We start from the raw sequence: 144,179 nt of genomic DNA, 5'->3' as shown, positions 1-144,179 counted from the left end.
GTGAGATGTAACTATGATTGTAGGGGATTTAAACCATTCGACAAGTTATTTCTCGCATTGTATTCCCTCACCTTATATATATATTCAAATAAAACTTGTACACACAGCTGTGTCTGTGTGCTGGTTTATTTTTTGGTTATTTTTTCTTACGCGCTGCCGCTTTTGACACAAAACAAGGAAGTTGTATTTATGGCTTACGGGGTTATGATTACAATACCACATGCGTGTCCGAAGGAACGTAGCATCGTACTTATGAACAACACAGTCATGCAATGTCGTATTTATGCGCCGGCACGGGGAAAACGACTAACAATTCATATGTCCCTCTTGTAATCGAATACATATAATGAATGTATGAGTGCAGGTTGTAGGCACGTGGTTGACGACATATCGAAGTTTGGGCCTGGCCGTGAGGCGTGATTGGATACCCTAATGGAGTATACTGTCCCTGACAGAGTGGTAGTCCTTTTCGACATCTCTCAAATGGTGCTGTGGCGCCGATGTTCTACTTGCCTTACTAGACTGTTGAACAACGCTCTCTGTCATCCCCTAGCCAGCATTCGGACGTCCCGCTGTCCTTTTATTTTAGCCATTTTTTCCTCGAACGGAGCTATGTCGGTACTTCGATACTGGCAACGCACTTGACATCCACGAAGGCGATCTATGGCTTTCTTCAATCGCACAGGTCATCGAATTTTGTTTTAGGATTTCGACTGACGTGTCCTCTGGCGATCGAAGTGTGCTCTTTATCTTGCCACTGACGTCTAGACTACATGGTACCTTTAGGGTCGTTGGAGCAAGTATGCCGATCACGCCTTTACGGGATTCACCTTGCAGACCCGCCGTTGTGCGAATGGGCGATAGGCATCTCGTCCTTGGTCCGACAGATGCTGGCCATTATTACCCGAACCATTCCTAGTCAGATACCTCGTCACGCGATCCTCTTTCCGGACTGGGAGTAGTTCCCACAAACGAAGACATTCTCCGTGAAGTGGTTTTTTGTGGACAAGCAGCTCTCTACATGTCTGATGACGGCGAGAAAAATGTCCTCCATTTTGGGCGCTTCCTTAATGAACACCAATATGCAGCTGCTTGCAATCCCAAATACGGGCAATTTTTCTCCATTTTCCTATGTGGTACCGTTCTGGTGACACTCCCAGAACTGTGGTGTTACTGCAATTACGAATTGGTCCATGCCTTTGCGACTTTTGCAACCGGTTGTTCTCTGACATCTGAATGTTTTTCTCTGTAGAACTATGTGGCGATAATCTGGGGATTTGCCACTCCCTCCTCTTCGCGACGTCGGTTCCTTGCCATTCTCGGTGATATAAATATTTCTGGGGGGTGGGGGTATCCACTTGTCCCAGCCCCACTTCTCCCAGCCCCTCCCATTGGTCACCAGGAGGGTCCCTAAGAAAAAAAATTATAAATACCAAATGAAAATAAGCAAATAACAAGAGGCGACCGGTCACAATAAGCGATAACTCCAGTTCAGGTCACGGTCCGCGACTAATTTTTATTGTCGAGAATTGTCCACATTAGCAACTGCAAATATATTTCGTGGATGCGAAATATTGTCGCCGAAGCCATTACCCATGCAGACCCAGTAAGAGAAGAGCACGTTCTCATAGCCCTTAGACAAATGATCCCGCCGGCCTGTGTGGCCGAGCGGTTCTAGGCGCATCAGTCTGGAACAGCGCGACCGCTACGGTCGCAGGTTCGAATCCTGCCTCGGGCATGGACGTGTGTGATGTCCTTAGATTAGTTAGATTTAAGTAGTTCTAAGTTCTAGGGGACTGATGACCTCAGAGGTTAAGACCATAATGCTCAGGGCCATTTGAACCTAATGATCCCAAACTATTTACCTATTTACTTTAAGCGATCTCAATTTCTAATCAAGTTTTCGTGTGCAATAACAATAAACAAGGCTCAGGGACACCGAGAGGGAGGAAGAGGAGAGGATGGAGGAGGTGAAACACAGAAGGGGAGGAGGAGCATGAGAGGGCAAATAGAGGGAAGAGGACGAGATAGAGCGCGCAGAAGGAGTTTAGGACGTGTATCGACTTTCCATATAAGCGTCAAGGATACTGGTACAGGAGTGCGTAATCAAATACAGGGATACATAAACAAGCAGGATACGGCGCTGCTGTCTGAACGCCTGTATAAGACAACAATTGCCTGGCGCAGTTATTCGGTTACTGCTGCTACAATGGTAGGTTATTAAGATTTAAATAAGTTTAATAGTGGTGTTATAGTCGGCGCACGAGCGATGGGACACATTATCTCCGAGGTGGAAATGAAGAATTTCCCCTACGAGCAGTCCACGAGTGTACCATGAATATTAAGAATACTGCAAAACATCAAATCTACGACATCACTGCGACCGTAAAAAGATCCTGCAGGAACGGGACAAACGACGACTGAAAAGAATCGTTCAACATGATAGAAGTGCAATCCCTCCGCAAATTGCTGCAGATTTCAACGCTGGAAATCAACAAATGTCAGCGTGCAAACCACTCAAGCCGTGCGATTCTAGGCGCTGCAGTCTGGAGCCGAGCGACCGCTACGGTCGCAGGTTCGAATCCTGCCTCGGGCATGGATGTGTGTGATGTCCTTAGGTAAGTTATGTTTAATTAGTTCTAAGTTCTAGGCGACTGATGACCTCAGAAGTTAAGTCGCATAGTGCTCAGAGCCATTTGAACCATTTTTTAACCACTCAACGGAACATCATCGATATGGGCTTTCGGAGACGAAGATCCACTCGTGTACCCTTTATGGCTGCACAACACAAAGCCTCATGCCTCGACTGGGCCCGTCAATACCGACAATGGACTGGTGTTGACTGGAAACATGTTGCCTGGTCGGACGAGTCTTGTTTAAAATTGTACCGAGCGGATGGACGTGTACGGATATGCACACAACCTCATGAATCCATGGACGCTGCATGCTAGCAGGCAACTCTCAAACTTGTGGAAGCTCCGTAATGGTGTGGGGCGTGTGCAGTTGGAGTGATATGGTACCCTGACACCCCTTGATAGGACTCTGGCAGGTGACTCGTACATAAGCATCCTGCCTGATCACCTGCATCCATTCATGTCCACTGCGCATTCCGATGGACTTGTGCAGTTCCAGCAGGACAATGCGAAACCCTATACGTCCTGAATTCCTACAGAGTGGCTCCAGGAAGACAATTCGGCGTTTGAGCACTTCCACTGGCCACCAAACTCCTCAGAGTTGAAGATTATTGAGCACTACTGAAATGCCTTGCAACATTCTGTTCAGAAGACATCTCCCCCCTCGTATTATTACGGATTTATGGACAGCCCTTCGGGATTCATGGTGTCAGTTCCATCCAGCACTACTTCGTACATTAGTCGAGTCCTTAACACATTGTGTTCCGCACTTCTGCGTGCTCGCGGGGCCCCTGAACGATATTAGGCAGGTGTACCAATTTCTTTAGCTCTTCAGCGTAAATTTAGCAGTTGCGAAGCATTACCGTGTTCGCTAGTAGTGATATAAGAGTTAAAATATCGAACTTTCCTTAGACTAGTACACTCCTGGAAATGGAAAAAAGAACACATTGACACCGGTGTGTCAGACCCACCATACTTGCTCTGGACACTGCGAGAGGGCTGTACAAGCAATGATCATACGCACGGCACAGCGGACACACCAGGAACCGCGGTGTTGGCCGTCGAATGGCGCTAGCTGCGCAGCATTTGTGCACCACCGCCGTCAGTGTCAGCCAGTTTGCCGTGGCATACGGAGCTCCATCGCAGTCTTTAACACTGGTAGCATGCCGCGACAGCGTGGACGTGAACCGTATGTGCAGTTGACGGACTTTGAGCGAGGGCGTATAGTGGGCATGCGGGAGGCCGGGTGGACGTACCGCCGAATTGCTCAACACGTGGGGCGTGAGGTCTCTACAGTACATCGATGTTGTCGCCAGTGGTCGGCGGAAGGTGCACGTGCCCGTCGACCTGGGACCGGACCACAGCGACGCACGGATGCACGCCAAGACCGTAGGATCCTACGCAGTGCCGTAGGGGACCGCACCGCCACTTCCCAGCAAATTAGGGACACTGTTGCTCCTGGGGTATCGGCGAGGACCATTCGCAACCGTCTCCATGAAGCTGGGCTACGGTCCCGCACACCGTTAGGCCGTCTTCCGCTCACACCCCAACATCGTGCAGCCCGCCTCCAGTGGTGTCGCGACAGGCGTGAATGGAGGGACAAATGGAGACGTGTCGTCTTCAGTGATGAGAGTCGCTTCTGCCTTGGTGCCAATGATGGTCGTATGCGTGTCTGGCGCCGTGCAGGTGAGCGCCACAATCAGGACTGCATACGACCGAGGCACACAGGGCCAACATCCGGCATCATGGTGTGGGGAGCGATCTCCTACACTGGCCGTACACCACTGGTGATCGTCGAGGGGACACTGAATAGTGCACGGTACATCCAAACCGTCATCGAACCCATCGTTCTACCATTCCTAGACCGGCAAGGGAACTTCCTGTTCCAACAGGACAATGCACGTCCGCATGTACCCCGTGCCACCCAACGTGCTCTAGAAGGTGTAAGTCAACTACCCTGGCCAGCAAGATCTCCGGATCTGTCCCCCATTGAGCATGTTTGGGACTGGATGAAGCGTCGTCTCACGCGGTCTGCACGTCCAGCACGAACGCTGGTCCAACTGAGGCGCCAGGTGGAAATGGCATGGCAAGCCGTTCCACAGGACTACATCCAGCATCTCTACGATCGTCTCCATGGGAGAATAGCAGCCTGCATTGCTGCGGAAGGTGGATATACACTGTACTAGTGCCGACATTGTGCATGCTCTGTTGCCTGTGTCTATGTGCCTGTGGTTCTGTCAGTGTGATCATGTGATGTATCTGACCCCAGGAATGTGTCAATAAAGTTTCCCCTTCCTGGGACAATGAATTCACGGTGTTCTTATTTCAATTTCCAGGAGTGTATATTCGGTTAAGCTCAGGGTAGTTCTTTATTAGACTGGAATAATTGAAGCACACGCTGGTACAAATTGGGAAACCACATTTCTAATTTGCGCCACTCGCAGATGTCTACAAAATTAAACGTACTGTGCAAATTCTTCTCACAGTTCCCAGTATGTACACATACTACAGTTGCTTAAATTATGTTGGAACTTACTGTTTAGGCTATAATAGATAATATCACGAAGTAATATAATTTGAAGAGCTCTTCATTACTAGGGCACGGTGTGGCTAGCGGGAGCCGTGTCGCGTCCCAGGCGGCAACACTAGGAAGGACGACTCGCCCGTTTCAGGGCGGCCGCCGCCGCAGCTGATTCACCTGCTCCGTGAGCCAGGGGTCCAGACTTTCCCGCGACCCGCGCACTCATCTGAGCGTGAGCCGCCATTCTCGTTAACTTGACTTCCCGCAAGCTGAGCAATGGGGTCACTCCGCACGAGCAACGCCCCACGATCCTGTACGTAATCACCGATCCCAGAGATGATCGCTTCACTAGCGGGCACTGTGCCACAGCTATCCTTTAGAGCAAGAGTTCTGCAATAACTTTCCAATGGTCATTTTCGACGCAGTTCTCCGGTCTGTTTCTTCTTGAAACTCTTCGTACAGTCATTGGTTGTTCTGAAGTCAATATAAAATACTTTCATTCAGTCGTAGTTACGTCATTCAGTCAGATTAATGTCAACACCTGTCAAATGCCTGAATAACCATCTTTTGCAGCGCAGATATGCAGAAACAGTCAGTAACGTTCTGAAAGGTACAGGCAGAGACGTGGACCGTTGCCGACTCAAGTGTCAGGGTAAGCTGTTCTGTATGATACGCTTAAGATCTACAGCATGGACAGCCCGGTGGTCCAGCAAACTCTCGGATGGGTTTAAATGCGAGGGAGCTCTTTGAACCACACACGTACGCTGTGAACTGCGTGACACGTTGCATCGTTCTACTCGTAGCTCCCATAGCTCCAAGGAAAACCGAACAGCATGTAAATGTCGACATGGTCCCGAAGGATAGATACATACTTGTGTAGATCCAGTGTGCCTTCGAGAATGACGAGATCATCCAGGGAATGCCAGGAAAACATTCCCCACATCACAGGGCTCACTTCCAAGGCCTGGACCCTTGCGACAGTTGTTGTAGGGCGGTACACGCCAAAGGCCATTTGTCCAATGTAGCATAAAACGTCATTTATCTGAAAACGCCACCTGTCGCCACTTAGTGGACTCCAGTTGCAGTTTTAGCGTGCAAATCCAGACCTTCGCCGCCGCTAAACAACAGCCAGCTCGGGAGGATGAAACAGGCCCCTATTGCGGAGGCCCATAGGCAGCAAGAGACACTGTTGCTAGCCTCTTAAGTTCTTCTGGGCGGTCATTTGATCAACAGTTGCATGTCTTCAGTCCGGAACCGCGCGACTGCTACGGTCGCAGTTTCGAATCCTACCTCGGGCATGGATCTGTGTGATGTCCTTAGGTTAGTTAGGTTTAAGTAGTTCTAAGTGTAGGGGACTGATGACCTCAGATGTAAAGTCCCATAGTGCTTAGAGCCAATTGAACCATTTGAAGTTGCACGTCTATTCAACCATAATCATCTCTGCAGCAGTCGTTCACCACTGTCTGTGGCGGACCTCAGTTGCCTTGGCACCAGTTTCCGATAGCGCCATTTGACCACGACGGCACGCGAAGAGTTTACAAACTTAGCTGTTTCGGAAATGCTTACAACTAAGGCTGGAAAGCCAGTGATCACGCTCATTTGGACGTCAGACAAATAGCCCCGGTTTTGCCTTACGACAACCACAGATTTCCCCCCAACATGCTATATGTGCCCTCCACTGCCAGTGCTGCCACCTGCTATCTGTCAGTGACTATGTCGAATGTAGGCAGTGGTCACATTAACCTGTTGAGTACCAGTGGTTTCTTCGTGAAACCACCATTTTAGTAGTTACTTAGGAAGTGTCAGTTCCTTTCGCGTTAAACCACCTAAGCTATTGCTAGACAGAGACCTCTAGTGATACACTGAATTACTTCTAAGAATGTAGCGCACTGTAGCAGTCCCTTTCAGTGTTCAAAGCAAAAGTTGACTCAGAGATAGTGCTACACGATTCTTGGAGATTGTGACCTTTTTTATGGTGATCGTATTGACAGGACTGTGGTGCACCTCAGTAGCCACAGAGCCAGTTTTCATAGCGACGTCTTGCAATGCGCGGTATACTTACATCCCGACAGCATTCGAAGAGTATACAAACTTTGCCATTCCGAAAATTCGTCCAATAATATTAAAAAAATAACTATTTTAGAATTTTTCACAAAACTGACTTTATTATAATGGAAAGGAACGGATACCGGAAGGAAAGAGGTGAAAGTAAGTACATCTAAAGGTATTGTAGCATAATGTTGAGTTTGTATTACAACTGTTATGAGTGGTTTCGAAATAAAACCACTGGAGCAGATAGTACGCTTGACATTGTTTTATTAAAATTTAGACCTTTTTTCCTTGTTATTTAGGAATATAATTTATTTCCGTCATTAAGGGATCATGAATGTTTGTGGGTTTGTGTGTAGAAAAAATGCGAAATTGTTAAAAAAAAAAAGGGTTCAAATGGCTCGAAGCAATGTCTGACTTAACATCTGAGGTCATCAGCCCCCTAGACTGAGAACTACTTAAACCTAACTAACCTAAGGATATCACACACAGTCTTGACCGACGCAGGATTCGAACCTGCGACCGTAGCAGCAGCGCGGTTCCGGACTGAAGCGCCTAAAACCGCTCTGTCACAGTGGCCTGCCAATTGTTTTCAATCATATCTCATGAAGTGATGATTGTTTGAAAACTTTTATGTCCTAGTGCTTCCAAAGTGAAACCGTAAATTTAAAATAACTGGCTGTTTATTTTCTGTCAATTCCTTCTTGTATTCGTTTCTTATTACGCTCATAAAGGCTAATTTTGGGAAAATTTATAAAATTATACTCCAAAGTGAAACCAGTTCCTTAAAATAACTGACTTTCCTATATCTAGCTCATTTCTTCTGCAATTCGATCCTTAATATGATAATAAAAGTCCATTTTGCGAAAAATTTTAAAATTATTATTATTTTGATGTTGCTGAGTCTCAAAGGGATAACTTGACTTGATGGTGTATAACTGTCTCACTACTGCTATGTCGATAACGACATGATTAGATTTTGAGCACAAACTAGGGATGAACGGAACTAAGATTTAAATTGGAGGTGATTTTGTAGAAAAAAGCCTTCAGGTTTCACAACAACCGGGAAAATATAAGTTGATGTGGAATCGTTTTGACCTGAACAGAACGTCACCTACTCAACATTTTCTTCTGGGTAGGAAACCCAGCCTGAATGAATTTGAGAAAATTCGCCATTCTACGTGTTGCAGTTCGTTCAGTACTGCTATTTTCGTACATACCACAATTTTAAGTGCATCCAAAACATAAGAACACCCCGTAATTAAAAGAAAGTTACAGCATAAAACCCGTACAATTACGCTGGATCTGGTGTTGACGCAAATACAGTATGCCTACTTACCTCTATAGAAACGTTCTCACTTGCAACACAAAATTTGTTTGCAATGCGTAACTGTGGGTAGCTCCGCCGCCAAAGTACAGCATGTAAAGTGTAAAAGGCACGAAATGATAGTGTTTGGGGGAACTACACTCCTGGAAATGGAAAAAAGAACACATTGACACCGGTGTGTCAGACCCACCATACTTGCTCCGGACACTGCGAGAGGGCTGTACAAGCAATGATCACACGCACGGCACAGCGGACACACCAGGAACCGCGGTGTTGGCCGTCGAATGGCGCTAGCTGCGCAGCATTTGTGCACCGCCGCCGTCAGTGTCAGCCAGTTTGCCGTGGCATACGGAGCTCCATCGCAGTCTTTAACACTGGTAGCATGCCGCGACAGCGTGGACGTGAACCGTATGTGCAGTTGACGGACTTTGAGCGAGGGCGTATAGTGGGCTTGCGGGAGGCCGGGTGGACGTACCGCCGAATTGCTCAACACGTGGGGCGTGAGGTCTCCACAGTACATCGATGTTGTCGCCAGTGGTCGGCGGAAGGTGCACGTGCCCGTCGACCTGGGACCGGATCGCAGCGACGCACGGATGCACGCCAAGACCGTAGGATCCTACGCAGTGCCGTAGGGGACCGCACCGCCACTTCCCAGCAAATTAGGGACACTGTTGCTCCTAGGGTATCGGCGAGGACCATTCGCAACCGTCTCCATGAAGCTGGGCTACGGTCCCGCACACCGTTAGGCCGTCTTCCGCTCACGCCCCAACATCGTGCAGCCCGCCTCCAGTGGTGTCGCGACAGGCGTGAATGGAGGGACGAATGGAGACGTGTCGTCTTCAGCGATGAGAGTCGCTTCTGCTTGGTGCCAATGATGGTCGTATGCGTGTTTGGCGCCGTGCAGGTGAGCGCCACAATCTGGACTGCATACGACCGAGGCACACAGGGCCAACACCCGGCATCATGGTGTGGGGAGCGATCTCCTACACTGGCCGTACACCACTGGTGATCGTCGAGGGGACACTGAATAGTGCACGGTACATCCAAACCGTCATCGAACCCATCGTTCTACCATTCCTAGACCGGCAAGGGAACTTGCTGTTCCAACAGGACAATGCACGTCCGCATGTATCCCGTGCCACCCAACGTGCTCTAGAAGGTGTAAGTCAACTACCCTGGCCAGCAAGATCTCCGGATCTGTCCCCCATTGAGCATGTTTGGGACTGGATGAAGCGTCGTCTCACGCGGTCTGCACGTCCAGCACGAACGCTGGTCCAACTGAGGCGCCAGGTGGAAATGGCATGGCAAGCCGTTCCACAGGACTACATCCAGCATCTCTACGATCGTCTCCATGGAAGAATAGCAGCCTGCATTGCTGCGAAAGGTGGATATACACTGTACTAGTGCCGACATTGTGCATGCTCTGTTGCCTGTGTCTATGTGCCTGTGGTTCTGTCAGTGTGATCATGTGATGTATCTGACCCCAGGAATGTGTCAATAAAGTTTCCCCTTCCTGGGACAATGAATTCACGGTGTTCTTATTTCAATTTCGAGGAGTGTATATCCCTGTCGAGTGATGTAGTCTCTTAACCATAAATGTTAAGTCACATAGTGCTCAGAGCCATTTGAATCTTAACCATAATACGTAGTTTCCTCAGACGGGGAAGTCTGTTGTTGTAGACTCAAAGAAAAAATTATCCGAATGGGACGAAAAACATAAAAATGGCTAGAAGTTCAGAGATAATGATTGATTTATTAAGGAGAAAGAGCTTCTTAAATTGAGCAAGACAGCAACGTGTTTGTCCACGTCTTGGTCCTATAAGCAAGCAGTTATTCGTCTTGCCAATTTTTAAGAGATTGGTGGATGTCCTTCTGATGGTTATCGTGCCAAATTCTGTCTGCGTTAGTTCGTCAAAATCCTGAGATGGTTGGAATGTCCTTCCCATTATGCTCCAAATGGTTCTCCATTAGATAGAGATTTTGCGCCCTTGCTGGCAAGTTAGAGTTTGACAAGTAATAAGACAAAGAATTGAAATACTCGGCGTCTGCATGTGGGCATTTTCTTGCTGAAATACAAACCCAAGATTGCTTGCCATGAAGGGCAACAAAACAGGGCGTACAGTATGGTCGAAGTACTGCTGCGTTTTAAGGGTGCTCCGTATGACGACCCGACGACTCCTGCTATGAAAAGAAATGGCACACTGACTATCTCTCGCCGGCCGAAGTGGCCGTGCGGTTAAAGGCGCTGCAGTCTGGAACCGCAAGACCGTTACGGTCGCAGGTTCGAATCCTGCCTCGGGCATGGATGTTTGTGATGTCCTTAGGTTAGTTAGATTTAACTAGTTCTAAGTTCTAGGGGACTAATGACCTCAGCAGTTGAGTCCCATAGTGCTCAGAGCCATTTAAACCATTTTTGACTATCTCTCCTGGATTCCGCACCGTATGGCGTGTATTCGACAGGAGTCCCAGGCATCTTCAGACATGTCTTCGGTGCTCACCGGGCCTCAGCTCAAAGGGGTGCGCATCCCTGAAGACAGTTATACTCTTCAATGAGATTCCAGACCTACTGCGTACTTAATGTTCCGCTTACTGTCAATATCCGTGAGTAGTCCACGATAAAACAAAGAATAAATTAGTGTCTTAATTCCACGCAGCAGTTACTAGTAAAACCTGCACAGTGCACTCAGTAATAAATACAAAAAGTTTCTCATGTCCATCAAGTTTGTAAAGAAAGAGATGAACCGCTGAGGACTACCAACACATATTTTGGGAAGAATAATGCCATCACAACGCCACGTAGTAATTGGTTACTAACTGTCTTTCAAAGGCAATCACTCAGTCAGGATGGATCTTGTTTGGCACAAAATATGAAGAAGTCAGTCAGGAATGAATACAAAGCAACAACTGACGGATAGATATCGTATTATTCTTTATGTTTTGGGAGCGGCAACTGAAAGATGTGAACTCCATGTTGTCAGGTCATTGTTCGGAACGTCCACTGCTGCCGCATGTCATCCAGGCCGGCAGGAGTGGCAGAGCGGTTCTAGGCGCTATAGTCTGGAACCGCGCGACCGCTACGGTCGCAGGTTCGAATCCTGCCTCGGGCATGGATGTGTGTGATGTCCTTAAGTTGGTTAGGTTTAAGTAGTTCTAAGTTCTAGGGGACTGCTGACCTCAGAAGTTAAGTCCCATAGTGCTCAGAGCCAATTGAACCATTTTTTTTGTCATCCAGATACTTTTTTACCCAGAGGTTAAAACTGGGAGGCAGCTCGGAAGCTTCATGTTTATGTCAATATGAAACAGATTTTCACTAAATTATTAATAAAATAAATTTCTGTCAGTTGTTGCACTTCTCGGACTACCCAGTAAACGTTTAAAATACATTGCCCTAGAGTCGCGCTTGCAATTAATACTATAAGTGGAAAAGGAATGTAATTGAATCGTTGCTGTGTGTGTGTGTGTGTGTGTGTGTGTGTGTGTGTGTGGTTGTGTGTGTGTGTGTGTGTGTGTGTGTGTGTGTGTGTGTGTATTTCTCAACAGCCACGCCGTAACGACAACTGACTTTAGTCTTGAGGGAATACTTGCCTCTGGATGACTGACAGCCTTTAGAAGTGTATGGTGACTTGGAGGCACTACACCTATGAGTCCTTTTCCAGTAGAACTTTTTAGCTTCTGCAGAAACATCGTAAAGAAGTTGATTGATTCCGCCTTGGACTGCATTCTGTAGTCGTTCTGCGCTCATTGACTTAGCCAATACAAGTGATTACAGATAATGTGATTTAGCATATGTGAAACAAACTTCTCGTCGGTGTTCTATCTCAGTGACTTCTCTTGGGCACCGGCCTACAGTGTAGCAGTATAAGACAGTAACAGTTGATAAACATCACATGGACTTCAGTGAAAATTGATTTTAAAGGTATTGCTCATCCTTGGCGACCTAATTTTTTATTAAAGTTGTTGTTCTCGTCCCGTGTAAAATACTCTAAATCGGATGTCAGAAGATTTTTTGCCGTTGATGTCTATCTATTTAAGCAAAATATATAATAAAAATCGGTTAACCAGTTAAAACACATCGGTGATATTTATATTTACGTGTACACAGGTAAACCTATCAATTTCTCCTTTCGTGTAAAATTTCCATCTCAAAGTAGAACCTACATCCCATTACGTCCTAACTACATTCCAATGATTGTCTTCCCGCACAGTTCTTGTCGTCTACAGCTTTCGTTGTGTTACGTGACTACTTCATTATGCCTTAACACATCTACAGTTTTCGTGTGACATTTTCGTAATGTGTCCCACATATTTGTGCCCTTTCCAAACAGTGAAGATCCTCCACATTTCATGTCACTACAACTAATTTGCACCGACATTCGTTAAAAGTTTCAATTCTCTTCTTTCCCACTTATTCCACCCCCTGAAATTCACTTCCGCTCCTAGATGTTGAGAATTTTGTTTGCAGACTAGGGCCTACGTTTGACATCAATACAGTTGAGAGGTCATGCGTTTCAACCACATATCAAGTTTCATGTTGATCTACTTTGTCAGTATTGAAACGTCAAACCCCCCAAATAGCTGGGTGGGTCGTGTAATTAAAATCAGCATCCAACACTGCATACTGCAAAATTTCCGCATTTAGGAGTGAGCATGGCTTTAATCTATAGCAGAAACAACTGTAGAAGGACAATTAGTGAGAACTCCTTTATCCCAGTCTCAAATTGTAATGCAGTTGCATCTTATGGTATGCGTGGAGCATAATCACTTCTCTTGGCCTGGACAACAGAATAAATTCATAACTGGTAACGCATTTTTTGTTCCTGGCCTCAGCCCTGAGGTGAGCAATTGGTGGCGGGCTCCCGGTGTAGGTTGGTTGGTTGGTTTGGGGAAGGAGACCAGACAGCGAGGTCATCGGTCTCATAGGATTAGGGAAGGACGGGGAGGGAAGTCGGCCGTGCCCTTTGAAAGGAACCATCCCGGCATTTGCCTGGAGCGATTTAGGGAAACCACGGAAAACCTAAATCAGGATGGCCGGACGCGGGATTGAACCGTCGTCCTCCCGAATGCGAGTCAAGTGTCTAACCACTGCGCCACCTCGCTCGGTCCCGGTGCAGGGAGGAGACGTCCATACTGGACGACACATTACTGCGCACTCGAACACTGTGCAAGTGTTTCCGGATACCGCACCTTGCAGGAAGCCGCTTTGACGACAGGAGCGGAGTTGCGACCTCTGTCGGTGGCCGGCGGCGAGTTGTAAAGTGATATTCTTGGAGAGCTCTTTCGCTGGCGACGCAAAGGTGAGATATGAAGCCGCAGTTAACACCTTCCTGTCGTCTAAAAATGAGTGCTGCTCGTACAGTACAGCCCGGAGGAGTCTAGAGTGGTGGAGCCATAGGAATAACTCTCGCCACGAGTAAAATAGTTGAAAGAGACCTCTTTGTAGGGTTCGACGTAATTCTAACAACTAGATGTATTGGAACGCCTCTGTGAAATCATTTCATAAGACGCTTGTCGAATTCGGTACAATTAATTCACTTTGCTACCTGATTTTAGCTCAATTCATGAACTCTTCCAGAAAGATTGAGCACTCAAATAAGGCCTATTGAATATTATGTGTGTTTTAATATGGGGTTTCGGTTTTGTTTGGTAGTAATCGCTGAGTTGGCCATCGTCTGCTGGGAGCAGACGATGTTGCTTCTCGTTCGAAGGAGAGCGCAGGATTACCAAAATGGCTTTGAGAACGTAGAACTACTTAAACCTAACAAACCTAAAGACATCACACACATCCATGCCCGAGGCAGGATTCGAACCTGCGACCGCAGCGGTCTCGCGGTTCCAGACTGTAGCACCTATAACCGTACGGCCACTCCGACCGCCGCAGGATGACCAACTTAGGTTTCCATTACCTGAACAGAGAGGTTTACCCATCTTAGTCGAATGCTGTGTCGAAGGCTGTTTATGTGTGTGAGATTGGTGACGGAGGGGTACCCCTGTGGTAGCTTCCGCTGCACGGGGAGCTAGGTAATCTCGAAAGAGAAAGGGGACTCTTCGGTGAACGCTTGGTAAGTACGGATTGTAGCTCTTAAGGGGGGTTTCAAGTGATAGGAAGCAGGTTGAGTTAGGACTTCGTTATGTTTAACTGTTGAAATACTTATATTTTTCCGAATGTGCAATAATTATATTTGCTTTAAATTGGCGATTTGGGTGTTTGAGTTAAAAGTGTGGAAGTTACTTTGTTCATTTCGAACAACGATGAAGTAGAATTTCAAACGGCAAATCTGATTAGGAAAAGTTGGTTAGGATCACTTCAACCGCACGTGAGTGTAAAACTGAGTCGAAGCGAGTACGATTTTTAATGATTTTTAATCTTACATTTTGTGGAAGTTGCTTTTGTCTTTGTGTGTCGATTTTGTGCCACGTGTTCGGTAATCAGTGACCCTTCTGGTCAACCATGGCACCGCAATAGGCTTTATTTTAACAGTTTGCTTGTTTAATGAGCTATAATTTCTGAAAGAATATCTGTTCTTTCGTGTGCTTTCTACAAAGCAGCACAACAGTTTGATTCGGAATGCTCCACGTGCTCTAGTTCGGCCGTCTGCAAGCAGCAGACGCAGTTAGTATGTTGAATAATTATCGCACAACCTCGTGCATTGGTTAAACCTCTATCCACAATAGTGCATGAGTAGAATCGTAATGCGAATCTCACTGAGATATTTTTATGATATGAATGCAAAGGAGATGATAGTATCATTGTCTCCCACCCCCGTTTTCTGTGTATCTTCTTGCTGTAGTTAAATTGTGCGTTGTTTCATTCTCACATAATCCTTACTTAAATATTTCTAGTCAGGCACCAGTTATGTGTAGTTAGGAGGTGCAAACAAATACTTATATACAATAAATAATCTACGTGAAGGATAAATTCAGTGGTGTTGATCTTACCCACTTACTCCGATTTCAAATCCTGAATTAATCAAGTTGCTTCATGCACGACATGTTATTCATCTGGCTACTTAAAGAAATTTGCATACTTGTAATTAAATTATTAAAGCAATTAAACTAATATTTTTCCAGATCCGTTCTTTTCTAAATGATTAGGAAGGACTTGAGCTGGTGGTGACCCTGAAGTTATGAATTGTTATCATTATTTGTGTGAGAGAAGCAGCTATAAATGCGAGATAACGTATATGGCTCGATGACAAACGTCGTAAAGACAGTAATATTTTACAATATTCTAAAAGAGAGAAAAACTCTCTCCCGATTAGTTGGCACTAAGGAGTTGGTTGCGCCCACACGTACTATTTCACTCCATTTTTGAGTTCTTCCCTCTCTAGTCTCACATGGAAATTTTACACTCGGTTTTGCTAGATGGGGATGACATAAAGTTGATTTCTCTCCGTCCCATTTGCAAGTCTCCGAAATTTGTTAAAAATGAAAACAGTATGTAATTTTACTGGCGGAACAGTTGTCATATGTATGTGACTGGCTAGCAAACCGTTTCCTTAGGCGGATTTCATTCTCTGACTCTGAAGTAGAAACTTAATCTTGTATTGGTTGCGGAAGGAAGCAGACCTAGTACTCTTCTTTTCTGTTATTCTCCGATGGAAGCCGTCCTCATTATGCTGATGTTAGAAGTCACCTAACTTATGAAACTGATCTTGGACGAAATTAGTTTCTACTATGAGACGATGCTCATTTAAGATGTGGCTCTTCAGAGGGTAAGCGCAGCTTTCAGAAATCAGACGATAGTTACAGCTGTGTATTCTTCACTCTGAGACAACTGTTTTGAGATGCTTGTTTTTATCCCGTTTAACTCCGGCAAATTCTGTAATACTAATTATTTAACTTCGGTTCGCGAATGGACCACAGATTAGTTGTTCATGAACACAGGCTTACTTCGAAAGAACTGCTCACTCAAATGCTGAGTGGTGTTTGCTCCTTCTGCGTGCATGATTAACCTACATTTTCAGTGTTGTAAGGCTTCTAGCTTATTTTTTGGTATTAAATGAATATGATGTAATCACTCTTTTTATTCGATGTTTCGTACTTCATATTGTTCAATGGATATTTTTCAAGCAGAGGTCATAAGTAATTGGTATCTTACGCCACAGAGGTTCTGAGTACAAGCAGTGCGAGATTTCGTGAACAGTACCGCCTCGTTGCCAGGGTAGCACTCAGTTAGAAGTATGTGAGAGAACAGAGTGTTAGTGACGCTCTGCAAGTAACCAGAAGACACAGACAGAGATGCAAGCGCAGACAATGTTGCTTTTTGGGAATATGAATTTGTAAAGACAGATCTGTAAAGTGTGAAGATATCCAGGTAACGTTGTCACTGCAGGACTTGCTTCTGCGAAATATATCATGAGTTTGAGAAAGGCAAATTTTTTGCATGATTTTTTTTATGTTATTCGGACCAGTTTGTTTGATTGTGGAGACGCGATTAAATGAAGTTATCAGCTCACACAGCTTGGACTCAGAGTTATAGGTCCACCAACTCCTTTATCGTTTCATTAACTAATTTAATGACAGGCAAATTTTTTGCAAGCAGTAATTGTTGTAAAGATAGTTGCAATTGTTAAGGAACGAGGTTCATGGTACAGTTTTGAATGATAGCCACTTTTCAGTCCGTCAATAAGCTTAGTTTCTTTCACCGCCTCCTCACGAAAATTTTGTTTTCTAATTGTGTGTCCCCGCATTGCAGTTAGCGGAACAGAGTTGCTCAAAATATAAGACATTACATGCCTCTCATAGCTGATTTCGTTGCACTGAACCTGTGCAAGGCTTTCTATCCTTTAGCTGGTTATCTTCTGCACTTCGTTTTAATCTTCACCACATTCGAGCAATACCGCGTCGGCGTTACTACGTTGTAACTCATAAAAATTTGTTGGAACCAGTTTAACATCACAGTTAGGACACAATAAAATCATTCACAATGATGTACTACCTTTCCAAGTTATCATCAGTATTAGTTTATGTAAAGTTCTGTTCTGATTTCATTTCTTATGCAGATCTTCTTATTTTTACAGTACAGTACTACAATCGGGTGTGTATTATCTTATGTTTGGAACTGTATTTAATCTGAATGAGATTTTCACTCTGCAGCGGAGTGTGCGCTGATATCACTTTGAGTACGTAAATTTACTGGTCATTTTAACAGAAACATTTTGGGCAGTTACTCTTTCAGAGTTCAGCTTGATATTTCATGCAGAATTCTTACTCTATCAGTTTCGTCTTTCTCGCTAATCCCATAAATATACTGTGTTAATGATAGTAGGGCTACAAAGTTTCTCTTGGATTTGGCGACGCTTGTAGCGCTGTTTACTGCACTACTGACTCCAGAATTTCACGGGATAGCTTATTTAGTGCACAGTTTTAGGAATTTTAATTAATTTTGGTAAAAGTCACTTCTAGTAGGGCTACCAAGTTTCTCTTGGATTTGGCGACTCTTTTTATATCATAACGTTTACGTAAGCACATCACTTGAATTGCTCAGTTTCACATGGAAACACAGATGCAGTCACGAAAGTGAAGACTAAGGAAGCAGTTCTCATACACAAAAAATAAATACAGCCTGCTCAATACTAATATATCGGTCGATGGTTCGGTATTGGAACTGCAGGAATGTACAGAGCTTGTGACTCCTCTCATTAGATATGATGTCTTTAAATTACTTTCCCTCACTTGTTCCTCCTTACGGCCTCTACACCTGAGATGTGCTGTGTCGCTAATCCCATAAAGATATTGCGCTAATGATCGTGTTTTTTCTGAGGCATGAACCAGCTCTCTTTAGTCTTGCGCAGCTCAGTGGTTCAAGAATAAGCAAAAAATAGTATGATTCAACATAAACAAATAGGTTACCTTCTGTTGCTACTGTAGTTTGCTACATTATCACTTAATATCTACGATACCAGCACTTGCAAGTGAATTACTCTCAATCCATTCAGCTATTCCAGACATACAAAGAGATATTATAAATGATGATCCTCCCGGATTATTCTATTTAGTAGATCCCCAGTATATACCACAACAGACATTATAAATGCGCACAGGTTGCCCGAACTCTTACGGGAATCGTCACCTTAGTGTGCGCGAGTAATGAGTGGATGGGCAAATATCTATTAGGTACATTACGTATGTAGATTGTGGACAGGTGGGAATGTGAGTCTCAAGGGAAGCGTGCAAGGGATGTAAGCAGGAGATCCCGGGTTCGAGTCCCTGTCGGGGCACACACTTACAGCTGTCCCCATGGAGGTATGTCAACAACATCTGTCGGCAGCTGAGGGTTTCAACTAATTATCATTTATTCTAGAGAAGCTGCACGGTCATCAATGGTATTTGTTCTTTCGAGAACAGTTACTGTCCTCATTCTAGACAAACCCGCCCCCTTCCCCCCTTCCCCCCGGCCCCCCCCCCCCCTTGGGGCAGGATTCTTAATTTGTTGTCCATTACAGTCCCTTCCAGCACTGTGTAAAACTTTGCAAATACACTGTTCTTTTTCTCTGATTTTTCTTCTTTGACTGGACTTTTAGCCATTGGTCGGAGAGAGGCTTCTCATCGCTCTTATAGCTAGCCACGAGACACCTCTCGATAGATAGCTGCAGCATTTGCACTAAAGGCTCAGCATGATTAACCAATATTTTCGATACTAACATATCGCTGGATACTTTTGTCCTTGGAACTGTCGGAATGTGCGAGCCTTTGGACCCTACTTATTGGACGTGATACATTCAAAATCTTATCCCTTAGCTGTTCCTTCTCGTGACTTGCACACGCAAGATCATGATGTATCGTGCCGGTAATTTCATAAGAATACAGCGGTAATGATTGTGTTATCCCTCATTCGTGTATCAGCCCTGTGTAATCTTGTGAAACTCTGCTTCTCAACCACAAGAAGTAATAAATAATAAGATTAAATATAAACCAATAGTTTACCATATGTTGGTTTAATATTCGTCTACCTTATCAGCTGATAATTCCGACAATACCTGCAGCTGAATGGATCTCACCCTGCTCGTTTAATTCAGATCGCCCAAAGGACGATACATTATTTAATACTCATGTTCTCATTGTCCTGTGCGAATTCATCTCACCGACCATTACTGATTCTTCTAATTCAAAACCGTTATTCGCTCGGATGCCCTCCTTTCCAAAGTCCGTTGGCAGAAACAGGGTACAACTTTTGACCGCTATAGCTGATGATTATTTCCCTTAACGCAAAATCATTAATGCAAAAGTAGTGACTTGGAGAGAACGACGAATCAGTGACGTTCGTTTTAATAATAAAAGACGGTAATGTCTAGATCACATACTACTTATATATAAAAATTATGTGTCACATCATAATAAAATAATCAAATACGAAAGAACATAACAATGGTGGCCAAACTCATTGACAAATTCGGATGTTCTTTGCGACGCGGCACGTTACTTTTTACCGCCCTGCCAGTGTCCAGCAACGTTCATTTGTCTAGCTAAAAGCTGTAGTAGAAAATACTAGACCACTACTGTCTATTGCAGGTTGCAACATACATAGAATTGTCTGGTAAATGGGATGTGGCTAGCCACTGAAATAAAAGTTTTAACTTGGCAATGTAAATTTTCAGGTGTATTTTTACGATAAAGATCACAGTTAATACTGCCAAGTCCGTACTAAGTGGCAACACAATGTTAAGTTCACACGCACACCACAATCACACATGTAGCCAGTTTATGGTATTTACACCTGTTACCGAAGTTAATAGAGTTCACCGGATCGTTTAGTTATGAAAATGCTCGCTCAAATGTTGTGCACTCTGCTCTACACGTAATACCTGTTCCAGTCTTAGATCACACAACACGCCACGCAATTTTAACTAACAGTCAAAAGCAATAATTTTGATATTACGTCCGAAATTCCAGACGACTTCCACTATACCGTTCAATTAAATACACTTTGTACTACTTCGCAAACTCGTAATTAGCATTTTTCCGCGATTTTACAGTACTTTCGTCGGAGCTGCTTTCAATGAGACGTTACTAGTTCGAACTCTCAGCCCCGACCCCCTAGATCACCCCAAAGGCTTTGTTCCCAGCATAGACTGGCGCGAGCCTGCATTTTTCTTTTTGACTGATATCACAAACAGCAAATCAGGTTGAAGTATTATCCCACGCTAAGCCGCGCTTTACTTCAATGACCAATCATAGTAAAACATTTCTTTCTAAGGCAATTGCTAAATAAATAAATTTAGAGAAGTATCAAACATAAAATTACTCCTTCTGAAATTACCGATTAATTTGTGTTCTACTCGCGATTTATTAGTACCATAAACTGACTGAACATTTAATTATAGTAACTCCCCTGTATAGTTTAACTGGTACTTTGTGAATAAACAAATCAATTCTCATTTACTTCCTTTCTTCTTCACTCATACAACACTCACACTGCTAATTACTACACATATAAAACAATTATAATCATGCAAATACATTAAATATTAATCAAACATAATATTACAAAATTGTTTTGTCTACGACTGCTAGCACTGTCCGTCAACTGCTGACCTCTGTCGCGTACTAATACAACCACATGCAGCTCTGTAACTCAGGTCCATGTCAGCAGGTGACATCTGTCGATGACTCAAGTGACAGGAGCGATGCGAAGGCGCTACGCCTCATCTTGTAACAGCCTCTTATTTTTGATTTCAGATTACAACATCTCTACTATCTTTTGATGCTGCGCCTAATGTGCACTTGAAATTGACACAGCAAGCAAAATTCGTCAACATCGTAGAAAGAAAGTTTTATTCGTAATAAAACTGGAGTATCGTGCGGGGTACTTTTTTCGTTCTCGTGCACTATCGGTAGGTGCGTCTAGCCGGCAGCATCTACGGTAGTGGCCGTGCAGCGAACAGTGTTCCCGCCTCCAGAGGGGGGGCCAATATCTCGTGACGGACGATTTAAATTCCACCGTCGTGGTTAGCGGGGGTCTCAATTACAAGCATAGTCTGCCGGTTTCTACGAAGAGACTGCGAGTACCGAGAAAAGTGTCTCCATGGCTGGTGGTACGCTTGGGCAGTGGCTACGTTCAAAACGATAGTCGGTGTCGTTCCAGTGTACCTATTGTTGTAGTTCGGTCAGTGAAAAGCGATCTGTGGAAAACTTATTCCGACGGGACGGTTAGTCGTTATCTTGTGATCGGTAGTTGAGTATCCGCAAAAAACCTGTGGCACCTGTGGTGACTGGTGTTTTCCCCATCAGTCAGCTTCCAAGTGCTGTCTGTGGATTACGTCCTGTTGGTTGCAGAATGACAGTTATATTGTAGAAACGCCCGTTTTTTTTATTCTGTGTTATTTGGGCTCCTATTGATTTATATACCAATACTCTAAGACATCAGTGAGCATTCACTCTTCATTTTAACGGCTGTTAAGTTGTTACGTGTCGTCTGTGTTGCTCACAGTCCTGGTAGCTGGCCGCGGTGGACGAGCAGTTCTAGACGCTACAGTCCGAAACCGCGCCACTGCTACGGTCGCAGCTTCGAATCCTTCCTCGGGCGTGGATGTGTGTGATGTCCTTAGGTTAGTTAGGTTTAAATATTTCTAAGTTCTAGGGGACTGATGACCTCAGATGTTAAGTCCCATAGTGCTCAGAGCCATTTGAACCACAGTCCTAGTTAATTTTGTCACAACCACAGTACAATCTGTTATAATCACGAACTAGTTACATCAGGTTCTTTACCAAGTTGTTTGCCAGCGATTGTCTGTGATTGATCTTGAGTTATTAATGAAGCCGCTAGACAAAATCGTGTTGTTTGAGAAGCCCGTTCAAAACTGTAAACCTCATGTGAATTATGACATAGTATGATGTGATAGTTAAATTTGAGGTTGTGAATCGTACCTTGTGAGTATGAGTTGTTTTTGCAGTTTTGGATTTTTGTGTTCTGTGTGTGCAAATTTTAATAATTCTTAAGACACTTCAGCTGTGTTTTGTGAGTTATAGAACCAGGGCCAGCACGCTATTACTAACGCTTCTATGAAAACAGGCTGTTCACTTGTAAGGAAAAAAGCCTTATGCCGCCCGTTAGCTCTACTGTTGGGATTAAATTAAGGAGCTAGTGTGGCTGGCTAGGTGTTTAGTATATTGCTTTTTTTTCAGTTACCATTCAACTGTCCGATGTTACAGACAGAATATAATATACCTTTGTTCTCTTTCAGGATACGATTAGCCGTACTGAGTTTTGGTCCAGCTAAATTTTGAGTGTCTGTTCTGTAAGTTTTGTAATAGATTTCCTGATCGAAAGTGTGTACCCCCTGCACTGAATTTTGTTATTTAATAGGACCCTGCTGGTCCGATAGTAGTAAATATGTTGGATCCAGTATATTGGTGGATTATCCACCCCGAATTGAATTTAAGGTTCACTTAAAATGTCGGTGTTATATTAAATTATAATGACGACAGTAGTTTCTTTATGGTCCTTTGTTGGCAGTTGCTCCTAGAACTTTTGCTCTTTTGATTGTCGTCTTACATTCCGCCAGAAGGTGCTTTTCTTAAGCTTTTGTAGTAGATTCTGCTGGCAGTGGTTGCTAAAATTTGTTGTGCCAACCGCTGCTTTCCTTAAGTTGCAGTACTGAAAACTTGTTGGCAGTAATGATTGACACTGATGTCGTTATCGTTTGCGTTAAAACTGCCGATCATTGCTTTCATAAAATTGCAAGAGTAAATTTTGCTTTGTTTTCATTTTTAGTAAGTTCTATCAGCAGTTTTGGTAAAGTCTCGTTAATGGTAGTAACTGCTGACATGTTTTAAGCTTTCTCCCTAGTTTGTTTTGTGTGAAAATATTATTTTGCATCTTTAAATATAGTGATTTGTTTATCTTTTAATGAAACTATACTGCTCCAGTATCGTTCCATTCCACACCAGCTCTCCACCCCTTGCAGCTCACACCCTCAGCGTAGAAAGTAAGTGAGTAAGTGGTTAATTTTAGAAACCCCCCATGACTGTAATAGCAAGTATGGAGGAGACAGCAGTTAGAACTACGTAAGACATTTTCATGAAAGTGCCTTGATCAGATGAACAACGAAATTGCTATAACATAAAAAGTAAGGAAGCAAATGATATCACAGTAATAGAAAACGTTTTTATGGTAATGTTTCGGCTCATCCACACCATTAATTTTAACCACCCTAAGATTAAATCACATTAGTAATAACGTATGTCGAGAGAACAAAAATCTTGAGACACACACCATCTCGAGATCAAAATAATCCTTTGAAGTAAAGCTACAAAGATGATCATAAACGAAAAAGAAAACATTTTGCAGACAAGAGAAATTTCAGTTTTGCGAATTCCGTCTACTTTCCATTTAAAATGTTTCGTATTATTCGCACCAGTACACGAGAGCAATCATCGGAAAATATTTTACGTAAAATTGTCGCAGTATTTCGCAGGGCACCCTTCATCACTTAACGAAATGTTCCTCGATACGGTGTTTCAAGGTCTGCATAAACCTGTATTCCGCCGCTGCTGGCCCTCTGCATCCTAGCAAGACGTGTGCTTACGGTACCCGCAGATGTGCGGCTATACGCCGCCTCGCCAGACCCGCCCGGATGCCATGCGGATGCCGCAGGAGGTTCAAGGACTACCTTCTACACTCCTGGAAATGGAAAAAAGAACACATTGACACCGGTGTGTCAGACCCACCATACTTGCTCCGGACACTGCGAGAGGGCTGTACAAGCAATGATCACACGCACGGCACAGCGGACACACCAGGAACCGCGGTGTTGGCCGTCGAATGGCGCTAGCTGCGCAGCATTTGTGCACCGCCGCCGTCAGTGTCAGCCAGTTTGCCGTGGCATACGGAGCTCCATCGCAGTCTTTAACACTGGTAGCATGCCGCGACAGCGTGGACGTGAACCGTATGTGCAGTTGACGGACTTTGAGCGAGGGCGTATAGTGGGCATGCGGGAGGCCGGGTGGACGTACCGCCGAATTGCTCAACACGTGGTGCGTGAGGTCTCCACAGTACATCGATGTTGTCGCCAGTGGTCGGCGGAAGGTGCACGTGCCCGTCGACCTGGGACCGGACCGCAGCGACGCACGGATGCACCCCAAGACCGTAGGATCCTGCGCAGTGCCGTAGGGGACCGCACCGCCACTTCCCAGCAAATTAGGGACACTGTTGCTTCTGGGATATCGGCGAGGACCATTCGCAACCGTCTCCATGAAGCTGGGCTACGGTCCCGCACACCGTTAGGCCGTCTTCCGCTCACGCCCCAACATCGTGCAGCCCGCCTCCAGTGGTGTCGCGACAGGCGTGAATGGAGGGACGAATGGAGACGTGTCGTCTTCAGCGATGAGAGTCGTTTCTGCCTTGGTGCCAATGATGGTCGTATGCGTGTTTGGCGCCGTGCAGGTGAGCGCCACAATCAGGACTACATACGACCGAGGCACACAGGGCCAACACCCGGCATCATGGTGTGGGGAGCGATCTCCTACACTGGCCGTACACCACTGGTGATCGTCGAGGGGACACTGAATAGTGCACGGTACATCCAAACCGTCATCGAACCCATCGTTCTACCATTCCTAGACCGGCAAGGGAACTTGCTGTTCCAACAGGACAATGCACGTCCGCATGTATCCCGTGCCACCCAACGTGCTCTAGAAGGTGTAAGTCAACTACCCTGGCCAGCAAGATCTCCGAATCTGTCCCCCATTGAGCATGTTTGAGACTGGATGAAGCGTCGTCTCACGCGGTCTGCACGTCCAGCACGAACGCTGGTCCAACTGAGGCGCCAGGTGGAAATGGCATGGCAAGCCGTTCCACAGGACTACATCCAGCATCTCTACGATCGTCTCCATGGGAGAATAGCAGCCTGCATTGCTGCGAAAGGTGGATATACACTGTACTAGTGCCGACATTGTGCATGCTCTGTTGCCTGTGTCTATGTGCCTGTGGTTCTGTCAGTGTGATCATGTGATGTATCTGACCCCAGGAATGTGTCAATAAAGTTTCCCCTTCCTGGGACAATGAATTCACGGTGTTCTTATTTCAATTTCCAGGAGTGTAGTATCCGCCGCCACAACCGACGCCCTACGCATTCTTTCCCTTAGGAACCGGAGACACCCATCAGGTCCCAGTCACCCTATGGTCGCGGGAGAGCATATCTGTTCATCTTCTGCGGCAAAGTTCCCAGTCGTCGTCCGGACGAGTACACCCTCCTGCTGTTCCTAACGAATTTATTAGATAAAATTTTTATTGTAATCAAAACTTTTTCTGCCTAGGCAAATTTGAATCTACAACTTGTACAGATTTTACAAAGATTACTATTTCATAAGCCATGCTGCATAACTCCTTTGTAAGCCAGGCTATGGAACAGCTGACAATTCTCGTATCGCTGCATATACTGGTCTCACTATAATATTTACGGTACAATTGCAAATCATGGACACGTGATCGAAACTTAACAAACGCAGCTGGCAATTTTCCTTCTTGATTGGTGTGATCTTGCGAGATTTTGTAACTACGTCCTGACATAGTCTTGTTGGCCCATGATATAAATGCCTTTCATTGCATGAATGCAGCTGATGATGGTGGATGTTCAATGCTCATTCACCGCGTTTCTATATGATTTTAACGATCTGACGATGTTTGTGGAAACCAACCGAAACTAGTCATCCTGCTGTAATTGTATACTGAAATTGCGATCTAGGCGAAAAACGTTTTTTACGAGAAACCTTTTTTATTTAATTAAGTACGTTATAAGCGTCGATTCCTCCATGACAGTGTCAGGACTCACACTTAACGAATATGTAGACAGATATGCAGCCAGTCGGTTTGTTTGAGCTCGTAGTATATGGATTACTACATTCGCTTTGTCAATAGATAAATGACGAACAGGAAGGTCAAACTGTTCAGTTTTGTCACTACATCTTAAGGGGTGGTGCTGCGATAGACCTTGAAAATTAATTAAAGAACATGAAGTAGTTGAGGTTAAAAATTAATTGAAAATTATCTACAGTTTGTAAGATGGCAGATAAAGTGATGATGATGATAAACGAGATCCAGAAAGTTGTAGGTACCGGCGCACAGTTTGATGTCGTGTTCCTGGACTTCAGAAAGGCATTCGATACAGTACCGCACCACCTGCTAACCTGTATCTTCAAAGTACGACCACAACCGTACCTCTGAGTCAGACACGCTGTCACTCACGTCGCTGCCATCGTAGCATCATTTCAGAGAATCTGTCTTCAGTCGTCTACTGTCCCGTTCACCTACTGACCACGTCGTGATTACTGGTCCAGTAAGCTGTGCAAGCTGGACAGTTATAGCCTAGTTTGCCACCCATTTCAGTCCGATGGCAACTATTGATGGAGTGAGCTCCTATTATCTGTGCCTGAGGGTTTCGTTCAATATACCCGTTTATTTGATGAGTCTGCCTACGATTTATTGACGTAGCTTTGTAATCTCTCCCCATGTTCGTAATTTCTACAATTACCTTAACGATAACCACAGTGATAAAGCAAGAGGTCACGGTTAAGCTGATGCCTGGGTCACAATCAGGCCAGGAATGTGTAATTATCAGTTTAGCAGCATTAGATGCTGCTAGGGGACGCTATTATTGATATTACTATCTCCTGATTCCCGATTTCGCCCATATATGGCTATAAGGAAATCTGCGGTTTTGTATGACTAAAGACAAATCAAACCTGATATTTATATAAGTCAAATTTTATTAAACCTGCACGGCAAGTTTCGGCGGTTTGCACCCTTATCCTCGTGTGGATACACTAGTTTACATTTGGAAGTTTGCCTACTGATGCTAGATGTTTGTTTTGCTTTTTATGTTCTATAAAGTTGTCTAGAACGTAGTACTATATATTACATGGCGAAAAGAAATAGAATTACTTGCTGGCTGTTCCTGAAAGCTGCATTTTCTTATATAAACATGGTATGTGTGCCAATGTTCGTAAAAAAATTGAACATCCACACAAAGATACAGATAATATCGGAAGGAGCATTAGCTTTGTTATATAGCTCCAGACAAGCTATACAAGGTATGTTCTCATCTTTAGACTGGAGTCGTTTTCTATTTTAAAGTCAAAAACTAGTTTCCTCGCATATTTTACTTATGATGGGCCAGTTTAACTCTTGTATTTAGCCTATAATTAGTATATACTATTAGAATGTAAATGGCAGTAACAAGAAACTACATATTATCTTGCTTGATAAAAAAGATTTTTCCAAACCGCCTCTCGCTATTAAAGAGAGAAAGTAAAGATGGTAGTTGGTAACCTATCTATATTCTACCAAAGGAACCACGCTAATTAAGCTGTACGTAACGTAGTTAATAAACACTAATTTCCAGCCCAGCAATAAATCAGTGGATGGGAGCTAAACCCAAAGTTTCATTCATTATGCATAGGGATGACTAACTGTGAAGTGAGATTCACAGAGTTTATCGACTCAAATTGATTTCTGTTGAAAATTGTCAAGTAATTCAGTAGTAGCTGCTCCAGATGTAATAATAACAATAATAAACACAAAAAATATAAAATTAAAATGACTTATCGACGACATAGTTCAGAATCGGAAGCAGGTGGTGACGAGTTCAGCTCTCTAACATATTAAATTTTGTCTTAACGAATGCGAGACAGCCAGCCGGAGTGGCCGAGCGGTTCTAGGCGCTTCAGTCTGGAACCGCGCGACCCCTACGGTCGCGGGTTCGACTCCTGCCTCGGGCATGGATGTGTGTCATGTCCTTAGGTTAGTTAGGTTTAAGTAGTTCTAACTTGTAGGGGACTGATGACCTCAGATGTTAAGTCCCATAGTGCTCAGAGCCATTTGAACCATTTAATAAATTTGCGTATCAGACTGACTCTAATTAACATAATAATTTACTGCATATTGAAAAGAGATCAGTCATACGGCTTAGATGCTTTTCAATTTTAAAATGCATCATAGATATTGTGTCTTCTTTGTTATGGAGAAGGGGGTCCGCACGTTTCTAGTAAGGTACAAATATCTCCAACTCTCTCACAGGTAGATTAATTTTGTTTTCCTCTGAGCTACTGAGTCATTGAATTGTATCAGTTAAGGGGCTCGGAAGAAAACAGAACATTAGCGTTCAATGTGGCATAGATGGTGATAACATTACATGTAGAGAACACAGTTGAATTTGACATTGATGAGAAAGCAAAATGGCCATGTCATTTACAATATCCAGTCTAGCATTCGCTATGATCGAATCAGACAAACAACTGAGAACGTGGAAAGAATGAACACACAGGAGACTAAATTCCCTTGACTCCTCCCGCCCACCTCCCTGCCCCCAATGCGAGTCCAGAGTGAAAACCACCCCCAGCATCGCTCCGTTCAATGGACTGGAATTTCATACTGAGAGCTGTCTGTCTTAGGACAGACTTCCAACGTTTCCCAAAAATATTTTATTAATTATTGGAGGCAATGTTTAAATTTTCATTCAGTTGAGAATGAGGTTGGAGCGATAAGAAGCTGGTGCCCAAATGAAACAATCTAATACACAACAGGAATTTATCAAATAAACTCTACATCTGGACAAATTAGAGAGGTTATCGGTTAAACATTACTCGCAGGAAATCAAAGCTTAAAAAAATTTTGCTGTACTTAGTACTCTAAAGTTATCGAGCAAAGATTACTCCAACTTCGGAGATGAACAGATTTGGCTCCTTTAAACATTACACGACGACTGGCATTCTCTTACATTCTAATACGATGAAATAATTTGTCAGATAAATGAAAGAACCAGTAAGTAAAATTAAACCAAACTCAGAATATTAAAAAGGGTTCAGAAACACACACTTGACAGCTGCCCCTAATCTTACATCAGGCTTGTAGTCAAAGAAATTCCAAATATAGCAAACAATAGCAAAAGATTTACCAGTTGAGTAAACAACAAAATGAAATTATCTTAATGAACAATATATACGTGCTCTATATAAGTCTAGATGGCAACAGCTGCTTCAAGCCTAACAGCTCACATCAGGGGCTTATAATCATTAGGTTTTTCAGATAACTCAGCCAAGACAGTTATTCACAGACCATGTACTCACCTAAATTTTACAGTGCTCGATGTATGAGACAATTTCAAGTTGTAACCCAGTACCCAAAATCATGACAAGCCAGGCAGCTCTAACTGGCAAGATAACGGCTCAATTTATTATTTAACACAGACACGTGCTTAAACGGTGGAACACTTTGGTCGTAACTGAAACATACAACACAGGAATTACCAAACCATTCATTATACAATGGTGTATGTAACATAAAAAAAGAATAATTTAACACCAAATTGTCTTGTACTTATGGCTTTGTCTGAAGTACGGGAATTTGACAACTCTTTAATCTGCTGCCTAATTTGATAATGAGCCGTACCAGAACCATTGACTAACAGACATAAAACAGGTAGTCAGAATCAATGACTCGAACCACGAGCCTTTACACAGCATAACTGTAGAAACCAAGACGAGGAAAAAATCTGCCTACAAAAAAATAGATAGAATTAAATTTCTATAGCACAATATGCAAACTGGATGAAAGAGGGTGAAAAGAACTGTATATGAACTGCAACTGACATAAATCAGCCCACGCGGATTCAAAGTAACATCGCCACAAGACAACAAGACAATTTAAGCGTTGATTACTCTCTCCACTTGTCGGGAAGTTTATGCATCACAGTAATTACAAATTCGAACGCTCTTAGGATGGTATTACAGGCCGCGCGACCTGCCAAGACATTAAGTCAGATCACACTCTATTAAAAGTTCAACACGCTTGTGATAACTAACAGGTACGGCCAATGGCCTAAATGCATCCCACCTAATCACAGAAAAACGAACACAACTCAACACAGCTACTGTCCAACATGACTGCCACGGCATGACAACCCACTGTTTCAGTATCTGCAGCCTATTTACTATCTTGCAGCACGGCCCATATCAGTAGCGCCGCACCTTACCCAACGCACAGCAACGGGCCTCCACATTGTCTCCCGACGTAAACACAACTCACCTCTGCTCACGCCGAGCGAGATTATACCTGCGTTTCCGGCAGCTCACAGCGTTCTCAACTCGGCATATCTACAGACCGAAATCTGGAAACAGCACTCGATCGACCGATCGCTGGCACCTTGCCAGAAAACTTGGATGCACGGCAAAAATTAACCCACTATTGGCCGAAACTCTACCGGATCATTTTTTGCAAACTTTTATACATAAATACGTTACACTGAGTGATTAATTGCATAAAAAGTCGTTTTGAAAATTTTCGGTTTATTAGAACAAAAACTACAGAGCGTCCTATTTTTGGGACATTGGCCAAATGCGCTATCCAAATTCTCAACCTTATTCTCCAGGCATAATATTGTAAGAAACAACACAAACAATAGATAAAGAATGTTTTAATATTATTGAATGTCTATTCAGTATGAAATGAAGCAAAACAATTGTCGTGTACACCAACATTGCACCTATCACAAATTTTTGTTGTTTTTTCCTTGCAGTAAGCACATCTCTTCTGTGTTTTCTTGGCACAATGAAATGATTTCCTGGATCTAGTGGTACATCTGTGCTCACGTCCTCCCATTAATTTGCTTCCTTGTGGTCTTCTGCGTTTTTGTACTGATCCTGTTTTCTTTGGTAGGTAAAACATCACTATTCTCGGTCAGACATGGAGTTGAAGACTAAAGAAACACCGACATCAGCAACCTGTTCCCAGTACATATTCTCTTGGGGAAATTTATGATAACCACTCAGAAATAGTATGCCAATAAGTGATTTTGGTTCTTCTTTGTTTAGTAGAAAATTTATTTGGGTATGTTGGTAAGCACAGATTTCGGTTTGTTCAATAATAGTACCCATTAGTTTCTCAGAAAAATATCCTCAAACACCTGGGGCACTGTCCTATTTGCTAGACATTCCGCAACATAATGTTCGTTTCTCTTCCCTGGTTCACTAGTGTTTGTGTACATTGGTTGACATTTATACCACTTGCATTTATATTTTTTTGTAGATAACGTACCACTTTCTGCTCCATCTCCCAACACTTTCCTTCTTTTGGCTTCTGGAGGTACAACTGTAGCATTAGCTTCATCTCGGCTGGTTATGAGCTCTAAACTACCGGCTACATCTTGTAAAACAGGCTCATTGTTCAGTACATTTTCGTCAATGTCTTCTCATCTGTTACTACATCTGCATCAGGTGGAATAACCGCCAATTCTACGTCATCATCTTCCTCGTCCTTCTCTTGATGGTTCTCTAGTTCTACTAGAATTTCTTCAACTCTAAGTCCACGCAGCGTGTTTTTATACTGTTGGAATCGTAAAATTCGAATAGAATATGAAAAAAAGCAGATATAGAGAACGTAAAATGCAATTCTTGTCTCTATAATACGTGTATACAAGAATAGGGCACATCAACAATAAATGATACTGTAACATGTCATTGTCCCATTTTTGGGACGAATAAAATATATCGATATTGCACTTACTTGAACAAATCTGAAGTATACTTAATCTTACATGGACATCCATATGTTCATAACAAACACGCCCAGACAACTAAATCTCAGCTCATTGTCGTCCAGGAACTACCAGCAGACATACAGTGCTGCCAAATGCGAGAACAAAAAATCGGCAAGTTTATAATTTTCCTGACGTGAAGTACTTAGAAAAAAGTTATTTATTTTACATTAGCAGGCGTTATAGCAGTTAGTTGAACCTACAGGTGCAAAAGTCAAGGCTAAAAGCTCCATTGCTTACGTAGAAATAAGTAAAATATACTCGTCCCAAAAAAAGGACAATGACCAGTAATGGGTTAAATGACATAAGAATTAGACAGCCTGTACCACAGCAGCCACAAAAGCAGTAATTTCGAGAGCAGCTTGAACAGTCCCCTGCAGACAAGCAGCATTCATGGATTCATGTAGTTGTGTCCGTACCCGTGCACCTCCATTCGCTCGACACAATTTGAAACGACACTCGTCCGACAGGAGACATGTTTCCAGTAAAAAACAGTACAATGTCGGTGTTGCTGGACCCAGACGAGGCGTAATGCTTTGTCTTGTGTAGTCATCGAGAGTACACGAGTGGGCCCTCGGCCCCGAAACCCCATATCGATGTTGTTTCGTTGAGAGATTCGCACGCTTACTCTTGTTGACGGCCCAGCTTTGAAATCGGTAGTCATTTGCGGAAGGGTTGCACTTCTGTCGCGTTGATCGATTCTCTTCAGTCGTCGTTGGTCCCGTCCTTGCAGAATCTTTTCCCGACCGCAGCAATGTCGGAGCTTTGATGTTCTACCGGATTCCTGACATTCACGGTACACCCGTGAAATGGTGTGCCGGAAAATCCCCACTTCATTGCTACCTCGGAGATGCTGTGTGCCATAGGTCGTGCGCCGACTATAACACAACGTTCAGCTCACTTATATCTTGTTAATCTGCCACTGTAGCAGCAGTAAACGATCTAACAACTGCGCCAGACACTTATTGTCTTATATACCCGATGACAACCGCAGCGCCGTATTCTCTCTGTTTACATACTCTGTACTTGAATACGCATGCCTATACCAGCTTCTTTGGCGCTTCAGTGTATATGAAACTGTGGTATAAAATTTACTATATTTACAAAAAAGACAGCCACAGCGTAAACTATGAAAAGAAATCGTCAGCAGTAGTGGCCAAAGATGTCCACAGCAAAAAGTCTCCTCATTAGACAGATCACCTTTCCAAAGAAGGCAGAGGAGCAGACAGAGTTTCAGGGCACCCACGTGCCCCTTGGGGTACGTGAAACAGCCGCCAAAAGACGGAAGAATTACTAATGATGCATCCATGAGGATACAGAAGGCAATGGAAATCTCTGCATCAAAGATTCACAATGTGCAACCACAGTGTAACCGACAAAGTTTCGTGATGCTGTCTTAAATGAAAAGTGGTTGGCATAAGAGAAGGATATGTGGCGGGCCATCAGATCGGGCTAATCACAACGCTGATCTTTTTCCTCTGGCTTTGCCCGTCATGAGCACTGTTGGCATACTATGAACGGATTTTGTATGGTTAATTTAAACTAAAATCGGATGCCCTCCTGCGGCCATCCCGTTACAACCTGGGACGGAATCTGCGACGGACTGATTGTAGTGTTGTTCCTGTGAAAGTGAGTGAATCTTTTCCAAATGTCTGCGGATCGAGTAACTGAGATGGGACTTGGGTATGAACCCGCTTTTCATCTAGTGGTATGTGGGTAACCCTAGAAAAAATACCCAAGCTGGCTCCCAGGCAGAATCGATTCGATTCAGGACCAGAACATCTTCCCGTCCCGGAAACGGCACTTTAACGGGTTAAAGCTGGTTACAAGAGTGATGATTTAAAAGAAAAACAATTGCGTCTACTCAAAGTAAACTGCTGTGTATCTAAAAGGAGAGTGCTAAACATTGAATTATTTCGAATAAATAAAGAAACTAATGTATTTAAAGAACTTGTAGTTAATGGATTGCGCTCGTCGTCAGCAATCGATAGACGCACATCCCGTAAAGTAATACAGGAAACAGGTATTTGTGGATGAAGGTACATGAATGAAATAGTAATGCTAATGTTGACAAACAAGCGCCTCAAAGATCAGGATATCACTGACTTAGTTTACACCTTTAGTACATTTTCATTATACGTAATGATAATTTTTTGGAATTATTCGCTTGTTTCCTCATAGCGAGGTTCTCTACTGCCAATATTACTCTAAGAAATCAATATTTTTCATACCAACAGTCGCATAAATAAGTCTGAAACATGCTTACTGTGAAAACCTGTTAATTTATCAGTGTGATCAGTCGGAAAAAGCCCCGCCAACGCGAGTGCAAATATTCACTATCACAGTAACCTCACGTTGAGAATGTGACAAAACTTATGTAAACCTCTAATACTAAAAATCCTTGAATTTCGGAAAACATCTAATCAAGAAAATAAATTACTTTAAAATACAGTATTCCGTATGTACTTCGCATATGATCGCTTTCTTTCTTCGAATGTGACAACACGGCATTGGGCCAGGGATTATATCTTTCCCGGATGGGACCTACCACCAACTGAAACGAATACAGTGACGTTGCTTTGAGGTCAGACGGTGCTTTATTAGTTCAGAGATGGCCCAAAGAATGTGATGGACTGTGGGACCTTTTTACAGGAACGACATCGGAAGAGCGTGAGCAATGCGAAAACCCGACAGTATTTCTCTGACTTCTTGTGGAGTGCGTTTCAAGACCCCCTTACAGGGTAGGAGAAGTTAAATTATGAATGAAAGGAAGATAAGAGTCGGTGGATACCATAGACTTACGAGAAGACATACCCGGTTGGGATTGGAAATTCGGTCCTCCATTGTGCTGTGTGTTTCTTTCGTTATGTTACGCGAGAATAAGGTTCAGTTTAATAGCTTTCAATCAATAAAAAAATATTATTTGTGGTATAACAATGAAGTGGATGTAACTGAAATTTAACTTCACTTAAATGTTATACGTGTACCAGTATTTGCTTTAATTGTGTGAGAGACATTTAATAAAACACTAAAGCATAGTTAGAGAAGTTTTTCTTTTTAATAATTTTATTGTGTTTTTCAATTTCTGATGTATGTTTAACTTTCGAAAGATTACTACATCTTACAATGTTAATCTTACGACAGTTCGTTTCATAGTTATATTATTCAGCTTATATTAAAAAATCATTTTTCTCATTTATGAAAAAAAGTTTTAACGTGTTTGCCTGCCACGCAGCAGGCTAGGGTTCGATTCCCGGCCAGGTAAAAAAAAGTGGTTACGGAGACTAAAAAAGAAAAAGAAGTGGGCAGTTTAAAAAAAATAAAAAGCATGTAGGTGATAATGGGTTCGAATTCCGGTCCGGTAGACATTTTCCGACCAACGTCCCGATGCAGCTGGAATCAGTAATTCCATTCATTACGTGATTCCCGCAACAAAGAGGTGGGACTACAAGAAATCGGTGTTAATACTAAAATCGTCGGTTCACCCTTCGAGGTATACAGTAATTACTTTCATGTCTGAAGGAACAGACATTGTACAGTAAAAATAAGTATTACAAGCATCGATAGCTGATGTCAAGGAATTAGCTTTTAGCGGATAATTCCGTGAAAAATAATCTTGTTTTTCTCCTAAGTTTGATACTAAAATGTCGTAACAACTGGCGAATACCTTCCACAATAAGAAACAAGTAGAGTAACATGCATGAAATTTGGATTCGGCTGGTGATCCGAGTGCAAGAGAGGGCCTGGAATATAGTCCCGCATAAACAAGCAGAGTAAAAATGGAAATGCCGTTTGGCTAGGGTCTCCCGTCTGGTAGGCCGGTCGCCTGGTGCAACAATTTGACGCCAATTCGGCTACTTGCGTGTCGATGGCGATGATACGATGATGATAAGGATAACACAACACCCAGTCCATGAGGAGAGAAAATCTGCGACCCAGCCGGGAATCGAACCCGTGTAGTTAGGTATGACATTCCGTTTCGCTGGCCACTCAGCTACCAGAGACGGACAACAAAGAGGGCGAAATTTGGAGGCTGCTGGTGCTTGAAGTACAGGAGAGCGCCTGGGACCCAGGACACAGTCCCGCATTTGAAAGTGAGTGGGCGCGCATGCCGTAGGAGGCGACAAGTGAAACGCAGCCACTTGGTCAGGACGAGAGCGAATTGGGAGCGGCCGGGCAGTCGCCCGCCGGCGACTTTCTTCCCGCGGCCAGCACGGATTGCGCAACCGGCGCCTAACCGCTCAGGCGTCTGAGACGGGACAGGAAGCGGCTGCTAGCTGCCACCGCGACTGCGGCCTTGACCCAGTTCCCAACTCCCTGGCCATTGTCTCTCCTCGCCTGCTCTGTTTACTTTCCTCGCGTTAGAAAGCACGATCGGCCCGGCGCTAACAGGTGCAGCACGAGACCTCTCTCCTGCGCAACACGTGGACGTTTCCTCATTACTCGGTCTTCGGTAACTGACCACCCAGATGAACCAAGGGGCTACCATCTCTTCAACGACTGTTCAGCGAACGTTGTATTTGGATGGGACTCCGCAGCAGGCGCCTGGCTACTGTTCATTGGTTGGAATCTGCACATCAGTACTGCAAAAGGACGTCCACTAAGTAGCGAGGACAGGTGTCCTTTACAGATGATCACGTTTTATACTCCATCATAAAGGTGGTTTTTGGCCTGTATGAGATGAACCTGTCAAAGTAAACATCCTGCAACAATAGTCGGTAGGGTCCAGACCGCAGGAGGGAGCGTTATAGTTTGGAGGGTATTGTCGTGGCATTCCCTGAGTGATCTCGTCATTCCGTAAAGTACAGTGGTTCATTACAAGTGTACATCTATCTCCGGAAATCATGTCCAACTGTACATGCAGTTGGTTTTTGCTTTGCACGATGGCATCTACCAACAGGACAATGCAACGTGTCACACATCTCGCAGTGTACGTGCATGGCTCGAAAAGCACCTGGATGGATTTACTGTACTCTCTTGCCACAAAACTCTCTGGATTTAAAGCCAACCGAGAATCAGTGGCACAACCACAATCGGGCTATTTACCCCATGAAACCTCAACCGAGAAACCTAGCGTATCTGACAATGCCATCGCAGTCCAGAATCTCATTGACACTCTTTACGTATGTCGCCCAGTGAACTGCGCTGCAAAGGGTGGTTATTCAGGCTTTTGGCATGTCGTCTCATAAATACGACTGGACAGTGTAAAACTACCAATCGGCCGAGTGTGAAGACTAGTTCAGGTACCTAGAAGACAATCACGAGTTCCACGCCCATCGTTTCGTAAATGATGCAGTGATCTCGGCCGCTCCTACGTCTTACCACTTACTTCATGTCCTTGGATGTTATGCACTCCCCCTCTGTTTAGAGACCCCCTATACTTTCCCCACATCTCCAAGGATGCTGAACACCTTCATCAGTCCCATGTCTTCTGTCCAGCAAAACCGAATCCCAGAACCCCACTGGTTTCCCATCATCGAGAGCGACAGCCCATACCGCGCCTCTGTCACCTCCTCCCGCTTCCCTCACATCTGTACACACTCCCTGTATTTCCCAAGAATAATTTCATTGCCGTCCTCTCCTACAAAATGATATCATTCCAGAAAGCTACCAAATGTGTCGACTATAACCTACCTCTCTTCGTCCACTCCAGACGAAGTTTTCCCACATAACTACACTCCTACCATTCTCACATTTCTTATGGGTCATCTGTTCAATATTAACTACCATTTTGTGTATAATTTTTGTCTATTTTGGTTGAAGCTTCCATAGTTTTTATAAAATTCATTGTTACATGTGTGAATAAAAATGTATGTCATGCTTATCATTGCACAATTCTTTATGTCGTCACTTTTTCTCCAGTCCTAGCTACACTGAAATGTTCTACATCTACATCTGTAATCTGTAAAACTCTGTGAAATGCATGGCAGACCATAAGGTCCATTGTGCCCGTTACAAAAATCTTTGCTCGTTCCATTCACGAATGGAACGCAAGTATAATGATCGTTTAAATTCCTCTGTAATGAACCTAATCTTCTCGTCAAGATAGTCACTGGAGCGATATATCTGGAATGGCAGTGCATTCCTAGAGTCATAATTTAAAACCGATTATCGAAACTTTTGTAAGTAGACTGCGACAAGACAGCTTAGGCATGTCTTCAAGAGTCAGCCATTTCTGGTCGCACGGGTTAGTAGCCGTGCGGCCGGACGCATCTTGTCGCGGTTCGACCGTTCGCGTAAACTAGTTCAGGTTAGATTAAGTAATGCGTATACCTAGGAACTGATGACCTCAACAGTTTGGTCCCATAATCCTTAGCATAAATTTCCAATTTCTGTCATTTCTGTTTCTTCAGCATTTCTGTGACGCTCCCTCACAAATCAAACAAACCTGTGACCCTTCGTGCGGCCCTTCTCTGTATATGTTCATTATACCATGTTACTTCTTTATGCTGGCGGTCCTACTGACTTTGGCAATATTCTATCGTGGGTCGCACGAGTCATTTGTAAGCTTTGTAACCTTTCTAGGCTGATTGCGTTTCCCCAGTTTTCCAGCCAGCGGCCAGACGCTGCTAAAGGAGCCCGAAAATGAAAATATGTTCCTGTTGATTTGAATGACTGTGGAAATTGGGGTACCAGCTGCTTCATTCCACCTTCCGCAGCACCTTTTTTAAATTTTTCGAAAAAATTTTGGAATGCGAACAAATTTGTGCTCTATTCAACATACAACTCACCTCAGTCTCCCTCGAGCTCCCCTGATTGTAACTCACTTGCATCCACTATTCCATTGCTGTAAGTCGCTCCCTGTTGCGCTTTTCACTCACTCTGTCAACCTAACTCATTGTCTTGTCTCCTCTGTCTCTCCGCTATTGTCTCCTACGACACAGCCACAGATGCCTACGTTCTGTCCTACTTCTACAGCCTCCCTTCTTGCTCTCTCTTACCGATAATATGTCATTCCTTCCTTCCTACTGCTGCTCTCTCTTCTCATTGTCGCTGCTTCTCTCTTCCTCATAGTCATGCACTCTGTCTCTCATTGTAACTGGCTCTCACCCATTTTCACCTTCTTTTTCTCTTAATCCCCGTCTCACTGCACCCTGGCACTGTATCCTTCCCTCTATTCCTAGCACTGTTGTGTCACAGTCAAGTGTTCCACTGCCATTGTGCCCCTCTTTCTCTCTTTTACTGCCATTGTCACCTACGCTGTTTTTCGCTTTTTCTACTGGATAACAACAACTGTCGGCTATCTACTTACCATTCTTTAGTCTTTTTGACAATGCCACGGTCTTTCTCTCTCTCTCTCTTAGAATAGGAAAGTGCGAATATATTTGCATAGCAAAATAAGGTAGAATGAAGCAACTAGTACGTCAGTTTTCAGACAGAGTGGTTTAAATAAACCGAAATATATTTGCATTGTTTGTGCTCCGATAGGAGCATTTATCCGCTCGTTCCCCTCTTTTTCTTACTGTAGCAAGGCATCTAACTCATATGAAAAGAAAGGTACTGGCCAATAAAATTTAGTTAGTTTATTTGTGTTAAACTGATATAAATTACAACTAATTTTACACCTCAGGCCGGATTGTACATGAAAAAAAAAAAAAAAGCATATATGCTTCGGTATTACGACGTGAGGTTCCCATATGATAATGGATACACTTTATAGCATGTTTCTCCGTGCTACGCAACATTATAAACCACGTTTTCGGCACACACCGGATTTTACGTATACAAGTAGGGTAACTATGAAATTCTGTACCTCTGAAGTGGATAACGGTATGAAGAAAATTTTCGAGATCGTGATGTTAGGAATATACGGTAAAAATTTCAGCTATTGGCCGCACATAGCTGTTTTGGAATCCTTTTCTGGTTTGGTCCGCTGGTAAACGTAAAAATATAGTAAAAACCCATTTTTGGAGGTTTTGCGAGGAACCGCCCATTAACCAGTGGTGCCTCCATAAAAGGTCCCATGAATCCCATAAAATGCATAAAGAACCAACCGATTTACTCCATTCGTCTAAGCAGGGAGATGTGTGTAATATTCGTTTTTTGACCCCGTGCTGTTGGATAATGACACTGAAACGATCCTTGTGTTTGGTACATAAATGATCCCTATCCAAAACACACGATCCTACTTTTTTATAAGGCATAGAACCCGATGTATGGGCAAGGAAAAATCCCCCATCTAAGCACGGCGATCTGTAACATGTTAGGTCCGCATTCTGTCACATACATGTCGATAAACCGTAGTCTGCCACCTTCTTTACCCACGATTGAACCTATGAGGTCAATCCATATCACATTCCTACAATATGTAATAACCAGTAACTCATATGAGTTGGCAGATTGCAACTTTGACTCATTGATATTATAGTCATAGGTTAATACGTTCTTCGGTACCATGAGTCTAGAGAAACATCGCCATTGCAGGTCCGAAGAACACACAGACCGGTTAGCATCATGTGGGTGGACACCACAGCTTCGATAAAGTTCAGAATTAGCATTTTTAGAACCTATCAAAAGTTGTAAATACGTGATGTTTTTTGACGTGCAAGCCATACTAAATTGTGCAAGCATATGATTTGTTTTCTGCGCTGCGTACGAGGATCCAGATCAGCTGTGAACTAGAGACTGAGAAACACAAGAAACTAAATAGCAGCGCTGAATAAAGCTTAAGTTAAAAATAACAGAATGGTGTAAACAATGTCATTCGTTAAAACTCAAACAATTCACTGTATCGTCTAGACGACCATCACTGATTTTAGTGTTATGAACATACTCTATTTCAATCTGTTTGAAGAACAATAACATGTTCTCCGCTTCCACCCTCCCCTCCCTCCCTCCACCTTTCTACGTACGTTGAGTATAGCAGAAAAAAATTAGAATATGACGATATGAGTTCGCTATTTCGTATGTTAATATGGGGAATGTCACATTTAAAACGTATGGAACTAGTACATAAATCTAGCATACATTACAGAAATATACCACTGATGTTCAATAAGTAAAACACACCAATTTCTTTGAAATCAGGTTAGTTTCTATTCAAGATTCTAATACACAACAGTTTTCCCCACAATACTGGCCACAAAACCCTATTTTTCCAGATGATTTCCGTTGAATGAGCCGGACTTACGCCACCTCACTGCCCGCGTGGTACCACCTTACTGGTCGATGTCGGAACCAACGCCTTACTGATCCAGTAATCTCCGCATCATGCGCGTACTGCTTCCAAGGAGTGGATTCTTCATTGGGCTAAACAGGTGGGAGATCCAGGCTGTAGGGTTGATGAAGAAGATCAGACTTGTGTGAGGTCTTGCTTGGTCGCGGAGAAGTTCATTTGCATTTTTGTGGCGACGAACACGCTGAAGTTACTTCAATTTCCTGAGGTTAGTACAATACACTTAAGAGTCGATCGTTGCCCCTTGAGGGAGGACATCGAATAGAATAACCGCTTCAAGGTCGTCCGTCACCATGACTTTACTCGCTGAGGAGCGTGTTTGGGGGTGGTTTGAGTGAGATGTAAACGTAAGTTCAAAATACTTATAAAGTTCTTAAAATAAAATTGACAGAGGACTTCGTAATGTCTGGGTGGTGATCATTAAAATATAGGTGTTCTTCGTTACACCGACATTTTTTCGCCAAATTACGATCCCCGATATTCCCCTCCAAACGCGAAAATTCTTTGTTGGCACCCATCTACATCGGGAGAAATTATCATTGCAATAAAATAAGTGAGAACTCGCACAGAAAGATTTAAATGTTACTTTTCCTCGGGCACTGTTCGTTAGTAGAACGGCAGAGAAATGTAGTGAAAGTTGTTCAGTGAACATTCTGCTGTCAAGTGTAAATTGCGGAGCGATCATGTCGATGTAAATGTAAGAACCATTGGAACAATTTGCTTGTAAGACCACCAAGCGTCGACAGGGGACGATGTAAGATCAACCAAGAGATATTTGTGATGAGAGGATGCAAGTGTTTTTGCAAAGATGGCTCTGTAATTTCCACCCGTTCCGAACACTTGAAATTTCATCCATAAGGATAAATACGAACAGTGGACCTTAAATATGGACATCTCTGAGCTTGTGATTATAAGAGACTTGAAAGTTTCACAGACTTACATGCTACTGTATCCTCAACACAGAGGGCGAGAGGTAAGAAAGGGGTAGATAGTTCTGTAAAGACGCCAGCCGCTTTTCTACTCCCCTCTCACTGTTATTCGAAATAGTTTCTGTAAAAGTAGTATATGTACATTTTTGTGTCACTGAGGGCTCCCTCAGCTGCTCTGTCATGAAAAAGTCGTCAAAGATCTTTCCCTATAATTGAGAAACTGTCCCAGCATAATTCTTTTCTTTGGGACTAAGTTGCACATAATGTGTGACGAGACTTCGCAACCCCTTTCCTTCGTATGCAAGTGGTCGGCACGCTCTTTTCAGAGCATAGATTTCTCCAAAAAAGGGGTAACAGATGCACGTTAACACTAGCAGGATGGTTCACCATCGCCAGAGACAGCAGTGTTTCGTGCTTCTTATACTTTTCAATTTTGAGTGTAAAGTAATATAAGACTTTTTCGTTCCTTGAGAATTTCATTGTCCTTACGTTTTTGTGTGAATATAGAGGTAAATGTCTTTGGAAAAACAGTCTTTATACGGATATGAAGTCTCGCTTGTATTGTGTGGACAATCTGTTTGGACCTAAGTTACATAAAGATGGCCTAAAGAGCGAGAAGCTAGTCCATAATGAACTAGAAAATAAATATTGCTATGGAACATAAATACTGTGTATTTAAGTTATTGATATGTCTGTGTTCCTGCATGTCCAGGGCTAGTAGTCCATAAACATTAATTTCAGCGCGTTTCTAAGTACATTCCTCTTTTAGAAAGAATGCTAAAGATTTTATAAGCACCGTCGTCACGAATTAATATCTCAAACAGTAGTTAGTAGGCCGTAGAAGTTGCAGTATATGGTAACTGTCTACTCAAAATTGCAGTACATGAAATGGAACACTGACTGCTATTCATCACTAGTTGTTCTTTGATGTGCGTGTATATTACTTTTTTTTCTCTGTCTGTCGGAACCTATACTTAAAAATCTTGTAAGCATCTCAATGTCGCCGGCCGCGGTGGTCTCGCGGTTCTAGGCGCTCAGTCCGGAACCGCGCGAGTGCTACGGTCGCAGGTTCGAATCCTGCCTCGGGCATGGATGTGTGTGATGTCCTTAGGTTAGTTAGGTTTAAGTAGTTCTAAGTTCTAGGGGACTGATGACCGCAGCTGTTAAGTCCCATAGTGCTCAGAGCCATTTCAACCATCTCAATGTCAACAAACTACTAAATTTGTTGTACGTATTGTTAATCCCACTTTGCCTTATACGCATTATGTTATATTACGTTTTGTACATGTCTGAAAATGGCATAAGCCAAAACTGTAGTCGTCAAACAAAACACTGACAGCTGAAAACAAGATAACATCATTTAAAAAATTTATGGAAGCTGTCGACCCATATTGAAAGAAACTAGGAAGAGAGAATTTATCAGATTTTAGTATGCATTATTTAGTTTCTTTTATGTTTCTCTCCTAACACAGGACTCAATTTACTTTCATGGTATGTCTATGCTTCAGCAATTCTTGAATACATTCTCCTCGATAAGAGTTTTCTTTTCTTTACACCCGTCGTTACTCATCTTTATTGCTACTCACTTGGTGCACAAGAAACGTCGTTATATCATTCGACGATGTTTCCTTAACGTCATGCTGGATCTCAACGGCCCCACGCGACTAGCGCCCGAGTGGACCGATATTTCGTTAATTCAGTCGTTCTGGATCGTATATAGACGTCAGGAAACAGGCGTGTTTACAGCTAGACTGGTACTCGCAATTTCTTTATGACGGCGTTGCGATCACCATGGACTGTCCTCGCAGCGAGAACTGTTGCCGCTTCTTTCGAAGCAACAGGAAAGAGAAGTTCGGCAAAGCTAGGCACCCATAGGCAACATTGGACACTGGAGTAGCAACATGTCGCCTTTTCACGAGCTCTGAACAACATCACGATGGTGGTATCCTTGAGTGGGAGCTCGTGGGACAACGAACTTCGCAAACTTGCCTTCGTCACCATCTCACGGTCCCAGTACTCGGACCGCATAGAAGGTAGGTTTGGACAGCAGTCGTTACGTTTCTAACGTGTTAAGGCCAGTGTCGCTAACTTCAACATCTCCGTGATGTTTTCAAGAACATAGCATGTGACCACATGTAACACTTGCAACTCTGACCACCTTGACACAGAGATTGCTCGACTGTTGTGACCTCGTGTCCCCTGAAAACATCAGCTACTCGTATCTGTCAGATACGCACAGTTCCACTCGACGCCCCGTCGTGTTAGTGCCATCGTTGCTGCCACAGGTGGCAAACCCATGTACTGAATTTCGCACGCTGTATACCCACAGATCAGCGAAAAGACTATTCATTGTATTCCTATAACACTATCTATGTACATTAAAATGGTCTTATCGGTTATATTTATTGGTTTTGAGGTTTTAATGTGCACCAGTGAATAAACAGCATGTATAAAAAAAACTGTGAGATGGCAAACTGCTCAGTTTGTCAAGAGGGAACCACTGTCGGGAAGGATATAGTTTGGGCGATGTAGAGGATAAAAGTTGTAACGTATTTGCAACTAATACATGTAACGGAGCTACAATAAGTATTGCCTATGTTCGCCTGTGAAAATAGACTCGATAAGCAACCTGAGCTATCAGTAATCGAAATATAACCTGCATAACTCTGTGTGTTTGTTGTATGAGTGTCAGTTTCAATATCATTTAAGCCCTCAACAAATTGTGACACGAGACACTTAAAACTAACATTTGGATGTTATCTGACTTCGTATTTGAACAGGAGTTTACAAGTGATATAGAATCTGACTTGTGCAATGGAATTTACTGGTTTAGAGTACTTAACATGAAATAAATGTAACTCCATCCTATGTCTGGAGTGCTGGAAGTCGGCTGGACGATTTCCAATAATACAATACCAACAGCCGTTATTTTGGTTTTATTTGTTAAGCAACGAGTTTCGTCAATACATTATGTCATCTTCAGCCCTATACAGTGAAGGTTATAAAAGAGCAATAAGTAACTAGTAAAAAGGGAGAGCGTATTGTCTAAGTAAGGCAAGTGTTACATATTAATAAATGTAAGTAAAAGAAATCACTCTTAATTAAAATCCACATGATACAACATAATATGCACTATCAGAAATTAACCACTTATTCATGCATACTGTGGAAGTATCTGTAACCTAATGGAAGTACTCATAAAACAGAAGGGTCAAAGTAATGCAACCATCAGTCCTGTATGTCCATTGTCTGCATATATGCATGGTTATGTGTGACAATATTCTACTGGTTTTGGTCAAAAAGTGAAAGAGGCGGGCTAAGAGACCGACTCTTCATATGTAAAGTAAGATAACAGGATCATATATCATGTAAAGTAAAGGGGTTTACTATAGGTCATGGTAATCTTTATGGTAAGTATAGAAAAAGGAACCACAAATTAAAAAGAGGAACTACAGCTATTGTCACACAATAGCTGTACTCAGTGGTTATTAGACAATACTCTGCAAGGAGGAACCAAAACAACACTCTAGGAAGCTGAATGTAAAATTTAAAAAAACATGTCCACCCATGTAATAAGACGAAGGAAACCACAACCGAAAAGTGAAAACGAAGGAAACCACAACCGAAAAGAGGATATTGAATACGTTAACTTATAGAAAGCACCTCTTTTTTTAACAATACCAGCAAAGTTTTTATGTCTCCAATTGTAAAAACACTATTTGGAAGACGGGAAACCAACATCAGTTCCCAGAATGAGATTTTCACTCCGCAGCTGAGTGTGTCATGATACGAAACTTCCTGTCAGATCAAAACTGTATGCCGGACTGAGACTCGAGCTCAGGCCCTCTGTCTTTGGAAGAAGGAGACGAGGTACTGGCGGAAGTAAAGCTGTGAGGACGGGGCGTGAGTCGTGCTTGGGTAGAGCACTTGCCCGGGAAAGGCAAAGGTCCCGATTTCGAGTCTCGGTCCGCCACACGGGTTTGATGTGCCAGGAGGTTTTATATCAGCGCACACTACGGTGCAGAGTGAAAATGTCATTCTGGAAACATCCCCCAGGCTGTGGCTAAGCCATGTCTCCGCAATATCCTTTCTCCCAGGAGTGCTAGTTCTACAAGGTTCGCAGGAGAGTTTTTGTGAAGTTTGGAAGGTAGGAGTCGAGGTGCTGGCGGAAGTAAAGCTATGAGGACGGGGTGTGAGTCGTGCTTGGATAGCTCAGATGGTAGAGCACTTTCCCGCGAAAGGCAAGGGTCCCGAGTTCGAGTCTCGGTAGGGCACAGAGTTTTGACTGCCAGGAAGTTTCAATATCAGTCGTTTGGGCAGAAAATTCCTAATATCATACTTCCGGAGAGTATCTATGGAAAGAAGATGATTAACAGTAGTCTCGTTATAGGCAGTCGCGAAAGTAACAAATGTACTGCTTAACTACGTCACTACGGATTTAATATACGGAATTGTGCTTAACCAAACCGGAAGTTAACTGTTCCATATAAATCAAAGGGGAAACGTAAAAACCAAGAGGTAAATACCACGAAATGTTAAAGCAAATGAGAGTCTACATTGGGTACGAAATTGGCATAGTTAAAGGATGATGTACACTTCACCATATAATATCCGAATTTATCACTTCCTAATAATGAAATCGCGGAAAAGTCACTAGAGAACAATCTCCACTTCCCAGACCAACATTACAACACTTAAATGCATATGAAGATTACTTAGATCTAATAATTACAATCCTCCATTAGGGTAACGTAAAAACCGAATGGACTAAAACATAACAAAAAATTATCCCAAACTCAAATGACCTAACTACACGAAACACGTCAGGTAAAAATACACTACTAATGTGAAGTAGGACCTACATTAAGCTATAGTTGACCACAAAGACGTAAATCAACCAGAGAGGGTCCACTCACTTGCATATGTCGAGTAACACTCGTGTTACAAACCAACTCAGGACTGTCAACTGGTCTCGTGAAGATTTTTTCTGAAGGGCGATGGCAACATGAGTAATAAAGTAACGAAGAACATATCTCAGATAAGGTCTGGTACCCTCATGTACTCCTACGAGCATGTGCGCTCCTTGGACAGCTGTCACCAAGTTTCTAACCAATCACTCAAACTAGAGGGCCAAAGATGACACTACAACCTGATCCATATAGCATGGAAGAGCCTACTTGAGACAGGTCGATATATCGCAGTTCAGTCAATGGCACAAAGGCGGACTTATAACAAGAAGACGGACGCAGACTTGACAAGGAAACCGATAAAGGAACCACAGAGACTGAACTAGTGCCTACCTGAACCTACACATCAGGTACACCATCGTCAGCTTCTAAATATAAGCAATAAAAATAACAGGGAATTCGCAAGTTATAAAAACACACGAAAAGTTAACAGGATGATTTTCCATTACTATTAACGCTCCTGTGTAGCAAATGTTGTCTAAAATAAATGTAAACTACATAACAACATATGCGTAATTGATAAAATTAAAAGGGGTCACCGGATGTTTCAAAGAATTGTTTACTTTTAAAAATTACCTGCTCATTTAACAGGTCACCAGGCTCATAACCCAAATGGATAAATATCTCTATCTCTTCTAGTAATCCCATCGTTTCTCCTTTATCTACAAAGTGCAAAATCTCTAAATTGTCATCAATGCCTTCTACAGGATGCTTATTGGCTTTGAAGTGTTCTTTAAACGTTGAATGTTCAATTGTATGTAGGGATGTGTGCTCTCGGAATCGTTCCTTAAATGATCTACCAGTTTGGCCAATACAGAATTCATTACAATCGCTACATCTAATTTTATACGTGCCAGATTTCATCAGCAGGTCAATGTGCTCAATTGAATGCGTTAGTACTTTACCCAAAGTGGTTTTATTACTGTAACCTACGTTAAAATTAATGCCCTTAATCGCACTTGCTATCTTATTAGATATCTGGCCTTTCTATTCCATATTTGAAAAAATTTTATATACTGAGTTGTCCTCGTCAAGAGTTATTGTATTTTACAGGTTCGAATCCTTCCTTAATATTCTAGTATGAATGTTATCGACAATGTCCAGTGAGAAAGCATTGCTCACTGCTACGACCTTACTATATTCTTTTCTTTTCTAATCTCCTCATTATCAAATGGAATTCTAGTAAGCCTACTAACGAAGCTGTAAATGAAAGACATTTTGTACCGGTAGAAATGTGCTGAGTGAAATGGAATAAAAGCATCTGATGCGGATGGTTTTCTGTGAATTGCAAACTTGTGAGAACCATAGTTGTTAATCAAAGAAATATCTAAAAAATTAATTTTATTATCCACCTGTTGTTCATAAGTGAATGTAATTTTCTGATGTAATCTGTTGAAGATAGCCAATATCATATCAAAGCTCACATTTTCGCCATTGTACAGTAATATTGTGTTTTTCTCGTTCTGGTAGTAATAGAGAATAACCTCTGTCAATTCTGGGTTCTATTCAAACATAGTATTCTCAAGGTGTCTCAGGAAGATATTGGCCAGGGTCCCTGATAAACTACACCCCATGCCTGAACTGTCCTGTTGTCTACATATAATGTCATTGAAAGTAAAATAGTTATAAGAAAGGACTAGTTCAAGTAATTGTATGAATTCATCTACTTCAACTACAGAAAGCCTGTTGTGTTTGATAAGATTATTCTTCGCAATATTAGATTTCTTTAACTGGTACATTGGTGTAAAGGTTCGTTACATCCAGAGACATCACTTATACCCTTCTGGTATTTCGATGTCTTCAGTGTTATCTACTAGTTCATAGGTGTTCTTTACTGAAAACTGTTGAACAAATATAAAATTTTCCTTAAGAATTGCGTTAAATTTGTCGGAAAACTTACAAGCAGGGCTCCCAATGTAATTTACTACTGTACAAATAGGAATGTTTAATTCGTGAAATTTTGGTTGTGCTCTAAGGTATGGAGCATGGTGGTTCATTGCGTCTAAAGCTTTGGAAGTCCTCTCATCCAATAGCAAACAAGTCTTCTTCAAGGAACATTTTATATTTTAACAAAGTGCCTAGTTGGATCTTTTTCTAATCGAGAAATACAATTATGTTCAAACAACTCTTGAACTTTACTTATACAATCGTCAACATACAAACTCTCCAAGGTATTTCCCTTATCTGCCTTGAGAACTAGAGCTCTGTGTGCTTTTAATTTATCATTAACATCATTTACTATGTATTCATCAATTGTCGTTTTATTCTTTCCTCTCCCTGACATTGTTCAGTGATCGCATCTTCTACCTTACTATTAAGGATAACCAGTAATGAGCTATCACTTTTACTGTAATTAATAGTTCATTTTATATCAACAATCATGGACTTAATGTCCTTACAATATAATTTCTTACTAATGGCATACTTATTTCCATTCTGCAACAAGCTCAGTTCTTAGTCATTCATGTCAATGTTTGTGTTATTTGCCACTTTGTCAAAGAATTTGTCGTCACTAAATTTACATACTTTATTACATTGCCTACACTGCTGCCATTTCAATCTGTATAGCTTCTTACTGTGAGTTTTATCGATAATACCTCTTTTACTCTCAACTACAATCTCTGCATAGCACATTAGGCTATCTAGCTGCTGAGAATTTAACAATTTACTCAGTTGAAGCCGTTCCAAGTGCAAATATTTAGAGAGATGGTCATATTTTCTAGACAAATTCATTATCTCAAATCTTATCCACATTTTCTCGCAATTTTGCATGTCGTATTTTAACTTGAGCATATTTAGATATTACACTTGCAAACTGACTCATGTTGTGGTGTGTCAGTGTCTCTGTTTTGTTCCTATGTTTTACACTCACCTCTTTAGATGACCATCTTTTGCCATGTGGTTTACAGCAATGTGCAGCAGCATGCAGCAGCGCCTAAAGCTTATTGTTACTAAGAATGGACGTAATAAAAAGGAGTTTGTTTGGGTCTTCATAACTACTAAATAACTTTTGAGAAGGGATCTCATAAATTAAGTCTATTGAAAACTTCAGAAGTAATAAACAATGACAGTGACAATGATATAGGTATCAATCACAGCTGAGTGGCAGATTAACAAATTATTTCAACTTCAAGTTTCATTAACATTTAATAACCACAGCATATTATTTAGATGTGGTGAATAGTTATTGTTATTTGGATGATAAGGTTGGTTCTATAACTGACAAGCAAAATATGGGACTATTGCAAATTCGGACTACCAATCACTAGCCCAACTGTGCAATTTCTTTTGTACTATGCTTGCGAATATTACCTTGAATTTCATATTCAAAGGTAGTTAAGTCATCTAAATCTCTCCTGGCTATATAAATAAAATCAGGCCTTCATTTCTCTAAGATCTGCCATCACTGAGCGACACTTCTCCTTCAATTCTCGCAAACAGACCTCATCTCCTAACAATGCTTAGAATCATGCTGAGATTGTTACTATCTACATCTGAATGCTCACGTAATTCAAAGAATAGGGTTAAGTTGTATATATTGTTTTCAATGTATGGGAGAGTTCTGACACACTCCTTAGATAGCCTCCCTGTCGTTTCTTTGAGAATTTGAACAGATAGGATGAATTGGACAAAAGGAGCTAAAAATTATTAATTTTGAAACATACAAGTATATAAACATATAGGTTAGTAAATATTGTTTTTACAAAGACTACAATGAAGCATTTCTTGATTACTAAATAGGTGTAAATATTTAAACAAAATATGTAAAGATGCAGAAGTTCTATTAATGTTTGAAGAATTGTTCGTTACTGGCTCAATTATCTTGAGACAGTTTCGGGGGCCTTTTAAAATAAATAACTATGCACATTTTAAGACATGAAAAATTTCAACCCATAAAATTTAGAAAAATAACAAGAAAAACATGTAGAGTGTTATTGTTTTGTAAAAAGGGAATGTACACTGCATAGGGAGTTTTGTGATGTTTTGCACTTTGCGCGCTTGTAGAAATACGAGACGAGAAACAATGTCATGAACTGTGTGTGAAAGTGTGTTAAGTGTCTATACCACTAACACCTCAATGTATAGTGTGGTAGAAGCATGCAGCAGTGTGTACAGTGTCTATCTCACTGACACCTTTACTGGGAGAAGCTGCATTTTTGGTGACACAGTGTCTTGTACTGTCACTGTGTCCGCCACTGGTAGCTGAGTGGTCAGCACGACGGAATGTCAATCCTAAGGGCCCGGGTACGATTCCCGGCTGGGTCGAAGATTTTCTCCGCTCAGGGACTGGGTGTTGTGTTGTCCTCATCATCATCATTTCATCCCCATCGACGCGCAATTCGCCGAAGTGGCGTCACATCGAAAGACTTTCATCAGGCGAACGGTCTGCCCGACGGGAGGCCCTACTCACACGACATTGTATTGTATTGTCACTGTCCTTTCACTGACACAGCACTGTACAGTTATGGCTCTCGAACGCAAAGCTCAGTATTTTCGACACAATGGATTGTATTGTCAGTGTCCTTTCGCTAATACAGCACTGTATAATTATGGCTTGCAAAGGCAGAGCTCAGCATTGGTCGCTGATTGCCACTCAATAACATGTATTTACTGCAGACATCCATCATTCTGAGAGATCTCCTTGGTTGCTGCCATCATTGGAAGTGACATGATTGTTGAAGATATCAAGTGTGCATGTTCATTTTGTAATTTGTTTATGCCCTGACAGATCCCAGTTGCTTGGTACTCTATAGACAGAAAATACTTATTGTAACAACTTTACAAAAATTGTTACATATTCCTGTAAACGTAAGTGAAAATAGATTAGTAAGTGACTGCACAAGCAGTTTATTTGAATGAAAGTTTGTAAATTGTTTCAAATGAGACACAAATATATTAACATGTATCTAAAATTATTGTACATAGTACTCATATGTGTAGCATTATGGGAACTGTTTGATTACTTATTAAAAAGTCTGCTCGTGAAGCTTATTAAGATAAACATAAAGTACAAAACGATTATTAAGTAATTCTGCACAGGTAGTGTTTCCTGATAATATAAACATCAAACAAAGTACGCTGCATTGCACAGTGTTACACACAAAATTTACCGCCTAAGAAATGTGTTGCATATTGCAGCGTCATACATGAAATGATACAAAATGTTATATTGCATAACAAATGCTTTGATTTTATATGGTCATAGGATATGCTGCGTGAGACAGCTTTATTCAAGACCGCTAAAAAAAATATTGGTCTGCACAGGCAGTATTTGGCGAATATTGATTAAAAATCTTAACAATGACGCATATCTCTGTTTTACTTAAATAACCTTAAGGTCTTAGTAATCATATATTGAATAATATTGTGCTGCTCTACAGTTATTTGTGTGATCAGGGGTGTAGTTTTGTTGAGGAATGGAAGTATTATAGTACCATCACCATAACTACCACAAAACACACTGAGATATATACTACATATAAATCGGATACATCTTTCTACAGGATATGGATTATAGTAAAGTGGATTCGGATAGTTAGCTTATTCACTGTTGTATTCACTATGGAATACTGTTCAATATACGTTTCCTCTTTTCATCTGAAAAAAAAATGTGATTAGTCCTTACACTAACAGTAGTACAAATGTTACATAAAATGCTTATTTTCTCATTCATGGTTTACGTTGCAGTGGGTGCTGGCACGTTTACTATCGTAATTTTAGTTTCTAAAGGAACAAATTCGTTACCGGTAGTGTTTAAGCTAAGAAGTAATAAGTTTTCTCCATCCTGGATTGGCTGCCCAGTTCAGTTACCTCTGACGCCTGAAAAAAGATTATTAGTACATGAAATATTTTTGTGTTTCTTAATTAACCCTTTCTGGTTCGCTTGCTTCGATTTTATTATGATTTTCTTCCATCTCTGGTCCTTTCCTTCCTGGTTTGATTTCTATTATTATCTAGACAGGTTTCGTCATTGGCTTACATATATGCATTTTGGTTTTACCTTTCTCCATAATTTGGATTATTAGCATTTCTGCCTTTCATTTTTCGAGCTATGCCCTGAACTTTACTCCTTAGAAAAGTTTGCTGAACCTAGAATGTTCGTAACAATGACGATTTATTTATAATATAATTATTTAAGTGTCTTCCACAGATCTTCTTACAAAATATTTAGTATTGGAGGCGTCTTGTGTACCCTCAAGGTAGCTTATGTTCATTGACTAACATTAATATGGAGGAATTCCTTTAAATGTTCTTGTATAACTTAACACTAATCCTTTTCTGGGAGTCATGTCATCTTGTTGTTTTTAACTGTGCTTTCCGCATCTGTTCCTACTGGCAACTCTTACAGATGATTAGTGTTTTTATGGATCAACTTCTGGAGTGTTCTGAAAACTAACATTATGCTTTAGCAAGCGTAAGTATCTGTACGTAACATGTGTCCCCGTAATCTGTGAAGAATAATCATTTCGTCACTTTGTAAGTGCTGAATTACTTTATTAAGCTAATGATTATTTGAAAGTGGAAGGACAAGGGAATTTTTTCCGTGGAGGAAACGGCTACTACTTCCTTTCACAAGGTAGTAAATCTGTTTCTCTCTTAAAAGGAACTCTTACGCGAGGGCTGTGATGTATTTTTACGACCTGTCCGCTGGAGGTGCACACAAAAAAAGGTGAACTCGTAACAGTGTCCTAAGCTGGGCGACGAGCTCCCGCAAATGCCTTTGACCTTGACCTACCCTGTGGCCAGCTGCGTCAAGCTAAAGGAAAAAAAATGAAATGCTTCATTCTCACTTCACTGTCTCCCGAAAGCTTGTGGAGGAGTCGTATTTTCTTAACTTCAGTGGTCACTTATTGTTAACATAATGACGAAAATACATCTTAAAATTAACACATAATATAGTAAATATACATGGAAGATTATGCTTGAAAATACCAGCTTATTCAATGAATGGCTTTATGTGTGAAATATGATGTGGGCCTTTACTCTTGTGAGTAGGCATAGTTTGCAGTAAAATCTCATTGTTGTGCACAATGTGACGAATGCGATATGGGCCATTGTACATCAGGAAGAAATTCTTACTAAGACTCTTACCTTTATTTGAGATATGGCGACTCTTAACCAATACCTTTTTATTAACAGCAAATTTTAATACTCTGATCCTTTTAGACAGAGCTTTAACTCTTCATTCTGCCATCTCTTATTTTGTGGAGTGCAGTATTTACACCTACGCTGTGCCTTAACTTTCTTGTTGTCAAAAGGGTACCATTTCCGTGGTCCTATCCGATGGCTGTTCATTTTTGAGGGCTAGGATGGGAGCTAACGACGTGGAGTCATGTGGTAACTCGTTTATTACGTCCTGAAATATGCGAATATGGGTGTCCCATGTTCTGTGTTTATTGTGACACTATAGGCTGCACTACTTATTGATATCTTTCATACTACGTTCCACCGGATTAGATGCTGGCTAATATAGGGAAATGCAAATAGGTTTTATTTTCTGTCGACGAAGCATGCATGGCCAAGTACGGGAATGGAACTGGGAGCCATTATCAGTTGTAACCTTATGGATGTGGTCCACATCTTCTAGGAAATGCTTTAAGAAAGCTGCAGCAACTGTCCTTGCCGTAGCTTTTCTCAAGGGAGTGAGAGCAATTTATATTGTTGTCAACTTAACTGCTACAAAAATATAAGCATACCCATTTGCTGACCTTGCAAGATGTCCTAATAAATCAGCTGGTGTTAAATGCCTCAGTTTTACACAGATAATAGGAAACAGTGGGGCCTGAAGTGACACAGTGGGTGACTTTGCTTTCTGTCAAAGCTTACATCTGCTGAGGATATTTTTAATTCTCTTCATCATATTATTAAAGTAGCATACTGTGGAGAAGTGTATGGAAACACTTACATGCACCATAATGTGCATAACTAAGGTAATGTACGAGATGAGTTTCTTTACTAGCTCATCTGGGATACATACCACCGAAAAAGAATTGTTACCAGAATTACGTTTAAACAGAATATTGCTCCTGACAAGGTAATAATGCCTAATTTCAGTGTTAGTTCAGTCTTGCCACTTCTCCTTAATGTGATTCCATACTGGGCCTTATCCTGCTCTTTCCCAATGTTCTGTAATGAGGACGAAACCGAATTCTCAAAGCATGACTTCTTTATGTAAAGAAAACTGAAATTATTGTCGTGTTGAACTTCCTTGTTATTTCTAGATAGCGCAATTGGTACACGAGATAGTTTATCTGCAACAGTATTCTACTCACCAGGGATGTGGATTATTGTCATTTTTAAATTCTTGAAAAGATACAGAGCCCAGCTTCTTAAGCGCTCTTGTGTCTGTTTTGAGGAGATTAGAAATTGCAATGCACGATGGTCTGTATAGGCCTTCGTGTATTTACCAGACAGAAAATAATGGAATTTCGTGAAAGTCTGTACAATGGCTAATAGCTCCAGTTCTGTGACTGAGTAATTTCGTTCTGATTTTGTCAGAACGCGACTATCAAAGGCTATGCTCCGTTGTAATACCATTTTCCTCCATTTCTTGAAACTGGTGTGTCCCAAGCGCAACCATGGAAGGGTCTGTCTACAAGAAAAAATCTTTGGATTAATCTGGATGACCTAATACTTTAACATCAAGCAGTGCTTTCTTCAATCTTCGGAATTCCATTTCAGCCTGCTCATCCCATTCCCACAGTGCGTTCATCCCTGTGGGAGCATACAACCTTGGCATTGTAATACTTTTTAAGTTTAGAAATATACAACAAAAATCGACTAATCAGAGGAAACTGCGAACTTCTTGCTTATTAGTGGGTGAAGAGATCAACCTTATGCATTCAAATTTGTCAGGATCTGGTTCCATGCCTGCTTATGAAATGACACAGCCCAAAAATTTTACCCTAGATTTTCAAAATGCGGATTTCTGTAGATTTTCAGTAATGTCTGCGCCAGAAAAGAGTCACAGCAGAGAGTTTACAATTCTATTATGTTGTTGCCAAGATTTTTCTGCTATAAGAATGACATCAACATAAGTTGTGATATGTATTTTCAAATAATCAGAGAGAATAGTACTAAGCTCATTAATAAACGCTGCTGTAGAAATGTTGAGCACAAAAGGCAGCTTGCCAAACTGATAGCATGCATCGAAACACAAGAATGCTGGTATTGTCAGCATTCTGGATAAAGTTCAACTTGCCAAAAACCCCACCAGAGGTCCTCTGAAGGTAGGACCTGTACTCCATAGAAATTTTGGAGGAGTTCCTCATTACTTTGAGGCCTGTCTGTTTCGGGTACTATAATGGTAATAATTTGTCTCGAATCCAAGATCAAACGGATCAAGCTATCTTTTTTCTTAACAATGATTAATGGACTATTGTAGGAGCTTACTGCTGGCACAATTATTCCGTGTTGTAACATAGTTTGAATTTCAGCTTTAACCTTTTCTCCATAGTGTGAAGGAATGACATATGGTGGCACTCCAAATTCATGGTGAGGTTTGACCTGGAAGGTATAATCATTGAAGACTTCACAATGATTGGGCAATATGTTTATAAGGTATTGTTAGTCATCCTCTGGGCATTGTTGCGCGCTTTCTACTTTGTCATGGATTATATGATCTATATCCATTACCTGATTAATGTTCTGCCATGAATAATATCCTAAATTTAATTCATCATAGATGCTGATCTGCGAGGAGTACAGATTTTGTTCTCTTAGAAAACATAGGAAATTAGCATCTTCCTCGTGAGGAGAGATCCATTCCTCAAATTGTAGACAAACAAGTTTATCCTCTATTTTCGTTTGTTACCTCACATCCATAATATTCCTGATAATTGCTCCCTTAATTCGTGTCTTTTGCAAGGGAAGGACGTCTTTTGCGAGGGAAGGACTGGACAGTCCGTGATTTTACAACGTTGACTAAACATGACATGACTTACAATGGAAACTAGACTGCCCAAGCCTAAAACTGCTGAAAACTTGATATCTCCAACTGAAACTGATGTAATTGAATGGGCAATAGTGTTCCTATTATCTTACTTTCTCTCTAATAGAAAATTCTTTGGATCTTCTAAGTGCACCGATTTTAGTGTTGTAATGTCATTCGTCATTTCTACTATAATGTGCTTTCGCTGCAGGCTGTGCTAGTCACAATGCTATTTTATGGGAAATGTTTCGAAGACCTGATGACCTTATTTTAATTCACGCAAATTTTTCTGCTTTACGTCACCTTTGGGTTGCCAATCTCCTGCTGACAGTTGCGGTTGTCTTCTGTGAAAATTGGGAGCAGAATTCTTATGACTGTTACTCTGAGTAGAAATTGCCCAACCTTGATTTGCGTCGCCATTACTTTTAGATGCCAAATCACATTGATTGTTGTAGCTATCTGGTGGATGGTTACCACCATTGTCAAAACAATACTGATTTGCGTTATTGTAATTCATGTTCTGCAGAACATTGTTTCCCTGGAAGCTGTCACTGTTATAATAATTGTTTCTTCTATTAACCATGTTTCTAAAATTTTTATTACCACTGGAGTGTTCATTCTGGAAATTTCCATTGCGTCTGTTTCTTTGCAAGTTATAAGAGTTGGCACTGAATTGTTGATTGGCCACACTGCCTTGATCGTAACGTGTTTGCTGATGGTTTGTTGGTCGTAACTGTTGCAGTAGTTAGGACTAATGTTAAACCTTGGATCGGCTGATTGTTCTGCGCCAACTGTGGGTCCTTTGCAAATTGTTGTGAATAGTCATGTTGGTGTGCATGATTTTGTCAATTGTATTGGTCATTTGTGTGGCCATTATTATCGTGCTGGTTCACAGAAGCTTGCATTTGCCTATCATCTCTACTTTTGTTATTATTAGAGCCCTGTCTATTGAGGGGATTGTCGTCATCATCTTCCAGTTTTTGCAAAAGACATGTGAACTCGTCACTATCGTCTTTGCATCTACTAGCTACAATGACATGTGTTACTTAAGTCGGTAGTTTTGTTATACAAATACTGATAAGTTCTACTGGACTGTGCGGATTGTCTAAATACTTGTTTCTACTCACCATGTCCTCAAAGTACAATGTTGGGGTGGTAAATTCCGATCTTCCAAACGTTTTCTGGTTTAATATGCTGGTTTGTACGTGTGACAGTGCTGTGAAAGACCAGTAAGTCGTCAGAGAGGCGTGCTGAGATTCTGCCAATGATCGGCATTGTTGCGCTATTGAATGAATTCTAGAAGCTGGCTCATTTTCCAAATAAGAGTACATGAATTCCTACTTGTTTCCAATCGGCCATTCTGGGGGTAAATTAAAATGGATTTACTCAAACCAGGCCCTTGCGTGTATTTTCTTACAAAATGTTTTACATTTCCGTACCTGAAGGAAGTGTTTGTAATTGATCCAATCGTCCCTTCTTCGTTCAAAATTGTGGGGAGAGAATCTCATCGATTGTTCTTGTTGATGCCTATTGTAATATTTCAATTGATGGACATTGGTGCAAATGGGTTCCAAATGAGGCTGTCCTCTTATATTGTCCCCTATACGGTCGACGAGTGTCTGACGTCTGACGCAATCCGATTGTTGAGTAATTTCACAATCTCTTGGCGCACCAGTAGGAGCTGGTATTTTTTCAGCGTTAAGAATATTTCGTTCTAAAGAAATTAATCTTTCTTTTACTTTCATGTCGACGAGCACTTGCCCTTCCTGTACGCGTTTCATTTCTAAATACTCTTCCATTTGGGAGAAGTGCACAGAGGCAGTGACGGCACAGCTTGCGTCCACATTGTTCGACAAGTCTGTAACCTTTGGCGTTAGATCGTCAGTGCCTAACTGCTCTACAACAGAGTGAACTCTTTCATCTGTAGAGTCTCTTTTGGTGTAAATTTGTATAATTTTACAGGCATTTTGATCGCAATGCTGTTTGAGATCCTTGGTCAAAGTGTTGGGTATTGTTGCTTTAACGGCAATTAACATAGCCTGTTTGTGCTTTTGGAAACCTGTCTTAGTCCTTGAGATTCTTTCTGTTGTTTGAGTTTGTACAGTCTCAACGGAGTTAATTTTAGTTTCTAAAGTCCGCACTGTAGGAAAAAATTGTTCATGCAGCGTTTTGGTCAGTTCATTCAGAATTGTTTTATTTTCTGTTTGCGACGTCGAGATTTGAGTGTGCAAATCTGTTTGCGACATATTAATCCGCGCGATTTGTGTTTGTTAGTCTTCTGTCATTGTAAGTGTATCCTGTTTAGACTTGTTAAACATGGTTTCTAGCAGTGTTTTCCATGAGTTATTTGTACGAAATGGAACATTGCCGTTATGTGAAGCCATTTGACGTGCTTCTTCTTCCTCAGCAGGACTTGCGGAACCTGAATTTATTGTCTCTGAAAATATTTTTCGTTATGTGTCACTGTGCCGATATACTTCATTATTTGTTAATTCGGTGGTGCTTTCTGCGTTGCTGCTGAGGGCTTCCGTTACATTGTTTGACCCTTGTAGTAGGGCAGTAGAAACTTGTATCTCATTATCTGGGTGAACATTTTCAGCTTCAGTCTCTGAAGGCTGGAAATGTTCTGGAGAGTCAATCTCATCATTAGTGGTGTCTGTATTTGGAAGTTCCCTGAGGTCCCTAATCCGAAGGGCTGACTTTGTACTGTGATCCATCTTTAGTAACAATCAGTAAAATGTGACAGAAAAGAATTTTTCACCAACGAATCCATCTCGTTACAAAATCACTTACAAAACAGAGATACGATTTCTGCTATGCAAGATAAATTGTCTGCCACTTAGCATCAGTAATGTCACACAGAAAAAATATCATGTTCCTAACTCTTAGTCGTCGACAGTGAGTCGTGAAATATGTCACACGCAATTCTTATAATTAACATAGATGGACAATGAAACACAGTAATCGCTGAAAAAGAATGTACACATATAGTTAGTAACATGGCAGCGCAGCTGTAACCACTGTGTGAGTGTAATGTTGACTTCAGTGTGTTTTTATAATTTCCAATGGTGTCGCCTAATAACATGTGTAACTTATATGCAACTAATATATGTAACTTAGCTACAGTCAATATTGCCTATGTTCAGTCATACGATGTAGGCTTTCATGGCCGGTGTTGTCTTCAGTTGAAACGTCCGGGCTGAGAGGCCGTGGTCGATGTATAAAATTTCCACCTGACGTATCGTCTCCATCTGCGGGAGACATCTTCTGAGGTCGTCCGGCTGCTGCCACTGAGGCTCCAGGTACTCTCGCATTTATAGAGCGCATAGAGGGCACCACCATTCGTCACGTGATGCCGATGGTATGCCTATCTTCGGAAGGCGTCATCATTCTCGATTAAGGGTAATCGATTGTCATTCTGCTGGCGCAAAGTCGACATCCATATTTTGTCCAACTTTAAAACTTCCTCTTTTCTATTAAAGGATAAGGAGGCTTCTTACCTGGCAAGCGAAACATGGGATTATTGCAAACTCGGACTAACAATCAGGAGTCTAATCCTGCAATTGCTTTTGCGCTATGCTTGTGAATTTTACCTTGTATTCCATCTTCAAGCGTAGGTAAGCCATCTAAATCTCTCCTGACTGTGTAGATGAAATCACGCCTTTAATCTAGGAAGATCTCCCATCACTGACTTGAGGGTAGCGTGACACGTCTTCTGTCTCAGAGTTCTCGACAGACACTACTACTTCTACTCTCGCAGACAGACCTCGTCTCCCAACAATACTTAGAATCACGCTCCCATGTTCCGCGCTCGGATTGTTACTATCAATATCTGAGTGCTTAACAAATGCAAAGAACAGCGTTAAGTTTCAATGTAATGGACAGTTCTGACACACACCTTTCAAAGTTTGGAAACGGTTGTCTCAATATGTATTCGGTCGTGTTTTGTACAATAAATAGTAAGGCAACCAACTTTCCCAGAGGCTAATGGAAGATAAATTGGTGCACCTAACAGCGTTCGTCAGCTTAACGCTGCAACTGGCTCGGCTCCTCATTCCCATTATAATTGGTTGCTTGCGGTAGCAGTGCAGTACCATTTACAACATTACGACGTGTACCAGTACTCAGGTAACGAAGCGACTGAGTCACTGTTTGCATACGATGAAGTTGATTGCAACGGCAGAACTACAACAGTATTTAATGCGGAAAGGTTTTGCAACAAAATGCTCCGCCTCTTTTGGCGTTTCCAGCTATTCACTGGCAGGTTGCAAGTAAGTACCGCATTTTCCACCTACAGTTTTTCGGAAACTGTATGTGCAGGTATGAAGCTTTTCCTGTGCATATCGTATAGTACTCATAAATTTAGTCGATACTTATGGTAGGGATTGTCAATACTTTTGTGATAACTATTCAACATACCTGTATTCTATTAAATTTCAAAAGCGGATGACGGCGTCCATGATTGTTACTATTGAAGAGGACGCTTTGGAACAGTTTGAAAAGGAACAGTCAACTATTACTCGCCAAGTGCCGTTAGAGTTGTACTCACCTCATGATGTGTCGAGAGTCGTCAGTGAACAAGAGATACTGCCACACAACCTTCAAGAACTCCAGGCAGTAGTAGGGACGGACTATCCTTACGAATAAATTTAGCACAATGCTACTTACAGCGCCACACAGTCTAGCCACAACTGCCGACTACGGTGCCATTTATCAATGATTTGGCGTTTATTCGTGACGGAATGAGAAACTGCAGAATATTCATATTTGGACAGACGAAAATCCGTATGCGTACAGTGTCAGAAGTAAGTAGAATAGGTTCCTTGTAATCATAAAGCCTGGGATAACGTGTGGTCAAATCAATGGACGGTTAACTTACCTAGTGTTTGGAAGAACAAGTGGTACCAGTATAAAGACACAACTGTACTAATGAACAATGGATGAAACATAAATATCTTACATATACGGTACGATTATGATGTTAAATTTTTCTCAGTCTAGTCAACAGCATTCAGCGTCAGTGTAAGAAAGCCCATTACATTGCCTGAATATGCCATTTTTAAGAAAGCTTGTGATCACATGCATTGTTGCACTGACTTACTTGCTGAGATTGTTGGTACGTTTGCTATTTATAAAGATAGGAGCTCAATATTCTGCTGTGCTAAGTATTAATCGCATCGAGTGCCAAGAAGGCTAACAGGAGCGACCTACCTAATTTTTCCCAGAAGTGTTCTTTATACTCTCTTAGATGATGTGCCATAATAGGTCCGTCAGATACTTTGGATGCGAATCGACAGAATGCTGGTTGCTTTGGATGTAAAGTGGGACACCGTTAGGACATCATACAACCGGATCGGTGAACTGGCAGTGGAGGACAACAACGTCACCTGATCTCACGCCTCTTTACTATTTTCTGTGACCTGCTAACGTGACCTCGGAGTAGGACAAACTCTCTGTGACTGAAATACAGAAGTCAAGATCGCACTTACTTCAGAACGTACACCAGGCTCTACAGCATCGATGTATATCCTGAAATCAATTGGACAAAATTCTGACTCCAACGCTGCACACCGTCCTACCATTTCCGGAGATGATGTGTCTTGAAAAATAGTAAGAATACCGACCATCTTAATTTATAAACGTTGATGAATGATAGATATCTCAGCGCACAGTACAAGATTTTGGACAGGGGTTCCCATTTGAAATATAAATGACTGTTCTCCTTCACAACACGCAGACGGTAGTAGGTGTTGTTTAGGTTTACAGAGTGAATAAAAATTCTCACACTTGGACACCACAGTGCGATTCTCTACTTCCCAATAGTACAAAAAGGCCTTTATCAAAATTTCGCCACTTTTTCTTTAGAGAGTGGTCGTCAAAGCAAGCCAATACTTGTGCAACAATTCTTCATTCAGAACTACGAGTATGTAGCTATGGTTGCTCGTCGAAGTGGATAGAGTTTGGTGTTAGAATACTCGAGTTTGAGAAATCGATTCTGTGCCTAAGCGTATTTTTTATTTAGTATTTTAGAGAGTGTCACACGTTGTATGTGCTCTTAAAAGTTGTACAGAAATTACAGTACGTCTTAAACAAAACGCATGCAATTATATAATACTAACGCAGAAATGAGCGCAATCGTATCTATCATTCGACTTTTAAAAACGTACATATATTGCCTCTAGCTATTTACTTTGTTCTCTTATAAACATTGCACTGTTACATGCTTGTTAGTCCACTGATACGCTGTCACTAATGGTGTAAAAAGTACTACTAATGGCCTCTTACCGATTGTAGTATGTATGAGTGTCATGTTCATATTCATAAATTTTGTAGTTATTTCTTTCCTATGAGGCGTGATTTACTTTTCAATAATAAGTATTCTGCTTTGGTATTTCCGACGTGTCTGATGAATAATTCACGTTTGATGTTTGACAGTAAATAACTGCAGTTGTAGGGTATGTGTAGCTGAAGAAATAATGTATGTCACAGCGTTTTTAGGCATATCGAAGTTAGAAAGTAAGAAACGGCAGCTAGAGCGAGAGGCAAACCCTTTAACTTGTTTGCTAATGTAGAACTCTACTACTTGCACTAACACTACATCACAGCTACACAATATTGAATGAAGATAGTTGTCTTACTTTTGATTACAATGTTGCCAAAATGCCTTAATTTGACTTTCGTTATCTACCAAAGGTATGCATCAGACGATATTTTGGCGGAGAAATTTTTTATGCCGTTTTCATGCACGAAACCGCAGTGTGGTGTCTGAGTGCCCGAATTTTGGTTCACCTTGCATCGATGGTCATGGGAAACATCTTTTGTGAGAAGCAAAATGTTCACTGACACTAACCGGCGACGCTAGGAGCTGTTTCTTACTGGTTATGCCCCTGAGTGGCGGCGTGGTATAGGTACTATGCAGAGTGTGTATGCAATTTGTGTTGCCTATAATCCAGTCATCTGCTCTGTGTGAACGGACATAGGCCAAGGAAAATCTAAGTTCCTGATTCACTTCAAGTATCACTCTACACTGAGATAAATTGATTCTTAATGTTTTGTTGTTGTAAATCTATCAGTGTACTTTGTAGAAAGTATACCGTTACAGCCCGCCTTGTTAGCAGATCCTGCTAGCTTCAAGAAGGCTCGTCACTCCATGGCTAACGGATTCAATAGTAAGTTATTTTCGTTGATGTGATCTGTCACCCCTAGAAGTTAGCTTCAAACACTATCAAACTCCCTACATACATTCCCCGTATGTTTCTCAGTTTATTTGTCCTAATCAGAGTGCTCACTGTGGGTTAGCAAATAGTAGTCTCTCTGGACAACATCACCGCAATGCCCTCCAGTTGTGAATGCATTTATCCATAAGTACCTTGTTAGCAGCAAAGCTAACAAATCTGTCACGGCAGTCTGAGTTTGCGCTCGGCGGAGGCTCTGAAAGTCATTACCGCCTACTCAGTTACCCCGTGGACTATTGCGACAAGACGTGAGCCTAGATTGTGTAGGAGGAATGACGCCACCGTCAATAGCAAACACTGAGTGAGGGTAGGCGACGCCCAACCCGCGCGGCGTTCGTCGAAGCGCGGATGAAGCGCTCTCTAGCGAGGCATTCGCCGCAGAACGCGGTTGGCACGTCGCGATGACTCATCGATTTTCAGCCGACCTGTGGCGGACAATGGGCGCGGGAGGCGGTCGTGCGAGACGCTGCGTTTCGCAGCCGCTCAGCATCGATGTGATCAGTGAACTACAGTTCAAGAGCACTGTCATTCGCCACAAACGTACACACAGTGTGATAGTGCGTAAAGACATTTCGAAAAATGTGTACAAGAATTTACATACCAGGGCTGTTCGGAAAGCAAGTTACGATCGGTGACGAAATTGAAACTGCACTGAAGATCCGATTACACATGTGTGATGGACAGTGTGTCCAGTATGCCCACCTATCGCTTCACGTCGCTCTTTTCAGTTCTGAGCGCACGCTGAGTACGTAAATATGCCTAGAAAATACTGCCTCCCACGAAGTATGAGGGCCTGGTGTGAGACTTCGCCTGATGATACGCAGCCCACATAACGTAACTGTCATGTGCTTCCTTCTTCGTGACAATTCTCGGCCGCACACTGTAGGGGCGATCAAGATGCAAATGCAGTATTTTCCATGGGAAGTGTTTGAAATGATAATAAGCTTCTGGCATTGTGGGACAGGAGTCCCCCTTTCAGGGAAGTTTGGCCACCGAGGGCTAGTACTTATTGCATTCGATGCCACATTGGGTGACTTGCGCGTCGTAGATGGGGATGAAATGGTGATGAGGACAACACTCAGTCCCTGAGCGGAGAAAAATCTCCTGTCCCAGCCAGAAATCGAACTCAGGCCCCTTGGCCTGGTATTCCTCCGCACTGACCACTCAGCTACTGGGGGAGAATGGGAAGTGTTTTATTACCCACAATACAATCTGGAATTGGCTCCCGCTGATTATCACCTCTGCTGAGATGAACTGCTGGCTATGGAGACAACCTTCTGGCACAGGCAACGAGCTATAGATCAGCTTAGAGAATTGCTGGAAAGCACAAGCTGCTGCCTTCTATGACGAGAGTATTGGAAATTTGGTACAACACTGCAACAAATGTCTAAGTCGTAGTGGTGGCTATGTAGTGAAGTGGCTGGGAGGTGTAGCTAACTGTTGCAAATAAAACAGTTTTGATTTTTACACTGATTTCCATTTGGCCACTGATAGGAGCTTGCTTTCCGGATAGACCTCGTATTTATGTATTTCTTTACTTGCTTAGTTGGCCAGGTATATATTTCTTCGAATCAGTACCTCCCTCCCCCTCCCTCCGTCCGTCTCGTCCTTCTCCCTCTCTACGCCTCTACCTTCTACCATCTCTGTCCAACACCTCCAATTCCTCTCTATGTACATCTCCCTGAGCCCTCCACTCTCTATCCCTGCCCCCTTCCTGTCTCTCCATCCATCTTCTCTTACATCTCCCTCGCTCTATCTGCTCTTCCACCTCTCTCTCTTTCCATCTGCCCACACCCCCTTTGCGCATCTGTTCCTTCTATCTCTGTCCATTTACTACTCCCTCAAATTACTCCATATCTTCCGCTCTTTCTATCTCTGTCCATCTCCTCCTTCTGTACTCTATATCCACTTCCCCCACACCATCTCCTCTTCCGCCTTTCTATGCATCTCTGCTTCCCTCTCATCTCTTTCCATCTCTTCCACTTTTCTTTCTTTGCCCATCTCCTTCTCACCCCTCTCTCCGTCTACTTCCCCCTCTTGCTCTCTTTGGCCTTGCCCTCCTCCTGTCTATCTGTACCCATCTCCTGCTTCCCCTTTATCCCTCCATGTTATTTCTACACCCCAATAGAAGGCTCGGGTTCTTATCCTTACAGAATTTCTTTCCAGATAGTAACTAATCTGTGCACAAAATTTTGCTGAAATCTTTCTGGGGGCTTAGATTGAGCTTGTTGGCCATGGTTTTTCCTACAAACGCACATGTCAAAGTTTTCGCATATATTTATCGTATTTCACAGGTATTTGTACATATCTCCAGCCAATTTCGCCTTGCAGTCTCATTTTCACACAGCCCAGTCTTTGTGACATTTCCTGAGCTATACATCGCACAATGATATAACTTCGCAGGTACATCCAGTGGTATACGTGGATACTGTCTGCGAATCGTGCTGTGAATAGAGTTCGTAGGAAAAATGTAATAAATCAAAACGTGGTGCAAGAGGTGCCCGTTTTTCGCGGATCTCAGTGGTTATTACGATGTATTTCCTGACCTACATGTGGTACAATTATATCATTTTGCAGGTATATTCAGGGATGCACGTGAATACTGTCTGCAAAATGTGTCGCACGTTAAGTTAGCATTAAAGAAGTAATAAATGAAACCGTCATTCTTTGTGCACGAGATTTACTACATGAAAATGCAACATTAAAAGAGTGTTAAGCTTTATTCCAAGGGTACGTTTGTCGGAAATTAATTTCTTTCATTCTTAAATACTGTTCATAATCATTAGCCAAACAGGTTTAGTCGTATTCTCGTAAGAGCTTGTTTGGCTAATGATTGTGACATATTCCAGCTTGATACAATAAGCATACCATGAGTGCTCATCACTGAAGACGGTCACTAAAGACCGAAATTACTCATCTATTTGTAAATATTTATGTGATATGTTAATGAAATAAACACTGACACATATATATACTATGTGGCAATTTTGAGTTCTTCCTTCGGTTTACCCTCAATTTATACCATATGCCCATTAGACCGTTCATTTCATTCGACATGGCAATGAGTTCGTTGAAATGTCATCAGTAAATATTATCATTGATACCTCTTCACCGTGAATTTTAGTCCCACTTCGGCACCTTCCCCTTATTTTCATTTCCTCTATGCGTGTTGAACAGAAGACAAGAAATATTTCATCCCCGCCTTTAATTTCTTTTTATTATTAGGACATCTCTCTTGCTCTTCCATTTTCGTTCTGTATATTACACATATTTCGACAAACATAATTCGTTTTTCTCAGCATTTTAAATATCCTACATATTTTTGAGTTGAGGACAGCTTTTACTAGGTAGTTGAATCCTATAAACGAGCCCTGACGTGTTCCTATTCTTCCACCGTCACATACGCCCCTCGGGTACATTTACTTTTTCTAAAAACTCATCATCATCCAAAAAAGCCACAAGTAAAGTAACCCTGCTGCCTTGTAAGCAAGGTAACGTAAGATTGACGAAGAAAGTAGAACATAGAAAGCAAACAATCCCGGCTAAACGTTTCACTATTGCAGCACGCGACTCTGCATTTGGTCAATACTTAACCTGAATTTCACAGTGAACTTGTGTGCGATTTAGAGGTTTTGCCAACAGGAATCGTACTGTTCATCTTACTTTAACTTTGGACTGCGTTTCCAGTTGCCGCGCCATTTCACTTCCACACTGTGATGCAGCAGAACAGTGTCTGCAGGAAGCCAGTAACATGTAATCTCTTTTGACAATGCTCCACTATTGTTGCACAATGGTCTTAGAGTTGAACGGTGTGAGATACTTACTTTCTAATGTCCGTACGTACTCTATGATGTCTATAAACGGACGCCGAAACGGAAACGAAAATGAGATGCCGTGCATAATTGACGAGAAAAAGGATATGTCAAAAAATTAAGTGGAATAAGAGACGATATCGGGAAATTGTTTGCACTGTAGTGAAGAGAGGAAGACAGTATGGAATACAAAAAAGTAAATGAAGACTGTGTGCCTTCCTCTGAGATGAGATGATTAGCGATGGTAAGAAACTTGTGGCAGGGCTCATGAACCAAGTCAGATAAATGGCTTCTCAAAAAATGGTGGTACGTAGTATTACATACTTGTATTTGCTCTGACATAGGCCAAATGTTCTGAAAAACTTGTTAACTGGTGCGTTATTTTCCTGTTTTCCACATACTCTTTCACTCGTCAATTCTGTAACCAAACCAGTTCCCCATCAGTCAATTTCATTTTAAGCTACCTTCCATAATCTCGTATCTTATTCGCTCTGGCTCTCTCATCTAAACATTTTCCCACATTCCGGCTTTCAGGTATATGCACTGCTATGCTCCAGATGTCCATCATCTAACATTTTGCTGATAGCAGACTTCTTTAGTCAGTATTGTTTCCATTCCCTTTGCTAGTTTACTTGTTACGCACTTCATGCTTCGGCCGTCATGTTATATTTTGCTCCGTCGATTGCACGGTGTCAGATTTTGATGTTAAGTTTGTTGTTGATCTTATGGCGGCTTCTCTTTAATATTTCAGTCCACCCTTTGATTACTCTTTGTCCAATTTGATTTTATCCATATTTCGTAGCTTTAAACACGACTGTATTCAATATACTGTAGGTATGAATTAAAAAGCGCCTTCAGTCACATCTTTTCGGGTTCTGCTAAGTACGCGATGCATTTCGGACCCCTTGGATCCATCATTAGGTGTAATTTGTCTTAATACATGCTTTACTTTTTCTCTTGAATGACGTGAAATGCATATTCCTATCGGGGGAGGGTTTGATGTTAGGTTACGAATTTAGACACGGAAAATATGTGCGAAATAGTATCCCAATTACTGAACGAACTTCTGAGACAGAGCTATATGTTTCATAAATCATACACAGTTAGTAACACAAATGAATTAGCAAGTAAAATTAAAGTCATGAATATTTCTACAGATGACAGGTTTGACTATTTCTGTAACTAACCAATTTACAAATGTACCAACTGAAGAACCAATAGACATAATCCTTGAAAACTTAATAAAACATAAAAAAAATTGTCAGTTGCAGAAATATCAGAAGTGAAGGAGATGTAACAACTAATATTGTCTCACAATTACTTTACATTTAATGGGAAAGTTTACCAACAGAATGAGGGTTTTGCCATGGGCTGTAGCATATCAAGTTTTATGGCAGACATATTCCTCAATCATCTGGAAGTAAGTTCTTTAATGAAAACAGTAGACTCAAAAGTAAAATAATATATTACTGGAGATACCTTGATGATACCTTGCTGCTATTTGTTGGAACAAAAGATGAGATCGAGAACTGCTAACAGTATTCAGTTCATTCCACAAAAACATAAAATTGACAACAGAGCTTGAGGACGACAAAAGCATAAATTTCCTGTATCTTAAAATCACCAACCACCAACAAAAACGTAAGTTCAGCATACACAGAAAACGCGCGTACACAGACATAACACTGGACAACTCTTTATGCCATTCCACCACATAGAGACATGCTGCATTTAGGTCCATGCTACACTCTCTTGATTCAAAAGACAACACTCTCAAGATTGAGATACAATAAAGAGCATTGCAATAAGCAATGGCTACACAGCCAAAACAATGAACAGTTTAAACAGAGAAATATCCAAAAGAAAGACAATTAATAGCCACAATGTGAAAGAAGAGAAAATATTCACCAGTATCCCATACCTGGGCCCTATATAACAAAAAATCGCTAACCTTTACACAAAAAAAAAAAAAAAAAAATGTAGCAGTTGCATTCTCACCTAATAACAAGTTATAAAACTTACTCGTCCATAACATGTATGTTTATACAGCAACAGCAGACTGTATAAAGTACCATGCCCCAGTTGTCCTGCCCACAATGTAGGAAAACTAGACAGAAACTTCAAAACCTGATTTCAAGGACACGTCAATGCTTTCAGGCTCAACCATTTCAAGAAATCAGTCACTGCACAACATATGTTGGAAAGAAATCAGTCAATGGTGAGACCCTAAATCTGTTAGAAGAAATGGAGATACACCTCAGCAAAATCAAACAACCAGAATCTGTGTTAAATGCACAAACAGATTTTGCAAGTCAAAGCTATTTCAGTAATTTTAAAGGCCTATTCTAAAGTTATTTCCTGCATATGTTTATTGTTTAATAATTATAACTTTAGTACTTCGAATAAATTCATCTTTGATCATACCATGTACAAAAACATCTGTGAAGTGTTACAAATATGTCTATGCAAATGTGCCTCTTGAATGAAGTGACATGTACGAACACGATGGAGTAGGGAATGTTTTCTGGTGCCGAAACGTTAAAAACGCTTTTCTTGGATTATGTGGTAAGTTTACACTGTTCATCTTTTCCACTACTTCTCACATATTTTCCGCGTTTGACTTACGAAATTCACAACCTAACATCAAACCTATTCGTGTCAGAAATGTACATTTCACCTGATTCAAGAAAAAAAAAGTAAAGCATGTAGTAGGACAAATTTCACCTGACGATGGACCATCAGGGTCCGAAATGCATCGTGTACTTAATATGACACGAAAAGTTGTGACTGAAGGCGTTATTTAATTCACACCTCTACTCTTTGTCCGTATTCTACGCTGTTAAGACCATTCCGTTCAACAAGTCTCTCAACTAATCACGTTGACTGACGTTAGCAATGTCATCTTCCTACGTTGTCATTCATATCCTATCATCCTGCATATTGACTCAAGTTAATATTGGAATGGTGCATAAGTTCGTAGCATTTTCCCACAAATGTAATAAACACAACAGATACACGAAACAGAGCCTTAAGTCATCAGTAATATCCTTCATTGATTACAACTGTCTGCCAACACCGGTGTAACTTTCCGAATACGTGACTGTAGAAATCACGTGGTTTTGAGGCTAAGCCATGTTCGGAGCCATGTCCGGAGAGCATTTTCATCCGGTAAGGAAGTTCCTTGAAGGTCGTTGAATAGGCAGCGGAAATGGTGAAACTCTGAAGGCGAATGAGTTGGGTGCAGAATGACTTTCCAACCCTACTGCTGTGCACTGTCTTTTGTCAGTCTAGCAGAACGCGGCGAGCGTTATCGTGGAGTAGCATCACTTCAAGCAGTCAAATGGTTCAAATGGCTCTGAGCACTATGGGACTTAACATCTGAGGTCATCAGTCCCCTAGAACTTAGAACTACTTAAACCTAACTAACCTAAGGACATCACACACATCCATGCCCGTGGCAGGATTCGAACCTGCGACCGTAGCGGTCGCGCGGTTCCAGACTGAAGCGCCTAGAACCGGCTTCACGCAGTCTTCCTGGTCGTAGTTCAATGCATTGAAAGAAGCGTTCAGTTCATAGTGCTGTGGAATGTGGAAAAAAACAGCAAATTCGCATTCATAAGAAGAAGGACAACATCAAAAATGCAACAGGAGCGTAATATGTAAGAAATTGTCCAAGCAACCTGCCACTGATGATGCCTTGCAGAAAATAAGGGCGAAACGCTTATGGCACTAAAATTCTGTTTTATTCAGTTGCTGTCAGACGGTCCGTAAGCAAAAATTATCAATATACCGCGATATTACACGTAACTGAGGAAGACAGGACTACAAAAGTTGAAGATGTTCAACGATCTTCATCAGACACCGAATGTTTTCTTGAACAACGTCAAAATGATCCTCCTTAAAACGAGAAAACTATTTTCTTAGCGTACTCTGTCCAGTGGTATTGTCCCTATTGAGAAGCTAATGTTTCTGACTTCCTCGCTATTGTCATCCCTCTATTGAACTTAAATACACTCCTGGAAATGGAAAAAAGAACACATTGACACCGGTGTGTCAGACCCACCATACTTGCTCCGGACACTGCGAGATGGCTGTACAAGCAATGATCACACGCACGGCACAGCGGACACACCAGGAACCGCGGTGTTGGCCGTCGAATGGCGCTAGCTGCGCAGCATTTGTGCACCGCCGCCGATTCAGTGTCAGCAAGTTTGCCGTGGCATACGGAGCTCCATCGCAGTCTTTAACACTGGTAGCATGCCGCGACAGCGTGGACGTGAACCGTATGTGCAGTTGACGGATTTTGAGCGAGGGCGTATAGTGGGCATGCGGGAGGCCGGGTGGACGTACCGCCGAATTGCTCAACACGTGGGGCGTGAGGTCTCCACAGTACATCGATGTTGTCGCCAGTGGTCGGCGGAAGGTGCACGTGCCCGTCGACCAGGGACCGGACCGCAGCGACGCACGGATGCACGCCAAGACCGTAGGATCCTACGCAGTGCAGTAGGGGACCGCACCGCCACTTCCCAGCAAATTAGGGACACTGTTGCTCCTGGGGTATCGGCGAGGACCATTCGCAACCGTCTCCATGAAGCTGGGCTACGGTCCCGCACACCGTTAGGCCGTCTTCCGCTCACACCCCAACATCGTGCAGCCCGCCTCCAATGGTGTCGCGACAGGCGTGAATGGAGGGACGAATGGAGACGTGTCGTCTTCAGCGATGAGAGTCGCTTCTGCCTTGGTGCCAATGATGGTCGTATGCGTGTTTGGCGCAGTGCAGGTGAGCGCCACAATCAGGACTGCATACGACCGAGGCACACAGGGCCAACACCAGGCATCATGGTGTGGGGAGCGATCTCCTACACTGGCCGTACACCACTGGTGATCGTCGAGGGGACACTGAATAGTGCACGGTACATCCAAACCGTCATCGAACCCATCGTTCTACCATTCCTAGACCGGCAAGGGAACTTGCTGTTCCAACAGGACAACGCACGTCCGCATGTATCCCGTGCCACCCAACGTGCTCTAGAAGGTGTAAGTCAACTACCCTGGCCAGCAAGATCTCCGGATCTGTCGCCCATTGAGCATGTTTGGGACTGGATGAAGCGTCGTCTCACGCGGTCTGCACGTCCAGCACGAACGCTGGTCCAACTGAGGCGCCAGGTGGAAATGGCATGGCAAGCCGTTCCACAGGACTACATCCAGCATCTCTACGATCGTCTCCATGGGAGAATAGCAGCCTGCATTGCTGCGAAAGGTGGATATACACTGTACTAGTGCCGACATTGTGCATGCTCTGTTGCCTGTGTCTATGTGCCTGTGGTTCTGTCAGTGTGATCATGTGATGTATCTGACCCCAGGAATGTGTCAATAAAGTTTCCCCTTCCTGAACAATGAATTCACGGTGTTCTTATTTCAATTTCCAGGAGTGTAGAAGAGTATGTCCTCAAAGTTCCGACTTTTCCATTTGGCACATTTTCTAGGGTCCACAGCTCCACTCATAATCTGCAAAATGACAAAATGGCAATGTCTCAAATCTATGACAAAAGTGATCAACAAATAAAAGAAATTACAATCGATAAACAAACCCATAGCAACCACAACATCAACATTCCCAACAAAAACGCTACGAATTTACGCACTAACCTGTTAACTTATATGTTCTTGAGTCTACTTTTGTAATTTCTTTCTTTGCATGTTTTTCTTTTTCTTGTTTTCCTTCTTCTTCTTCTTCTTCTTTTTCTTCTTCTTCTTCATTGCCCGTTTCCAGCTTCCTATATTAGGCCTAGAATCAAGTGCCTCCATCGTTGTCTGCCTCCCCCATATTCCACACTTTGGTTAAGTACATCTTCCGGTTACCCTCTTCTTCATAGACTTCTTCACTGTATTTGCCCATCGTTTCGTGGTATTCCTCTCGCTCTCTTTCCACTTGACCTATCAGACTTTTCTTGTTTTTTTCCTTCCATCTCCTACTCTCATTATATGATGTTCGTACCACGTCAGATTTCTTGTACCTACTCTATCTTGAAGTTTTGAGTTTCCCGTCCTTTCCCTGATCTCCTCAGTTATGATTCCATTCTTTCTCGTCTTGCATTCGAGACTTCCTGAAAATTTCGTCTCAAAAGTACCTTATCGTCTTATATTCGAGACTTCCTAAAAATTTCGTCTTAAAAGTTTCCATTGTGTTCTCTTACCTTCTTGTTGTAGTTTATGTACCTGCTGCATATGGTAGTATGAGTTCACAACAGCCAAATATAGAACACCGGCATTACTTTGTGACGTCTCAGCTCCGCAGAAAACCCCCTACCCTCTGTTAGAAACAGTTTTCTTATTACATCGTTATCCAAATTTCCTCTCCAGTCTTGCCATTTTTGCGATGACACTGAGAACTCGAAACTTTTTACCAATTATTTCCATTCAGTATTTTCTGTTCTTCCCGTCCTCCCACTTCTCATCAGTACTGCTCAGCTCGGCTCTGTGCTTACTCTCAACTCAGTTATTTGTATCTTTTAGTATCATACATCCACTTGACTTTGCACTTTCGCTCTCATCCCATACCATTTTGTCGTCTGCAAACAATACCGCTTTTCTTGCATCCCTTCTTAATTTCTGTTTAATATTCTCATGAATTTTGACTATGACTATAGTGACTAATGTGGCGGCTGCACATTTTGTTGCCGTAGACCTGTACCTGTATACATTTGAAACGGTTCTTTTCTTCTGTAGTTATCTTTACACAGCTAACGTAATTTCTGCAAACACTTTTGTCATCTGGAATTCAACATTTTTATCTTGTTTTTCCCTTAATATTTCCCAGACCAGCTGTCTAAGAACACAGTCATAGATTTTTCTGAATAACAAGAAAATTCAATCACCATGTTTGTTTCGAAATTCTCATATTTTCTCTGTTGTCACAATGTAAAGATGTGGACAAACATTGAAACATCGTTCCCGAAACCAAAGTGTTCTTATCCCATTTCTTCTTCAGGTTTCCTACCCAGTTTTCCCTGCAATACTCTCTAAAATATTACCTACATGCACAATGAGGACGACTCGGACTAGTGATGATATTCTTTCTTATCATCATTCTTACATATCGGAATAATTCGATGCTTTCTCCACTATTCTGTGATATCTTTCTTCTTCCAAACTATTCTAAGTAATCTATACTTTATTGGTCCTGATGATCCCATAATTTCTGTGCTCACCTGACCAACTCCTCCTGTTGAACATTAACAATAACACGGTCACTGTTTCCTGATGAATACCTTCCGTTTTTATTGAGTAACATGAGTTTCTTAGTTACAGTTTTGTGGGCATACATTTGTAACGTTTTTTACGGGTATCGTTTAATTCTTCCTAAGACTGGTTCTATTGAACAGACGATCTATACTCTACATTTTGAATGTAACTATCTGAAGGAGTTTTGTAATTATAAGCATATACGTAGGTCAGTGTGCCGCATTAGTTTGAAGAACAATGATAGCTATGATACTATTTGCCAAATTGACAGTGTTGTAAATTGTGTTATTCTTCCCTATAACAGAATGTGCTGTCATAGGTTTATAACCTTTCCAGTCAAATATTAAAACGAACGACGACAGATGATTACATCTTAAGTTTACTTTTTTATAATATTTCATGTTGGCATGAGAGCGTGACGACGTTTTTTTTAGCTATTGGTTACACTGTCTCGAGACTATTCATGATTATAACGGGGGATATCATCTATTTAGATTGTAAATTTGGGGAAGGAAATGCAAGACGGTTTCAAGACTGCTACTGCCACGAAAATTGACGGATACGAAGAAAACTTTGCGACTATTTACGGGTTGTAAAGAACCAGAGGTCTTTTATTGGAACCGTCGTAATTAATTAATGCATCCCCAATATCAGGCACGAAATTTTGTCATCTCGGCACAGAAAGTCTTAGTCCAGAAAAGCAATACGTTATCCATTGTTTACTTAGCGTCTTTATAACGCCTTAGAATCATAGTTTCCGGTTGTAACATACAAATACAACACCCGGATCACATGCTATTTAAAGGAGATTGAGGAGGAAAACGAGGAAGTGGATAGGACGTGTGTAACGCCAGGAGGAATGATACGCCTAATGTAGACGGCACTGCTTTGTGCTAATGGACCTCCTTATCGCGCGGATCAGTTACGCCCTTTCACGATGCCTTTTTTCCAACTCGACTCGTCTGTGGGGTCAGATGGCTGAAGAGAACTGCCCATTCAGATTGCAGTGTAACCTATTCTCTTTCTTAAAAACTAAAGATGAATTATTCTCAAGGTATACAAATCAACAGTCAGTCACGTCGAACAGAGAAAATGTATTGTACCTCTGTGCTCTTTGTGGCCGTTTCTCTATTTATCATCACACGGTGCGCAAATCATTCTGCGAGCTTCCTGCGACTATTCTCTTTAATAACTCCGTGATTTATACGCAGCAGGCACGGAATTAAGCCATTATAGTGCCTACACGAGTGCAGGTAAAAAAATCTACGGATACACAGTTTTAGATCGCTTAGAGGAGGTATGACAAAAACTGTTACACATTCATATTTTTCACACTAGTAACCCATGAAGATTTTGACGCTGCCGTTGTTCAGAAACGGTGTTCAAACTGCCGTGTGATGAAGATTATTTTAAAGATGTTGCTGACCTCCTATGGAATTCTTTTTGTGGGGGAAAACGAAGAGACTGTTGTACGAGAGACACCGATGGACACTCCAAAACGACTGGTTTCCCGTTTGACTAAAGCTGCAGCTATCATTCGTGAAACGGCTGATATTCTTGAGGGTGTTGAGACAACTATTAATACGTCATTCATATAAATGGACGACGTTTCCAATAATGTCTCTAAAACAACATCCATCATAAGGCAGCTTGAACACCATTCGTGAATATCAGTAGCGTCAAAACCTTCATAGATCCATAGCAGGTAAACGGTGCACCTATTGCACTTTTCCTACATAAAAAGTGCTTCTATTCATTTCCTCAAAATATTGTAAAATTTTTTGTACGTTACACATTACAAGTCTTCAAAACTCCTAAAGTTTTCCCCTCTTTACTGCTGCATGCAGCACCAAATTTAATATTGGTTAATGCAGTCTGTGCCTTCTTCTGCTCTTGGCCGTTTTGCTTCTTTCCACGACGTTTTTTTAAAGTGCAAATTAATTTCGTGCCTTATTTACTCACTTTATTTTAAAGTTTAAAGTAGCAGCGGATTAAAAATACCTGTTTTCCATGATTTCGCAAGATCCACGCTTCACTGTCATACAATGCTGTGCTCTCAGGAACTTCTTCCTGAATTCCATGTGGATGTATGACATCGATGAAGCTCTTTCACAGAAAGACGCATTCCTAACATGTGAATCTTTACCGGTTTCTTCCTTAATTCGTTATGTCGCCTCCTAGCTAGGAGAAAAATTCATTCTGGTTATTTGTTCAAGTCTCAGCTACAAAGTGATATGTACAAAGTGATATAAGCGATAATGAACGATTGCAAGCAGTCTTCTGTTTCAATTGTTAGTAACAATAACCGAATATTGCTTACAGACATCACTGTATAAATACCGGACACGAGGTATGCACCTGAAACAATCTCGTTCGCAAACTGACGAACGCTACATGGGGAACGCAGTCCAGGGTCCTCTGCCCATCCCTTCTTGTTTTATTTCTCTTTGCATGGTTCGACGTAAAATTAGTCATTTTAACAAACTCATGGTTGACCATGATGGCATGGACAGGGTTGATAATAAAGTTGGAGATACTAAATTTTGTCTTCTCATGCTGCTTTAAGGAAGATCTCACGGAATATCCCAGGTCTTGTATTAGCATGGGTACGAATATGACAGATTGAGAAATAATGGTTCTCAGAATTGAAATAAATGGTTCGAATCTCTCAGTAGTGACCACAGAGTCTGATGAACTGCCATTATAAAAATATACGTATGTGAACCGTTCCGCGATCGGTAGCTTGTGCCACGTCTCCTGGAAAACAAACTTCAGCGGGAAGGCGGCGTGGCACGTTTCCTTCAGGGGCGTTGAGACCGTTTCCTGGTGAGGCAGCCGGTGAAGAAGCACGGACAGCACATGTGTGCGAGGCAACGGGCTGGCTGTTTTACCACCCGTGTGACTTCCAAGTTGGTCTGGCTGAGCATCTTCCGAACACGTTGGACGTCCATCGGAGGCAGAAGTGGACACATTATTCCTTTGGCCGATCAGACTCGGAAAGCAGAAGGTGGGTCGTCGTCACGGACGCATCTGTGGGCGGCTACAAGTTTATCCACTGTTCGTCAAGGCACAGCGGCCTTGGATGCTCGGTGATCTACTTTTTGTTCGTTGCTTTGGTGCCTAGACCACGCGGTATTCGTAAAGACTGATCTTGTTTCCCAGTGTGAGAGTGATAATTGTGACTGGCTCGGTTGCTGTGCGTGTTTGCGCCTTGTTGCTTCTATATCGGTCTCGGTTCAGCCCCATGTTGTTGTTTTTCCTTGTTTGTGTGTCTGGCCAGGCGATTTGAGGAGCGTGGCAGCTAGTATGAAAATATAGTAGCTTCAATGTAGTATCTGTCATAGAGTTATGATTTGATTGAGTGTTTTAAATTATTGTGGTTTTGTAATTTTTTATGTTCAGTGTGTCATTACTCGTGACGTACACTACTTATTTTTTTAGCCTGATGCGTTGTGAACGAAATCCCCAAGTCGCTTTCTTTAGTTATTTGGAGTCCGGAAGATTATACGTTTTAAGGAGGCAAATATTGTTGTAAATATTTTGACAGGTTATACTTCCAAGCTAAACCTATATTTAACGTAACTGAGGTACATCAACTAACCGTTCGCGTCTCCCTTCCAACTACGTTTCCCGTCCCGCGAAATGGTTAAGCAGTTAATGTTTTCGCCTCGTGGCGTGATTTGAAGCTGAATCTGGTTTGGCAATTGAACTTCTACACTATCAGATAAAGTGGGGGCGGCTGCCTTGGCCAGTTACTTTATAATATTTTAGCGAAAGGTAATTTGATGACTCTAATTATTACTCGTTTTACTTAAAAGTTACTTCTCTGTTCATCAGGGTATCATGGAGGGCAGTGGTGAGCAGCGTATCGGGCCTGCGTCATGTAATTTCGCGACCGTTCGTTGGAACTACGCTGTTCGATGCTTGGTGGTTTCATATCAAGCAGCTTTAATTGTTTTTCATACCTTTTATGTTAACTCCTTTTAGGTAAACTTGAATCATTTAATGTATTTTGGTCAAAAAGTTTTAAAGATGTTTATTGCCTACCTGTTTTGAACACTGTACCCCTATTATGCTACAAATGTTATAAAACATTTATTTGGAGCATTCTTGAGTTATGTACTTAACCGTTTGTAGAGACTGTTTTGTCGATAATCAGTAATTGTTCCTAAACTGTTTTACGTAAGCCGGCCTGAGTGGCCGCTACGGTCTGGATCCGGCGACCGCTACGGTCGCAGGTTCGAATCCTGCCTCGGGCATGGATGTGTGTGATGTCCTTAGATTAGTTAGGTTTAAGTAGTTCTAAGTTCTAGGCGACTGATGACCTCAGAAGTTAAGTCGCATAGTGCTCAGAGACATTTGAACCATTTTCTTGTTTACGTAATTAGATGATTTCGCCTTAACATGTCAGATTCCTGTTCACCTAACTGATGAAGTTACTTTTCCTGTGGAGTGCCAATAAAAATCTTGATGCGAATGATGTTCAGTCGTTATTTTGCCCGGTCGTGCCATTCCCAGGCAACCTTACGCCAGTAGTCCATACAGTATGCTTCAAATCTCCTCCTAAACGTAATTAGATGATTTCGCCTTAACATGTCAGATTCCTGTTCACCTAACTGATGAAGTTACTTTTCCTGTGGAGTGCCAATAAAAATCTTGATACGAATGATGTTCAGTCGTTATTTTGCCCGGTCGTGCCACTCCCAGGCACCCTTACGCCAGTAGTCCATACAGTATGCTTCAAATCTCCTCCTAAACCACTGCACCTGTTTCAATCAAACGAGTTACACATGTCACATACTGCCTCGAAAGAATCGCTGAGGGGGTAAAAACCACCTAATTATGAAAAGGGTGGAGGTAGGGGAAGAAAGCAGTGTAGCTCACGACGTCCAGTCAGTGGCTTGCAAAAATCTTTGTATATAATTCCAAACCTGTAAGACAGTTTATCTTGCTGACAAACATCCCAAAACGATGAAAGGAAAACTGTTTACAGTATACTACATTTTCGTTGTTCATATAGTAAAATTGTCGTATTGTGTATCACGTTTTAATTTATAACTTCTTTGCTATTAACTCTACTCGCAACGTAGTATTCACATGCCCCTCTAAATGTACCTACAAAAATATATCATTGTACAAGATATTGTTCAAGAGATATGACTTCATAAACATCGAGAAGCGTGAAAAACTGCCGCATTATGCGTGAAGTTTTAATTTATTACTTCTTTACCACCAACTCTAATCGGAACCGCATTCTGGACGTATGCCGCTGAATATGCCTGGAACATTACACCACTATACGGCAAGACGTCATAAGCGCTGACATGTGTGAAAATGAAACTGCACGTCGAAATTCACTAAAGATGTTGTTGTTGTTGTTGTTGTGGTCTTCAGTCCTGAGACTGGTTTGATGCAGCTCTCCATGCTAATCTATCCTGTGCAAGCTCCTTCATCTCCCAGTACCTACTGCAACCTACATCCTTCTGAATCTGTTTAGTGTATTCATCTTTTGGTCTCCCTCTACGATTTTTACCCTCCACGCTGCCCTCCAATGCTAAATTTGTGATCCCTTGATGCCTCAGGACATGTCCTACCAACCAATCCCTTCTTCAAGTTGTGCCACAAACTTCTCTTCTCCCCAATCCTATTCAATACCTCCACATTAGTTACGTGATCTACCCACCTAATCTTCAACATTCTTCTATAGCACCAAATTTCAAATGCTTCTATTCTCTTCTTGCCCAAACTATTTATTGTCCATATTTCACTTCCATACATGGCTACACTCCATACAAATACTCTCAGAAACGACTTCCTGACATTTAAATCTATACTCGATGTTAACAAATTTCTCTTCTTCAGAAACGCTTTCCTTGCCATTGCCAGTCTACATTTTATATCCTCTCTACTTCGGCCATCATCAGTTATTTTGCTCTCCAAATAGCAAAACTCCTTTACTACTTTAAGTGTCTCATTACCTAATCTAATTCCCTCAGCATCACCCGACTTAATTCGACTACATTCCATTATCCTCGTTTTGCTTTTGTTGATGTTCATCTTATATCCTTCTTTCAAGACACTGTCCATTCCGTTCAACTGCTCTTCCAAGTCCTTTGCTGTCTCTGATAGAATTACAGTGTCATCGGCGAACCTCAAAGTTTTTATTTCTTCTCCCTTGATTTTAATACCTACTCCAAATTTTTCTTTTGTTTCCTTTACTGCTTGCTCAATATACAGATTGAATAACATCGGGGAGAGGCTACAACCCTGTCTCACTCCCATCGCAGCCACTGCTTCCCTTTCATGCCCCTCGACTCTTATAACTGCCATCTGGTTTCTGTACAAATTGTAAATAGCCTTTCGCTCCCTCTGTTTTACCACTGCCACCTTTAGAAATTGAAAGAGAGTATTCCAGTCAACATTGTCAAAAGCTTTCTCTAAGTGTACAAATGCTAGAAACATAGGTTTGCCTTTCCTTAATCTTCCTTCTAAGATAAGTCGTAAGGTCACTATTGCCTCACGTGTTACAACATTTCTACGGAATCCAAACTGATTTTCCCCGAGGGCGGCTTCTACCAGTTTTTCCATTCGTCTATAAATAATTCCCGTTAGTATTTTGCAGCTGTGACTTATTAAACTGATAGTTCGGTAATTTTCACATCTGTCAACACCTGCTTTCTTTGGGATTGGAATTATTATAGCCGGCCGAAGTGGCCGTGCGGTTCTAGGCGCTGCAGTCTGGAACCGCGAGACCACTACGGTCGCAGGTGGATGTGTGTGATGTCCTTAGGTTAGTTAGGTTTAACCAGTTCTAAGTTCTAGGGGACTGATGACCTCAGAAGATAAGTCCCATAGTGCTCAGAGCCATAGTGCTCAGAGACAAAGAAAAAAAATAGAAAATTTTGTTTTCGATGCTATCCATCCATAGCTGGAATAGTGAGGAGAGAGAGGGGGAGAAATGTTGCGAGTACAAAATCTACCATCTGTAACATGCCTCGTGGAGGACTGGGGATCACAGATGTAGAAATCGCTTCACTCGTGCCGGAGTTGTGATTCCTATATTCAATCTTGTGACTCTGAGACAGTAGGCCCATAGATTCTGGAAGGATTAGCTTTCATTATTCCTCTGTCTTGGCACTTCTCTGGCTAGGTAAATCTCTGGGCAGCGACGGTTCACCCTGTGCAGCAGAAGGTGTGGGTGCTAAGAGAAAGTGCAGTTTGAGACGAAATTTTGGAAGGGAGTAATGCACACATAGTTGAGAAAAAACGACGGCTAATCACCGCACCTGTTGGGGCCTGCTGGTGCAACTAGAGAACAGGTGAGTCTCCTGGTTAGCAGCAACGGCTGTAAGTCTTTACAGGAAGAGTGTTCGGCATTGCAGCTTTTCTTCGCGTGGTCGGTGTGTTTGGGGTCGTTTTGGTGTGTCTGCTACACTTGTATGTCGTGACTCCATCAGTTGTGCTAATATTGGATCCTAATCCCCTTGGCCTGCGATGATTCAGGCAATAATATATTGCGATTTCATAGGGGCTGTGCCACTTGATTTCATGTGGCGTCAACCAAAGAATAACTTACGGAACAGCCGCTGTGTGGTGTTTAACAACGTTTGTGCAGTTTATGTACTGGCATAAAGGCAACCTATTAACTATATTCTATCTACACACTGCTATAATGAGCTACTCTGACTTCGACAAAAATGGTGTATTAAAATACGTGCACTGAGCGACGAAAATTTCGGTAATTTGGGCAGTTTACTTTGTTTTACTATACTGACGAGCAGGGGCGTGGAGCTTGGAAGTCCCCCGCCTTCCACTCCATCTCCATGGCTTTGAAATGTGGCGAAGTGTGACGATGATGATGATGAAGATGATGATGATGATGATGTCATGATTCCGAGTACGATCTTGGAGATGAAGAAGATATCAGCGGAATATAACAACTGAAATTGCCTGAGATTTCCCTGAATGATCTTTAGTTTGGCGTCAAGGTCGGCTTGTTCTGGCAGTGCCGCACTGCTCCCAACATGGGGATATACTTTTGATCAGAATATGAGCCACGTGCTTAACATTGACGAAACGCCACTGTTCCTTTCTTCGCATAGATGCAAGTCTCGCCATAGTGCAACACAGTTAACGCCTGTACCTGAAGGCTTCATGCAGATTACTTGAACGGCGTGGTTCACTGAATTAAGTACTGAGAGAATACTGGAACCATCTGGACATCACACTGCAGCGAGCCTTGCTATACCTATTCTAAGCAGAAATGGCGCAGTCCTATCTATTTATAGTGACCACACTTTGCATAAAGGGACGGTTACTTCATCATTTGCTGATCAGTTTTAATTACGTCATGTAGACACAATGCATATAGTCACAAGTCAAATACAGGGTGAAAAGTATTTAAACCGACAAACTCTGAGAGGTTGTAGGGGACATCAAAACAAAAATTTTTCCCTAATGTCATTTTTTCCTATGAGGATTATTTAAACTGGTAGAGGCCGTATTACGCTCTTCAGTTGTTAGAGGCCGTATAAAGATCTTCAGTTGTTAGAGGGCGTATTACGCTCTTCATTTGTAGGCAACTGCTGTCCACCAATGTAGTAGTGCTTTGTCTCTATTTACTAATGGAGCGATACACCGGGAGTGAATACACTGATTTGGTTGGTGCGTACTACGTAGCGCACCACAACGGGCGAGCTGCACAGCGGGTTTGTCAACAACAATATCCTAATCGCCGTATCCCGCATCATACGACCTTTGCTGCCGTGTACCAACGTCTGCGTGAGACCGGGCCATTTAGCAGATTACCTGGACAGGGACGCCGTCGCACGGAAACAACGCTGCAATTTGAGGAAGCTGTCTTGCAGCATGTGGAGCGGGATCCTTCAATCAGCACTCGTGCAATTGCACGTAACATGGGGACGAATCAGACGCATGTAAGAATAGTCCTTCTAGAGCAGTTGTTACGTCCATTTCACTTACAGCCTGTCCACAACCTGGGACCAGTTAATTATCCACCCAGAGCACAGTTTTCGCAGTGGTACCTGTAAGAGTGTGAAATGCATCCTACATTTCCATCCTCTGGGTTGTTTACCGATGAAGCAACGTTCGGGCGTGATGGAGTATTCAACATGCACAATTCGCATGTTTGGAGTGAGGATAACCCACATGCCACAGTTACTAGCGCTCATCAAGTGTGGTTCTTCGTTAATGTGTGGGTCGGTGTTGTTGGGGACTGTTCAATTGGGCCGTATCTGCTACCTAGGACATTAAATGGCAGGCACTATTACAACTGTCTCGCCAGAGCATTGCCAGAATTGCTGGAAGACGTCCCACTCCCTACAAGACACGCATGTGGTTCCAACGTGACGGGGTGCCGGCACATTTCAGTCGTCGTGTGCGTCGAATCCTGGACCGACGGTTCCCAGAAACGTGGATTGGCAGAGGTGGTCCTGTACCATGGCCTGCTCGATCCCCAGATATGTCCCATCTGGACTTGCGTGGGGAGAGATGCGTAACCTTGTTTACGCAACTCCTGTTGCATCAGAAGAGGATCTGGTAGACCGGATAGTAGCGGCAGCAGGAACAATTCAGGATACTCCTGGGGTTTTTGCACGTATCAGACAGAACATGATCCGACGGTGCAACCTTTGTGTTTGTGTTTGTCAATAGAGGCATTTATGAAAATCTACTGTAATTGAAATTGGGTTGTTTTAATGCGTTGTCTTTTGGCCATAAAAAAAGGAAAAGTGTTTGTTGATTTAATTAATTTGCCGCCAGAGAAATCTTCCTCTACTGGTTTAAATACTCCTCATAGGAAAAAATGACATTAGGGAAAATATTTGTTTTGATCTCCCCTACAACCTCCAGGAGTTTGTCGGTTTAAATACTTTTCACCCTGTATATGTTGTTGTTATGGTCTTCAGTCCTGAGACTGGTTTGATGCAGCTCTCCATATCAGGATGATAACATACTCTGAGAATAGCTAAGAACTGCCTGACTTGTTACATTTTTTCTGAATACATAAGTGGAAACAAAGTTTCCCGCGACAGTTTGTACAAATTTTTCTTCGTCTTCTTGCTGCGACAAATTATTACTCGAGCTTTGGATGGTAATCTCTGTTCTCGTTAGGCATAACTACCCGTCGCAATCCGTCCTTTCGCCCGCTTACAAAGTGTAATAGTCATGTTATTGGTCTATCTGCATCATTGTCACTTGACACTACAGAAGACGGTGCCTAAATATGCGATATTATTAACGCCATAGTATCAGAGTACTGGAATTCTGTCATCAGAGAGGCCTTACCGGTCAGAATAGGCAGCAGTATCTTCCATAATCTGAATGATTCATGGAAGCGCCCTCTTTGTGAGTTCCGAGAAATTCTTCGATGCCGCTACGTCCCAAGGGAAGCCGCACAGCACAGCGTGCCGTTGATAAAAATCATTGATGAAGCACGAGATCTTACACTGAGTGGATGCTGCGAAATAATTTTATGCCTGGAGACGTACATTCTTAAATCAATACCGCTCTTTTCAATTATGAGCCTCATACGTCAACTGTTCTGAAAGGAGAAGTACCATGCATTACTCTTATCGAACTTTCTAAAATTCAGTTCGCTTGGTGAGAATTTTCAAAAGGACTTCTTCACCAAATGATTTATTTAAAAATGACATTTCTGCTGCAATGAGATACATTTAAGTGCATTTACGTTGTGTGATGTGCACTACAAATGAAACGCTTCTACGCTAAACTAAATAGTCTTTTCGTCTGAAAACTTGTAGTCAGTCAGAAAATGGTTATAAAATGATTAATACAGAAAACAATAAATGAAGTTACAGGTGTGTCTGCGGGATTTAAAGAGAAAACTGTGAACTCTATCACTTGCCCACAAAGAATTTCGCATTTTTTATCAGTTGCAGTATGTATCCAGGCAACACGTAAATAGATTTTATTGCGGTTACAAGAGTCATACGATGAAGGATATTATACTTTTCTTACGTGGGTTAAACACAAGTTTAGTGTTCTAGTTTAGTAAAGGCTGTTTCTCTTTCAGCGCCATCACCATTTTTAAGAATGCATGGCCGTATGTTGAGTGCGGTCTTTTGAGCAGAGAATGTAATCTTTATTTCTTAAACAAAGATTGTGTTCAGTTAATATAGAATAAACATCTCCCCTTCATATTCGGTTATTGGCAGTATCTTTGCAACATCCACTGCAAAAAACCTGACGTATCCGCTCTTATTTAATCTGATCACTACTCCTTCAAGGAGAAATTAGCAAACACCACTGCTAACCTGGGATCGATGAAACCACCCGTGTCTTCTCGTTGGTCAGTTGCCAGACATACTCTGCTATTTTGTTAGGAATCGAGCCCTAAGGTTCTAACGTGTTTCGCTACGACCTCTAATACAGGGTGTTTCAAAAATGACCGGTATATTTGAAACGGCAATAAAAACTAAACGAGCAGCGATAGAAATACACCGTTTGTTGCAATATGCTTGGGACAACAGTACATTTTCAGGCAGACAAACTTTCGAAATTACAGTAGTTACAATTTTCAACAACAGATGGCGCTGCGGTCTGGGAAACTCTATAGTACGATATTTTCCACATATCCACCATGCGTAGCAATAATGTGGCGTAGTCTCTGAATGAAATTACCCGAAACCTTTGACAACGTGTCTGGCGGAATGGCTTCACATGCAGATGAGATGTACTGCTTCAGCTGTTCAATTGTTTCTGGATTCTGGCGGTACACCTGGTCTTTCAAGTGTCCCCACAGAAAGAAGTCACAGTGGTTCATGTCTGGCGAATAGGGAGGCCAATCCACGCCGCCTCCTGTATGTTTCGGATAGCCCAAAGCAATCACACGATCATCGAAATATTCATTCAAGAAATTAAAGACGTCGGCCGTGCGATGTGGCCGGGCACCATCTTGCATAAACCACGAGGTGTTCGCAGTGTCGTCTAAGGCAGTTTGTACCGCCACAAATTCACGAAGAATGTCCAGATAGCGTGATGCAGTAATCGTTTCGGATCTGAAAAATGGGCCAATGATTCCTTTGGAAGAAATGGCGGCCCAGACCAGTACTTTTTGAGGATGCAGGGACCATGGGACTGCAACATGGGGCTTTTCGGTTCCCCATATGCGCCAGTTCTGTTTATTGACGAAGCCGTCCAGGTAAAAATAAGCTTCGTCAGTAAACCAAATGCTGCCCACATGCATATCGCCGTCATCAGTCCTGTGCACTATATCGTTAGTGAATGTCTCTCGTGCAGCAATGGTAGCGGCGCTGAGGGTTTGCCGCATTTGAATTTTGTATGGATAGAGGGGTAAACTCTGGCGCATGAGACGATACGTGGACGTTGGCGTCATTTGGACCGCAGCTGCAACACGGCGAACGGAAACCCGAGGCCGCTGTTGGATCACCTGCTGCACTAGCTGCGCGTTGCCCTCTGTAGTTGCCGTACACGGTCGCATGACCTTTCCAGCACGTTCATGTGTCACGTTCCCAGTCCGTTGAAATTTTTCAAACAGATCCTTTATTGTATCGCTTTTCGGTCCTTTGGTTACATTAAACCTCCGTTGAAAACTTCGTCTTGTTGCAACAACACTGTGTTCTAGGCGGTGGAATTCCAACACCAGAAGAATCCTCTGTTCTAAGGAATAAACCATGTTGTCTACAGCACACTTGCACGTTGTGAACAGCACACGCTTACAGCAGAAAGACGACGTACAGAATGGCGCACCCACAGACTGCGTTGTCTTCTATATCTTTCACATCACTTGCAGCGCCATCTGTTGTTGAAAATTGTAACTACTGTAATTTCGAAAGTTTGTCCGCCTGAAAATGTACTGTTGTCCCAAGCGTATTGCAACAAACGGTGCATTTCTATCGCTGCTCGTTTAGTTTTTATTGCCGTTTCAAATATACCGGTCATTTTTGAAACACCCTGTATATACACATCAAAAAAAGTTTTGTATGACCTCAGTTCCCAGAACTCCTGAAGATAGACGTTGAATGTGGATATTGTATCAAACACAAAGTCCCTTTGAGTGTTCAGAGATGTCACTAAACCCTCCCAAAGATGAAAACAACATCCGTCCTATTAGACGGAGGGAGTCCGATAGCCGATTCCACCAGGAAGGAGGTACACGGCTCATGTTGTCTGCAGTTCAACCATGGCGAGACGGTCGATACCGCGGTTCTATCGCGTCCGTGTTGTTATTTTGTGCCAGGAGACAAGGGAAGTGTCCATGAGTCTCGGAGTGAACCAAAAGGTAGTTGTTCGGACATGAAGGAGATAGTGAGTGACAGGAACTGTCGCTGACATGCCTCGCTCAGACCGCCTAGGGGCTATGTATTACGGAGGCTCGGAGGAACCCTGACAGCAACGCCACCACGCTGAATAATGCCATTCGTGCAACCATAGGACGTCGGGTCACGATTCAAACTGTGCGCAATAGCCTGCATGATGGGCAACTTCACTCCTGACTTCCATGGCGAGATCCATCCTTGCAACCACGAAACCATGCAGCGCGGTACAGATGGGCTCAACAACATGCCGAATGGAGCGCTCAGGACTGGCATCACGTTCTCTTCACCGATGAGTGTCGCATATGCCTTCAACCAGACAATCGTAGGAGACGTGTTTGGAGGCAACCCAGTCAGGCTGAACGCCTTAGTCACGCTATCTAGCGAGGTGGAGGTTCCCTACTGTTTTGAGGAGGCGTTATGTGGGGCCGACGTACACCGCCGGTGGTCATGGAAGGTGCCGTAACAGCTGTACGATACGTGAATGCCATCCTCCAACCGATAGTGGAACCATATCGGCAGGATATTGGTGAGGCATTCGTCTTCATGGACGACAATTCGCTCCCCTATCGTGCACTTCTTGTGAATGGCTTCCTTAAGGATAACGACATCGCTCGACTAGAGTGGCCAGCATGTTCTCCAGACATGGGCGTTATCGAACATGCGTGGGATATATTGAAAAGGGCTGTTTATGGAAAACGTGACGCACCAACCACTCTAAAAAATTTACAACGAATCGCTGGTGAGGAGTGGGACAATCTGAACCTACAGTGCCTTGATGAACTTGTGAATAGTATATCAAGACGAATACAGGCATGCATCAATGCAAGAGGACGAGCTACTGAGTCTTAGAGCTACCTGTCTGTACAGCAATCTGGACCACCACCACTGAATGTCTCGCTGTATAGTGGTACAACACGCAATGTGTGGCTTTCATGAGGAATAAAATTCGCGCAAGTGATGTTTATGTTGATTCCTATTCCAGTTTTCTGAACAGTTTCCGGAACTCTCGAAAGCGTGGTGATGCAAAACTTTTCTGATGTGTCACAAATTTAGTAACCGTAGCTCGTAAAGCCATTAGTATTTATACAAGGCCCTTAAATAACAGTTAAATGAAGAAATATTCGTGAAAGCTTACTTAGAATTCGTCGTGTCTGCTTCAAACGCGTATTTATTGTTTGCTTCGTCCTGTATTTCATGAAGTAATTTGCAGTTACAGCTACGGAGGCAAGTACTCGCCACACTCATCTGAGACAGCTTATGTCACTAAGCTTCATTGGGCCAGCTTTCGTGGAGATACGACTTCATACTATTTACAATAGGTTTCAGAATGTTGATATGATATACGTACTACTGTCCTGAAAAGAGTTGCTCTTAGGTATCACAGAAATTTCTCCATTATGAGACCGTCAGTATACTTGCGCATGATTTTTAAATATTCTAACTCGAATACTTCATCGTAAACAAACTGAAACTATCATCACAGATTAGAAGGAAGGATTAATAAGACGGCAGTGATCCGTGCGTGACTCGTGTTCCCACCATCATGTTTTTTACACCCTGTTATTAACATACTTCCACCTTACTACGTTAATTTAAATTACTACTGTCATTGAGTTGCTGCTTGGCTTGACCGTGTGCGGCGTTAGCAGCGCGCATCGATATATCCCCTCTCGTGGTATCTGGGATCGACTGCTATTACTTCCCGGTCGTTGTCTGTCGTAAGGGAGTTCGGGCTACGAGTTCGGGTCGGCCAGTCAGTTGGAACGCGTCTGGAGCGCAGTCCGGACCTGCCAGTCAGGGAGTTGCAATGCGGCGCTGGTGCAGTAGGGTTGCAACAGCAGTGAGGTCTGCGTCGGCATGGCTCGCCCGACCATTACCGCCACGCACCACTTGAGCCGGGCCGCGGGTTTGATGGATCGTCGGTTGGTCGTGCTACTGGACGACGCCTTTTGGTTAGCCGATCGTTCATGAGTCGACTGTGTGTGTGTGTGTGTATTCGTGTGTGTGTGTGTGTGTGTGTGTGTGTGTGTGTGTGAGTGAGTGTGTGTGCATCGACTCCCGATTTGTCTTCGTACGTGCTTAGTTGCTGTTGTGTATCGTTCAGGTCTTCCTGCAAGTGTTTGTCAGGTTGTGTGTGTAGTTGGCATTATTTCCACTGACGACGATTTTAGAGGTTGTCGGCATTCTGAGGCCAGTCGATCGGTTGTTGGGGAAGAGGGAATTTATCTCCCCGCGGAGCAGTCGACTGGGTCCGCTGGAAGCCCCTGCGCAGTGTCGGAGTGTGTGTGGAGCTGTCCGATCGCTACGAGCTTCGTGGTTCACCGACCCTGGACGTCAAAGTTGAGTAGTGGTTTCAACTACCCAAGTCACGTCCATTCATGTTATGGTTGTTCGTTTCCGTGGTTCGCTGTTGGGGAGGTTTTCCTGTGAGCAAGACCTAGTGTTTCTACTGCTGAAATTTAGCCGCCATGCGTTGCGATTAAACAATTTTGGTTGACTACAATTCGAGTGCACCAGTGGAATTTCCTGCCTTGTGGCCGTTAGTGTTTTGCTTATCTGCCCTGGACACTAACGTAATTTCAGACAGCGTCCTTTCCTCACCTGTTGTCGCTGTCCAACATGATGTGTAATTTTGACAGCTAATACAAACTCCATTGCGGATTATCACGTTTGTAACCTTTTCTGTTTCAGTTCTCATGTACTGATTGATGGGAAGCAAGTCGTTGTGTCGGTCGGTCCGTGGCTATCCCCTGTTTGGGTTCCGAGGGATAAGTGTAGTTGGGCTCACCACCTGTCTTGCCTACATGAACGAGGGCAGACTGATCTCCCTGGAGGTTTTTGAGTGCCACCGGTGTTTATCTGTTTTCAGCTACTTAAAATTTAAGGCTTATGGTTATCTTTCTTTTTTCTTAAAAAGTTTGCAAAATTAATTCTTAAGTTTGTCTTTCAAGCTTAAACATTGTGGCTCTCTGCTTTTGAAAGGTTATGGTAATATATTTTAAAATTTTGAAACTTAATTGTGACCTTCAGCCATTGGTATTGCACCTGCATATGTTTGTTCTATCTACACTCCTGGAAATGGAAAAAAGAACACATTGACACCGGTGTGTCAGACCCACCATACTTGCTCCGGACACTGCGAGAGGGCTGTACAAGCAATGATCACACGCACGGCACAGCGGACACACCACGAGCCGCGGTGTTGGCCGTAGAATGGCGCTAGCTGCGCAGCATTTGTGCACCGCCGCCGTCAGTGTCCGCCAGTTTGTCGTGGCATACGGGGCTCCATCGCAGTCTTTAACACTGGTAGCATGCCGCGACAGCGTGGACGTGAACCGTATGTGCAGTTGACGGACTTTGAGCGAGGGCGTATAGTGGGCATGCGGGAGGCCGGGTGGACGTACCGCCGAATTGCTCAACACGTGGGGCGTGAGGTCTCCACAGTACATCGATGTTGTCGCCAGTGGTCGGCGGAAGGTGCACGTGCCCGTCGACCTGGGACCGGACCGCAGCGACGCACGGATGCACGCCAAGACCGTAAGATCCTACGCAGTGCCGTAGGGGACCGCACCACCACTTCCCAGCAAATTAGGGACACTGTTGCTCCTGGGGTATCGGCGAGGACCATTCGCAACCGTCTCCATGAAGCTGGGCTACGGTCCGGCACACCATTAGGCCGTCTTCCGCTCACGCCCCAACATCGTGCAGCCCGCCTCCAGTGGTGTCGCGACAGGCGTGAATGGAGGGACGAATGGAGACGTGTCGTCTTCAGCGATGAGAGTCGCTTCTGCCTTGGTGCCAATGATGGTCGTATGCGTGTTTGGCGCCGTGCAGGTGAGCGCCACAATCAGGACTGCATACGACCGAGGCACACAGGGCCAACACCCGGCATCATGGTGTGGGGAGCGATCTCCTACACTGGCCGTACACCACTGGTGATCGTCGAGGGGACACTGAATAGTGCACGGTACATCCAAACCGTCATGGAACCCATCGTTCTACCATTCCTAGACCGGCAAAGGAACTTGCTGTTACAACAGGACAATGCACGTCCGCATGTATCCCGTGTCACCCAACGTGCTCTAGAAGGTGTAAGTCAACTACCCTGGCCAGCAAGATCTCCGGATCTGTCCCCCATTGAGCATGTTTGGGACTGGATGAAGCGTCGTCTCACGCGGTCTGCACGTCCAGCACGAACGCTGGTCCAACTGAGGCGCCAGGTGGAAATGGCATGGCAAGCCGTTCCACAGGACTACATCCAGCATCTCTACGATCGTCTCCATGGGAGAATAGCAGCCTGCATTGCTGCGAAAGGTGGATATACACTGTACTAGTGCCGACATTGTGCATGCTCTGTTGCCTGTGTCTATGTGCCTGTGGTTCTGTCAGTGTGATCATGTGATGTATCTGACCCCAGGAATGTGTCAATAAAGTTTCCCCTTCCTGGGACAATGTATTCACGGTGTTCTTATTTCAATTTCCAGGAGTGTATCTTGCTGTGATGTTTTTTTTTTTAATTATTTTATGGCGATCTTAATTGGATTTTTATCTTGTCGGTTTGTTAAGAATTTTGTTTGGACGCCTTCAGCCGTGAAAAAGTTGCATTCGGTAGGTCCCACTTTGTGCCGCTTTGGTTGTAAAAGTGTTATTAAATTACAATAAATTGCAATTAGAAGGTGAAACTGGCCGCAACTTTATTTTGCCCTTTCCACAGTCCTAATTACCTGTACTGCCCATCGGGTTTAGCGGGCGTGTCAGGCAGTAAATATCTAGGACTGAATTTTAAATAACAGAAATCATACGTAAGACTTACAGTGTTTTCATTAACGAGTGCACAATTTTAGATAATTGCCTGTTGTCAGACGTAGCAATTACAATAATTACGAGTCCTTAGGCTTCTTGTGAATGAGTATCCCGCTACTAAAACCAACTGCTGTTACACTGGGGTGATAAACGTCATGCGATGGCGAAGTGAATACGAGTACACACAGTTGGCGACAGTATCTCGTACACAAGAAATAAAAGAACAGTGGACTGACAGAGCAGTCATTTGCACTCACGTTTTCATGTGAGAAGGTTTCCAACGTGATTATGACCGAACGACGGGACTTAAAAGATTGTGGCTGCGGAATGGTAGTTGGAGCTAGGCGCATAGGACGTTCCATTTCGAAACTCGGTAAGGAATTCAGTATTCCGATATCCACAGGGTCGCGTGTTCCGAGAATACGAAATTTCCGGTGGTATTTCTCAGCAAGGACAACGCAGTGGTCGAAGGCCTTTACGTGACGACCGAGACCAGCGACATTAACGTAGAGTTGTCAGTGCTAACAGACAAGCAACACTGTGTGAAATAACCTCGGAAATCAATGTGGGACGTACGATGAATGTATCTATTAGGACAGTGTTGTGAAATTCGGCGTTAATGGATCATGGCAGCAGACGACCGATGCGAGTGCCTTTGCAGACAACACGATATCGCCTGCAGCGCCTCTGCTGCTGTCGTGGTCATAGCGATTGTAGCCCACAGGACTGGAAAACCGTGACCAGAATAGTCCCGATTTCAGCTGATAAGAGCTGGCTGTACGATTCAAGTGTTGCGTAGACCACGCGAAGCCATAGACCAATGTTGTCAACATGGCACTGTGGAAGCTGGCTGTGCAAGATGTCTGAAACAAGAACCATTCTGTCAGTCACCAGTTCTGCTGGCAATAATGAAGGTTATAATTTAACTAAGCTTTCCCATTTTATTGTCCCATTACCAAAATTCTGTGACCTAACCGATCATGTTTTCAGGCATGTTGGTTCTTATGATTTTTATAATTTTGTATGTTCAGTAATTACAATAGTGAAACGATATGATTTTGTTGACTGTGGAGGGGGGAGTGTGGAAAATGCCGACGATAATTTTAACTATAATATTATTACACTCATTTTATCAACTTATTCTTTTATAAAATGAGAAGTATAAATTTTTTAGAAAAAATTTTGACGTTTCAAAATTAGAGAACATTTACTGAAATTACTAATAGAAAGAACTGTCAATGAAATTATAGAAAGTAAAAGTTTCAGATAGCTGAAATAATTAACAACCTTTACCTCAAGTATTAGTGAGATTATTAAACATTTAAAACAACTTTAACTAGCTATATGAATAAATCACTTTTGTCTCAAAACAGTAAATGTATACATCTGGTTGACTGGCGTTGGCATAACCAGCCGACTGGCGCCTTGGAATAATAACAACTAATGGACACGATAACAATCAACGGATTACAGTAACAGAGAAAAAGCAACAGAATTAAAAGCAGAATTTAGTCCGTCAGAAACATCAATTGAAATATATATCACATCTGTCCACTAAAAGCACGGGAGATGCACAAATATACTTGCCTAAAACTTTAAAAAATTTAAAATTAGAGGAGAACAAAAACAAAAATAGTTATGGTTTAGTGTTGTTAACTATATTCTGTTTTGGCACTCCCGAATTCAACATAGTTCAAGACGAGAAAACAACAGTTGCATTAAAAGTGTTCTACAGCTATTGGAAAAACAAAACGGAAATACAATATTCAGTCGTAATCATGCCCCTCAGAATAAATGCCCCTCAGAATAAATGACAGTGGTAAACACAACACAAAAGTCTATCATTGCTGACAGAAATGAGCTGTAGTTCAATTTCAATCTCTGGTGATATCCGAAGGAAAATATTCGACATAACGTTACCGCCAAAATAATTTCCCTCTGTCACTGTCCTGGAAAAACGATTTCATTCACGTCAGTGTCGTGCGCCAGTGTTAGTAGACTCGGGCTCAATTCCTTCCTAAGGTGCTTCTCTGAGTTAAAAGCCAGGCCGGACTGCAGAAAACGCGCCATAAACAAAGGTCCGAAGTAGAAGCCTCCCCCTCGGTCACAACAGGAGTGATGTGACCAAGTAGCACGTGTAGCCGATGATAGGCATCGCTGTCCGCATTTTCTCCATGACACCACTGCCCAGCGAGTCAGACCGCTCCGCTTCGGCCAGCATACGCCGGCTGCCCCTCTGGGCAATGAAGGTAAACACGTGCGAGTCTAGCGGAGATACAGTCGCATACACATTATCAATGCTGCGTATTTGCATGGTCAATCGTACTTCATCACATGCAAATAATAATTAACTTGGTTTAGAGGTTTTGATTACTTGCTGGATAATAATTTGTTTCCAGTTTTTAAGGAAATGGTGAATCGCGCCATATGCTTTTTGATTGCAGAAAACAAATAATGAGTTATAGCTTCAATAAGAGCAACGAGAGTAATTTGAGAAGCGTCCTCTAAGCCCCGTTGGGGTATATGCTTTTTCTAAAAACAGGTAGGCTCCGTCCAGGATTCGTTATTCAATCTCCGTTCAGTGCGATGGCTTTACGCTGCGTTACTAATAGGGCCCGTTTGTCCCAACTCCCGTCGACATCGGAAGCCACGTGTTGCTGCATCAATAACCTCCCCATCACTCATGCGCATTTCCCACAGAGTGCATCCTTCCTTGGGCCAAACAGCTGGAATTCTGAAGGTGTGACATCCTGGCTAGAGGATTAATGAAGAAGAATAGTCCAGAAAATCTCGGGCTGCAGAGATTCGGGTGAGACCATGCCTTGTCACGGAGAAGGAGAAATTCTTTTGCGTTTTTGTGCCGACGAACACGCTCAAGTCCTTTTTCAATTTCTGAGGGTAGCAGAATACATTTCAGAATTGATCGTTGCACCATGAAGGACACAAAACGGAATAACACCTCAGAGTCCCAGAAGACAGTCGCCATGACTTTGTCGGCTGGGGTTGCGGCCTTAAACTTTTTCTCCGGAAAGAGATGGTGTGACCCCAATTCGTGGATTAGAGTTTGGTTTCCGAATCGTAGTGATGAATTTGTGTGTCATCGCCTGTGACGAAGATTTTTTTGTCGAACATCACCTGTTCTTAACGAGCACAGACGGTTCTTCGTTGCTCTTTATGGTCTTCCGTTAAGCAGTGAGGAAGCCTGCAGGCACACGGCCTTGAGATGTCCAGCTGAGCAGCAAGGTGTAATGCATCGACCACATCCAGTGAGAGTGTCCGCACGTTCCAGCATTGTGGTCGGCCAGCACTTGGCAGATCGGACAGGTCTGCGCATCCTTGTTGCGACGACAGACGCCTCGCCCAGCGACTCACCGTGACTTATTCACTGTTAGATCTACGTAGTCATTCTGCACGAGCCCATGAATATCTGCGATGCTGTTGTTTTCCCCCAAATGAAGCTCAATAACAGCTTTCTGCTTGGAACGCACCGCCATCACAGACGGCATTTTGAAAGTTACATATAGCGCTGCCACCTATCGCAGCGTCATGAAACCATATTGGTTGAGGAAGGAATATTCCACGATGTCCCACAACAAACTCCGCATTTTTCCCAACTGAAAATGGCCGACGAAAAACATGTCTTAAAATGAAGACTTTTGCGACCGGATGTCTTAGTTACTGGTCAGTTAAATTGGAAATTTGTGGTAAGGTCTTATGGGACCAAACTGCACAGGTCATCGGTCCCTAAGCTTACAAACAATTTAATCTAACTTAAACTAACTTACGCCTAGGACGACACAGACACACCCATGCCCGAGGGAGGACTCGAACCTCCGACGGGGTGAGCCGCGTGGACCGTGACAAGACGCCCTAGACGAAGCGGCTACCCCGCGTGGCTGATGGCCAGACTTCGCGGTTGTATGGTCGTGGTCCTTGAAACTTCTGCGTTCCTCACGTTTCGTCCACAGCTGCTACCCCTAAGTCTTGCCCAGTTTCCGAAAATGTCCATCGCACCTCTGGACGGAACGTAAAGTTTAATAGACAACTACCGCACAACACAGACGACTCATCCGCAGCTATGCGCCGGTGGTTACTTCAGAGGATTTTCTTTCTGTCGTAAAATGGTCAAATGGAACGGGCGTGAGTGGTGAGAAAGGCCAGAGAGTCCGGCAGATTCAGGCGCTGGACCAGCAAACAGGTGCGCACGTCAGCGGCCGCAGCAGAGGACCATCCCGGCCGGGCGGGCAGGTATGAGGCGAGGCGAGGCGAGGCGAGGCAATACCTGACGGCTGGCTGGCTGTTCCGGGTCGCTGGCGGCCGCACCGTGTCGACCTCTGCGCCGCCCACGCAGGAATTCCCAGCCGCCACAGCCCGTCCTCACCTTGCCCCATGACTGCCACAATCTGACATGCGCTTCTCTCTCGGTTGAGTCTGTGAGCTACGGACCTGTCTCACGGATACCCACCACCAGTTTACATAAAGTGAACGACCGATCTCCGTTTCCACGGTGTTCTTTTACTGTCGCCGGAATGGCTGCAGAAAAAAAAGAAACGCGAAGAATCAAGAAAGATTCGGTCGCTGAACGACTAATACAACGCATAGGAGAGTCAAAACAACCTTCGGTACGATTTGAGGCGATGGTGTTAACCAAATTCAAGACGAATTCCACTGTCAAATGCAGAAGAGAGAGCGAATAGGTGGAAAGACTACGTTGAACTCCTGTATGACGGGGAGCAACTGGTGAAGTGATAGGTGAAGGGTGTCGATACGGAGGACGTACCAGATCCAGTATCAGTCAAATACAGCTTTGGAAGACCCGCGTTCATATAAGCCGGAAGGCACAGACAATATTCCTTCGGCACTTCTGAAAGCAGTTGGACAAATAACAATAAAATGGCCATTCAGGTTGGTGTGTAAAGTCTGTGTCTCCGGAGAAACACCATCAGATTTTCCGAAAAGTATCATCCACACAATCCCGAACATAACAAGGGCAGGCAAGTGTGACAAATATTGTACAATGATGCATCAAAGTTTCTTCAAATTCCGACATTGCGCTTTACAGTGGAAGCAACAAATCCTCACGGGATTTGTCGACCTTGAAGCAGCGTTCCGCAGTGTAAAATACTACAAAATCTTTGAATTTCTCAGGAAACTATAAGGAAAGGCTGAGATCATTGCCTCCAATTTTTTTACGTAAAATCTCTTCAATCTGTTTAAATAAACCCAACATTATTAACATTCTGCATCATTATTCTTCAAGTCTACATACACTCCTGGAAATTGAAATAAGAACACCGTGAATTCATTGTCCCAGGAAGGGGAAACTTTATTGACACATTCCTGGGGTCAGATACATCACACGATCACACTGACAGAACCACAGGCACATAGGCACAGGCAACAGAGCATGCACAATGTCGGCACTAGTACAGTGTATATCCACCTTTCGCAGCAATGCAGGCTGCTGTTCTCCCATGGAGACGATCGTAGAGATGCTGGATGTAGTCCTGTGGAACGGCTTGCCATGCCATTTCCACCTGGCGCCTCAGTTGGACCAGCGTTCGTGCTGGACGTGCAAACCGCGTGAGACGACGCTTCATCCAGTCCCAAACATGCTCAATGGGGGACAGATCCGGAGATCTTGCTGGCCAGGGTAGTTGACTAACACCTTCTAGAGCACGTTGGGTGGCACGGGATACATGCGGACGTGCATTGTCCTGTTGGAACAGCAAGTTCCCTTGCCGGTCTAGGAATGGTAGAACGATGGGTTCGATGACGGTTTGGATGTACCGTGCACTATTCAGTGTCCCCTCGACGATCACCAGTGGTGTACGGCCAGTGTAGGAGATCGCTCCCCACACCATGATGCCGGGTGTTGGCCCTGTGTGCCTCGGTCGTATGCAGTCCTGATTGTGGCGCTCACCTGCACGGCGCCAAACACGCATACGACCATCATTGGCACCAAGGCAGAAGCGACTCTCATCGCTGAAGACGACACGTCTCCATTCGTCCCTCCATTCACGCCTGTCGTGACACCACTGGAGGCGGGCTGCACGATGTTGGGGCGTGAGCGGATGACGGCCTAACGGTGTGCGGGACCGTAGCCCAGCTTCATGGAGACGTTTGCGAATGGTCCTCGCCGATACTCCAGGAGCAACAGTGTCCCTAATTTGCTGGGAAGTGGCGGTGCGGTCCCCTACGGCACTGCGTAGGATCCTACGGTCTTGGCGTGCATCCGTGCGTCGCTGCGGTCCGGTCCCAGGTCGACGGGCACGTGCACCTTCCGCCGACCACTGGCGACAACATCGATGTACTGTGGAGACCTCACGCCCCACGTGTTGAGCAATTCGGCGGTACGTCCACCCGGCCTCCCGCATGCCCACTATACGCCCTCGCCCAAAGTCCGTCAACTGCACATACGGTTCACGTCCACGCTGTCGCGGCATGCTACCAGTGTTAAAGACTGCGATGGAGCTCCGTATGCCACGGCAAACTGGCGGACACTGACGGCGGCGGTGCACAAATGCTGCGCAGCTAGCGCCATTCGACGGCCAACACCGCGGTTCCTGGTGTGTCCGCTGTGCCGTGCGTGTGATCATTGCTTGTGCAGCCCTCCCGCAGTGTCCGGAGCAAGTATGGTGGGTCTGACACACCGGTGTCAATGTGTTCTTTTTTCCATTTCCAGGAGTGTATTTGTGTCACAACAGTTGTCATGGTGACAAACACATTCCTCCAAACGACTTTGTTGAAGGACCCAAAACCTCACCTCTTCTTGCACCGCCTCATAACTCTGGAAGATGTTCTTTAAGGTTTGGAAACAAGGAATATCGTATGTCGTCATATCGGGACTCTATGGAGGATGATCGATGATAGTGAACCCAAGGCTGCGGATTGTTGGAAATATCTCAGTACTCGTGCATAGTCTGGCCTTGTCATGCTAAAGGAGAGGGTACACCAACCTCGAACTAACTTTTCAAATTCGAAGTTCAATTCCAACATGCAGTTTTTCATGCACTGGCGTGGTTACGGTACACACCGCCATTTTACGACGCTACAATTCCGAACCCTCTAGAGGCAGAGGGACACAAAGAATAGAGATGGAGAATAGAAATAACGTCTGTTTCAGTAAAAAATCTTTTAGGAAATTTCACATAAAAAAGTTCGTACGCACTATGTTACAGTACCCTCTCGTACAACAGTACACATAAAATCAAAGAGGAAAAAATAACAAAACAAGACCAAGAACGGATTCAGAAGGGTATAAGACTGGAATAATGGATACCACTGATAAGATTCTCTAATGTCATTACCATCCTCACTGAAAGCGAAGAAGAACAATTGGACTTCTTGAATAGAATGAACTCACTAATGAGTACACACAATGGATTGAGGGTTAACTGAAGAAAGTAATGAGAACTATCAGAAATGGAATTAGCAATACACTAAGGACAAAACTGTTGACCACGGAGAAGACGAAACAGTTCTTGTACCCTGGTAGCAAAATAACTCGTGATGGACGAAGCAGAAAGGACATTAAAAGTAGCCTAGCACAGTCAAAGAGGACGTTCCTGGCCAAAAAAAGTCTACTAGCATTAGATATGTCTTAAAATGTACGCTTCGAGCACAAGATTGAATGTAACTGAATTATTAACAGTGGGAAAACCTGAATAGGGAGTCGAAACGTGGAGATTTGGTACTATGACGGTACAGGGCGATGTGTCCCAAGGGATCAGGCAATAACACGCGCGGTACTTCAGGGAGCTGTAGAGGGTAGGGGAAGATATAGACCGGAAAATACCCCACTGTTGGTGTAGCAATATTGCTACTTGACATGAAGAGATTGGACCATGAGAGGAATTCATGTCTGGCCGCATCGAACCGGTCAAAAGACTGAGGACACAACGCAGAAAAAGGTTGCTACTCAAGAACTCACTTTCAGTTTCGGTCATCCGCTTCGCCAGGTTTATATTCAGTGTCAAATCAGGTGAGCTCCCAAGCTTTTAACAACCCAGTCATTCAGTGTACTGGATGTTGAACTATAGGTATCTGAATTCCAGCGGGCGTTGCTTTCATCATCCCGCTAAGAAGAGAGCAGTGTTTGCCTAATACACAAAACCACCAGTTGACTCCTAGACGATATTGTTCTAAAGGTACAGCTATTCACTCAGCACCTTCTTCAAGGAGCTATCTGAATTGGTGGCACAGGGAGGTCTCTGTGCGAGATAGCACCATCACCCCTCTTCCTTCCACCCACCCCTCTTCATCCACTCCACCTACCCCCTCCCCAATCACCAGGGCCCGACCTCTCCAGACAAAGGATGCAGCTGCGGTCTGTCGACAATTCGATATTCAGTCGAATTACGAATTTGTGAACCTTAGTTTCTGTTTATTCGACGGTGATAGTCGGTAAACTGCATTATTTCCGGGTATACAACGGGTTCAAATGCCTCTGAGCACTATGGGACTTAACAACTGAGATCATCAGCCCCTAGAACTGAGAACTACTTAAACCTAACTAACCTAAGGACATCACACACATCCATGAGACGGGATTCGACCCTGCGACCGTAGCGGTCGCTCAGTTCCAGATTGAAGCACCTAGAACTGCTCGGCCACAACGGCCGGCTATGCAACGGGGAAGACTTTCTTCCAATAATAACTCTCATCTCATCAGTACTAAATAATCTAGAGAAACAGAAATTTCATTAAGAAAGTAAGTATCAGAGTATTTTATGAAAGGATTATCGCAGAATAAGATACGTTGTTGTGGCCTTCAGTCCACACACTGGTTTGATGCAGCTCTCCAAGTTACTTTATCCTGTGCAAGCCTCTTCATCTCCGAACAACTACTGCAACCTACATCCTGCTGAATCTGTTTAGTGTATTCATCTCTTGGTCTCCCTCTACGATATTTACTCTCCAAACTTGCTCCAATACTAAACTGCTGATCCCTTGGTGCCTCAGAACCTCTCCTTCTAGGACCGACCCCTTCTTCTAGTCAAGTTGTGCCCCATTTTTATTCAGTACCTCATTAGTTACGTTATCTATGCATCTAATCTTCAGCATTCTTCTGTAGCAGAATATTTCGAAAACTTCTATTCACTTCTTGTCTATACTGTTTTCTCGTCCATGTTTCCATCCATACAAATACTTTCAGGAAAGAATTCCTGACTCTTATACCTGTACCCCATGTTAATAAATTTCACTTATTGAGAAACGCTTTTCTTGCCCTAGCCAGCTCACATTTTATATCCTCTCTACTTCGACCATCATCAGTTATTTTGCTCCCCAAATAGCAAAACCAATTTACTACTCTAAGAGTCATTTCCTAATCTAATTCCCTCAGCATAACCTGATTTAATCTGCCTACATTCAATTATCCTTGTTTTATTTTTGTTGATGTTAATCTTATATCCTCCTTTCAAGACATTGTCCATTCCGTTCAGCTGTTCTTCCAGTCCCTTTGGTGTCTCTGACAGAATTACAATGTCGTCGGCTAACCTTAATGTTTTACTTCTCCTCCATGGATTTTAATTGATACTCCAAATTTTTGTTTCTTCCCTTTACTGCTTGTTCAGTATACAGATTGAATAACATCAGGGATACGCTACAACCCTGTCTCACTCCCTTCCCAACCACATCTTCCCTTTCATGCCCCTCTACCCATGCAACTGCCATGTGGTTTCTGTACAAATAGTGAATGGCCCGTGGCACCCTCTATTTTACATGTGCGTCCTTCAGAATTTGAAAGACAGTATTTCAGGCAACATTGTCAAAAACTTTTTCTAAGTCTACAAATGCTAGAAATGTAGGTTTGCCTTTCCTTAAGCTATGTTCTGTGTGAAGTCGTACGGTCAGTATCGCCTCGCGTGTTCCATCATTTCTACGAAATCCAAACTGATATTTCCCGAGATTGACTTCTACCAGTTTTTCCACTCGTCTGTTAAAAATTTAGTAGTTTGCATCCATGACATATTGAACTGATAGTTCGATAATTTTCACACCTGTCAACACATGTTTTCTTTGAGATTGCAATTATTGTATTCTCCATGTCCCATACATTTTTCTCACCAGATGCATGAGTTTGGTCATGGCTGGCTCTCCCAAGGCTATCAGTAGTTCTGATGGAATTTTATCTGCTCCCGGGGCCTTGTTTCGACTTAACGTCTTTTAGCGCTCTGTCAAATTCTTCATGCAGTATCATATCTCCCATTTCATCTTCATCTACGTCCTCTTCCATTTCCATAAAATTACCCTCAAGTACATCGTCCTTTTAGAGACCCTTTATATACTCCTTCCACTTTCTGCTTTCCCTTCTTTACTTAGGACTGGTTATCATCTGGGCTCTTGATATTCATAAAGGTGGTTCTCTTTTCTCCAAAGGTCTGTTTAATTTTCGTGTGGGCAGTATCTATACGGAAGTATCTATCTTGCCCCTAGTGATATACGCTTCCACATCTTTACATCTGTCCTCTAGCCATCCCTGCTTAGCCATTTTGCACTTCCTGTCGATATCATTTTTGAGACCTTTCTATCGCTTTTCGCCAACTTCATTTACTGCATTTTTATATTCTCTTCTTTCGCCAGTTAAATGCAAGATCTCTTCTGTTACCCAAGGATTTCTACTAGCCCTCGTCTAATTAATTACTTGATTCTCTGCTGCCTTCACTATTTCATCTTTCAAAGCTGCCCATTCTTCGTCTGCTGTATTACTATGCCCTGTTCTTGTCAACTGTTCGCTAATGCTTTCTCTGAAACTCACGGAAACCTCTGGTTCTTTCGATTTATCCAGGTCCCATCTCCTTAGATTCTTAGGTTTTTGCGGTATCTTCAGTTTTAGTCTACAGTTCATAAGCAATAAACTGTGGACAGAGTACACATCGCCCCTGGAAATGTCCTGTAATTTAAAACCTGGTTCCTTAATATCTGTCTTACATTATATAATCTATCTGAAATCTTCCAGTGTATCCGGGTCTCGTCCACGTATAAAACCTTCTTTCATGGTTCTTAAGCCACGTGTTAGCTATGATTAAGTCATGCTCCGCACAAAATTGTACGAGGCGGCCCCCTCTTTCATTCCTTACCTCTAGTCCCCATTCACTTACTGCTTTTCCTTCTCTTCCTTTCCCTACTATCAAATTCCAGTCCCACAGGGCTATTAAATTTTGGTCTGCTTAACTCTCTGAATAATTTCTTTTAACTCATCATACATTTCCTCAATCTCTTCATCATCTGCGGAGCTAGTTGGCGTATAAAGTTGTACTACTGTGGTAGGTGTGGGCTTCCTGTCTGTCTTGGGTAGAATAATGCGTTCACCATGCTGTTCATAGTAGCTTACCCGCGCTCCTATTTTTTATTCATTATTAAACCTACTTCTGCATTATCCCTATTTGATTTTGTATTTATAACCCTGTTTCCACCTGACCAGAAGATTTGAACCTCCTGCCACCGAACTTCACGAATTCCTACTATATCTAACATCAACGTATCCATTTACCTTTTTAAATTTTCTAACCTACCTGTCCGATTAAAGAATCCGACATTCCACGCTCCGATCCATAGAACGCCAGTTTTATTTCTCCTGATAACTACGTACTCCTGAGTAGTCCCCGCCCAGAGATCCGAATGGCGGACAATTTTACCTCCAGAATATTTTACCAAAGAGGACGCCATCATCATTTAACCATACAGAAAAGCTGCATGCCCTCGGGAAAAATTACGGCTATTTTTTTCCCCTTGCTTTCAGCCGTTCGCTGTACCAGCACAGCAAGGCTAAGTTAGAAGCCAGATCAGTCATAGAGACTGTTGCCCCTGCAACTACTGAAAAGACTGCTGCCCCTTTTCAGGAACGACAAGTTTGGCCTCTCAACAGATACCCCTCCGTTGTGGTTGCGCCAACGGTACGGCTATCTGTATCGCTGAGGCACGCAAGCCTCCTCACCAACGGCGAGATCCATGGTTCGTGGGGGAATGTTGTTGTTGTTGTTGTGGTCTTCAGTCCTGAGACTGGTTTGATGCAGCTCTCCATGCTACTGTATCCTGTGCAAGCTTTTTCATCTCCCAGTACCTACTGCAACCTACATCCTTCTGTATCTGCTTAGTGTATTCATCTCTTGGTCTCCCCCTACGATTTTTACCCTCCACGCTGGCCTCCAATACTAAATTGGTGATCCCTTGATGCCTCAGAACATGTCCTACCAACCGATCCCTTCTTCTGGTCAATTTGTGCCACAAACTTCTCTTCTCCCCAATCCTATTCAATACTTCCTCATTAGTTATGTGATCTACCCATCTAATCTTCAGCATTATTCTGTAGCACCACATTTCGAAAGCTTCTATTCTCTTCTTGTCCAAACTATTTATCGTCCATGTTTCACTTCCATACATGGCTACACTCCATACGAATACTTTCAGAAATGACTTCCGGACACTTAAATCAATACTGGATGTTAACAAATTTCTCTTCTTCAGAAACGCTTTCCTTGCCATTGCCAGCCTACATTTTATATCCTCTCTACTTCGACCATCATCAGTTATTTTGCTCCCCAAATAGCAAAACTCCTTTACTACTTTAAGTGCCTCATTTCCTAATCTAATTCCCTCAGCTTCACCCGACTTAATTAGACTACATTCCATTATCCTTGTTTTGCTTTTGTTGATGTTCATCTTATATCCTCCTTTCAAGACACTGTCCATTCCATTCAACTGCTCTTCCAAGTCCTTTGCTGTCTCTGACAGAATTACAATGTCATCGGCGAACCTCAAAGTTTTTATTTCTTCTCCATGAATTTTAATACCTACTCCGAATTTTTCTTTTGTTTCCTTTACTGCTTGCTCAATATACAGATTGAACAACATCGGGGACAGGCTACAACCCTGTCTTACTCCCTTCCCAACCACTGCTTCCCTTTCATGTCCCTCGACTCTTATAACTGCCATCTGGTTTCTGTACAAATTGTAAATAGCCTTTCGCTCCCTGTATTTTATCCCGGCCACCTTTAGAATTTGAAAGAGAGTATTCCAGTCAACATTGTCAAAAGCTTTCTCTAAGTCTACAAATGCTAGAAACGTAGATTTGCCTTTCCTTAATCTTTCTTCTAAGATAAGTCGTAAGGTCAGTATTGCCTCACGTGTTCCAGTGTTTCTACGGAATCCAAACTGATCTTCCCCGAGGTTGGCTTCTACTAGTTTTTCCATTCGTCTGTAAAGAGTTCGTGTTAGTATTTTGCAGCTGTGACTTATTAAGCTGATAGTTCGGTAATTTTCACATCTGTCAACACCTGCTTTCTTTGGGATTGGAATTATTATATTCTTCTTGAAGTCGGAGGGTATTTCACCTGTTTCATACACCTTGCTCACCAGATGGTAGAGTTTTGTCAGGACTGGCTCTCCCAAGGCCGTCAGTAGTTCCAATGGAATATTATCTACTCCGGGGGCCTTGTTTCGACTCAGGTCTTTCAGTGCTCTGTCAAACTCTTCACGCAGTATCGTATCTCACATTTCATCTTCATCTACATCCTCTTCCATTTCCATAATATTGTCCTCAAGTACATCGCCCTTGTATAGACCCTCTATATACTCCTTCCACCTTTCTGCTTTCCCTTCTTTGCTTAGAACTGGGTTTCCATCTGAGCTCTTGATATTCATACAAGTCGTTCTCTTATCTCCAAAGGGCTCTTTAATTTTCCTGTAGGCGGTATCTATCTTACCCCTAGTGAGATAGGCCTCTACATCCTTACATTTGTCTTCTAGCCATCCCTGCTTAGCCATTTTGCACTTCCTGTCGATCTCATTTTTGAGACGTTTGTATTCCTTTTTGCCTGTTTCACTTACTGCATTTTTATATTTTCTCCTTTCATCAATTAAATTCAATATTTCTTCTGTTACCCAAGGATTTCTACTAGCCCTCGTCTTTTTACCTACCTGATCCTCTGCTGCCTTCACTACTTCATCCCTCAAAGCTACCCATTCTTCTTCTACTGTATTTATTTCCCCCATTCCTGTCAATTGCTCCCTTATGCTCTCCCTGAATCTCTGTACAACCTCTGGTTCTTTTAGCTTATCCAGGTCCCATCTCCTTAAATTCCCACCTTTTTGCAGTTTCTTCAGTTTTAATCTACAGGTCATAACCAATAGATTGTGGTCAGAGTCCACATCTGCCCCTGGAAATGTCTTACAATTTAAAACCTGGTTCCTAAATCTCTGTCTTACCAATATATAATCTATCTGATACCTTTTAGTATCTCCAGGGTTCTTCCATGTATACAACCTTCTTTCATGATTCTTAAACCAAGTGTTAGTTATGATTATGTTGTGCTCTGTGCTAAATTCTACCAGGCGGCTTCCTCTTTCATTTCTGTCCCCCAATCCATATTCACCTACTATGTTTCCTTCTCTCCCTTTTCCTACACTCGAATTCCAGTCACCCATGACTATTAAATTTTCGTCTCCCTTCACAATCTGAATAATTTCTTTTATTTCATCATACATTTCTTCAATTAGATACGTAAAAAATGGAAATCTTAATCCTTAAGTAGGGCGTAACTTTTCTTGTAGATTGTGAGATCAACCCAGACGTTATATTTGTGGGTGCTGACGGATATACTGTGCTAAATTTCGCTATTATGTCAAATCCTATATTTAGAATCACCTGCCGAACAATAATACCTATGAAATAGCCACGTATCAGAGCCTTAACCTCGATCCTCATGTATCTACTGCTTTTCCACCGTGTTCACCCCTCCCCCCTCCCTCTTACTTTCACTAAAAATAGTCGATAAACCGACCATTCTGGAGCTTAACACAGCCTTGTCATCCACAAACATCTCCTCACTATGTAATATCAAAGTCACCACTCGTTGCGAGCACCTCAGCCAACTACATGGCACTGAAGACACATATCAGCATTAGCGCAGCAGCTTGTTATTGATCGCGAGAAACATCGCAACATATCGCTTGGACTTACGGCTTGTCGTACGCCATGGTACACACTGAGTGCAGAGCAGTACAGTACTTCGAAACTCACGTAAGGTATTGGACCCAACATATCAGCTACATAGTTCGAGCAGGTGGTGGAGTTAATCTTCTGTGGAGAATATTTGTGTGGAATTGTATAGGATGCCTCATGTTACTGGCATCATACTTCACCAGCGAATAGGGAAGGAATCCACTGCTCTTTATGCCGCATCCAGCACGTCTGCTTCTGAGCGTTTAGAAACATCTGTATCTTCATATAGCACTACTACATCGCTTCTGCATTGTGACAGAATGAATAAAAGACTATTCTATTATCAAGAAGTTTCTTTTGTGTCCCGTACTTCAAATGACTTCAATCGTACTGCGCACATAGTGGTTTGATGGACAACAGTAGCAAAATTCCGCACATTGGTTCCAATCGATGTCTATGAGCTGTAGGTTTTGGTTCATAGTTGATGGATTTGGAACACTCCACAAAACGTTTCGGTGCATTCCAAAGTCCACGCAAAAGCGAGTACACCGTATAATTTAGCCTAATGTATCACTGCCTACCACAGGGGATCGTAAACTGACTATTTTGATATAAGAAATCAACATTACTGTTGGCATTGCAAACTAGGCCGTGTTGCTCACAACAGAAAAATCAAATCGTGAAGTATATATTATGTGTTCCTCGTACATTATGATAATTTTAAAGCGGTTATTCGTACAATTACCAGTCATTATATATACACCAGACAGAACAAAAACATTTGCACACACAGCGTCTCGCGAAAGTTTATGGTTAAAATTATACAAGCTGTAGACGATCCTAAACTCAAAATATGAAGTTTCGAATCGAATGGTTGCAAATGAATATATCTGGGGGTCCACCGTCTTAATGTACGTGAGGTATATGTTTGTAAGCCGGACATGGTACTGCATCGACACTGGACATTCTGTCCTGAGAAACCATAGGCCGACATAATCCTCGCCAACGTGTCCACGACGGGATTTTTTTTTTTGAGTAATATGAAAGTAATTGGTTTATGGAACCCCATTAGAAACTTAAGAGAAAAAAATAACGATTCCACATGCCTGGCTTATTCGGCAACAGACAATTTGAAGAATTGACGGCGCTACTCGAATTTTGTTTGTCTTTAGAACACATTCTTTCGGACTGATAGTCACCATTTGGAACTGCTACTATGAACTTGTTCGTAAAAAACGATTCATTTCTGATCACGAGTTCTTTATCTCAAAGTGCTGTATAATTTTGACGCTAAAGGCTTGGAACATCCAGTATACATCCCGACTTTGACAAATCTTCTGTAAATATGCAATATTGTATGTTAAAGTTGGATGTAATACAAGAAATGAAATACAGCCTGCTTGTGCACAAATTTTATTTGCTTGCAAAACGAAAAGCGCACTGACGGAAAAAAAAAACTGCAACACCAAGAAGGAGTTGTGCGACACAACCGAAAGTTGGTAGACGTGTTGCTACATCTATTCAAATCTTTCATCAGTCGCATAAAAGTGGTGTTAGTAGCGTCATTATGAGGATGCAAATCAGGTTTGCTTCAAATACACTCTGTAACGGTCGTGAGCATTAGTTACCTTTGAGATTGGACATGGTGAGCTGATGTTAGTGAAGAGTGTCTTTAAATCGACAAAGACGCCATTATCCACACGTTACTGAATTTGAATGGAGGTTGTGTAAGAGAGCTACGTGAAGCTGGATATTCCTTCTGCGATATTACAGAACTTGGCAACAATGTAGCCACTGTACATGGTCGCTGGCAACGGTGGTCGCAATACAGTCTGAAGAAGACTGGGCTGCGGACGGTCAAGTGGCACTAGCGGGAGGGAAGACCATCGTGATCAGCGCATGTCTCTGGCAGATCGTACTGAATCTACAGTAGCAACTGGAGCAGCAATTGACACAACAGTGACGCAACCAATTGTTATAAATCGGTTACTTCAAGGACAGCTCGGAGCCCGACTTCCTATGGCGTGGTATCAAGCGAGAACTCTTTGGAGGACAGGGTTGAGGTCTGTTGTCTTTTCAGTTGAATGCTGGTTCTGCCTCGGTGCCAGTGATGACTCTTTGTTGGTTAGAAGGAGATTAGTTGACGGCCTGCAACCAACCTGTCTGCATGGTAGACGCACTGGATCTACTCCTGGATTTATGGTCTGAGTTTCGATCTCGTATGACAGCTGGAGCACTCTGACTGCAAATTTGTACGTCAGTCTGGTGATTAGAGCCGGCCACTGTGGCCGAGCGGTTCTAAGCCCTTTAGTCCCGAATCGCGCTGTTGCTACGGTATCAGGTTCGAATCTTGCCTCGGGCATGGATGTGTATCATGTCCTTAGGTTAGTTCAGCTTAAGTAGTTCTAAGTGTAAGCGACTGATGATCGCAGGTGTTAAGTCCCATAGTGCTTGGAGCCATTTTAATGGTTAGATCTGTTGTGCTACCTTCCGTGAAGAGCAGTCCAGGCGGTATTTTCCAACAGGATAATGCTCGCCCACATACCGCTTTCGCAACCCAACATACGCTGCAGGGGATCGACATGTTGCCTTGTCCTACTCGATCGTCAGATCCGATTCTACTCGATTACATATGGGACATCAAGGAACGACAATTCCAGCGTGATTCACAATCAGCATTAACTGTCCCTGTGTTGACCGATAAAGAACAACAGACATGGAATTCCATTCTACAAAGTGACATCCGGCACCTTTACAACAAAATTCATGCTTGCATTCAACTTTATGAGGTTGCAAAGATTGTTAATGTACATGCATTTCACATTTGGAACGGCTTATTGCTCGCTTACATTAGCCTGCGATTTTACAATGTTAATCAGTTACATATGTTACCTAGGCAAATGTAGTCCCGAAATTTCATTATTATACACTAATTATTTTGTGATGCTCCGAGTTTTTTCGTCTGGATAACTTTCTTGCTGGTTGATGCTGCACCGTGATCAGTTCTAGGCGCTATTTTCCCAACATCCACTGATGTCAGTACGGTAAAGTTGCATCAGTATTCTGCCACTGAATGCTACATTGTTCTCCTTAATGCTAAGTTAGGGCTGAGCGATTAGAAGACGTCAAGATTTTCTGAGAAAGCCCTCGTATCTAGAAAAATAAATCAGCCACGTCCTTTTCAAAGGAACTATCTCAGAATTTTTCCAAAATTGTTTAGAAAACGACTAAAAAGCTGTGCCACATCGATCGAGGTATTGGTTAAATTTGCCCTTTTGCTACATAAAATTTCTCTCCTGTCATAAAGATTCGTAGGAAATATTTCAATAATATCTTCTGAAAAAATTCCACGAGGGTCAAAACCGGAAAACATTGCACAGTATAGAGTGAGAGATACTCAAGGAAGCTTTGGAGGAAAATTATAAAAACTACTTGCGTAAGTAGGAATAATTCGGTATGACTCATCCTCTAGTAATTGTGTGTTCGCTGTTAAGATTCAGGGACGGAATTCACAGCAAGATGTTTCTCGCGTGACCAAATCACATTTTGGGTATCTTCGCAATACCAGTTATTAAATGTCGCAGAACATATTTTACAACGTTAAGCAGGTCTCAGACTGCACTTTCCCCCTTGGAGTGTTGATATCTGGCTTCTCTTATTAGGTCCCTGGGAGCAGATGTAGCCTTATAACTGGGCGCATCCATAAAACCTCGCCCGATGTGTGTTTTCTTCCAGACGTACTTTCACGGTCCCACGTGTTTCGAGCACTATGCGGGTCTTCCAGAAGTGGTTACTCATCTGTCATCGGTCAGAGCGTGAAGCTTTCATAATTTCGTTGCGTCAACATCACCTTTGCCAGTGGGGATGTCCGAGAGTCGCACTGTATAGGCGGTAGGTCATGGTATTTATTTTTTCCTCCGTTTTCTGTACTTGCTCTCCTCAGACTGTCGTTTGTGTTCCCGGCAGCATATAATTAAATATTACGAGCCTCACGCAGGAAGGTGTGCCGCTGTACAAATCTCGGATCGTTTCAGTCCGGTTATACTAAGCTAGACACGTAAGGTAAGGCACAGTATGTCCTCTTACAGAGTAGCAGAAACTTCATCACTCTAAGGAAGAAAAATGAGATGGAAAGATGAACTGACAGACGGCAGATCTCAGTTACTTAGTTAGCTACATGTCAACAGATCATTTTAACCATTCATTAATCAAAATGGTGAGGAACGAGTAAATTTTCTGGGTATGATACATGTTTAGAGCTAACATTAATAAATACATTACTTTTTAGTCTAACACTTGAAAATTATGGCCTTTTTTCAGGCTACTTTTCAAATAGAAATTAGTGCAAGGAAAAGCAGCAGTTGTCCAGGAAAAATGATTTTAGGTTATATTTAAAACTTCCTTTGCTATCAGATATTCTGTTTTATTGTCAAACGATCAAAAATATTTGTTGTTGAGTACTAAATTACTTTCTGAGCCACTGACACCTTTGCTAATGGATAACACGGTTCATGTTTCCTCTAGTGTTGCAGGTTTAGTGATCACTATTCTTCTCAAGTTGTGATGGATTATTTGTGATTAATTTCGTTAGCGAATATATGTAGCGTGACGGTTAAAATGTCTGGCTCCTTAAAGAGGCGCCTATATGACGACCGCGGTTGAACAGCACGTATTATCCTTACTGCTCGCAGTTACACAACCAGTACCTTCTTTCTAGGTCATGAGTTAACTCAGAAAATTATTCCATAAGACATTAATGAGTAGAAATATGCAAAATAAGACAAAAAATTGGTTAGTTTCCAAAACCAATAATTATGTGAAATGCAAAAATAGCTCAAATTCATTGTTTGATAAGCTCACTAATGCGTTTCTTCCAGTTACTACTGTTTCACATGTAGTTCGAAGACACAGTGAAGCAGACGAATTGACTGTGCAGATGTTAACGTATAGTAATGCAAATGCCCACGCAGACGATACAGAATCTAGTACAGAGAATATCCATTTACTGTAAAGAAAAGGAAATGTAGCGCTGATACTGGATGTGGGTAAAGTTGTGAACAAGTGATATTTTTCAAGCTTTCCATGTCACGGATGCCAGTGGTTTGAAGACGGCCGAAAGCCGAGGCAGCCAACAATATAAAGTAATACATGCTCTAAGACTGGTCATCTAGTATAAAGATATTGACATTCATGGTGCATATTTACGATTGTTTACCTAGTGAAATGGTTTTGTCACTCAGAAAATTTTCCACTCGTTTCAGAGTTATCTGTATGTCGATTGATCTTTTCTGCACGTTATGTTATTGGGATGCATCTGAATCGCCTTAGTTACACTAAAACCAAGGTTTGGAAATCCCGCCCCAGTCGGCACTGTAGTCGACTTTGAAGTGTTCTTCGTGATTCCTATTTTGCCTATGAAGTGGTAAAGCAGTATTTACTGTAAGTGATTCTCAGAGTAAATGTTATGAGTAACAGTACTGAGTTCTGAAATCAACGGTGCCCTGGAGAAAAAAGTACATTCGCAGTTACGTGATAATTAGGTCGCGTTTGCCATTCCAACAATGTACATTTTTACCTCATGGTATTGCGAAGAGTTATGCTACTACAAGCTTCGTCTTCGTTTGGTATCCACGTTTCATTGTGAGGACCATTACATACAAATAATGTTAAGAGTTTTCAAGCTCTTGCTACCTTACGTTTCGCAGACGAAGGCGTTCGTAATCACGTTGTCACACAGTAAGAGAAATGGCTTTCAGGCGTGAGCATCAAGGCAAATCCGTGTTTAAAGAGGAGATACAAATCAATTCACTACAGGGACCTAAGAAATATTTTCTCAGAAATTTATCATCACTGCGCATTTCGGCAGAAAATGAGTGCTTGTAGTCAATTTTGTTAAGTGCCTCAGAAATTGAATGGCAGAACGATGCAAAGAGCAATTCAAGGAAACCTACATGGCGTTTGCATTTCAGTGCACCCTGAAACGCTCGTCAACACTTACTGATCAGAAAATGAAGACCTTGCAGCAAGCTTCAAGTAGCAGATGTGTGACAACTTCTCGTACTGCACATACTTGGCTCCCACAGATTGCTTCTTTTGTATGTCATGAAAAAAATAATAATAAAAAAGAGAAAAGAAAGAAGAACTGGAACTTCAACAAATGGCGGATAAGGTCACACACGGCAAAGTTCTACTATGAGAATTCGCCGGTTCTCAACCGTTGCCGCGTGTTTTGTTCTTAGAACCAGTTTCCTGGCGCTCCCTCTTACGTTGGGAAATAATTTTTCGTTTGTTTATAGAATGGTGACAATAGCCCCTTTCACATTTCTACGTTTTGATTCTCAAATTATTGATTGATTTCTAGCCGTATGCCCTTACGGCTGAAATACAAATGTCTGTAATTGAATAATGAACGTGAAATTGGTATCAGGTGAAGGGTCGGCATGTATGACAAGTTGTGCAGAATTTGGATTTGGTGGAAATAAGCGAAGGATGCCCATTGTTATAACGTATGAGGTTCTTGAATGGCGGAAGTGAAGTACTCATCCGCATAGTTTGAAATATAATGAAATAATAAGCAAACAGCAACTAGTTGCTTAATATTTTGTTGTATGTAACTACAGTTGCTGAAGAGGCATTAAATGCAAAATTTTGAAATGTATTGTCGAAGGACATCCAGCTACAGTTAATGTAAGGAACAAGCTAAGTTTGCAAATGGTTCAAATGGCTCTGAGCACTATGGGACTGAGGTCATCAGTGCCATAGAACTTATAACTACTTAAACCTAACTAACCCAAGGACATCACACACATCCATGCCCGAAGCAGGATTCGAACCTGTGATCGTAGCGGTCGCGCGGTTCCAGACTGAAGCGCCTAGAACCGCTCGGCCACCACGGCTTGCGCTTGGTTTTCTTTTTATTTTCTCATTAATGCATTACCCACCTTGTTGGGGGCTGTACCATTGCAGTAACGAATGTAGATGGGGTTCATGCAAGTGATGGAGCACTAACACACTTTAGTCACAATGTGCTGGAACATCTGACGCACTTATTTCAGAACCGCTGGATTGTTGTGGTGAGGGAGGGGAGGGTGGGGGGGGGGCATCTTGGCATGTTGCATCTGTCGAACGAGCAGGCCTCAATGGATATGAGGAAACTTGAAGGAATGGATCCACGCCTCATCAATCAGTGATGTGCGGACACTACATGGTGCGTGTTTAATGCGTGCCAATAAGTACAACCCAACAGCCAGTATACCTCAAAGGGCCAAGGGTGCGTCAGTCCTTCCGCCGGAGGGCAGAGGGATGCATTGTCATGAATGGAATCCACGTTAAACACCCCCTCCCCTCTCACCTGTAAACTTGTGTTTATCGCAGAAAGTGTGTATTTCCGAGCCCATGTTTATTGGACTTATCTAAGAAAGAATTCATTTCCGGACCCATGTTTAATGGGTCTCAAAGTATTCTACTCATTTTTTGACAACCTGTATATATCACTCACCTAATTTTTTTGCTCATTCCCAAATTTTGTTTTTTGATAAATATTCTGTAAAAGGAAAGACGTACCACCTGTTTCTCTCCAGACACTGTAACAAACTGGCTGCAGAAGTAAATTAAAATATGAGGTTTGATTCCATGGGGAAACAGTGACTGAACTTATTTCAAGTTATTAACGGCACAGGAATCACTCGCAACAAATGGTTATTTCATATCCATATTTTGGTCACTATGTGGCGATTTTCAGTTCTAAAAGACATATAAAACACCAGTTGAAATAAGACAACAAGCACTCCTGAGTAAATATCCTATTGTATATGCTTTAAATGTTAGTCATAAAATACATATCAGCAAATGTAAGTTAAAACATTACAACCATTTAATATAGTGCCATAAGGACTATTCATGCCGAAGGTTTGACAGTGAGGGCGCAGTTTACAACACACCTGGCTTCAGTGTACGTCATACCAATCTACAGCACCCTCATACCACTCTACAGCACAGTATTAACTGTATTTCACTGTTCGAATGTTAATCATTTTATTTTTATTTTATAATTTTTAAGAAAATTATGTGTATAAAACAGATAAGGTGATTGTAACTGAAAACAATCATTAATGCGTTATGGCTATACCTGGAAATAAAGTGAACTACCCAGAGGTAGCGATTGTTGATGCCCACTTTAAAGCTAAAAACAGTTTAAAAGATACAAAAAACCTTGTTCAAGATACTTAAGGGTATACGGAATGAGTTTTTCGATGAAAAAATCGATTTTAGGGTAAATGCATTTTCGAAAAATTTAGACTCTCCCGGTTAATACCATGTATAAAATATTTGGATGACGTGAATAGAACTATTTTAAATAATTTTTTAAAATAATTTCGACACACGATGTTCCGCACCTTGCATATGAGACGCGAAATATACCTGATATAGACAGCCTTGCCAGAGATATAATTGAGCACAAGAGAGTTAGCTTTTCTGTTGGCTACACTGCTAGACAGTTGACAATAGATTCTGCACCATTTGTATTGTTTCCTTTGTGAGTACATCCATGTCATTGTTGTGAAAGTCGTATGTGGAGAAGTCTTTGAGTTTTCTTTCCTTCAACATGCCAAGACCTAGTCTGAAGGTATTTAGAAAGCGTGAACATTGGCGCAAGAAAGTAAAGTGTACTAAAAATTCGTCTGACTCATCTTCATCAGTATCTGATGTCCCAGTAGCGACTAACCTCAACACTGGTAGTGATACCTTGAGTGATGCTGCTGCCACTACACCGGAAAGTGCTTCAAGAAGAAAACTAGCTGGAATTGAAGAAGAATACAAGAAACTAAATGCTGGGACTACAAAATATGAGGTAATTAACGTCTCTTTATTATCAGACGTTTTGGAGAACAATGTGTGCTGCAAACAATGTGGAAAATGTGGTGTTTCATTGAATACAAACTTACATGTAGGACTTGCTTGTGAATTAGAGTTGATGTGCAGTTATTGCAAACACAGTGTTTCTTTCTTCAATTCCTCACATGTTACTGCAGATACAGGTAAACTACACGATATAAACATTAGACTGGTTTATGGATTACGGTGTATAGGAAAGGGCAGGGCTGCAGGTGCCATGTTGTGTGGTGTGATGAACCTCCCTCCTCCACCTTCAAAATTTAACGAACACATAATTGCAATAGGATCTGCTGTAGAAGATGTGGCACAGGAAAACATGATAGATGCTGTTGAGGAACCAGCTATTGAAAATAATAGTAGCAGACACTTGTCCATAGCTTTTAATTGAAGCTGGCAGAAGAGAGGCCACACATCTCTGAATGGTGTAGTAACAGCTACAAGTGTGGACACTGGTAAGGTAGTTGATGTGGAAATACTTTCCAAGCATTGCAGATGCAAGGAGAAAATGAAAAATAAACATGAAGAGGAGTGCATGGCAAATTACTATGGGTCAAGTGGTGGTATGGAAGTTGCTGGTGTAAGAAGTATTTATCAACGCTCAGTAAAATGGTACATAAATTATCTCGGAGATGGTGACTCAAAGGCTTTCAAAGAAATTGAGGAACTGAGACCCTATGGTAACGATGTGAAAATTTCCAAACTGGACTGTGTTGGCCATGTTCAGAAAAGGATGGGATCAAGACTTCGACGGCTCAAGGCTAGCATGAAAGGCAAGAAATTGAGCGATGGAAAAACTTTAGATGGGAAAAGTAGACTGACAGATGCTACAGTAGATCATATTCAGAAGTGCTATGGTCTAGCAATAAGACAGAATACAGCAGATGCAGAATTAAGAGAAGAGCAGTCTGGGCTCTGTTTTTTCATACGGGAAAAGTAGACTGACAGATGCTACAGTAGATCATATTCAGAAGTGCTATGGTCTAGCAATAAGACAGAATACAGCAGATGCAGAATTAAGAGAAGAGCAGTCTGGGCTCTGTTTTTTCATACAGCTTCAAACAATGAGAATCCCCAACATGGGCTATGTCCAAAAGAAGACGATAGTTGGTACAAGTACAACACAGGCAAGGTAATTAAGAAACAATACAATCACCCTCATCACCTGCCACCTGCCATAATGGATGAAATAAAACCAATACTCCGAGACCTCGCAGATATTAGTCTACTAAAGAAATGTCTTCATGGCCGGATTCAAAATCCAAATGAGTGTGTGAACCATGTGATATGGAATAGACTATCTAAAACTGTGTTTGTGGGTATAAACACACTTCACTTTGGCGTTTATGATGCTGTTTCATCATTCAATCAGGGCAATATAACAAAGTGCAAAGTTCTGCAGAAGTTGGGGCTCTGTGTAGGACTACGAACTGCCACAGCTGTGCTTTGTTTGGACAAGGAACGGCTCAGGTCTTCAGATAATGCCATAAAAGTATATTCAAAGATGGCTAGACAGCATAGTAGAGCCATCAAGAGGAAGCTGTTGGACGATTCTGATGATAAAAGCTATGGAGCAGGCTTGTACTGAAGTAAAAACTTTGAAGCTAATTTCCCGTAACTTTAGTTTTTTTGTGTATGAGGTACATTTTCTCAGGGCCTATTTATAGTAGAAAGACGAAATTTTCTGTAGTTGTTCCTTAAGACCTTCTAATATATGTGAATTAAAAGATATGGGGAATTATTTTGTATTAATGGATGTAAATTTTAAAATACTTGTTAAAATGTATAACTTTTTTTAACATTTATAAAAAATAAAATATCTGAAAAACTATACGTTATTTTCTCAAAATTAATAATTCAACATAAAAGCAGAACATATCTCTGCGTTCTGTGAAAAAATCAAGAGTATCGTCCAAATAACAAATGAGAAAATGTTCCTAACTTTTAGCTCAATTTAACATTGTAAGCATAGGGTATTCCGTATATCCTTAAGTTAATAATAATTTTTTTCTAAAAACCGCGTTACATACTAGCCACAGGTGAAGGAATTGCAGCTGGAAAGAATGGTGTTACAAGTTATCATCCCAACAGCAGTATGTCAAAAGACCAGAAATTCTTCCTACTTTAAAATGTCTTCTGCCATAAGTTTCATATAAAAACACATTATAATTTACAAGGTTTGGTTCTAAAACTAATAAATTATCAACTAAATCTGTGAGTAATGTGGAAAATACATTACTTTTATCTCCAGAAACTTTACACTCTAAGCGACCTAGAAGGAATGTAATGGTAATTAGATCGTTATCACAAGCTGCGACATCGTCGTGAAAAAACAGTGACCCGTATATGTATTAAGTTTCTTTAATTTACGTCCATGGTCACAATCTTTTTTGTTTAACAGATTACAGGTTTCGGTCTTTAATGACCATCATCAGATCCGTTTCATAAAAACGAAGTCCTAATGTACGCCTGATGGGAAAAGGTGTCAGACTTCTCCAAAAGGTCCATATGTTTCCCTTCTCGAATGGCTGGAGCACCCTCATTTGACAATAAAACTGCTGCCCACTTTCAGGGAGATGGACAGCAACATTAGTTTTTTCTGTCTCATTTGTTCGATCTAATGCGACATGTTCAGTAGTCCTGGCTTCAAGCTACCTACTAGCTTCTCGCACATAGCAAGCATCGCAGACACCTGACGTATGGAAAATATTTCTTTCTTCAATGCTATCTTATAAAATTCTACCCACGTTACCCGCGGTAGAAAAGTTGTATCCAACTTTTGTTTTCTAAAAACTGACGCTAATCACTGGTTTCCATCTGCAGTTTCTATTTCCCCTGTAGACCGACATTGGAGATTATAGAGGATTGCAGGAGAAAAATGAACTGTTAATACACTCCTGGAAATGGAAAAAAGAAAACATTGACACCGGTGTGTCAGACCCACCATACTTGCTCCGGACACTGCGAGAGGGCTGTACAAGCAACGATCACACGCACAGCACAGCGGACACACCAGGAACCGCGGTGTTGGCCGTCGAATGGCGCTAGCTGCGCAGCATTTGTGCACCGCCGCCGTCAGTGTCAGCCAGTTTGCCGTGGCATACGGAGCTCCATCGCAGTCTTTAACACTGGTAGCATGCCGCGACAGCTTGGACGTGAACCGTATGTGCAGTTGACGGACTTTGAGCGAGGGCGTATAGTGGGCATGCGGGAGGCCGGGTGGACGTACCGCCGAATTGCTCAACACGTGGGGCGTGAGGTCTCCACAGTACATCGATGTTGTCGCCAGTGGTCGGCGGAAGGTGCACGTGCCCGTCGACCTGGGACCGGACCGCAGCGACGCACGGATGGACGCCAAGACCGTAGGATCCTACGCAGTGCCGTAGGGGACCGCACCGCCACTTCGCAGCAAATTAGGGACACTGTTGCTCCTGGAGTATCGGCGAGAACCATTCGCAACCGTCTCCATGAAGCTGGGCTACGGTCCCGCACACCGTTAGGCCGTCTTCCGCTCACGCCCCAACATCGTGCAGCCCGCCTCCAGTGGTGTCGCGGCAGGCGTGAATGGAGGGACGAATGGAGACGTGTCGTCTTCAGCGATGAGAGTCGCTTCTGCCTTGGTGCCAATGATGGTCGTATGCGTGTTTGGCGCCGTGCAGGTGAGCGCCACAATCAGGACTGCATACGACCGAGGCACACAGGGCCAACACCCGGCATCATGGTGTGGGGAGCGATCTCCTACACTGGCCGTACACCACTGGTGATCGTCGAGGGGACACTGAATAGTGCACGGTACATCCAAACCGTCATCGAACCCATCGTTCTACCATTCCTAGACCGGCAAGGGAACTTGCTGTTCCAACAGGACAATGCACGTCCGCATGTATCCCGTGCCACCCAACGTGCTCTAGAAGGTGTAAGTCAACTACCCTGGCCAGCAAGATCTCCGGATCTGTCCCCCATTGAGCATGTTTGGGACTGGATGAAGCGTCGTCTCACGCGGTCTGCACGTCCAGCACGAACGCTGGTCCAACTGAGGTGCCAGGTGGAAATGGTATGGCAAGCCGTTCCACAGGACTACATCCAGCATCTCTACGATCGTCTCCATGGGAGACTAGCAACCTGCATTGCTGCAAAAGGTGGATATACACTGTACTAGTGCCGACATTGTGCATGCTCTGTTGCCTGTGTCTATGTGCCTGTGGTTCTGTCAGTGTGATCATGTGATGTATCTGACCCCAGGAATGTGTCAATAAAGTTTCCCCTTCCTGGGACAATGAATTCACGGTGTTCTTATTTCAATTTCCAGGAGTGTAGAAACCCTTGTCCGAAATCGTCATCCACCAATGCCGTAGAGCATCGCTTTCGTAGGACACAAGGCCTTTCTGCACAGCCACTAGCTCCATCTTCTTCACTGGTGATCATGGAAATCAGTCACTATCACAACAAAACGTGTTCTGCCGAACGGATGGGTAGTGTCCCACAGCGGCATGCTCTGGAGTGCCCTTGGTTGACGTTTCCAGGCACGGGTTCTTCTCTACGGTTTGTTCATCAAGACAGCCACAACAACCCCCAGAGGTTCGTCGTAACATTTCTGGGACAAATTGCATACTGGTTCTGTTGCATAATCCAACTTATTCGGTTAGTATTTCTACAATTACTTTCTCTGTTACCTACACAGTGTTTGTGTTATAACTGGCAGGCAACTTTTAGTGAGGCGAATTCGGTAACACACATTCAGAAAAGAGTGGTTCAATCGCACCTCCTACCTCTAAATCATTCTTCCTTCTTCCGAGAACTGCAAAACAGTTAGACGTAGCTAGAAGTTGCTTTTTCATGCTCTGACTGCGTTGTCATTGTAGGACAATAGCCACTGCAGTAGTTCCTTCACCCGAGTTATGTAAGGATTTACACAAAAAGTCTGATTGTCTGCTATAGACTGGCATGTAGTAGCGTCTCTTGTTTCGTCAGCATAAAAACAGTATATCTTCCGTCGCTTAAACTGCAGGCGTCCAGCAAACTATTAACATTCCGCAGAACAATCTGCAAAACCTCCACGAAAGCGAAATTCCTGTTGTGTCTTTAAGGACGACGTACAAGAGAAAGCTTGGGGAATCCTAACGAGCGGCATTACAGGCAACTAGAAGTACGAACGGAGCACGAAGTCACGCCGCTCTTGCCAGTGCCCTCCTCATTGTGTAAACTCGGCTGGTGGCTCGTATGCATGTACGTTGCTCCACGAGCAAGCTAGTGCGGGGCACTCCCTAATGGGAACTAACTTCGGCTGCCCGAGATCTCAAATATTTGTACACTGATACACACTTGACCCCGTCTGTTCTAGACAGCATCGCTCTGAGCCTTCACACAGAGATTTACATTGCTAATAACTCTTAGTTTCATCAGGTGGCGAAGCTATGTTCCTTGGCCTATGGGCCAACAAGTGGGTATCTTGTGACTTGCTGTTGAGGATGCATAATCTTTACAGAAGAAACGAAAAGTGAAACGTTGCAGGTTACACAGCAAACAGATGTGGATACTGCTGTGAAGTTGGTGCACTGAAACACCGAAATTGGTGGTAGCCACGTAATAAATAACATCAAAAGTACGGCTGTAGGTGTTCCATTTTATTACATAAGTCAACAGCCGAAGTTCCTCAAATATTCATTCAGAAGGATTTACATACAAATAATGTGAAAGTAGTCTGTCACTTTTTCAACTACCCCAACGTAATTATTTCGTGCGTTGTGAACTCGCAGGTACATAGCAAAGATAGATTATGTATCGAGCTGTCGATTCCGACAAGCTCTGTTGTGTTTGGCGCGTTGCGAAACACAGAGCAAGTGCCATTTGAATGTGATCGGTCTGCTTGTGTTGGTCAGCGAACGGGCAGCTAAATGGTTGTGTAGAAGTCCATATCTGCTAGTGATTCGCAGATATTGTGCAGTTAATGCGTACCTATTTTCTGGATTCGTACTGTAAGGCTTGCAGTGGAAAATTTTCTTTCAGTACATCAGAGTATGTCTCCCATGTTAAGATGCTACCGTTGTGATTTGTAAAGGTAGTGGTCCTCGATGCTCGGTACAGAATCGGTTTTCTACTACTCCTTCCAAGTAGTAGGGCGTTTAATCCCACCACAACCCCAGCCAATAGGCTTCATTCAATATTTTTCAAGATGTAGTATTCTTTTGCTTCAAGATTTTACGTGCATCATCAACGTTAACCAAGTGTTTTTTGCACTAATGTTTGTGTGTCGTAGTGTCTTAACTATATATTTTGGAAATTATTTTATTTTATAATGTTGGAAGCCAGGCTCGCTTTATGTGAAGTAGTTTATTTCATTATCAGTTTTGACATTAACTACCCGTCATCGTCAGATGCTCAGATCTCCGAGAAATGTAATTACACATGAGTCTTGTCGACATCTCGTCGACATATTGAGAACATGCTCCAATTATAATAATATACCTCCTGACTGGCTTGCCAGGTAACTAAAACTTACTAAGTAAAATATCCATACCACGAATAAGGAGGGCAAGAGCTGAAATTGGTACATCAATGAATGTGGTGCGATGGATATTTTATTTGCCAAATTTTATGTAGTTGGCGAACCAGTGTGCAGCTTTTTTTTCTACAAATGGAGCCTATTCTCAATACGTCGACGAAACTGATATGTAATTATATTTATGGCAGATTTGAGTATGTGAGAAATCTAGTTATTGTCTAAACTGGTCACGAAATAAACAGTGTCACATCAATCGATCTGGGCTTTTAATATTGTAAATTACAACTTTAGATCGCCCCAACAACATGTGTAAATCACATAGAATAGTTTTATGTTTTTCTTCTCTGATATTTTCGAAATCATCAGTAATCCCTTACTTTCATATTTGTACTCTGACCAATTTATTCCTAACTGAACTCTGTGATTAGTCCTTAACATCTCAACCTAGAGTGGATTTTGCCATCAGCGTAGAGAGCTGTTTTCTTAAGTGTTTCTAAGATCAGTATCAAATTATTAAGCAACTATAGTGAACCATGCTCCGTCTTCAGAAAAGAAAGTGATTGAGACACTGACGGAGCTGCTGGAGTTTTGCAGACCATCGTTTCATATAACGTCTGTGTGGTGTCACCGCCAGACACCACACTTGCTAGGTGGTAGCCTTTAAATCGGCCGCGGTCCGTTAGTATACGTCGGACCCGCGTGTCGCCACTATCAGTGATTGCAGACCGAGCGCCGCCACACGGCAGGTCTAGTCTAGAGAGACTCCCTAGCACTCGCCCCAGATGTACAGCCGACTTTTCTAGCGATGGTTTAGACGCTCTCAATTGCAGGGACGACAGTTTAGCATAGCCTTCAGCTACGTCATTTGCTATGACCTAGCAAGGCGCCATATTCAGTTACTATGTCTTCTGAACAGATAATATTGCGAATCATGTACCGTCAAGAGCGACGTTCATCATTAATGGATTAAAGTTAAGTATCAAACTAATTACGTCCGCTTTCTGAATTCTAATTCCTTGGCATGTACCAGACCTCACTTCAGTATAGTCCTTTCCTCCTCACGCCAGCTTGCGTGAGCTAAAACGCGTGCATTTCGGCCTCCTCTAATAACACGGTGTTTACATTATGTCTTGCATTTGTGTGACATAGTAATAGAGCGGGCACAGCGGCCCCGTTGCATGCAACATAGCTCTAAGCACAATTGTTTACTAGTATCTCATCTAGGTTCAGACGTGTGTTGCGACTAGTCAGAATCACACAAGTCAAATCACTATTTACGGTGGTCACTGTAAACAGATTATCTGAAGCTAAGTCCCCTTGTTTGTTCACGTTATACGAATATTGCAGTCAGATCGTGTTCATGTACAGTGTGTCCCAGGAAGAATACTCACTGTTTAAGCACATGTGTAGAACGCTTGTACGAAGCAAAAAACCTCATATGGACATACACCTTATTGCAAATGATTTCTGAGGCAGAACACATTTAGTGTACATTGATGTTTATGGAACAGATGGCTCTACACACAGCTGCTTTGATTCATACATAACATACTGAGTGCCTGTTGTTTTTCTGAATTGTTCAAACAATGTTGGAAAGGTGGAAATTTTCAATGACTGGTGAGAAATCACAAAGGAATTCCCACACGGTTCAATTTTCGGCCCTTCCTATTCATACCACAGAAAGACATTCTGAACAAAGAAGTTGAAATCAACGAGTTATTTTGAACTGGAATAGAAAGTCGAGAAGTTTGGGTGAGTAACACACGTGCATGTTCGACACAAGCGCAAAAACAAATGTACGTTAAATGTATTCTATCTTGAAAACCATTTGGAATAGGGCGTGTGTTCGTATGAAGTTTTTTGTTCCAAATGTGCTTTTCTGTAGTTCGCCGAATATTGAACTTTAGTCCTGGGACATTCTGTGTAAATTCCAGGGTCTAAACTTGGTAAATAGATCAGTATTTCAACTGAAGGCATGTTTTGGCCTTACTTCTGTAGGTAATCCACTTTCAAAACTAGACAGGAATGTTACAGCTGTATTACGAGGAGTCATGTTTTAAAAATCACGTTGCCAAACTTAAGTTTCATAATTAATATTTGTTTGTTTGCGGATACATGCCTGCAGGCTTGCTACTAGTTGGAATCCACATAAAATAAAATTCCACAGATCATTCATAAAATGAAGTACTGCACAGTGTCACGTTTACTACATTTGAAGGATAACAGCGTTGCAACAGTTCATACTGAGCCAGTGGAAGTATGTGTTAACGATGCACCAGCACGTTACACAAGGGTTAGGTAACATAGCAGAAACTCTACTGATTGCCTTTCATTTCTAGCAGTCGGGGGTGGAAGAAAAGAAATTGCGGACATGTACGGACAGACATTTAATTTTCGAAGAGATAGACAGCCTTTTACTGCAAAACAGGCTTTATTATTTTATATTTTGCCAATAACACGTTTCATATTATTCAAGGCATCTTCAAATTGCCTAGCAAAACTTGTTGGCAGCACATAGGTTGCAATCCATACAAATGTCTTAAAAGGCATGCAAATGTCTTGAATGGACTGCAGCCTATTTGTTTAGCACCTGTTGCGCTAACCAACCTGAAGATGCCTTAACCAAGGTGAAACGCGTCATTGGCAAAATGTAAAATAATAAAGCTTCTTTTGCAGCCAAGACTGTTTATCTCGTCAAAATATTTATCAGTGGTTGCTGTATCGTCCCGCAATGAATTGGAAAACTTATAATGTCATTTAGCAGTTATGCGATCTGTTTAATGTGTATTTCCTTGTAATGTGGTGTCGAACCAACTGTTTCACAAACTGATTTCTTTTTAAAGCCTCATGAGATAGAGATGTCTACACGAATATTGTGTTATTTGTAACTCTGCCTCTCCTTTTCAGTTTTAGAAGACAAAAACAATATTGACAACATATTACAACTCTGACCACACGTGAAGTAGTTAATGCCAAAATCGGACTGAGGTCTGAATAGAGAGATATCAGTTACAAAGCTTTGCCCAGAGTAATGGCAATGCCGGAACAAATGCGATTAACACGGCGACGGAGCGCCTTTAGTCTGCCTAACAGCACACGCTCGTTTCGTTATGGCGTCATGCTGTTCACATTACTTCTAGGGCAATTTATTCGTCACGCTATTGTGCAGTGTATTCGACCTGCGATGACAGAGCAGTAAATCTGTACTGGACTTCATGCTCTGAAATAGAGCACTGATGATCGATAATGTCCAGATCACGATGGTGGGTGGTCCGTTGTAAGCCTAAAGTTCATCCGCATGGGGATCAAGCTTAATGTGATCGCAGCTATTGGTATGAACAGCAGTTTAAGAGAAGCGGATTTCTCACCAATGTCCTGGATCCGTGGCTTTCGTCAATTTCAGTCGGATTACATCTTGACAGTTCCGGGCTCGACAGCAGTTCACACCGTAATCTTCCTTCATAATTGGTAGTTTGGTATTTTGGTGTCATAGACCGACATTTGACAGCAATAATAATCTGATTTTTTTTAATTTCTTCAATTACATCTGTTCCTGTAAAGTCCAGGCAGGCGAACGATGCATGGTAAGTGATGCTGGCTTCTTAGGACACGGATATTTTGTCACTTACTTTCGTCCAGAACGGTGTCCACGGTTTCAAATTTCTAACTGTTCTGTTTATTTGTAACTTTGGCTTTCTCAACCATACAGCCAAATATAATTTATACATATTATTAACAACTTTTAGTTCCTATTATTATCTTCGTAAAACATTCATACCTATTTCTAGCAAAAGAGGCACAGTTTTCACAAGATTCGTAAGTACGAACTACGCTTGAATATGTACAAAAGTAAATTAAATTTAGTTACATCTAAATGCTTATGTTTTTCAACTCAAAGGACTTGTTCAAATACACTACACTTCGTGAGCCCAAATTTCCAAGAACGTACAAGGAGCCGTAACAAGTATAACTGCTGATAAGGTTCAATTTAAGAGAAGCCTGAAACATTTGTTAGTGACCAATTTTTTCCACTTGATGGATTCCTCAGCAGAACCAACCGAAATGTATATATTGTTAATAACATATAATAACGTCATTGTTATGTAAAATCTGTCATTAGTAGGTGGCGTCGAACCATCTGTCAACATCTTCATGATGTCGACATTAAGTATAGTATTGCTACTGCGATCAGCACCTCTCAGCAACTGTTCCGTGGTCTTGTTGTCTGTCCTGGTATGAAATTAGGTTTTGCATTGAAGAAACTGTTGTTTATGGAGGCCAAAATCTGGTTACGATTGCTCTTGTTCGTGTAGAGCCAATATCTCCCATATTACCGTATTGAATAACTTCCAATCAAATGGTTCAAATGGCTCTAAGCACTATGGGACTTAACATCTGAGGTCATCAGTCGCCTAGATTTAGAACTACTTGAACCTAACTAGCCTAAGGACATCACACATATCCATGCCTGAGGCAGGATTGGAACCTGCTACTGTAGCAGCGGCGCGTTTCCGGACTGAAGGGCCTAGAACCGCTCGGCCACAGCGGCCGACTAACTTCCCATCACGAGATGTCAACGCATACCAGACTTTAATGCTGTCGGAGAAAGTGTGATCGTTCTCTGGCACCAGTATAACATCTTTTGCTGTTGATGAACCGGTTTTCATTCGTTGTAGACGTAGCTGTAAATTAAGTCTGTTGATGTGTATTGTATGTGGATTAAACGACGCTGTGATATTGCTAAATTTATGTTAATCGGTAATTGTACATCACTTCAATAAATGAAACTATTTCGATGCTGCTGTGTGATTAATGTGTTGTAAACTGATTTTCTCTTTAACGATGCGCGACTGCAATAGCCTAAGTATTATGTGGTTCAGAGTGTACTAAACATTTACACGTTTTGTGAGAAGTTTGCTGTTACCTTTTAAACGAAAATATGTACTAGATCGTTTGACCTACTTCATTTTCGTGACGTTCATTTCACTTGATATCTGCGGAGGTTGCATTAGCATACATATTTCTCTTTTGAATGATGTATTCTTGTTTTAAGACATGTTTACACCCCTGGAAATATCCTCACGGAGGATATGTTTGAAGAAAGACTACATTTAATCTAATCTATCAAAACTACACAAAGTAGGGAAAAAAGTGTTAATCAAAGGCATAGCCATATACTCAACTGAATCTTGGACCACATAAAGCACGGACAAGAAGAGAACAGAAGATTTAGAAATGTAGTATTGAAATGCTGGCAATGAAATGGCTAAAATGGATAACCCATGAAATATGAGAAAAGAAATTTATGCCTCAGTTTAATGAAAAGATCGATTGATGGGACTCACCTTGAGACTTCGACGAATCATTAATATGACAATTGAGGGAAGTATGAAGAGGTTAAAGCTTGATTACTAGCAGGTCTAGATGGATGTACGTTGCACTACTCATGCAGAAATGAAGGGACCTGCACAGGACAGGCTAGCTGGATACTTGCACTGCATCAGTCTTTAGACTGAAGAGCACAACAACAACAACAAAAGTGTACAACAAAATAATAGTAGCTATAAGCTAGATACTGAAGGGGTACTTACTTTATCGGACTTTCAAGGCTTCAGCGATAGTGGAACAGGAGCGACTTTGCAGACGGCGTAAATCCATCAGCTGGGCTCTGTTCGGCCCATGAACACACCAGTATCACATGGAGTTGTCAGTTAGTCCCATATATGTAGCATACAAGCAAAAAATCATTGATCTACCTCAGCATTGTAGGTTGGCTGCAAACTGTTGACGTCCTAGTAGCTAACCATCGCAGTCTAACGTGCCACTTGTGTTCCCAGGAGTAGCTCCATAATGTCTTGTGCTTCGTAGCAAAAGTCCTTCAACACGATGTTTGCAATTCGACATTAGTTTGCCGTATGAACTTCACTGGCAAAATGTCGGAAGTTGTTGTGTGATATTTTCTTAGTGTGTTGGTAGCAGGAGCCTGTGGTCTCCGGTGCCGTGTTACAGAGAGATAATTTATCATTTATTCGATTTCTTACCGTACTTACTTTTGTTTCTGTGAAACTACCACTACAACATTAAAAATCCTGTAATATGTAGTAAAACAACACGAAACGCAGGGTGATGCAACAACCTTCTTGGTTGGCATTACTGTTCAATGTAGCTCTTCAGTTGTATTCGTTGGATGCATAAAAGACGTATTGATAAGCCATTTCTTCTTCATTAATTCTATCCATACACCTGTGCGCATGTGTTACAGTGCAACTAAGACCGACAGAAAAACAAGCCCGAGACAGATCCGAATACTATTGAATGCAAGCTTGAAGGTTAAGAGTGAATTGGTACTGATGACGCTAACTTCAAGTACCGTGAATGAACACAGTTAGTTTCTTCGCAGACGAGTCACGCGAATACCACAGATATTGTCACTGTGTTGCACATATTTTCAGTGCAGTACATAGCGGAATATAAATCGGAGTAGGAAATGAAGCAGAGCAAAATTTTTCTGCAGCCAGCCAATGAAGGCCATTGGTCCACTGTACCAAAATAATCAGAAAATTTTCTTTAGCAACCGCTGACATTTTTTCGTTAGATTATGGGCTCACCCTATATTTACATGGGAAAATACTGTCTAGGTTTTATGTTGTCGGTTTGCATCGTGCACAAACCAATGCCTTCCATATAACAAATTCCAATTTGAGTTTGAACAGGCCAATAACGTGGTAAAACCGAAATAGTGGTAGTCGAATGACGACTTAAATAGGACGAAACATGTAAAGACTATCGCCGACAAATGATCTCAGTAAACTTATAAGTTTTGGGATCTTTTTTATTGTTAGGATTTAGTTCTACAATATGCCATGCCGCAATATGGTTTCTTATAAAGCCGCTTTACTCACGTGTGATCTCAGCTGGTCTACCTTACGATATGAGGTGAAAGTGATCAGAGCTTTCGAAGTGGCATCTCGACGACGAATATTCGGTCTTGAAGCATGCTTCACGATTTAATGCATACTACATCGTCAGAGACGTAGATATATTTTTGACAGAATTTCAGTCATTTTAAACCGTAAGGTCATTTCCATTTCAATTGTCATTTCAATCAGTAACACTCGATCCTCTGCCTTTTATCATCGTCACTTTCTTTCATTGTATCATGCTATGAGTCTCACTTTGACTACTGCCGTTATAGATACACTTATGGCTGTCTTCTGAAAACTGTTCCAAGTGTTCACACTTCAGCTGTCGTCGTTGACTATGGTCCCAGACAAATGTCTAATACACTGCCTGGATTGGCTCCGACAACCGTCTGTTCTAAGTAATGCCTAATGAAAATCATAGATTATGTCGACTTAGAAGGGGGCTTCGTAAATATAAAATGTTGCTACGTGTTAAAAGTTCCGAGAACAATTGAAGAGTACGTTATAGGGAAAGACGAGTAAATAGAGTACATTATACACAAATATCGTGGAGAGAGGAAGGGAATGAGCGCGGAAGCTGAGAAACAACTGTGAACGTTCGTATGTCTTGTACCTGGTTAGTCATTAACAGCCTACCGGTGCCAATTACTACATTTCAATTTCTGGTTGTGCAAATGGAACTCGTCCCGCCACTGAATGATCGGAAGCGTTTGTCCAAGATTCATTCATGCTACTTAGGGCGCCATGCGCAAGAAAGGTGGAGGGAATATATAGATGAGTTGTCCGCAGGAATGCCAGCGATGATAAAACCATTCGTCTATCGGGCAACATGTATGAGACAGATTAAATACTCTCAGACTTTAAGAAGAATGTAATAATAACAATTCCAAAATAATAGGCAATTGCACTTTTAAAAACAGGCGTACTAGCAGCCATACTTGCAAAGCGTTTACAAACAAATTTTTCACAGAAGAATAGAATAACTGGTAGAGGCCAACATCGAGGAAGATGAAGTTGGCTTCCAGAGACGTGAGGGAACATACGAAGCCATACTGACACTACTGACGAAAAGCTGAACAATATGTGCAGCATTTGTAGATTTAGGAAAGCTTTTGACGATATTGACTTGAAAGCACTATTTGAAAATCTGAAGGCAGCAGGGATAAAACACTGGAAACAAGAGGTTATTTACAACGTGCACAGAAACAATCTGCGGTCATAACAGCCGAAAGGTATGAAAGACTAGCAGTGACTGAGACGGGAATAAGATGAAGGAAAGATCTATCCTCGACATTAATTAATATGTACGTTGAGCAAGCAGTAAAGACAATGTTTGGACAGATGTATTAACGTTCAGGGAGAAGTAGTATAAATTTGGAGGTTTCCCAGTGACATTGCAATTCTATCAGAGGCAGCAAAGAGCTTGGAAGGCCAGATGAATGGCGTGGATAGTGTCTTGACAACATTTCACACAATGAACATCAACAAAAGTAAAATAACTGTAATAGAATTCAGTCGAATTAAATTACACTCCTGGAAATGGAAAAAAGAACACATTGACACCGGTGTGTCAGACCCACCATACTTGCTCCGGACACTGCGAGAGGGCTGTACAAGCAATGATCACACGCACGGCACAGCGGACACACCAGGAACCGCGGTGTTGGCCGTCGAATGGCGCTAGCTGCGCAGCATTTGTGCACTGCCGCCGTCAGTGTCAGCCAGTTTGCCGTGGCATACGGAGCTCCATCGCAGTCTTTAACACTGGTAGCATGCCGCGACAGCGTGGACGTGAACCGTATGTGCAGTTGACGGACTTTGAGCGAGGGCGTATAGTGGGCATGCGGGAGGCCGGGTGGACGTACCGCCGAATTGCTCAACACGTGGGGCGTGAGGTCTCCACAGTACATCGATGTTGTCGCCAGTGGTCGGCGGAAGGTGCACGGGCCCGTCGACCTGGGACCGGACCGCAGCGACGCGCGGATGCACGCCAAGACCGTAGGATCCTACGCAATGCCGTAGGGGACCGCACCGCCACTTCCCAGCAAATTAGGGACACTGTTGCTCCTGGGGTATCGGCGAGGACCATTCGCTACCGTCTCCATGAAGCTGGGCTACGGTCCCGCACACCGTTAGGCCGTCTTCCGCTCACGCCCCAACATCGTGCAGCCCGCCTCCAGTGGTGTCGCGACAGGCGTGAATGGAGGGACGAATGGAGACGTGTCGTCTTCAGCGATGAGAGTCGCTTCTGCCTTGGTGCCAATGATGGTCGTATGCGTGTTTGGCGCCGTGCAGGTGAGCGCCACAATCAGGACTGCATACGACCGAGGCACACAGGGCCAACACCCGGCATCATGGTGTGGGGAGCGATCTCCTACACTGGCCGTACACCACTGGTGATCGTCGAGGGGACACTGAATAGTGCACGGTACATCCAAACCGTCATCGAACCCATTGTTCTACCATTCCTAGACCGGCAAGGGAACTTGCTGTTCTAACAGGACAATGCACGTCCGCATGTATCCCGTGCCACCCAACGTGCTCTAGAAGGTGTAAGTCAACTACCCTGGCCAGCAAGATCTCCGGATCTGTCCCCCATTGAGCATGTTTGGGACTGGATGAAGCGTCGTCTCACGCGGTCTGCACGTCCAGCACGAACGCTGGTCCAACTGAGGCGCCAGGTGGAAATGGCATGGCAAGCCGTTCCACAGGACTACATCCAGCATCTCTACGATCGTCTCCATTGGAGAATAGCAGCCTGCATTGCTGCGAAAGGTGGATATACACTGTACTAGTGGCGACATTGTGCATGCTCTGTTGCCTGTGTCTATGTGCCTGTGGTTCTGTCAGTGTGATCATGTGATGTATCTGACCCCAGGAATGTGTCAATAAAGTTTCCCCTTCCTGGGACAATGAATTCACGGTGTTCTTATTTCAATTTCCAGGAGTATATATGATACTGAAGGAATTAGATTAGAAAATCACTGAAAACAGTTAATGAGTCTTCCTATTTTGGCAGTAAAATATCTGACAAAGGCCTAAGCAATGAGGGGATAAATTGCAGACTGGCTATAGCATGGGACACATTAACATGTAAAATAAATGTAGGTTGGTGAATATTTTGTAAAGGTATTTGTCCTTAATGTAGTCAGGTAAATTCGTGAAACGTGCACAATAAGCAATTCGGATAAGAAGGGAAGAGAAGCTTTTGAATGCTGCAGAAGAATGGTGGACATTGAATGGGTAGAAAGAACAATAAATTTCTTTCGGAAATTTGTGGTAAGTTCCTGTGGGTCGTGAAGTGTTGGCAGAAGAGCCAACACCGTGTTGCTAGAGGAGGCCGAAATGCACGCGTTTAATTACACGCAGACTGGCGTGCGGTCTGGAACAGTTAAGGGAATGTATAGTAGCAAATAAAGTACGCAGTGGATGTAATAACTTTAATCCACAATTGTAGAACATCTCTCGTTATTGTACATGCTTCACAATATTAATGATCAAATGCTATGGCGCCTTGCTAGGTCGTAACAAATGACGTAGCTGAAGGCTATGCTAACTTTCGTCTCGGCAAATGAGAGCGTATTTGTCAGTGTAGCATCGCTAGCAAAGTCGGCTGTACAACTGGGGCGAGTGCTAGTAAGTCTCTCTAGACCTGCTGTGTGGTGGCGCTCGGTCTGCAATCACTGACAGTGGCGACACGCGGGTCCGACGTATACTAATAGACCGCGGCCGATTTAAAGGCTACCACCTAGCAAGTGTGGTGTCTGGCGGTGACACCACAGGTCGAAACTGCTGAGCTCATCGGTCCCTAGGCTTACACACTACTTAATCTAACTTACGCTATCGACAGCACACACACCCATGCCCGAGGGAGGACTCGAACCTCTCTCGGGGAGTACCCGCGCAAACCTTGGCAAGGTGCCTCAGACAACGCTGGTAATAAGAAGGTACTGAACAGAATTAGAGACCTCAGACAACGCGGGTAATAGTAAGATACTGAACAGAATTAAAGGGAAAAAAAAGAAATTTATGCCCAACTTGAGTGAAATAAGAGTTTGATTGATAGGGCACATAATGCGGCATGAAGGAACCATTGGTTGGTAGTGAGGGAGAGTGTGAGGTTAACAACCCTAGTGGGGGATCTAGGCCAGGATACAGTAAGCTGCTTCAGTAGAAAGGATTTTGTAAGTACTCAGAGATGAGAAAGTTTGCATAGGATAAAGTAGTTCGGAGAGTTGCATCAAACTAATCTTTGGACTGACAACTTCAGTATAAACTGTAATAAGCAGAGTATTTTGTATGGTTGTTGTTGATACAATTTCGGCTGCTGCTAGTCTACATATATAGTGGAGAACCTGGTCCACTACGAGCTTCTCCTTACCATTCTTGACCCCAGACATAAGTGACAAGAGGAAATCCGTTCATTCCGTGATGGTTACTCACAATGGGTCTACTACCGATAGCCTTCAACAAAGAGACATGTTAGTAGTTCGTAAATAGTGCCAAGCTCCTACAATCCTGACTTTTCTAAAGGCGAACGAAAAATCAAGAGAAATAAAGTTACAAGTATAGCTTTTAATATTATATGGGCTAGTCACATTAATGTGATCACTGCTTATGTTCGACGTCGATGTGCAATTACCATTCAAAATCAGCCACTGATTGCACTAGTAGTGGTGGGTATACAAAGCGTGTCGGAGATACGCAGAAAGCAGTGCAGTCATTGTCGTAATAGGGAAATGGAGCGACTTACCTGAGTGAGCCGTGTTGCAGCTCGCGTTGGTGCTGTTGGTAGGTTGGCATCGTGTAATAGGGATAGTGGCGTCTCGTTTTTTTCTTGTATTTACTGGCGTCACTACATTTGCTAGCGTTCTCTGTCCGCGAGTGGCAGCAGCAGCAGCAGTCGTCGATATCTAGTAGGGTGGTACTATCTTTGGATGGATGTCAAGTGTTTTCTGGATTGGAGTGTGTGAGGGAGTTCTGTTGGGACGGAGCAGCAGTGAGGACATGTGGGGACCGCTGGCGGCACGCAGACACTGCCGGATCGAGGGGCTGTAGTTACGAGGGCGACAACCTCGTTGTCCACCGGACCCAGTATGTTTGAGTTGAGTGAACATTAACCCAGTAGTGAAACCTACACTATTTTGAGATCACGCCATATGTTTGCGCATTGCTGCTCGCAGGGTCGCTGAGACGAAGAGCAACGAGTGGAGTGTTTGGAGTTGGCGAAATTAATCAGCCGTCCTCCACTTCTTATTATTAATCATTGAATTCCTTGTGTTATTATTGGTGAAGTTCAACCAGCGGTATTTTTCTGCCTAGTGGCCGCTAACGCCCCAGTTACATGCCCTGGAGGTTAGCATATTTTCGAGGCAGTGTACCTTTCCTCGCCTTGCAGCTGCTGCTCGGTAAGGCGTGTAGTTAGACAGCCTCCTTGATTGTGGTTCAGATATTTTTTTCTTTTGGACTACTTTGGTTGTAGTGGTCCCTTCTGCTTCGGGATGTTCTAAACATCGATTCTGAAGATGCAGTTCTGTCCACCGGTTCCTCCTTGCCTGGGTTATTCAATAGTTGTATTGATTCCTGATGTTAGGTAGATTTTGTAAGAGTGTTGGTCTGCATTTAAACTGTCACTAGTTTGAGTTGCCCTCTCGTTAAGTGAATACAACTTTTGGCTGACTGTCTCATCGTTTATGAAGTTGAGCGACTTTCCCAGGCCAATGCTTGGAGCACTGTCTGAGGCCCACTTCCATCTTGATATGGTCAGATTGTGATGAAGGTTTTTTTTAATAAATGTAACTATATATTTTAATTATGAATTATTAGTATTTTTACCTTCAGCCGACAAAGAGTTTGAATTTCTTGTTAATAAGGCATTCAGCCATGACTGTAACTTGTCTTAAGAAATTTTAATTTGACAAAATATCTCAAAGCTGAAATGTTGATGATTGTTCTTTAAATATCTCTCGAAGAAGTTTAATTGCTTCTCAAAAATATGCCATCCAGGCCTTCAGCCGTCAAATTGTTCTTTGAGTGATTACTATTCGGGCCTTCAACTGACAAATAATTTGAATTTCTGGTCAATAAGGCCTTCAGCCGTGAACGCAATTGGTCTTAAGAGTTTTTAATTATATATTGTCTCTTAATAGTGAAATTTTGATAATTGTACTTTTTTTAAAAAAATTTAGTATCTCTTGGAGAAGTTTAACTGGTTCTTAAGAATTTAGGCCTTCGGCCGTGAAATTGTTTTTTGAGTTATTATTATTGGGTTCTTCAGCCGACAAATAATTTGAATTTCTGGTCAATAAGATCTTCAGCCGTGAGTGCAAATTGCTTAAGAATTTTTTTGTTTAGACATTGGGTCTTAACAGTCAGATTTGATAGTTGTTCCTTATTGTCAACTTTATTTTCAATTGTTTACAAATAAAGTGTACGTGATTTAAAACAAAAACCCGAACAACCAACGGCAACTGATAACGGCCCCATCCGCACCGAATCCTCCCTTTCCCTAAGTACCAGGTCTCACTGACGTCCAAAGGGGCATGATCATTGGCTTTTGAGCCAAGGGTGGAAGTATTACCTGATCGGCTACGTCTGTAAACTGCTCGCGTACCGCCGTGGGAAAATGGCCTATCCAAAACCGGTGTCTAGGCAACTGTGGTGCACCAAGGGACATAGTGTCATGGGCAAACGACGGCTGCGGAGATGTGTACGGGCGAATAGACACGCCATTGTTGAGCGACTTACCGCCGGATGAACGAAGGTGCTACCAACAGCCTCTCCTCAACAACCTCCGCAGCTGGCGCCTGGTTCGTGCACCCATGCTGACTGCTACTCGTCGGCGACGAAGGCTGCAATTTGCACTCCAGTACCTTTACTGGGTAAACAATGAAGAGAAACGGGTAATATACGATACGTACAAGAGCCAAGTGGGAATAAGAGGAGCGGACGACAAAAAACGACAGAGGACAGAGATGTAATCTTCCGTCCCTACTGCTCAATCTGTACATCGAAGAAGCAATGATGGAAATAAAAGAAAGGTTCAGGAGTGGAATGAAAATTCAAGTTGAAAAGATGTCAACGATACGATTCGTTGATGACATTGCCATCCTGAGTGAAAGTGAAGAAGAATTACCTGATCTGCTGAATGAAATGAACTGTATAATTAGCACCGAATATGGATTGAGAGTAAATCGAAGAAAGACAAAAGTAATGAGAAGTAGAAGAAATGAGAGCAGCAAGAAACTTAATAGCAGGATCGCTGTTCACAAAGTAGATGATGTTAAGGAATTCGGCTACCTAGGCAGCGAAATAACCAATAACTGACGAAGCAAGGAGGACATCAAAAGCAGACTGTCACTGGAAGACAGGGCATTCCCTGCCAAGAGACGTGTACTAGTAGCAAACTTAGGCCTTAATTTGAGGAAGAAATTTCTGAGAATATACGTTTGCAGCACAGAATTTACTGGGAGTCGAGTGAATGCCGACAAGTGGCCCTTTCACGCTTTATGCAACATTGGACACATGAACTATGTTGTGTACGGCGTGAAACGTCCGAAAGCAAACACCCTGCAACAAGTGTAGGATGGGTCGAAGCCGGAGGTTATTCCCTGAGTGACATCGTGGTTCTGGAAGCCCCAATATATCAACATAAGTATGCAGCTATCATACATATATGTCATCTATATCATGCAGCTATGTCTGTCCCTATATTCAGTTTGTTCTTTATCGGCACGATGGCATCTACACTATGAGATAAAAGTATGCGGACACCTGACTGAAAATAACTCCATCGGTAATGCTGGAATTCAATATGGTGCTGGCCCAGCCTTAGCCTTGCTGACTGCTTCCACTCTCGCAGGCATACGTTCAATCAGGTACTGGAAGGTTTCTTGGGAATGGCAGCCCATTCTTCACGGAGTGCTGCACTGAGGAGAGGTATCGATGCTGGTCGGTGAGGCCCTTGCACGAAGTCGGTGTTCCAAAACATACCGAAGGTGCGCTGTAGGATTCTGGTCAGGACTCTGTGCAGGCCAGTCCATTACAGGGATGTTACTGTCGTGTAACCACTCCGCTACAGGCCGTGCATTATGAACCGGTGCTGATTCCCCAAATTGTTCTTCATCAGTGCGAAGCATGAAGGTGTTTAAAATATCAATGTAGGCCTGTGCTGTGATAGTGCCACGCAAAACATCAACGCTTGCAAGGCCCCTACATGAGAAACATGACCACACCGTAACACCTCCGCCTCCGAATTTTACTGCTGGCACTACACACGCTGGCAGATGACATTCAGCGGGCTTTCGCCCCACCCATACCCTGCCATCGGATCGCCACATTGTGTACCGTGATTACTCACTCCACACAACGTTTCTCCACTGTTCAATCGTCCAATTTTTACGCTCCTTACACCAAGAGAGGCATCGTTTACCATTTACGAACGTGATGTGTGGCTTATGAGCAGCCGATCGACCATGTAATCCACGTTTTCTCTCTTCCCGCATAAATATCATAATACTTGCAGTGGATCTTGATGCAGTTTGTAATCCCTGTGTGATGTTCTGGATAGATGTCTGCCTATTACAGATTACGACCCTCTTCAGCTGTCGACGGTCTCTGTCAGCCAACAGATGAGGTCGACCTGTACGCTTTTGTGCTGTACGTGTCCCTTAACGGTTCCACTTCACTATCACATCGGAAACACTGGACCAAGGCTTGTTTAGGAGTGTGGAAATCTCGTGTAAAGACGTATGGCACAAGTGACACCCAATCACGTGACCACGTTCGAATTCCGTGAGTTCCGCGGAGCCCCCCATTCTGCTCTCTCACGATATCTAATGACTACTGAGGTTGCTGATAGGGAGTACGTGGCAGTAGGTGGAAGCACAATGCACCACATATGAAAAACGTATGTTTTTGGGGGTGTCCGGATACTTTTGATCACGTAGTGTATTAGCAAGAGAATGCAACGGGTTACACAGCTCGCAGTGTACGTGCGCTTTTCGAAGAGCACCAAAGTGAGTTTACCGAACCCCCTGGCCAACAGACTATCAGGATTTAAACCTAATCGAGGATCTGTTGGCCAACCTCGATCGAGCTGTTTGCGCCTTGGGCCCTCAGCCAGAAGTATGGTGCTGCTTTCCAATGCAATAGAGTCGGCATTGCTCCACATTGCTGTCCGTACCTTCCAGATCCTCGATGACTCTCCCTCTGCAAGTCTCGCAGAGTCCGCGCTGCGAAATCTGGTTATTCAGGCACTTCACAGTTGATCACCATTATGTGACAGGACAGTGTTTAACCCCAAATGAAAATATTTTGTTGACTTTACGCTGTTTAAAATTGACAAAACTATGCTTAAGCGATCCTTGATTAGTCTGTAGTGGCATTTGTTCTCTGTTTTTGCTATTGCATCAAATGGTTCAAATGGCTAACCTAAGGACATCACACACATCCATGCCCGAGGCAGGATTCGAACCTGCTACCGTAGCGTATTGCATCAAGTATGTAAATTGTAATGACTTAATTTGTGTTGTTAATTTTATGTTCAATAACTTAAAATATGAAAACAGTGTATCGTGAAAAGTATCCCATCAAACCTGTCATTTTCATCGGAAAAATCTGAACAACTTATATTTAGGCGAATGCTCAACGAGGTATTTTCATTGTCTGAATTCGTTAATTGATTCCTACCGTGGCAAAGACCTCGGAGCCACGACAGTAAGAGTGTTTCCGATCAGTGTTAGAGGTGAGTGGGTATGCTGTCAAATACTAGCTCAAATGACAAGTGGACTTAATCAATATTATTATGAATGGGAAAAAGGTATCAGTACCGTTATGACACATCCACGATAATCGAGTGCGGGTTTTCTCGCATGTGGAAGCCATGAGACCGAAAGTTGCTCCAAAATAACAAGTGCTACAGTAAATTGTCGCAGTAGTATAACCTTGATTATGGACTAGTCAGATTGTACTGAGTAGATTAAGCAACTTTTGTTTTGGATTGCTTGTAGCTTCAATTACAATTAACCACATAGGGTCAGTGTAAATCATTTTGTCCCAGTCTGCATGTAGATCCTCCACCCAAAAAAAATCAGTATTATGAATGAGCCTCTAGTACTACTGCGGTATTCAGAGTATTCTTTTCAGATAGCAGTGCTGATGATTGGTTCACATATTTATTGGATCTGAGCTGAAGGACACGTTAACCAAAATCAGGCTACGTAACTGTGTTGTTCATGTTGTAGGAAATGTTGGTTGTAACTGTTGTACCATGTACCTCGATTCGTGCCTGTGTTGACAACGAAGATTACTGTCCTCCATGAGGTGAAGTTTTGTTGTGTGAAATATGGCGTTGTAAATTAACGTTGCATTAAAATGTGCTCCGTGATTAATCTTAATTGACGCTCTATAAAAACTTTTTACAGTGATTTCTCAGCTTTTAAATCCGTTGTGGAATTATTTTGTTGTGACTCTTTTGTGTGTGATTAATTTTTCGTGTTGTGTGAGGCGTAAAATTGTAGTCCAGAGCGCCGACGATCTACAACTGGAGCGAAACAGGAACAATAGGCAAATTCTTTCACCTTGGCAGGGGGATTTGCCATTTTGAAATTTCGTGCCACATTAATGTGTCCAACTCAGCTTCGTACCCAGCAGTTTGCTTCTCGCAGGAGGTGTTCTTGTCGGATGAATTCTGCCAGTGCCTCCCTTTTACTTTACAAACTTCACTGAAGCTTCCCTGTTCATTCTGTCGCACGAATACACTTGGAAGGATGAAGAGAGGAGGAATGGACAAGCCACAGCTAGGATGTAGTATGCAAAAAGACCACTTTCGCTGGAGCATTTCTCCGCAAACGGATGATTCCAGGTACGAATCACGATCCTGTACATACTTTTAATTTATCAGTAAGCTTCACAGATTGCAAATTATTTAAGGAAAACAAGGATTATAAGTGTGCCGCAGGGGAGTGCCGTAGGACCGTTGCTATTTACAATATGTATAAATGACCTTGTGGATAACATCGGAAGTTCACTGGGGCTGTAGTATATCGGATGATGCTGTAGTATATCGAGAGGTTGTAATAATGGAAAATTGTATTGAAATGCAGGAGGATCTGCAACGAATTGACACGTGGTGCAGGGAATGTAGACAAGTGTAATGTGCTGTGAATACATAGAAAGAAAGATCCTTTATCATTTAGCTACGATATAGCGGGTCAGCAACTGGGAGCAGTTAATTCCATAAATTATCTTAGAGTACGCATTAGGAGTGATTTAAAATGCAATGACCATATAATATTAATCGTCAGTAAAGCAGACGCCAGAGTGAGATACATTGGAAGAATCCTAAGGAAATGCAGTCTGAAAACAAAGGAAATAGGTTACTGTACACTTGTTCGCCCACTGCTTGAATATTGCTCACCGGTGTGGGATCCGTACCAGATAGGGTTGATAGAACAGACAGAGAAGATTCTACGGAGAGCAGCGCGCTTCGTTACAGGATCATTTAGTAATCGCGAAAGCTTTACAGAGATGATAGAAAAACTCCAGTGGAAGACTCTGCAAGAGAGACGCTCAGTAGCTCGGTACGGGCTTTTTTTAAGTTTAGAGAACATACCTCCACCGAGGAGTCAAGCAGTATATTGCTCCCTCCTACGTTTATCTCGCGAAGAGACCATGAGGATAAAATCAGAGAGATTAGAGCCCACAGAGAGGCATACCGACAATCTTTCTTCCCACGAACAATACGAGACTGGAATAGAAGGGAGAACCGGTAGAGCCGGCTGTTGTGGCCGAGCGGTTCTAGGCGCTACAGTTTGGAACCGCGCCACCGCTACGGTCGCAGGTTCGCATCCTGCCTCGGGCATGGATGTATGTGATGTCCTTAGGTTAGTTAGGTTTGAGTAGTTCTAAGTTCTAGGGGACTGATGACCCCAGCAGTCAGGTCCCATAGCGCTCAGAACCATTTGAACCATTTGAAGCAGAACCGATAGAGGTACTCAAGGTACCCTCCGTCAGACACCGTCAGGTGGCTTGCGGAGTGTGGATGTAGATGCAGATGTAGAAAAGCAATCGAGGTCAGTCTTCTGAAATGGGACGGTTGGGCCTTGTGGTGAAATCAGATTGGCCTGACAAGATAACCATTTTTTAAATCTCGCAGTTGCGTAAGCAGTGTTTCACAAAGTAGTATCTCCTAAAATTTATTCATATTTTAAAGTGCTCAGAAGAGCTTTGTAAAAAATAAGTACATTTTGTGAATACAGTAATGCCAAACAATAAAAGTGTTCCCTTTTTATACGAAACCATATAAATACCTACAGGTGTTACCAATTTGCAGTTGGCGACCCTAAAATTCCATCAGACAGCTGATGACACTGCAGCAACACATCGTAACTCTGCCATTTCCGGTAGAAATGAAGAAAGGTGAACTCGCTGTGAACACAAATGAGTGGCTTACTTCCAGGAAGAATAATGATGCTAGCAATAACTAATTGGTAGTATGATACGGAAGGTAACGTACATTCCCAAACGGACATTGGTGGAAAATAATTAGCGCCATTTGGTTTCTGGTGCAGGATTTGCAACTGAGATGACGAAAGAAAGATAAGATTATCTTCCTGAAAACATCAGAAACTTTTGTAAAGGGGACTAAAAATACATTCTATGTTCTGAGGTGGAACCTCAAGCCGCTGAAGAACGTGATCATATACCAGACCGAAAGAGAAAGGAGCGAAATCGGTATTTGTCGACCAGCTTGAATTCCTTCAGACCCAAGTATTTTCGAAGTATGAAATCAGATCGTTTGGCCACTACAAAGTATAGTATAGTAAGTATAGTATTTGATCGTTTTGTGAATTAAATATTTTTTTGTAGTTTTGGGCCCATGAGTGGTTTCAAATTCAAAAAGATGCCTCAACACAGATAAAAGTACCAGTAATTCGCTAAAAGACAAATCTGTGCAGGATATAACATTTTTTCTCAATTTGGAGTCAGTTTATATGATTTTAAATTTTTGTAAACCATAATGCGCTGTATTTGTGAAATGGTTAAACATTTAATGTGTAATTCCAACTTAAATAATTTTTTACTGTTTGATAAATGCCATTTTTAAAGTGTACGTAAGCAGCATTTGTTTCTTAAAGGAGGCAAATTATGAATGGTAATAAAGTTAGACTCTAAAATGCACTGTCTTAAACTTCTATTTTCCACCACCAATATTCAGCCTGTCTTAGTTCACTCAGGTTCGGAGATAGGAATCTATTTCAATACGAATCGTTCATAATTTAATTCTGAATGTAGAAATTACAATAGCTCAGAATTCGAAGTTTTCGACGTGAGGTCCCTTTCCGCTTTCCGTTTCACATCCACTGCTTTATTTTATGCTATAAATCTAAATAACAGCTGCTCCGCTACAATGTGCGATGTGGTATGTTAGGAAGCTAGA

The sequence above is a fragment of the Schistocerca americana genome, chromosome 8 (genome assembly GCF_021461395.2).
Source record: "Schistocerca americana isolate TAMUIC-IGC-003095 chromosome 8, iqSchAmer2.1, whole genome shotgun sequence".
NCBI lineage: Eukaryota > Metazoa > Arthropoda > Insecta > Orthoptera > Acrididae > Schistocerca > Schistocerca americana.
This window is presented reverse-complemented; position numbering follows the sequence as displayed.